The 144179-nt window shown below is 38.8% G+C and overlaps 4 protein-coding genes across 12 annotated transcripts in view; 3 read left to right on the top strand and 1 right to left on the bottom strand.

Moving 5' to 3' along the window:
• Positions 1 to 12960, top strand: part of LOC121310971 (cAMP-responsive element modulator-like) — a 26148-nt gene extending 13188 nt beyond the window's left edge. Inside the window, exons 4-9 of one of the 6 annotated variants that reach the window (XM_041243844.1) lie at positions 3395 to 3492; positions 4277 to 4419; positions 5700 to 5888; positions 10939 to 11095; positions 12629 to 12773; positions 12807 to 12848. In XM_041243844.1, coding sequence (XP_041099778.1) covers positions 3395 to 3492; positions 4277 to 4419; positions 5700 to 5888; positions 10939 to 11095; positions 12629 to 12773 — 732 coding nt within the window. In that variant the 3' untranslated portion in view covers positions 12807 to 12848. Of the gene's footprint in view, positions 1 to 3394; positions 3493 to 4276; positions 4420 to 5699; positions 5889 to 8668; positions 8779 to 9132; positions 9158 to 10938; positions 11096 to 12043 lie in introns of those variants that run through there. The other 5 variants (XM_041243843.1, XM_041243842.1, XM_041243847.1 and 2 more) reach the window with 5 other exon arrangements.
• Positions 12961 to 31489: 18529 nt separating this feature from the next.
• LOC121310929 (cyclin-Y-like) lies at positions 31490 to 101921 on the top strand. 4 transcript variants are annotated; one of them, XM_041243834.1, is made up of 12 exons: positions 31490 to 32250; positions 71250 to 71324; positions 71551 to 71598; positions 73312 to 73332; positions 76048 to 76082; positions 77165 to 77265; positions 77584 to 77619; positions 77791 to 77848; positions 77950 to 78069; positions 89228 to 89394; positions 92889 to 93051; positions 98499 to 101921. In XM_041243834.1, the coding sequence occupies exons 1-12, from the start codon at positions 32097 to 32099 to the stop codon at positions 98613 to 98615; spliced, it is 1095 nt and encodes a 364-aa protein (XP_041099768.1). In that variant the 5' UTR covers positions 31490 to 32096; the 3' UTR covers positions 98616 to 101921. The 4 variants fall into 4 exon arrangements, with proteins under 4 accessions (XP_041099768.1, XP_041099774.1, XP_041099771.1 ...); XM_041243840.1 differs by lacking the exon at positions 71551 to 71598 and having other exon boundaries at positions 31491 to 32250; XM_041243837.1 differs by lacking the exon at positions 73312 to 73332 and having other exon boundaries at positions 31491 to 32250.
• Positions 101922 to 106974: 5053 nt separating this feature from the next.
• Positions 106975 to 110628, top strand: LOC121308111 (gap junction delta-4 protein-like). The gene is made up of 2 exons (XM_041240401.1): positions 106975 to 107129; positions 109074 to 110628. The coding sequence occupies exons 1-2, from the start codon at positions 107066 to 107068 to the stop codon at positions 110252 to 110254; spliced, it is 1245 nt and encodes a 414-aa protein (XP_041096335.1). The 5' UTR covers positions 106975 to 107065; the 3' UTR covers positions 110255 to 110628.
• Positions 110629 to 118288: 7660 nt separating this feature from the next.
• Positions 118289 to 120714, bottom strand: LOC121310915 (frizzled-8-like). The gene has a single exon (XM_041243829.1). The coding sequence runs from the start codon at positions 120527 to 120529 to the stop codon at positions 118775 to 118777; it is 1755 nt and encodes a 584-aa protein (XP_041099763.1). The 5' UTR covers positions 120530 to 120714; the 3' UTR covers positions 118289 to 118774.
• Positions 120715 to 144179: the final 23465 nt, after the last annotated feature.

Genomic DNA, 144179 nt, shown 5'->3' with positions numbered 1-144179 from the left:
AGATGCTTGTAGAATCCTTTTCTTTTGGTATAAAGACTCCACCTGCTCAACACCATGCTCTTGGTACAACCTGTTTTTCCCATGCCACTTTTATCAATTTCCACAGGATTCGTAGAACTCCAGAAGCACTCTTGCACACTCTGTATGGAACTCCATTAGGCCCTGGAGATGATCATGCCCTAGCTTTTTTCACAGATTGCTCTACTTCTTTTCACTTAGGTGCACAGTCCTCCATTTGGTATTCAAACCGGTGGATTGATCGGTGGGATGTCTGAATGAATTGACATAGGCTCCTGCCTTTTTTAATCTTTGATGTGTCTCCTCCAAATATCTCTCCAGCTCAAACTTAGATGATTCTAGTATGCCATTTTTCTCACTGGTGAGATCTTCTTTACAAATTTGAATGGATCTTTCTAAAAGTTAGTTCTTGCACGCTCTTTCTTTCTGTAGCGCTTCCGTAGGCGCTCAGCTCTGCGCAGTGTTGCAAGCTTATCTTTTATGACCCTTTGTAACAGATTGAGTCCCTCCTTCTGACTTTGCTCTGCTTTTCTCCATTGCTTCCTCAACTGCCTCCTTTCTCTAACTAAGCGTTCAATTTCCTGCTGCTGTCTAGACTTTCCAGGAATAGTTTGTACTTCTTCTTTCCTTTTTTCAATTCCAAACCTCTCGCTTCCATATGCGTAGATGATGTCACCAAATATATCCAGCTTCTTTTCAACTGTTCCATTTAACCATTCCAAAGTAAAACAGAGTTCTGTGTTTACTCTGTCCCATGCAGTTTTCTCACAAGCTCTTGGCATTTTAACTCCAGGCTTGTGCCCGTTGAGAATCTTTTCTCTCTTATGCTGGTTTGTCTGACCGGGTTCGCAAAGATCATTAGGTTCATCACTAGTTGTATCCACGCAAGTCCTCCTCACATCTATGACAGGGGTGCTGATATCCTGCGAACTGTGGTTTGCTTCTTGTCGCCAGATTTCATTCGACTGACTTGACTGACTTCGTAAGAAGTACTGATCAATGCGAGGCCCTTCTCCCTCAAGCATTTTATTCTCCCTTGATGAATCTACAAACCCCTGACCATTGTCGCCTTGCTCCAGCCAGTAATACAAATGCATAGATTAGGAAAAGGGTACAAAATAATATCCAAGTGTTTGGATAGCCTAGTGAGCACAGTTGGATTAATAATCAGGAAGTGGAAGCTGCATCACACCACCCAGACACTGCCAAGAAAAGGCCGTCCCTCAAAACTCAGCGCTCAAACAAGGAGACTTGTGAGAGAAGCCACAGAGAGGCCAACAATCACTCTGAAGGAGCTACAGAGTTCAGTGGCTGGGAGTGGAGTAATGGTGCACCAGTCAACCATATCAAGAGCTCTGCATAACACTGGCTTGTATGGGAGGGTGGCAAGAAAGAAGCCTTTACTCAAAAAGTACCATCTGAAAGCACGTCTGGAGTTTGCCAGAAAGCATGAGAGTGACCCAGCTGCGATGTGGGAAAAGGCTTTGTGGTCAGATGAGACCAAGATAGAGCTTTTTGGCCAAAACTCAAAGTGCTATGTGTGGAGCAAACCTAACACTGCCCATGCCTCAAGACACACCATCCCTACAGTGAAATATGGTGGTGGCAGCATCATTCTGTGGGGATGCTTCTCATCAGCAGGGACTGGACAATTGAAGGAAGAATGGATGGAGCAAAATACAGGAAAATACTGCAAGAGAATCTGTTTCAGTCTGCTAAAAAACTGAAGCTTGGGAGGAAATTATCTTTTCCTCAGGACAATGATCCCAAGCACAAGGCCAAAGCAACACTGGAGTGGCTCAAGAACAAAAAGGTGAATGTGCTACAGTGGCCCAGTCAAAGTCCTGATCTCAATCCCATTGAGAATCTGTGGCACTATTTGAAAATTGTGGTCCACAAGCGTCGTCCAACCAACCTGAACAACCTGGAGCAAATCTGCCAAGAAGACTGGGCCAAAATCACTCCGCAACTGTGTGCAAAGCTGGTACATACTTACCACAAAAGTCTTAAAGCTGTTATTGCAGTGAAAGGTGGCTCTACCAAATATTAATGTGTGGGGGTTGAATACTTATGCAAGCAAGATATTTCAGTTTTTTATTTTTCTTAAAAATATTTCCCAACATAAAACCAATGTCACCTTACAATAATTGATTTTGATTTTAAGTGTTTTAAAATAAAATATCGAACAGAACGAAATTTCAATGTACCATTTGTAATTCAGTAATATGACAGAATTGGTCAGGGGTCTGAATACTTTTGCAAGGCACTGTGTGTGTGCAATTCTGTGCTGTGTGAAAAATTATTTAAAAATACACTTAAAAATCTATGAGATGGCTCAGTGCGGCATTTGTGTGTTAAAGAGGCTGATAAGTCTTTTTAATGTTAAACTGTGGCAAAGTGGTTGGTAAGGGGAACATATGTAACGGTGATACGGTGCAGGAGTGATGAACAGACAACGGTAATTCAGTGAACAAGTGTTTATTTGTGCTGTTTCCAGGTCTGGCGACCGTCAAATAATAAATCCCCAGCAGTACACAACAATGTGTTAAGCGCGGGGATGGTGAATAACACAGTACAGTCTCGAACAAACAAAGGCACGGTCACCAGTCCTGGGTGCTACTCAAACGTGCAGGTGCTCTGTGCAGTGGTGCTCCGGATAGTGCTTTACGTGGCGATAGCTCCGGAGGTGTGCTTTAACTGTCTAGTGGTGCGAAAAAGACAGACAATTATAAACAAACAAAGGCAACACACAAGACGTATTTCACTCTGATAGCTCCTGTCTCAGTCCTTCTCTCCTCACGTTACCCAAACAAAGGAAAAGATCAGCGTTACCCTGGCCCGTATATGTAATCCTGCATGATATCTAGGTAAACGGTTGCAGCTGTCTTTTTTATTACTTGCAGCTGCCCCTCGTTTACCTTTCAAATCAATACGGTCTTACAACAGAGTCTCGCTTCTTTCCAGGCTGACCCACTTCCTGGTCCCGGAAACGAACTGTCAGGCCAGCCCTTCCAGATACTTCTCCTCTCGTTCTTTAGCGCCTTCACAGGTCGGGAGGGAGATTTATCACCAGAATATTTCTGTCACATAAACATATACAGTACTGTAGATATTTATAATTGTTGACTTCCACTTTGTCAAGTTGTTGATCATGAAGCAGGAAATTGGGTAAACCAAGACCTGCAAAATATTAATTTTCTTCTATTGCACTCATTTTACATTTTATATCAAACTTCTGATGGAATACAAATTTACCTATAGATATTGTTGTTTTTCATTAAAAAAAAAAAAAAAAAAAAAAAAAAAACTTTCAAATATTCCGGATTGCATTTTTTTCTCCATATTCTTCTTCATCTTCTTCTTCTTCTTCTTATAGATAGCTGCAATAGCAGAGACAGATGAGTCACAATCAGCAGACGGTGTTACAGACTCAAAGAAAAGAAGAGAAATTCTCTCAAGGCGACCGTCTTACAGGTGAGGAGTATATTTGTGTGTGTGTGTGTGTGTGTTTGTGTATGTATGTATGTATGTATATTCTGATTTACCCACAATTCTATAGTTACTGCTTTCTCCCACCTTAACTCGAAAGCTACTTGTGTACTCTGTCTATATACACACACACACACACACATCCGGAGCCATTCTATAAAAAAAGGCATAATACCACAGTAGTGATGTAAAAAAGTGATAAATATATTTGAACTTTGACCCATTAGACTCCCCTTACAATTCAAACATGTCTCATTTTCAATCACTCCTCAACACCCACAGTACAGAAATGTTCATTAATGATCAACAAAATTAGAATGTTAAAAAAGAAAAAAAAGAAAGTAAAGCTGGTACATTCTTATCTCAGAGAAACTGGAGAAACGGTTAACGACATAGAACGTCTGTACAGCACTGAAACACTATGTTTTAAAAAAGCAAACTACTGCTGAACCTCCTCTTCTTTTAATATTAATTTAATAATATTAGCATCACAAGGGTATCCATGTATTATAAAAAATAATATATGGACCTCTTCATTCGTGTGTGTTATGTTCCTGTCCAGTTTTGGTTTCTAATTCTTCCTCATGTAGACACAAATGTCATCCTTATGTACATTTCTATATGCTGTTATCCAACAGTAATGAAACTAGACACCTCATTGTCTCACTTTATTGAAGGTTATCTTGGTAATTACTTGTCCAGTTTTACTGAAACAATGAATGGCCATTTCCTGGATAAAGTTTCTATTTTTATTTTTCCTTATTTGCAGAAAAATTCTTAACGAATTATCTTCAGATACACCGGGTGTTCCGAAGATTGAAGAGGAGAAGTCAGAAGAAGAGGTTACACCTTCAAACATAGCAACAATGGCAGTGCCAACGTCCATCTATCAGACCAGCACTGGGCAATACAGTAAGCTGAACAATTTTCTTAGTAAAGCAAAGAAGAGACAGGTCGTTGTGTGATTTGCTTAAAAGGATTCCCTACTGTCTTTAACCAATAAGTAGCGGGGTTCAAAAATATAGCATTCTATGCCCTCCTATATTGCTTCAATTGTTAAGTACCTGTAACTTTTCTTTTCATTGTTAACATCCTAACAATGTTTTACACTTTTAAACTTTTGAAGTCTGTTTCAGACTTTTTTCAGAATGTTCGCTCTAGTACACTGGGGTTTGAGATCTGTCCTCTAAATCTCTGCGATTTAAAATAAATAAAAATAAAAGCTCTAGCTTTGATGTTCTGTACCACATCATGGATTGTTATTGGTTTGTTACCTGTTTGACAATGTGGGCAATAATCCTTACACTATCAGCGCACTAGAGCGGCATTATCAGTGCACTAGAGCGGCCATTTTGAAAAAAGCAGTCAAGGATGTTAACAATGAAAAGAAATGACAGGTACGTTATTTAAACAGCTGTAGCAACACTTGGGGACGTGTAACGCTATATTTTTCAGAGCCCTGCTACTTACTCTTAAAAGCCATAGTCTTGACCCCATGTTTTACATATATGCATATTTAACAGAGATAAATGTTTATGTAATAAAGTGCTCCACCACTGCTTTCTTTTACAAAAATATGTAAGAATCTAAAACATGCTATGTTACAGCTGCCATCGATCAGTATGCCTTGTAGGATATTGTAAATATCTGGCTCACACACCATATAAATGAGCCGAGTGCACTTGCAAACTGCATTGTGAACACAAACTGGGTCTTGAAAAAAATGGAAAAGGACAAAAAAAAACCCAAAACTTTAGCTTGCATCCAAAACGAATCCTGACCATTGTTTCTTTCAAACTAAATGAACCAGGCCGAGTCCATCTGAAGCGGACCCAGTGTGAATGCAGCCTTAGTTTTCGGGAAAGTCCTAAATCATTTAAGTACTGTTTTATGCATACAAAGTGAATATGTGGGTAGGAACACTTTTACGATTTAGTTATTTTTGTAATTGTATCAGTCATTGATCCCTTCTAAAAAAAAAAAAGATGAATCAATGTCATCCTTTGTATTCCTTAAAGTGCTGGAATTGCAGGAACTATTATCTTAAATTGAATCATCAATATTACTTAAATTATCTGAAGTGCCTTGAGTAATGTTAGTATTGATACAGCATGATTATTTGTTTATTTTTTAAAGATAACATTGGATGTAGACAGTTTTATTTATCACTGGACAATTTGTGTGTATTTTAGTTGCAATTGCCCAAGGGGGGACAATCCAGATTGCCAATCCAGGATCTGATGGTGTTCAGGGACTACAGACATTTACCATGACAAATTCAGGAACCCCACAGTCTGGTGCTACAATTGTGCAGTATGCCACACAGTCAGGTGATGGAACCCAGCAGTTCTTTGTACCCGGCAGCCAGGTGGTTGTACAAGGTATGTACAGTTGACTGTTAACTGTTGGGAAGGGAGTGGGGTGGGGTCACAAAACTGTTAAGAGGAGAATGGATAACAAGATGTGCTATCAATTAACCTAGAACATCCCAGCTCAGTGACTAGGGGTGGTTAGTTTTTTGATTGTTACGGATATTAAATCAATCAGTAATAGCAGTGATTGAAAACAATATTTGTGAAAATTCCTTTCCTGCAAAATTGTTTGTCAACTTGCTTTTAATACAATGTTTATCAAGGCAAAAGCCAAACCTTTGTTTGTTAAATTCTTTGAATGGGATTTTGACCTTTTATTACCATGAATATTACAATTGCAACTTGTCCTGGATAAGGGCGTTTGTCTTGCATATTTACGCTGAATATCTACTGTTTATGTCAACTGTGTCCTTGCCAATTACCATTAAAGAAAATACCCATTATAGTTCATAATGTAATTATTAACCATAATAAACACAATACCTCAATAAGAATTAGCAATTCTGGCTTATCCCAAGATTCATGATGAAAAGAGATTAATAATTAATATTATGTATGTTTAAGTATTTCAAATGAATCATAAATGTGTAGTTGTTATAAGACAAAAAGAAACCTATCAATCCAAATTATTACTACATTTATTCAGAGTCTCAAAGGAAGAAGAATAAAGGATAAGCTTCATAGTTAAACACATATGTATGAAGAAGAAACTAATTAAAACATTCAGGGAAAAGTAATGCATTGTTAAATGTTCATAATTCCTGATGTGCTCTCTGGTCATAGTTTTGCATTAGTGAAACAGTCTTAATAGTTCATCACGCATTACATATACATGCTCTAGCTTCCACGTGGCAATGTGGTACGCATGTGACGATATCAATATCATGGCTTCAATTCAGTTACTTGTAAAACGCACAATATAAGTTTAATACTTATTCTGTTGGTGCGATGTTTAAAACAAGTCTTCTTAACACAGACGTCCTCTCTATATAAGTTAGCTGTGCAATATCTCTGCGAAGTCTGTACTGTAGGCAAAAGTTTTCGTTGGAGACCGCCCATCATCTCCGGGACAGCTTTGAAGATTAATTACATCATTGCTTCTTTGTTGAAGAACTTTGGAGTTTGAAGATTGAAGAAAGAGCGAATCTAGTGAGAATCCAGAGAGAGTCCAGCTTCCAGAGAGAAGAGCAGAGAGAGTTAAAATCCTTGTTTTGAGTTTAAATAACACGATGTATAGGCGTTTCCTTGTACTGTAAACAAATTCTTGTCTGTCCTTCCATTGGTTCACAGTATTTGATAGACAGTTACATGTCAGACAAAAAGGGTGTGTTAGCAATGGAATGTATACGTCTATTCTGTTATCAAAGAAATTTACATTTATCATTTAAACCTCCTATTCCATATAACGTTAGTTACATTAATTGGAGAAGCATCCAAATTTCAGTTTCATTCTCTACAAAATTATGATTACAAGCCTATAAAACTCATCATAATACAATGAATGGTAGTATTTAAAAAAAAAAAAAAAGTTTAGTTTATAATCGTTTAAAACACAATAAACAGTTCAGATTTATTGGGACACTTAACTATTAAATTTGTTGTCTACAAGTTATGTAATTAAAAATGATTTGTAAAGCATTTTAACTAACTTGACACAATAATGATAACTACATTGTAGCTATAGCTTGCCTTTGTTAAGTTTTATGACTTCTTACAATCAGATAACATTTTGGAAGGCAGGCTTCAAAGAGGTAACACAGTTTGTGTTCTGTGCCTTATCTAATCAGCTTTGAAGAAACAACCCATTCCCTACAGCAAGGCACAAAGATAAGAGTCTGAATTAAATATCTGTAAAATGCTTATATTAAATTGAATAAAACCATGAATTTCCTTGACATGTCTGGTAAGAAATAAATAATATTTCTTATTTTGCGTAGTGTATGCAGGAGAATGAATATTTTTGTGTTTGACTGTATAAACATACACACAGGCAGTTTTACTTGTGTATTGGAGGAAGACGTTTGAGTTGTATACTTGTTTTATGTTTAAGTGGTATCTATGCAGTACAATATATTTAATCAATCTATCTGTCAATCTTTTATATATCGCCTTTCATAGTGGACCAACATCACAAAGCACTTTACAAGATGCAGTAGCAACAAGAAAATCTGTAATACTTTAAATACAGAGAAATGCATAATACATGATATACAGTAAAAAAAAAAAAAAAAACATATATATAATACAATACAGTGAAAAATGCATAATACATGAAATACAGTAAAAAATATAATACATCATATACTGTGAAAAGTGCATAATACATGAACTAGTAGCAACAACACAGCAGCTAATAGCAGATATCACACTTAAAGAGCATGGATAGCAAGAGAGTTGAGAGTTGATTTAAAGCCAGCGACAGTGGGAGCTGGGAAGCATGTGGTAACTGCGTTCTATGTGATATACTTAATTTGACCTGTTTGAATTGTGAACCAAGTTTCACACAGCTTTTTATAGATTTGTTTTTGTAGTGTAGCAGGATTTGAACACAAACAAGTTGACTTTGAGCAACACCTAGAGCTGACGGCAACATCAAAAGTACAGCACTGACCTAATACAGTATAATATTTTCTTTGTATATTAAAAGTGCTAACACAAAAGCAGTACAGCTGTCATTGCCCTCTACAGTAGTGGATGATCTTTGTGTGAGGGGGGTGGCTCCAGTCACAAACCATGCTATTGACTTGGTAAGGCCAGTGATGTCATTGTGATGTCAATGCCCTTAATTGTAATCCTACACATACTTGCTGATTCGGAGCATTTCATGTAGAAAGCAGGAGAGGGTTCCTCTTGGAATAAAACAGATAAATGGCTGTAACAGGGGATGAAACAGAATTTGGTAGGTGGCTGACATTTTATTTTGAAGATTTTAATTTTGTTAACATGTTCTCTGCATTGTTTACTTATCAGTGTAGTGTATCTTGATGCTGTCATGTCTTTTGTGTAAAGCAATGAAAGTGTTAAGTACAGTTTTGTTATTAAGTTATGAATCTTGAGCCATGTGTAGATGTTTTTAGAAAGCATTTGAACTTTTGTTTTACTATTCCTTGGTTTTTTTTTTTATGAATTAGCATGCCTTTGTTCATTTAAGCTCTATACTTCCTTTTTTTTCCTGAACAGAATAAATATAAAACTGATCGTGTGTGTGTGTGTGTGTGATCACAGCACTGACATTTTATTTGGGGAAAAAAAAACAATTAGAAGAAAGGGAAAAGCAGGTAACACTTTGTATTCTAAATTACTTTTTGACTCTTGCCAATTTTAACATTTGTTCTGCAATATATGCTTTTTTGTAAAACAGTTTATGAATTAAGAATTGGAGTTTATTCCAAAAAAATATATAAATGTTAGAGCTGCTGCCCAGCTTGCTTGTTTACTCTTCCTCTGTCTGAAGTGGTTACATGCTCAGCACATTTCACATGACTGACGTCACTAGGCTTCCTGGAATCGGATCTCAGCAGGGAGATGTAAATGTTAAATAGCAAATAAGGTGTACATTGACGTCAGTCTAGTCATGTTGGGATTACAGGCAGTTCCTTTTGCAGGAGCCAGGCACTGCTGCCAGATTTAACCATTTGCTGTAATCATCTGCAGCTGTTTGCAGTCTTTGGAAGTTGCTGGTGCTTTCCTTAATAAATTGCAGCTTTCCAGTAAACTGTAGCACAAATGTTTGGTGTATTTACATGTGTTTTTATTATTATTATTATTTATTATTATTATTATTAGTAACCTTTGTAAAGCTTTTAAACCTGGAAGCTTGCTTTTAAGCTATTTATTTAAATAAGCCTGTTTAGTGTTCATGTACACTCAAACCAATTAGCAGTTTGGGATTTTTTATTTGTCTCAAATTATTTTGGTTGGTAGACACAAATTGATTGTTTTTATATGTTTCGGTGATACTTTATTCTTTAATGTTTTTGACTATCAAAAGTTATTTTGTCATGGTCAGCATTTTTTAACTAATGTAAGTTAGGCCTGATAGTTTTGTTTTAGTGGTGTACTCTGTTCTCTGTTAACTGCTAAGGAATAAGAGGCCAGAACATTAATGAAGCTTTTTCCTTGATTGTTGATTGCTAGTATGCATACAGGATACTGTAACTGTTAAACCTTAAAACCTATTCTTTGTGGAACAATTCAAGATGCTAGAACAGCTCCCTGAAGTTACTTACTAGTGACAGGTGTTTAAATATCTTGTAAATTACTGTGGAAATCAATAAACTATATTGCAGTTCTACTGCACAAGATTCAACATTCATTGCATAATTGTTTTTATTGCTGTGGTTTAATTGAAGTCCTACTGTATTAATTAATTGTACTGTGACGTTGTGGCTGTTGTCTAGTTACAATGCAATCTGAAAAAGATTCTAAATCTCTTATTGTCTTGCTGGAAAATGTGGAGGAATAAGCCAATAGTAGTTTGTTAACAGTACACAATAATACAAGAATACCGCAACACTGCCGTTCCACAAATACATATTCATAAAACTTATTAAAACACAGTGGAAATTGCTGTATGGAATTTTATTCCGTTTTATGCCACTTCTGAGTAATGACATTTTAATAATTTTACTCAACAGTAATTTGTATATCACAAATTATTTAGCAATGCCTTATCAGGCGTGCCATAGAACTGATAGAACAGTAACCTTTATTTATTCTGCTCTGATATGTTAATATGTTTTATTTTTATCAAGATGTATGCTTTTTGTCCCTACTCTATATCTATACTACAGTTTTAGTATTTTCTTTTAACTAGCAGAACCTACTACAACAGTAAAAGCCAGATCTCTTGTAACTTCAGGTTTTATCAAGAAAATTGCATTATTACACATGCAAAAAAACAACACCAAACACCATAATTATTTTGGTGTGTGTTTTAATGGAATAGGAATATTGCAATGAAATGCTAGAATTATAATCACAATGGTACTGGTTTGGTGCTGTGCAATATTAAAATGATCTGTACAAGAAAATGTAATTTTATTTAATATTCTTTCAGCTGCCACTGGGGATATGCCAACCTACCAGATCCGGACACCAACTTCAAGTTTGCCCCAGGGAGTGGTGATGGCAGCCTCGCCGGGATCATTACACAGCCCACAGCAGCTTGCAGATGAGGTAACGCGGAAAAGGGAACACAGACTCATGAAAAACAGGTATGGGCTCCCAAACATGAAAGTTATATGAATAAAATAGTGACATTGTTAACCTAATATTAAGTATATGTTCTCTTCCAGTAACATGTCTTGTTTATTTTTTAAATAATAAAAAAAATAAACTAAACTTAGCTCTGAAATGGGCCCCTGAACTTTCTTATAAAGCAACAGCTGTGAAGAGAATGACAGCAAACTAGGTTGTGGTATGGAAGACAACACAAAATAACAGCTGAAACAGAAAAAAAAAAAGAAAAAGAAATCCTCATTCTGCACCTGTGTCTTGTACGTTTTCAAGATTCCATTGTAATTTTTCCCATTTGCCGGCATTGAATCATGCCTTCTGTCTACTTTTTGCACCCAATCCATGCATTCCCTGCTCCAGAGTATCCCTGCTTTCCTCTCTTGTAGAATCTTTGTTTCCTTGATATGGCCAGGGTAGTTTTCTTTGTTTATTTTCATGTAAATTTCTCTAAAAAAAAATGTTGTTTTTTAATGTGGCTGTGACGGTTCTTTATGTGCTGGAACCTTGTGCTTGAATTTATTGCATGCAGCCCCCTGTCTGCATTTGGGGATTTAAAAATACTGCCTTTCTTGCAAAGATCTGGACCTAATGTTAACTGTTTATTGAGCAGAAACTAATATTCAGTTAAATATATCATAACATGGAGAAACCTCGATAAACGGGACACATTCATTGAGTGTTGAAAATAGTGAGAAAGAATACAGCTTAGATTTTTTCTGTCTTGTATTACATGTAGGGGTTTATTTAACACTTCATTTTTTGTTTTATGTTGTGATGTTCATGGTATTTGTGTTGCCTATTGCCAAGTTTGTTATTAAACACCGAAAGAAGTGGATGGTAAAAAGTAACTTCTGTGGATTAGGCTGGTTCAGTGGGCTTTTTTTTCTCCTGGATTCTTTTAGTCACATTTGTTGTGTTGGTTCCAGGGAGGCTGCTCGGGAGTGCCGCAAGAAGAAGAAAGAATACGTCAAATGTCTTGAAAATCGTGTGGCTGTGCTTGAAAATCAAAACAAGACCCTCATTGAGGAACTCAAAGCTCTAAAAGACCTTTACTGCCATAAAACGGAATAACCACCATTTTGGCCTTTGTACAAAAAGACTGATCTAGGCTTGAGAGGAAGTGGTTCAATAGACTGTAGACTTGGGGCAAAGACACTTTTCAGTATCTTGTACCCAATCTCTCAATGTTGGCTTACTATTTCAAAGTACGTTTTGAATTCTGTTCAGAATGGTGGAAGCAACTGATCATGTCCATGTTTATAACATTCATGTTTGACACTTTTCCTACATCTGCAGAGTTAAGGCTGGTTAATGCTTCAAATATGCGACTGTCACTCAGTGATTTCTAGTCTCTCGAGTCGTTTGTCTAGCGATCCAAGGGCGATTGCCAGAGTTTATAATTTCTCAACTCCAGCTGGTTGCGTGTCCCAATAGTCACATAACTCAAGCATGAACCAGCTTTTTTGCATGTAAACATTGTGTGCTGCCCCTGTCACTTCTGCTCTTTGCAGGGACGCTGCCAAAGAGTGCCGCCGTCGGAAGAAGGAATATGTAAAGTGTTTGGAGAGTCGTGTTGGAATGCTGGAAGTCCAAAACAAGAAGTTAATTGAGGAACTTGAAAGCCTGAAAGACATTTACGGTGGAAAAACAAATTAGATGCATTCACATGGAACACCTGCAATGAAACAGTCGCTTTATAGGGTGTGTTAAAGCAGCTTAAAAATAAATAAATAAATAAATAAAAAAAAGCTATCTTTGTTTTTCTCATCTCCGCTATATTACATTCCATAGTTCTTATTGGGTATTTTTGTTTCTTTTAACTTAACTTAAAAAGCATTTGTTATATGTATGTATGTATGTGTGTGTGTGTGTGTGTGTGTGTGTGTATATATATATATATATATATATATATATATATATATATATATATATATATATATATATATATATATAAAAATAATGTAGCAAACTAATATGTATATAATACATAACACATATACACACAACCTGGCTAGATATGTTACATTGTTAGGCATTTAATATTTTACATGTTTCTCACCAGGTGTCCTGAACAACATATGTTTTACATGCCTTGATTTTTTTTACATACCAATTATCAAATAGGTGTAACAATGCAGATTAACCCATTCAAATAGGGTTAAAATTGTAATACACAGCCAGTGTTTGTTTTTGTGTTTTTGTTACCCTAATAATACCTATTGCAGGTCAGCCACACTTATATTGGTCTCTGTAGGTTTTTAGATTTGCTTAAATGCAGATCCTACATATTTCAGGACAATCTTAAACTCCAAATATAGAAAAACTCACAAGGACTGACCTGCAGTAGGTTAAAAGAAATATCTTTTGTTAAACCAGCAAATTAAATGTACCTCCAAGAGGATTTTTGTATTAAAGTGTTATTGACTATATTTAAGAGACTTTATTAATCATTTTCATTAAATGTGTAAGGGAATTTAACCTAATTTCATGATATGTTTTTGTTCTGTGTAGGTTTGTGTTTCTTTTCATATTTCTGTCATTTAAAACATGTTTTAATAGAGCCACATTGTTTACAGCAGGTGTCTGGATGAATTCATTACGCATCTAATTGAAACATTAGTCCTCTTACCTGAAGAGCTTTATTTTACATTATTGCAATGTGGTTGTCCTTTCTTGTAAATGCCTCTACATTCAAGTAAAAAGAAATCCAGACTCCAGATGTTGGTGAACTTGAAGGCCTTGCATGAGTATTCATATTGGGTTGGAGTTTGTAGCCAGAGACATGTGGATACTTAGATTTTACCTGGATTGTAATGAATAGTATTCATAATACTTTAAACCCTTTTTATCTCAAACTGATTAAGTGGGTTTATGTTAACAAAAGTAGGGTTTAACATCTTTCCTAAATGGGGGAAAAAAAAAGTTATTTGCTGTTTACATTGCTCATTCCGATCACATTATTTTACAAGAAGGAAATAGGACACATCATTTTCCAAACTTGATTTGGGTTCTTTTTACTCTACCTTAAAAGAAGGCAAAAGGCCGTGCAGCCTTTATAAAGCCAATGCAAGTGTGGGCTTGGTACAGGTTTATTTTTTATTTCTTTAAGATTTTATTTGGGAAAGTATTCCACTATACCTTATGGAATAACATATTTCATAAGTTTGCATCTGATATTACTGTTGGCTGATCTCACTGGTACGGTTATGTATTGAAATTCGGAGGTCACTGTCCACTTCACTGATTTCACGTTTACTGTTGGCAACAAATGTCACTATGTTCTAATCAACTGGTTCTATCAATCAGTATTCAACTTGGAGACCCAGGAAGAGCTTGTTCATGTACAATGGGGAATAATCCATGTTCTTCAAATAATAAAAATGGCTTACACTTGAGAATGACAACATGTTAATTAAGCCGGTAATGTTATAGTTTTAACATAGCAGGCATTAAACTGAATTTCTTAAACTCTGACGATCTTTGCACATTGCCAATTAAAAATGTTCTGGATAAACATGCTTGTCCATAATACACAGGTTTTGTTCAAATTAAGAAGCTATCCAGGCACTATCTGGGTACAGGTTGTATGAAATCTGAAAATAGAAAGTCTTACACAACTTTCTGTAGTTGTTTACATTGGATTCCTATGAGATTTATTTCATTGCAAAGTTGATTAAAAAGTGTTGACTGCTTTTGTTTGTCCAATTTTCAAGCCAACGTCAGTATCTCTGTGTGTGGGTGCCTGTTTATGACCTGGCAACAGGAACTTCCTGCCAAATGATTACTGGTGTGGATTGAAAATATGGAGCTTGCCTTGCTTGTTTATTTGTTGCTCTCTATTTAGAACAGGAGACACAGGGAAGCAGTTTAATTATGAGGTGTATAGCCAAACCCTATGATAAGAATGTCATCTGATCAGCACCATGCTGCAGTATGGAAGTATTAATAAGAGTAAAAGCTGTGGGTGTTGTATACAGTGGTCTGTGCAAATTAGCCATGTGTTTTGAGAGCACCATACTCCACCACAGAAACACTGCCAGTTTATTGCAGGTGGATTACACTTTCACAAAAAAAAAAAAAAAAAAAGTGGCAGCATTGATCACAAACAAGTTCTTGTGAACATCCAGTCTAAAAAAGTTTTTTTTTTTTTTTTTTTTTATTCAGAAAGCCAAAAATTTTATAGAACATCCCAAGGCACAATGAAATAGAACAATTTTAATATGTTTCATTATGGTAATAAAACCTTGCAAAATACACAATCTGGTATATTTTGGCCTTAAAAAGGAAAAACCTTTTTCTTTAACTCTTCAATGAGTGGCATTGCTAATAGTTCTTTATTCAGGTGGAAGGGTGGTGGATAAGACACTGATGGCAGTGGTAGCATTTTCATATTTTAAAAAACAGTAAGACTGGTATAGGATCATTACATGGTATGTTATTTTTATTGTAGAAAATATACATTTTCTAGGTAATTTCCTGTTGTACTCATAACTGAACCGTGGGCAGCTCAACTATAGCTCTGATTGCTCGACAAAAAAGCAGCACAAAATTTGTGCCAGTAAGTTCATTATTGGTAATACTGATGTGGTTTGTATACCCACACAGAATTACATGAACTGTTTGCAATTGGAATCATAATGGTAGGATATTCTATGTTATTTATGAGAAATGTGGGTCTGATGAAACTTGACTCACTGATTTTCATGTCATACAGCAGGCTGTGCTCATTCAGTTCCTTACAGAAGCATTTATTTACCACTTAAAAAAAAAAAAAAAAAAAAAAAACTACCAAAAGCTTGTCAACAGCTGCGCCTATCATAATGACTGGCAGCTATGCTTTCAACAACAGCTTTACAATACATATTACAAACTGACAACAAGGGCAGCAGACCAAGAAAAACATTTGAAAAGGTGAAAGAAAAATGCATTCCAAAATAATTAGTAATTTCCAAGCAAATTAAAATGCGTTGCTTACGTAGCTTGTAATTTGGTGCTGTTTGCGAGGTATTATTAAAGTGCAGGGCATCATTGAGCCCCTGAACAGGGAAACCAGTTCCTTATTAGGTGTGGTACAGAACTCTCTGTAGTAATGTATGACTCATTCTGTGCCTCTGGTGTGCTCAGATGAACATTGAACATTGTCATTCTTTGTCCATGTAGTTTGGAGATGCAGCTAGTTTCGGAATATTGCCCGGACCAAAATGGGGACCTGTCCATATAATTCATGTGTAAATCTAGAGTTGCAGTAGTGACTCCAGCCAGGTTAGTATTAAAAGGTGGAGAAAAGCTTCTTTAACTCCATATACTCCACCTACAAATTTAGGGTACTGTCACAGCCAGTCCAAACATTATAATGTAATTATTCTGATATTTCTGAACAGATCTAGATACTATAACGTCACACGATGGGAAATTCTTAAGTAAATATATTAAATAGCGTATTTTCATGAGGTTAATGTGAACAAGGGAATGCAATTAATTTAACTAATATAGGCTATATATTTAACATTGGTTTTCTCTCATGTTTTTTTTTTTAATAATGTTTAATCACCCCCTACCCCGCTCCATCCAAAATGTCGTAATTTTTCCCTTCACCACCTAATAGAGATCTACGAACAGATAAGTGACACAGTGTTATATCTGATTGTTTGCTTGTGTTTGTCATTTACTGCCATTGTTTTTCTATGTTGTAGTAAAAATTACTTGGTCCCTCAGCAGCCCTGTGCGTTGCTGCTCCTTCCCTGGGATCAAACACCTTAAGCCAGTTACTGGTGCTGTCTTGTAAGCTGCTAGTTTAGGTTGAAGTGAAAATTTTTTTTTTTATTATAAAAAATATATTAAAATAATGGTAACTGTTTGATTACTGTTTTGTTTTCTCTCTTGCATTTTCTGTCTTTTTTCACAGAAATGCTATGCGGCTGCTGGGCTCAGCTGTCCTGCGTTGTCAATCTGCTTGCAGCTTTTCCCACATTGCCTCTGTACCACATTATGAACTGCTTGCAGAGTTGGTGTGAAGCCTGTTAGGGCGCTAGCAGTAGGCTTTCCTTGGGTTTGGATCTGTTGGTTAGCCAAAAAGCATTATAGATGGGCATCCCTATATCGCTCCTGTGGTAAATGTAGGTCCCAGACCTGCTCCTTTTCCCTCTGGTACTTTGTACAAATGATCAAGGTTGCCCTTCCGATTCACTAGCAGTTGCTGGGCTCATTTCTGCTTCAGGTCAGATTGCTTATAGTCCTTCCCGCAGTGTTTCGTTGCCGCTCTAGTCTCTGCTTGCGGTACCATTGCAAAGGCTGTCATGGCTTGACAGCAGGCTTTCTCCAGTCTTAGGGCTGTGTTGTGTTAAGCCAGAAGTTGTACAGGTGGGAATCCCCGCATACCATACCGTGTGCACAGTACTTATACCGTGCACTGTACTGTACATCGTACCACGAGTACTGTGTGCTATATAGTGACTGTACATACCAAATATTGTGCATTATACTATATCATTACCACTATGCCATACCGTTTGCACTGTCTTGTGTTTACTGTGTATTGCCTAACATATTGTACTACACTGTGCACTGTCTCTGTGCACTGTACCATACTGTTGCACTGTACTGTGTTACTGTACTTTGTGCACTATAGACACGTTCTGTGTGTACAGTACATTGTACTATAGTAAACAGTGCAGACGCTAAGCACTCAGTACAAGACCGTACCATCCTTGATCTAATCAGCTCTAGTTAGAGTCATTGACCACTGCTGTCGCACTGCCAGCTGCATAGTAACATCCTGTGTGCGTTGTTCAACAGTCTCCTTTGGGTACTAGTAATATATGTTACACTGTTATAGCAATTACAGTCAAAAGTCGTTTGCATTGCATACTACTGCAGTTACATTATGCTAGGCTTTCATTTTTGGGCCTCCCCACGGAGGTCAGGCATGGCAGGTGCGCTGCCTGTCTGGAGCACGCTAAAGAGGCACTCGCCGACTGCAACTATTGTGAGTATTGTGCGTCCTTCTCCAACCATACATTAGAGAAAAAAGAGTGTCACACAGCTCTGTAGAGCACTCTCTGTCTCTTCCACCTGGACAAGGCTCCCCTCCTTTTGCAGCTGAGAAAGAGAGAGATGTATTCTCTCATGAGAGCTCTACCTAGGGAAAGTAGGAGAACATCATGTAGGAGAGTCTTCACGGTCCCCCTCATCTACTTCGCCCTCCTTTTCCCCTCCTAAGAGGAGGAGAAAGATCCACCAGTCTCATAGATCGGAGAGCTCTAAGCAGCTTGATAAGCTCTGGGAGGCGGTTTCCCAACAGGGAAACGTTGGCGGAGCTGTTGTGCGACCGCACTGCTACACCTACTCCCTCTGCACCATTATAGTCACAGGGAAGAGTACATGCAGAGTGGCAGCAAGAGGATCTGCTGTCTATCGCTGCTTCTGAGGAGGCAGTTCATCAAGAGTTCCTCTCTGAGGAGCGTGACTCAGATGGCGCAACACCAGTATTGCATGTATCATTATTAGCAGAGCTTTTGCCACTGATTAAAGAGGGCCACGGATGCTTTGAGTGTTCCATGGCCTGTAGATGACAAGCGGAAACACTCAGTTTTTGAGGATGATCCCGCTCCCTCTCAGGTGTCTCCTCCGATACAACTGGATTTCCCCTTTGAGGTGCATTCATCCTGGGGTCACCCAGCTACAGCACCTGCTGCTTCACTTTCTTTGGGAACACTGTGCAGCCTGCATGAGGAAGAAAAACTGATTTTCCACCAGTAGATGCCGCTATCACATCATTGGTGCAAGCCCCAAAGCTACCACTTTTAAAACAAAGATGCTACCTGCCTGAATAAGCAATGCAGGGTTTCTGAGATTGCTTAAAAAGGCTTACTCAGCTGGTGGTTTTGCTGCGCGGCTGGGTAATTATAACAGCATCTTGGTGGCTAACAAAAGCTGCTTGTTGAAGTCTTTCAGAGTGTTACAGACCCACACCACAGCAGCTCGAGGAACTGCGGCTGGTGAATAAGAACCTGCTCCGTATATCAAAATTCAACAGACAGGCAGTGGGTAGGAACCTAGCTGCTTTAGGGGCACTGTCTGTAGGCTATATATTGGTGGACACAGCCTGCTCACCTACACTAAGGCGTAGCGCTGGGAAGCGTTACCAGGAGAGAGGTTGTCACCACAGATGCATCCAGCCTTGGCTGGGGCGCCGTGCGGAACGGCAGGGGAGCGCAAGGAGTATAAAGAACCCCATGGCAGGGTCTCCATATAAATATTCTGGAACTGCAGGCAGTGTTTCTAGCCTTGCAACTCTTCCTTTTTTACAGGAGGTGCAAGGCAAATATGTGCTTGTCCAGACAGTTAACACTACTGTGGTGGATAACACACACGACATAAACCACCACGGCAGCCTCAGGTACCCCAGTCTCCATCGGGTTGCCCGTAAGCTGTTGCTTTGGGCGCACCGTCACCTCCTTTCACTGTGGGCATCTTCCCGTGATGGCGAATTAGGCAGCAGACCTCCTTTTAAGGACAGTCCCCAGTGCCTCAGAATGGAGGCTTCACCCAGAAGTGGTGAGCCTCATTTGGAAACGGTTCAGGAGAGCACAAGTGGACCTGTTTGCCTCCCAAGAATCGACCCACTGCCCGCTTTGGCTCTCAATAACGGGAGCCGGGGACCCGCTGGCAATTGATGCCTTGGCACACCAGAGGCCGAGGCAGCTTCTGAATGCCTTTCCTCCACTCGCCATGCTCCCACTGTGCTTAGAAAAGATCAGGCAGGACCAGGCAAGGGTGTTATTAGTAGCCCCTTACTGGCCCAGGAGACTGGTTTTCAACCCTGATACAGGTCCTGAAAGGCCAGCCATGGAGCCTACCGAAATAGCGCGACCTGCTTAGTCAGTCGCGGGGGACTTTGTGAAATCCTGACCCATTGAGCCTGCAGCTGCAGCTCTGAACGGCTCCATTTGAGCCGCCTGGGGCTTTCTAATAGTTATTGACACTCTGCAGAATGCCAGAGCGCAATCCATTCATTCCCAGTATGCGTAGAAGTGGGGTGTTTTTCAAATGTGGTGCCTGCCTCAGGAGTTAGATCCTACAACCTGTTCCATAGAAGTTATACTGCAGTTTTTACAGGACCTATTCGATGAGGGGAAATCTCCCTCTACATTAAAGGTCTATTTGGGATTCATGTCTGCTTGTCATATTAAAATTGATTCAGTCTCCCGATGAGCTCATTTCCTGGGGGGGCAATTTTTAAATGGTACTCGGCAGTTTCAGCCGCCTATGAAGGATACTGGTGCTTGTTGGAGGCTTAATGTGGTCCTGGAAGTGTTTATGAAGCCTCCCTTTGAACCCTTCCCTTTCATTCAGCGGAGCTGAAATATTTATTAATGAAAGCTGTTTTCTTGCTTGCTATTACATCTGCTAAGTGGGTTAGTGAGATGCAAGCTTTTTCAGTTGCAAAAGCCTACTTAATTTTTGCAGAAGCCAGGGCGAAAGTCACACGTCGCACTAATCCTGCTTTCTTGACAAAAACCACCTCTGCATTTCACATGAAGCAGGATGGTGGAGCTTGAGGCTTTTCTTCCACCTCCTTTTTAGTCTGATAGAGAGAGGTAGCTCCATACGCTTTGCCCAGAGCAGACACATATTATGTGGACAAAACCAAAAGTTGGAGGCAGTCTGAGCAGTTTTTTTTATCTGTTATGGGGCTAAGTCCCATGGGAAATAGTTGTCTAAACAGACGCTGTCGAGATGGATCAGATACGGTTCAGACTACATATGAATGAGCCAACTTGCCCCCTCCTGAGACGCTCACCCCCCATTCTACCAGGGGAATGGTAACTTTGTGCGCTTTATTCCAGGGCGCAACTGTCAGAGACATTTGAGATGCTGCAGTGTTGGCTACGCGGTGCTATCAGCTGAATGTTGTGGATCCACAGAACCCTGGGTTTGGAACAAGAGTGTTAAGGGTGGCCTCGAGACTTGGAGAAGAGTTCCCCTCAGTGTTTTAGTCTTGTTACTTGTACTGGGTTCCTCATGGTAATGGCCAAGGTGGCCTTGGCCGAGTGTTATAACTTTTCACCTGGTCTGCAATCTTCCTTGTGACAGCTTTGGTATGTCTACCCATGAGGTAATGGTTACATTTCATACTTGAAAGGGAACGTTACGTTCTTATCACAATCCTGGTTCCCTGAAATAGAAATGTAACCATTAACCTTCAAGGTCGCTGTGTCTTATTGCAGTAGTCTTGAGGGAAAAATGATGACGTTTTGAGTGTCAGTCTCTTTTATGCCCTCAGGGGCAGGCATGATTGGATCACTGACACTATGTGCAGCTTTGGAATATCTATTCAGGTTAGATGATATCAAAGGATTAATACCCATAACGTAATGGTGATATTTCTATTTTAGGGCACCAGGGTTATGATAACGTTTTTACTGTTTGACTGTGTTTTAGGAGTCAAGCATGTGCAGGACTTTGACACTGCATAATGTAACATTGCTACCTGCTGGACAGTATTTCATTCACGTCTTTAAATTTGGATATGGGCACTGTCTACACATTTCCTATTGCCATTAACTTTTGTGGCTTGATTTTTCTGATCACACTTTGAAAAGCATTTTATGCTAAATATCTAAGAAATTGTTTAATATATACCTAATTTAAATAAGGTTTAAATAAAGATATTATAAAACATGAATAAACCAATGTTAACATTTCAACAATAAAAATTAAACAATTGTGTATTTCTATAAATGTAGGTATTGTACGGTTGATGTAAAAGTCCTTTTATACTTTGAACACATTCCAGTGACTTCAACAATAAATTAAACTAAAAATAGAAGGGAAGTCAACTGACCATTGTGTCTTTTTTTTCAAGTTGTTGAACATTTTCTAAATTGCTCATCTCCCAATAGTGATTTGCTGCCACCTTGTGGCAATACGGATTTACTGTAGACAGCTCAGTCATTCCTCTATGCAAGGATATTATAACCACTAAAATATTCCCAAGAGTGGTTGCTGTAAGCATAATGTTTTACTGTACTTACTCACTTTTACCCACTGTTAAATACTACAGCACTGTGTACAACTAACTACTGTGCAGAGACAGTGCACACGTTTGTGCTGCTGTCTTTCTAATATAATAGAGTTCGTGCCACTTTCTTGCCAGTACAATAGATACAATTATGCAAGCTCCACTTGTATGTTATTTAAGCTATAAAGCTGTTATGCATACAGTGGCACCAATGTCAGGGAAGCCAGACTCTCTCCGATAGGGGATAAGCTGTTGAAATAAAGTTTGACAGGTAAGTAACCTTAGTTCTTGCCTTTAAAGTACAACGTGTCCTCAAAGCAACAATGCAGTTATCTTGGGTTCTCGCTAATTGGTTATATACAGAAACATTGCTGAAAATCAGCAGAATGCATCACAGTAAACAATGTTCCATACTGGAACTAAAGCCAAACGTATTAATCACATTCACGCTCATCTTTGCTCACAGCAGTTTCCCAGTGTGTCAAAACCAAAATTCAACACAAAACTGGGTATACAAATCTGACATTGTAGCTGTGGATTATTATATATAGTATGATGCTGGCATCCACTCTCTGCTGCAGTATCATTGCAGCTGTGAATTATTATATATAGTATGATGGTGGCATCCACTCTCTGCTGCAGTATCATTGTAGCTGTGGATTATTATATATATTATGGTTATCCTGGGTAAATGAATGATCTCAGCAACACTTTGTGGACACACACACACACACACACACACATATATATTACAGGAACAGTCTGCGGGAATGTTCTATATATTCTAGTAAGTTGGAAATAATGACCACATAGTCAGCATTTACTTGGTTAGAATGCTTATAGGAATAACTGCCTTATATATACACACTGTGTGTGTGTGTGTATATATATATATATATATATATATATAAACCACAAGCATAAAAGGACTGTTGGGTTTTATAGCTTTAAACGTTTGATGAATGATTGTAATGGGTGTTACAAAATGTTCCCTACAAGATCGAGTAGTGCTGTGTAGACTATCTGCATATATTCAAACTTCTACAGCTGCTGTCTTGTGACCCTGATGATTAGACCCCAAAGTCAGTTGCTTTTTGGTTTATGACCGACTTGAAGAAATTGTGACTGGCTAATCTGACTAGCTGAAAAAAATACTTGTCTTAAGATTTGCAACCGACTTATTTATCTTTGATGTGACAGTGCAGCAAAAACAAACAGCACAACACATTGGAGTGTATTACTTACTAGCTAGGTGCAAATCACTGAGCTAAGGGTTTGGCTAGCCTGGTCTCACTCTGTGACATCTGTTGCATTGCACACAAATTATTGTACTGCAGACAAAAAAAAGGTATTATTCTATTTGTTTTCATAGGTATAGTTAAAGACTGTCTACTACATATTTAAAATGCACACGATGTAAGATTTCAAGGCTTGTGCCCGAAGGCGATTGAGAATAAACAGCACGTTACCAATGTTAACAGCCTTCATTGTCTACCGCTAATATTTATGTAAAAAAGAGAGGTTTTACAAATTAATAATTGTACCAGTGTGTTTTCAAGCACACCCACACACTTGATGCCCATGAACATTGATAAGACTACACCAAAAATAACCAGAACTGATGCAATTACAGTATATAATTAAAAAAAAATAACTTTGTGGAAACTTCAATGAGATGTACTGTCTGAAAGGGCTGTTAAAATCAATCTGGAATCAATGCTGGCACTTCGTTTCATACGCGTGGTGTTTGGTATGCTGATTCTACATTGTGTGGCACTCTGAAAACCACTGAATATATATATATATATATATATAATATATATATATATATATATATATATATATATATATATATATCGCATCTCTAAGGTATTCAACTTTGAATATGTGAGAAAAGAGAACCTGAGATGACATTGAATCAGTTTCAAGAAAAGGTATTTTTGGCATGGACAACAAGGATTATTGGGGAGATCCTGATAATTGTATATCAATATTTTTTTTCATATTAGAGATGCAAACAATTAATACACTAGGGGGAAATATTAAAATCTAATTTTGCAGTTTCCTATTATAATAATACACTTGGCAGTTACCATAATTTACAATAACACTCTGTGCTTTATCAGGCTTGCCTGTACTTCACCATCACCATCGCCAATGGTGTAAGTAAACCTTTACAAAAGGATACCACAAAGACATTTGAATGGTTTCCTCTGTGTAACTCAGGAAGCCACTTTGAGTGACTAGCCATTACAAGAACTTCTTGTGCTTGAAACATCTGACTTCCTGTTTCCTGCTCATTAACCAACTGGCTGCCCTCCAAATAATCTAATTAAATGAACAACGAGCAGGGTTTATAAATGCCTATCCTGCTTGTATCTGACTCTTTCTAGTGTTTCAGTTCAGTGGTGCTGTGTGCAGAAAAGAAACCAGGTGAGCGTGTTATAGCTTCACTGCATGTGTAGATTATTGTTTCGTCATGAAATATTAACTGCTGAATTAAAATAAATCCTCACGACCTCAATACAATACAGCAACAGAGGAAAAAATTGACCTATTCCACAAGTATGCCAAAGCACTGAACTTTTTACCATCAGGAAGATCCCTTTCATTAATTTCCATTAAAGCATTCTTATTCTACCTGTTACCTGTAGATATGTAAATGGATTTTCTTAATTACAGTTAACAAAATAGTTTCATATTTTTCTCCACCAAGCAAATCAATTCACTATGATGTTCAGTTTTGAAAGAAACAAAAGATATATATATATATATATATATATATATATATATATATATATATATATTAGCTCAAAGAGCCAGCTGCCCAACGTTTCGATATGTTGTACATATCTTTCTCAAGGGAGCCTGTGTTTGAATCAAAACATTGGAGGTATTTATAGGTGTTTGACAGCATGACAACTACTTGTTATTGTTTATATTCAAATCCATGATTTATTCCTACATGATGTAATGGTGTTCTATATGTGACATCACTTTATATATATATATATATATATATATATATATATATATATATATATATATATATATATATATATTCATTTTAACCCGTGTCCTGAGTTCCTGGCAGGAATAGGATCCCACCTTCAATTGCACACGGAAGTTTAGTGTGCCATTGGAATCACCTGGAACCTCATGGGACTCCTAAGACTCAGTCACAGGTTGTGTAGAAATATATGTTTAAAAAAAAACAAAATCCTAGTATATATATATATATATATATATATAGATATATATATATATATATATATATATATATATATATACTCAATAAAGGTGTTTATTCTTTGGCTCGATAAAAATAATTGAACCCTGAAAGGGTTCAAACTTGGTGTCTGGTACTACAAGAAACCTCTGTCTGCCATTCTTCTACTCTGTCACACTTCCTTTGTCATTTCACCTGGAGAATGGAATTGTCCCTCCCCTTTCAGGGCCTTCTTTCCTGTCATAACCAACCAGCTGCTTCCCCTCATGACTGACATGCTTTGCAGCCAGTGTAGATACCAGGTGCCATGTTTGTAACCTTTTCTAAAACTGCATCCCTGAGACTTATACAATCATAAGAATGCATGACAGGCAAGATTGTTGCCAGTATTTTATCAGCTACCTCCCCTTTAATATTAAAGAATACGTCCTGCAGCTTCAAATGTCATTTGAATTGCTTTTTACTTAACATTTGATGATTTTTGAAATCCTTCTTGGTTATGTTGCCCTAATGTTGAATTATTTTCACAAGACTGAATGGACTTCCTCTTTCAATTAAGATCACATGACAATATGATCCACCTCACATCAAACAAGCTCAAAGGCAATTCTCTTAAAAGAGGTAGACAATGCTATAGCGGTTTATTACACAGTGAAACAAAGTCATATTTTACCCAATTGAGGCAAAGTTATTAGCATGTGATGAAGTCAAATCATATGTAAAGGCATAGAAAGCATTAGATCTGTTTTATGTACTGTTAATCAGGGATGGAAATAAGACTCCTGTTATTGCATAGCAGTTTCACCCATTCCAGGTTTTACTATTAGCCTTATTAAACTCATAATAAAACCAGGAATTGATCAAACTGCTATGTAATGGGGATCTTATTTCCATCTCTGCCGTTAATGTATATTTAAAATGTTAAAATCTTGTAATGATATTTTTACATTATGTATGTACAACATGTTGTTTATAATGTCTGTATACCACTTAGGAATACAGAGTAAAAGTATTAATGTAAGCAATTAAACATGGCATGCTCAATACAGCACAGATTGCTGGGACATAATGATCTGTTAATTACCTCTTTAATGCATCATGCTTACTAACTATTCCAGCAAAAAACAGTTCAGTTACTGGGACCGCTTCTGAAAAGACTCCCACAGTTGAAGACAAGGCAGAAGAGTCCCACCCCACGTGGTCACTTAATCTGGGCATTGGCAGTTTCAAAGGAAGGTACATGACATCCTGTAAATTGATTAGGAAGGTTTTATTTGCCACAGCAGCATTACAGTGTGGCATATTGACAGTACAAACACCCTGGCCTATATTTCCCCTTATAGGCAAATCACAGACAAATGGCTTCCTCCATAGTAAATGTATAGCATGGGCAATTTGCCCATGTTATCTTTTGTTTCACCTTGCCAGCCAAACAATACCCAGAAATAAACACAATGGGCTGCGTGGGAAATCGTTATATACTTCAGGGAATCTGGTCTGTGAGCTCATGACAGATACTTTTGAGCAGCCAATATAAGCTGTACTGCTTAGTACTACCTTTCATCATGTTGATGCATTGATTTAATTTGAATTCTTACTTATACTGTTCAACGCCTGGATAAACTAGTAATACCAGTACACAATGTTCAATAGTTTTGGTTTTAAAAGCAGAAGCAAAATAACCGATCTGAAAACACCAGAAAACTGTCTGTACAGCTCTTCGTAAATATTTTAAAAGAATAGAAAAGTGTAATAAAAGCGATGAAAGCATGGTAAAGCATTGGTAAGCATTATAAATTCCAAAGAGGAATGGCAAAGAACATTTAAAAAAAAACAAAAGAAAACATGCAAACCCTGGCCATTTGCAGTACATCTATGGGAAAAGCACAGGGAAAGTGCAAAAATCTTCTGAAAATGTACCGTGGTTAGCCTTTATAACGGTCCCCATGCTATTCATATTCCTACCATTGTTTTTAAATTTGATACTTCTTCGTTGAACACCTTCTTTGCTGAGGAACCTACCAAAGCCAAACTCCTTTTGCTGGACATGAATGGATAGTGTACTCTCTTCCTCAGTGAATTGCAGTATGAATGGGTAATGTGCTCTCTTCCTCAGTGAATTGCAGTATGAGTAGATAGTACGTTCTCTTCCAAAATGAATTGGACAGTTAATGACCTGAAAACCTTTCATCTGCCAGCTGACTGGATGCATAAAAAGGAAGAGAATTTTATTTTACATAAACCCTGTGCGTCAAATGCACAATGACATTGAGAGATTGCCCATTGAATTCACCAGAACAATTAGCAATTAAGAGCCGAGCACCACATAAACCAGCACAGAGGAAAAACAGTGCACACACATACAAACTACATTCATCTTTAGGCTACATACCACACCACACCATACCAAATTCATTTATATGCCGTCCATGTGCAAGCAACTGTCTCAGCAATCCGGATAACATTAGGAAATTAGTTTCAAAGTGGAGATGATCTGTCTGTTCGACTGTGTGTGTGTGTCACGCCTAATGCTTATTCGATTGTGATGAAACTTGAAAAGATCATTCTTCAGCATGTTATAAATAGCATCAGAATCTGGGAGTAAATGAAGGCCCCCTGTTTGTCTGTCAGTATGTAAAACTTACATTTGAACATCAGCAGTGGATATAGGTCATAGAAATCAACCTTTTTTTTTTTTAACTTTACAGCTGGGGCAGGAGATGAATATCACTGATGCGACTTTACATTTTAATTGTATTGGTTTCATTTTTTTTCATTATACTGAACATTTAAAACAAAAGTTTAAACATTTAGTTTTTTTCCACTTGCTTTATTAATGAAAAAAAAATACAGTATACAGAAGCATCGACAAAACAGTTCCTTCCCACAAACACACCGATTTGATATAATAGGTCCAAATTAGTAACCAAACCAGTTTTGAAGAGCAGACTGGGTTGTGTGTTTCTATTTACCATCTGGCAGCAGTCCTGTCTTATGGAAGTATCTGTGGTACAGCTGTTGTCATGACATTCACCCATAGCAACACAGACAGAAACTGTTACACAATCTACTGATGACACTTTGGGACACACTAAATGCAGCCGCTGTGTCGCTCTGGCCACAGCCACTGTGTAGGATTCTCAAGAGCCCTCCTGCTTTCTTTGCAGATGTCTTTTAGCCTGTGCATGTACATTAATGGCAATCTTCTTTCTATTTGAAAAGAATGTTTGATCATTTAATTGAACTGGGCTCCATTAGTTGTTTCTCCCAGTATTTCTGTATTCAGGGAGCTTGGTATAATATGAAAAACACAAAGCCCTGTGAGCTATAGTCTGTTATAATAACAGGTGTAGGGCCACCCTGGGCAGCCAGAGTGACGCAGATTCAATCTGCAAGGCATTTTAATTGTTCGGGAGAGACTTGTGATGACCCATCCCTCAATGGTTACTGCCTTTAAAATCTGATCAGGTGGTTCTGATTCTGATATTTCATTGGGTTTTATTTGAGTAATGAAAACACCTGCCTACCAAGCAATATGCTATATTTTGCATGTGTCATCCATACCCTGCTTATGAGCCAAATCTACTGGCCAGAATGTAATAGGAGTCAATGGGGATTGAGGGCAATTCCAGACAAAATCACTTTGGTTAAAATAACACTGCTATCAATCATAGCTATCAGTGATACAAATATCTAATATCAGTGTGGGAAGTAAAAGCATTAGCTTAGAAAGATTACGTGCAAGTTAATGTAAGGTGTTCCAATATTCCTTATAAGCATCACACTCTAACATACAAAACTCTGTACAGTCTACATTTATATATATTTTTTGTGATATGTGAATTTTTACAATGTGTTGTACTATAGCACAGTGTAGTGATGCAACACTTTATTGATGAACACTACTGTAACCAATGCAATTCTTAGCATTCAATTTTGACAGGGTGATGGTGAACTCGCTTATTATCACCACTGGACAACATCTGATGCTGTGTAAAATACACAGTGCGATTTCTACGCTCCCCGAATGGCGTGTGTTGCACATTTGAATGCATGCTCTGCGAATCACACATGGTACTTACTGTATGTATACAAGTCGCGGGTAAAACTTAATTACACAAACAAGTGTAAGAGAGCGGTACGTACTTATTGGTACCATAACAACTCTTGTATCATTTATGAACACTGAAGGCTGTTTGCGTTGACGTCTGTCTGTTGCAGTGGTGCATGAGTGGCTTGTTGAACTGAGCAGTCCAGCATGGCCTTAAATTGTTTAAATAAACACAAAATGTCTTACTAGGGACACCGGGATTAAGTTACGGTGTAGCCTGATCTGAAATGAACCCCGAGGGTCTGAGAAGTGATAACACCGACTGCACTTTTAATAAGTATTAAAATAACCACTGTATGCCCCACAAACGACAAAGTCAAACTAATGTAGCTGCCCTTCTGCCAAGCGTTGTTAAGCTTCACTTTAAAGGGGAGTGTTTACTGTATCAAATCGCAGTTCCTCCTCGCTATCTGCTACAGCGCGTAACGATCACTCCGATACTGGCGAGGCGCACGGGTTCGGGTAGCGCAGTTCAGCCACCAGTGTAACAATCACTCCGCGTACTGGTGAGGGCGCACGGGTTCAGGTAGCGCAGGCGCTGCCACCACCTTTGAAGTCCAGTAGGTCTGGATATATTGAACAAACTGAAAGAATGCCAACGACAGGCAAGGATAAATGTCGGTGTTTATTTAATAGTCGAATTAAAATCCGCAATCGCATGCTATAAAAACTATATAAATCACAACAGTAGCAGCTGGGGGGGGAGGGGCTTAGGTTTAACAGGGAATTAATTAATACTAAACTGCTCGTTATATAAAACCAGACTATAACGCATCTAAACAAACAAAAAAAAAATACACACTAAACCAACCCAAAGCACAATAGAAGCCATAGTGCAATACCAAACAACTCCAAATAATAAATCTCCATAGTGAAGTGCAAAACACACCTGCAAACCCCTGAGGCGACGCCAACTCCAGTCGGCAGTCCACACGAGGTTATAAACGGACTACAATATCGCAGAACCCTTTTAAAAGACATCACGCATATTTAAGACATGGCATGATATAGTTAGTGTTTTTAGAGTCAACAAGCAGTACTATTCGAAGGAGACTGTCAAAACACCGCTATAGGGAGAGAGAGAGAGGGTTTTATCTTATTGAAATGATCACTCTTGTCAGATGCAAAACGTCACACGCAGGTACTAAAGAAACGCCTTCCCAGAGCTTGCTGCTCTCTGTTTGGCGTCTCGTTGCTACTAGTAACGCCTTGTATGAACACCAGCAACATCGCATATTTATACAGTTGCACAATTAATGACTTATTCTACTTGTTTGATGTATATAATGAAACGTAATTACATTTAATTATTGCATTTATCACAATGTATCACACATGGGGATTGCATTCATTTGCAGTCCCTATAAGTTTTTGTTTTTAATTTTTAAACGCTATAGTTAGTTGCGGGATTGTCATGCTATACAGAGTCAGTTAGATGTGATTGTACATTAATTTTATTGTAACAGTATACATTACTTGCCACGGATAAGTACATTATGTTTAATGTACTATTAATTACTGTTTTATATGGATTAATTCATTTATTTTTGTGGGTAACACTTGTAAATGTGTCTGTAATTCACGATGAATTACATATGAACTCATTTATCAGCATGGTAGGAATTCATGATGAATACACTTCTAATTCTAGTAATTTAATTCTGTGTTTGCGATTCATCATGAATTACATATCAACAGACAATTATTTTAGTGTTACCATTCATTTAACAGCGTCGACAAGGCTGTTCACTCTTGCTTGCGTAAAGATAACATGTCGTTCCTTTCCACTAACAAGAGGGCAGCAGTAGTTTTAGCAGCTGTTTGCATTACGATTGGAAGGCCACTCATGATCGCTGCATCGTCTCTTTGGTTCACAGCCGCAGCCAGCCTCCCGCAACTACCTTTCAAAGCTGCGCTGGGCTGCGCTGGGCTGCGCTGGGCTGCGCTGGGCTGCGCTGGATCTGCACACATTGTTGAGGGTGGAGCTTCGTGACGTCATGCAGCATCCCTCGCAGAACGGGCTTCTGTGCAGAACTGTGCAAATATGTGCAGAACTGCGGAAATCTGTGGCAGAAGAATGCACTCACAATATCATTAATCTCACTGTTTTGTTACCACCCACTTGAACCGGAACCTTTTTCAATCGAAATACTTGGGGCTGCGCTGCCTGTGTTTGCTATGTGCACTGACAGGAGCTGCGACGCTTGCAACGTTTCGTTAATTTACTCCGCTTGTCATAACCAGATTCATAGGCTTCAGAAATGACGAGGGTACAATAGCAGATCATAGTGTCTTAGTTATATATGGGTACAATCGCAAAAACTCCTGCGTGGGATGCGCACATTTCACAATTTGACTAAGGTTTTTGGGAGAGGGTTGAAAAAGGAGAGAGGGGAGAAACTTATCTTGATTTTTTCTCCAATTCGCAAATGGCTTTCCACGGCTGCTGCTGCGAACTAGGACCGAACGAGGGTGCATAACAGATCGGATACTTCATTGATGTGTTGCAGTTCCACACTCGCCGCCCTAGTCTTGCCGTTAACCAGAGATTTGTCTATCTTTCCCTTGCAATACCCAGCACTAATAATAATAAGGAATATACAAATAAAGTGAAAGATGGGGAACACGACATCTTGCTGCGTATCATCCAGCCCCAAGCTGCGGAGAAATACACACTCGAGGCTGGAGTCCTATCGTCCAGAACCCGAGCTAAGCAGGGAAGATACTGGCTGTAACCTGCAACACATCAGCGACAGGGAGAACCTAGACGGTAAGGCACTCACTAGCAATGCTATTGGCAAATATCTGACTATGCTATTTAAAAACAAGCTAACCCTAACCCGTCAAGAGCTTTGCGAATACAATACTGGACCCATTCATTATCAAACCAGAATAGCTGTTGTTCTTCATATCGTCATGTCGAGTCAACATGGAAAACGTAGAAACCTAGCATAGCATCATTAATATAAATGTCTGTGATATACAGTCGTATCAGTGGGTTTTATCAGTGAAAAACATGCAGTAGAATGCCAATGGATAAAATATCCACAATAAACATTGTTCGTTCTCCAACTCAAAACAACATCATCACCATCTTCATCTTCATCATAATTATAATTGGGATCGTGTCGTGCTTGTTATATCATCGCAACTCCTTCCTTAATAATGCAAATAAAACGGTTACGATTTAATAATGATGTGCTACAGCAACCTTAGTGTAAAGACTTTTATTTTATTGTTCGGTCAATTGTCAATTACTACGTGCTGAAAATCACTTGTCTGGTACTTTTACTATTAATATACGATAATCCATCTTGACTGTTAGCGGTGTAGAATACCTGCTTTTGTAAAATGAGAAGAATTTCTCTCACTGAATTAACCGCTCTAAAAAAATAAAGTCAAATCTCTGTTAAGGGACGTGCAAGTTAATGATGTGTGTAAGTGGGCGGATCTCCGGATAGGACGCAGGTATTCCCAGGTAGAAATGATGTTAGTGGCAGTTCCATCGGATGCAGTGTAATAAAGGATTTCAAAGTAAAGCATTCTGCAATTTAAATTTGTAACCCAGCTTAACAGTGGGGTGGACTAAAGATCAGATGCAGTCTGCTGTGCACCTTGTGTACGATTTACACAAGGTGCACGGTGTCGATTTACACTAATGTATAGGTGTACACTAGCTGTCGATTTACACTAATGTATAGGTAGTCCCATTGGATATGTTTGGTGGCAGCTGTGTCTGTGCTGCTTTTTGGTTGTAACACAATACTGTACAAGCCATTTAACTACTCCACTTAAAAAAAATACTAACAGCTGTGTCAGTGGTCATAAGCTATTGACTTTCAGCCAGAGCCATTTGTGTTTCTTGTCTAGCCTTTCATCACTTTTCTTAGCATGGGAAAGTGTAACATGTTTGAAAACATGCAATACTTCTGTGTAGAACGAATTGCATAAGCAAGTGCTCCTATCAGAATAAAAACTTCACAAACACATACCCAGTATTTAGACACTTCTTTGAGTACTTCAATATACCAAACTTTACATTGGTTTTGTAACTTTCATGACTCATTAGAAAAAGGGGTTTCTGACTGTGGCAAAGTGGTTTGCAGTGCACAGGTGTAGTGGTGATGTGATTATGAAACAGAAGATAGATAACAAAGTTCACAATCCAAAAATGTTTTATTTTTATAATCCTAGTCCCACAAAGAATAATCCCAGGCAACACACAGTAATGCATATTGCACTGTTCCAACAATGGGTTCCAGTCCCAAAATAGTAAGACACAGTTCATAAATAATAAACAAAGTAGAACACACGCAAAGACACACACGTTCACACGTCCAGAGTGAGTGCTATAGTGCTGGTGGTGTAATACTATTTATCTGTGTACAATGGTGCAGTGTTGTCTGGGTTTAGTGCTGGCCTTAAGCGACAGCTCCTGATCGTGTTAGCCATCTAATAATAACAAACAAGTAGATTTTAGACACAACAAAACAAACAAAACACTCATGGTAATTTTACTCTCGTCCTTCAGCGGTTCTCTCTTTACCATTACAAAGGAATAGATCACCTTGTCCCCTTTTGTACTGTCAGTCACGCCCCCTTGGTTAGCAAGTGCAGCCATTTCTCCTCCAATCCGCGGTTGCCAAGTTGCTTTCCCTCTGGAGCGATGTGCCCCCTTCTAGATGGCCGACTTCCACCTAACCCTGGGAATGAACTGTCATGCCATCCAGTTCAGTCCAGGGCACTCTGTTCCCGTTATATCGTGTCCTCACAGGTCGGGAGGGAGATTTATCATCAAGAATCATTCTGTCTCTGTCACACTGACCCTTCAGAATTATATAGCCCTGTAAAACAAGATAGGAGTTGCAAGGTAACACAGTGGCTGTATATAGAATGTGCAGATTTTTTAATGATTCAGCAATGATACAATAAAAAGGGACAAAAAAAGAAAAGTGTCAATAGATGTCAATTGAAATCCTGTGGAAAGTTTATACTTTTTTAGCACTCTGTGATTTGAAGATGGTCTCTGATGTGACACAAAGCATTCCCTTCCTTGACACATGACAGTTCCATTTGCTGCAACAATGATGGGTAATTTAGCAAAAATGTAGGCAGACAGCTTTGGCCTTTGGACAGTGACCGCATTATTGGTTAGCAACTAAAGATGCGGCTTTACAAAGATTCTAGAATTTATCTCTTTGTTCCTTGGACAGGACTGAGCTCCACTGGAGTTGTTAGACTGGTACATGGAGGAGGCATGATGAACCACAGAACAAATTTAAGACTTAAAATGCAAGAGAGGCCTGGGAACAAGAGGCACCAGTTAAAGAAAAGGAACCATTATTCAGATAGTAGGAGAAGGGTCAAAGCTTTGATTGTTGCAACATTTTAACTTGCAACAAAATAAGAGCACATTTGAAAAGGCAAGGACATTCATGGCAAGTGCAACATAACGACCCACATACATACAGTACAGACTTCTTAAATAAAAGGGTTGTTCTGTTATGCTGAGCTATAACCCATTACAACCTTGCGAACCAGCCAGATCGCTCTATTGCAGTAGATTATGCCATGATATACTACTGCTTTTGATTTACAGTTTGAAATGGAACTTGTCTAGCTGAATAAAACTGTCCCCACACACCAAATCACTACATCACCATCTGGTTGTGATTTCTTGGCACCAAAAAAGTTCCCAGAGTTCCTAGTTTTGAAGTCCCAAGTTCGCGCAGGACTTAATCTAGTGTCCTCAGAGTTGATCAAAAGCATGATTCACACGGGATTACAATCTAGTGTCTCAGAGTTGATCGAAAGCATGATTCACACGGGATTACAATCTAGTGTCTCAAAGTTGATCAAAAGCGGAGAATGTCCTGAACCTCACAGATGTGGATTTGTTTTCATCAAGAAAAGTCAGTAAATTCAAAATGAAATGTGGTGTTGTGGCCAGAGAAGTCGCTTTTGTGCATGATTTGTAAACAGTGAACTGGGTGTAAATAACTCATTTCGTTGTACCTTCTTTTCCAAAGGCTTGAATAACCATTACGCCCTTTGAGTGAGACGTATTTCCATACATATCTTCAAACACACCATTCAAGGCATCCACAAGTCTGTGATTATGTTTTGTATTTCCCCCTGATCCCCAGTTTGGTTCTGCACAACCGTTGCTTTTTACTGGACTGTAGATTATTTGGACAGATTGTACCACTTTTAAAATGTAAATTGTGGTGTTGCTTTGAGGCGAACACCCTGGAAAAGCTGCATGAATTCTAACAAAACACTGACACGGTTGATTCGCACATGAATACAAAGACCCAGGACGCCTGAGTTAAAAATTATACAGAAGGCCAAGGACAGAATGGCAGGTCTGGTCTGACATGGGCTCCTGATACCAAGGGTATGGCTCATGGATACTGTAGCTTGTGCCACTATTCTTTTCTTTTCATCATAATAATAATAATAATAATAATAATAATAATAATAATAATAATAATAATAATAATAATAATAATACAACATGGTTATAATGTATTAAAATCATGCTTGGGAGACCAGTATTTAGATACAAAACATGTTCTATATGTAGTGCTTATCATGAAGCTGATAGAGCTCCTATTACGGTGTGCTTTCATGACTGATCTAAAGTTTCGTGCAACCTCGTGTCTGTTAGGCGTCTCTCTGTGGCGGGTGTTGGAGTTGATCGTTTCTTTGCTCTTCAGAAACAGCTAACGTTTGAGCTGTAACAAATGTTATGTGTTTGTAGTGAACATCTGAAGCTATTTCCATTTGTGATAATTAGTGTAGGAATATATAGAATGACTTTCTGCGGGGAAAAGCCTTTCAGAGAGTTGTGGGGATACTGTATCAGTTGAACTGGACTCTGAATTATATCTCATGGAGATTGTGTATCTAGGAGTGTATTTATACTTCTGTTTACTTTCGTTTTCTTTGACCTTGAACAAAAGTCTGCTTTTCCTAATCCTGTGAACTGGTTTTCTGGGTGCTATATGAAACAGGGGCAAAAAGAGTTTTGAACAAAAAACAGATAACTTATAAATTACTGTATCATCCTCCAGTAAGGATAAATATATTTCCATTGATCTAGAAATCCCGTTGTCCAATTGTGAACAGACCTTTTAAGGACATTCTTTATTACAAGCTGTGATTGTTAACATTATTTGGTGTTTTACAGAGGCTTTCTGTGTACCCAACTTTCTTATCTGTTGTCATAGTTACTTTTTTGCATCTATCTAGAAAACTGGACATTTGAAATCACATGTTCTTAGGAGTGTTATAATCTGGGGGGGTACAGTATAATGAGACACTCTCTGTTTGAGAAGTGCTTATTGTATTATGGTGAATCTTGGGCAGGACCTTTAGGTTATAGAAAGTACCATAGTCTTTGGGTATATGGAGGCAGCTGTCCACTTGTTTGTATGTCATATTTCCATTTTTACATGTGCATGCAACTTTTTCATCTGATGGTGTTTAAACCCCTGCAGGTTACTGCAACATGATGAAATGTGACAATTCTTACTGTAAAATAAATAAAGAAATGGGTATTATTATTATTATTTATTATTATTATTATTATTATTATTATTATTATTATTATAGTTATCCAAGTATTATTATTATTTAAATCCAAGTGTATTTGTGGGGTTCAGCAGTAAATGTCAGAATCGTTATCACAAGAACCCTGATGCTGCTGTATTGCCACTGATGGTGTTGAGAATCAAAAGAAGTTTTCTTGGTCTTAGTGAAAGCCTCATTCTGTGGAAGTATTTCACTAAGCTTCAAACTGCGAAACGCAACCTCTGTGCTGGTTTTATTCTGGTTTTTATTGTTATAACTGACTCCTCATTTTCTAATTGGAGCTATAAGCTTTTCCATTGAAATTAATATAAAAAGAGGAACAGCTGACTGATCTTGTGCTTGGAGACTTGCTACTGTAGCTCCCTGAAACTCTATTAAAAGTAGATATCCTGCCTAGTACAGCCTGAGAAATAGAAATAATAAAGTTTATTAAAAATAGAGTTTTCTTGTTCTCTTGTGTGGGAACACACTGGCGTATCTGTGAGACGCTTACCTCCATTCTCTTTACCTTTCATAAGAAACTAATTCAAGCAGCCAGGTGTTTCTGCTAGGACCTCCATCGGTGTTGTGAGTTTCAGTTTTGTGTTGTGAACTCATAACACTGATGAAGACTAGGTGATCACCCTGTGCTCTGCGATTCAAGTTTGAATGGCACTCGTTATGACACATGCATGGAAAAGGGTCTCATACACCAAGGAGTGTGGGGTATGAGGAGGAAAATAAGCACAATTTAAAAAAAAATAAAAATAAAAATCATTAATCTCAAATGGTGCTCTAAGTGTATGTTTATATTAAAACCTATGCAGCATTTGCCAATTGGTTCAGAGCAGAATTGAGTTGCGTTGGCATTACAGTGTCATTATCAGATTTCTCCCCCTGCTCTGTTCTCCATATTGTTTTACTTAGTTTATTTATTTCCAAGATATATATTTTTTCCCTGTAGACGTTCTCAGTCTAATAACCCTAGACTGATCTGCAGGCAGCTTCAACAGAAACTCTGTAAATGTCCATGCTATCTGAGTTTCTGTAACTTTTTACAAGGTAGGTGCCCTCTGGTGTCTGGCAGGTTTCTGTTGTATTTCTGAGGATGACATTATTAACCCTTTCACTCCTGAGGTGCTTGTGACTTCATCTCTGTGGTGGTATTGCTGTCCCATTGGCTAGCTCTTACTATATAGATGGACTCATTCGGCTTACCTTAGCCCCTTAATAATTCCTTCTGAAAGGCATCTAATGTGTTAGAATTTCTTTAGACTTTGTATAGTCCTTCTGTGGTTTGAGTGGGTGAAAAAAACATGTCGCCCTGCTTAGCTTAGTAAGGTAAAGATAAAAGGAGTTGTAACATCATCCTATTTGGGGGAATTAGAAAGGAAAACAAACTTTGGTCTAAGAATTTGCTGTCACATTGAACGGGCTTGGAAACACTACTGTGGGCTAATAAGGCCCACTTAAAACCTGCCCAACATCATTTTTCTTGTAGCAGAAGTTAGTGCTTGACAAATATTCAAACCAACTTTGCTTAAAAGCTGTTCAGATACAAAAATAAATATCTTTGTGTTCGACAGAAGCATCGGGATACAAGCATGGCATTGATGGTAATGGAAATTTCAATCTGACCTGCTTTTAAAATCAGAAATCAGACTTTGCCAACTTGAAACTAGTAGGGAAAGTAAAACCTGAACGTGAAGTTGTAAGTGATTATACAGGAAGTGTTGCTGCTGAGTGAATTGTGTGGTTTTAACTGGATCTCAGTTTGGAATCTACTGTGTGTTCATTAGAATGCAATGACAGAATGAGCAGGACAGAGGCACTGCTCCAAATGAAGCAGATGCAGAGCCTGATCTAAGAAATTCTTCCATACATTTATTCATATTACATAAAGAGAATACTCCATGAACATTCATAGAGTGCTGTGGTTATTTCACTCCTGTAGTTAGCTGGAAACAACACACTCGACACCATTCGCTGGGCTCATTCATGGGAGAACTGCAACGGTTGCTTTAGAAGAGTCCTGCATGCAATAGACACCTGTCATTTTGAAAACTAGAATCCTGACAGATTTGTAATTGGTTTAATTTATAGTTTTGTATGTATATGTGCCAAGTGGAGGTGCTCTTTAGTGAGCTCAGCGTGTATAAATACTGTTACACAGATGGAAATAAAACTCTCATTGCAGAGCAGTTTGATCCATTCCTCATTTTAAAATGTATATAATCAGACCCACCTGTGACTAATCAAGCTTGTATTAAAACCTGGAATGGGTGAAACTGCTATGCAATTGGAGGGTTATTTCCATCCCTTTGCTATGAGCCTGCCAGCTGTTCCACCTTGGTACATGTAGTGTGTTCATGGTTTTCTTTTCTATAGGTACATGTAGTGTGTTCATGGTTTTCTGATCTATAGGTACTGTAGTGTGATCTTGGTTTTCTGATCTATAGGTACCGGTACATATAGTGTGTTCCTGGTTTTCCTCTTATACTTTCCTCTTTGACACCTCTCTTTGCTGTATCACAGAGATATTTATCACGAAACTCATTGCCTCCTGTGTTTTACACAGAACAGATTTAGCCTTTGCCATAGCATTAGCTCACTGGCTTCTTTTACCAGAAGGAAGAAGTAGGTCATTTGATAAAAGCTGGATTTTAGTAAATATTCATGAACCTTGGAAATCTGTCTGTCCTCTTTTCATTTGCCAAAAGAGTCTGTCCTCCAGAAATGACATTGTTTAACTTCTCTATTGGTAACTTAGCAACTGATTGTGTCATGGAAAGTATAATGAAGCAGTGTTGTAATTCACAGCCAAAACGTTAAACTGCAAGGGGGGCCTGTCAGCCAGAAAGAGCTGTGGCTTGCTCTGTGCTAAATTAAACGGATAATTTTGAGTGGATGTTTATGTGGTCCACCAACAATTGCCTGCAATTTTAACGGTCACAGTCTGCTGTCTGAAACATTCTGGTGAGCCATGATGTCTTCAGTCTCACTTTGTAATGGGAAATATATCATTCTATTTTCTTTTTATATAATTAAAATAAAATTTTGCAAACTCAGTAACCCAAGCCCTAACCCACTGCGTGTACTGTTGCCTACAAATCTAAAAATTACCCAAGAAAACACTCAGGGAAGTATCTTGTCACTAGTCAAGCTGTGAGTTTTAGAATGTGTATATGGGTAATGATTTTCAGAACTCCACTGCATCTGCCCACATGATCTTAAGGCACATCAGTGTTAATATTTATATAATTTGTAAAACAATACATTTTCAAAAGGAAATCAAAAAAGTTTTCTTTTATTTTTTTTTATTTGCATAATCTTCTTTACAGTGGAGTCATAAAATTGTACCTCTGCCATGTCACGAAGTTGCTTATAAATGGCAGTGAAAGGACACATTTCTGCTCTTCAAATGCTTTCCGTGTTTAGGCTCTTCTCCAGGCTTTGAGGACACGAGCTTCCCTGGCAATTACTTTTTACTCACATGAACTTGGAATTTAATTTATGTACAAAATGTATCATCTGCAAACAGACTGTTTGATCACACGTTTAACATGAATCTCATTAGCATATTTATGATTTTAATAGGCCCCACTCTCTGTTGCCAGTGCCACTCTTTACCTTGTAATAGAGTTTTGATTCCTTAAATTTTCTGACCCACATCTAGAGTTCCATAGCAATTTTAATTTCTTTTGTGTCCAGTATTGTCCTTTTTTGCTTTGATATCAGAAGTTCAGCTATCACTCGTGCTGTTCCAGAAGCACAAGTTAAAGACATTCCAGTGTATTATTGTCTCCTTTCAGTACTCACAAGTGTGAGTTATTCCAGGAAACGGGATGAAAGTATTGTCAATTGTATCTCCTCAGATCATCTCCCTCTCAACCAATCAGGTTCAGAGAAGAGCGGCAATTATCCCACGGTGGTGGCAGATATCCTCGAAAAGCTGACAAGACTTTGCTAGAACCCTTAAACTGTCATTCAGTTTCAAGCAGGCTAAGTTATCCAGTCCACAATATAACCCAAAACACATTAAAAAAATGTCCTCATACCTTATGCAAGTGGGCTCGGGACACATAACTACTGCAGAAAACTGGCAGTGAAAATAAAAAATTAAGGTCGGTTCAAGACCCTTATTTGCCAGCCAGGAAGCTTTTACAGAATGTTGCACTCTGTTACCTGGGTAACTAAAAGCATAGTGAGGTGAACATTCAGAACTCCCAGAACAGTGAGATTTGTAGGCTTGTATATAGATGAGAAGATTGTAAAGGTTATGGGGGCTCCTTAGCCTGGTGGGGGGGGGGGGGGGGGGGGGGGGGATGAAAGAGGTTGGTCAGTGCATGAAATAACCATTCAAAAGAGAGCTTGGTAGGGTTTCTTGCTTTTAACCCAGCGGTTGGCGAAACTGTGTCGCTGGGGACATTTAGTGTGTTTGAAATTGTCTGCATGATTCCTCACTTGAGAAAAGGCCTCCTGAGTTTTGTAGTAAACATGTTGTACCTCTAGGGAGGTTCTGCTGTCTTTTAGATGTTTGTCAGCAGACCTGGGCTCCATTGTAATTGTAATTAATTGCAACTGTAATGTAATTGTAATTGCAGTTGAACCTTGCCACACCTGTGGAATTGGAATTGCAATTATGCCATATCAATTACAGTTAAATTACAGCGGTACACATTTATTGGTCATACAATCATTATTCTTGCATTTCCAACCACTTTTCGTGACCCGTATTTGTTTAAAAAATTGTATTATTCTATATTTGTACCTCTGATTATTGCTTTGGTTATTTTGAATAAACTGCGTAAACATGTCAATGTGTGTAGTACTTTCTGTTACTTTTTAGTATAATTATATTTGTAATTATAATTGTAATTGAACACAATAGCATTGTAATTGTAATTGCAAACAGTTCTGCTATAATTGTAATTATAATTGACTCCATGTCATGTCTTAAGGCTGGAATTGCTTTAGAAACTATAAGTGAACTACATGGGAAGATATGATTTAGTACTTCCCAAGGATTAAACACATTCTCACTTGGCTCTATCTGTCCAATATTCCTCTAGTTGACTCAGGTGGAATATTTCTCGGTGTGATTGGGATTCCTGTCACTCTGTGTTTGTTAAATTTTGAGCCAGGACTGAACGATTCTGACTTACGGAGCTACTGCCTGCCAGGCAATGATCATGATTTCACTTGTGGTGTAAAGAAGACAAGAGAGCTAATAGAGCTATTAAAAAAAAAAAAAAAAGTTTACCCGATTTCCTTTAATCAGAATCTTCCTAACTGCCTCCTCTCACTTTGCTGCCTGCCAGGGTATAAAAGATCATCATCGCGTGTGGCTTACCGTGCTATCCTCGAATAACGAGTGAACTGAAAGATGAAAAGCAAAAAATGAGCGCTGATTCGATCAAAGGCTTTGTTGATCCATTTCCATAGCCATTGTTTCAGCAGAGGCACAGTTTAATTAGGAAACAGAATGGATCGCTTCCTGTGAGGCCCCAGAGGGCCCCAAAAGCCGTCTGGCTCGGTCTAAATTTGGAGTGTTCCCAATACTAACAGCATTTTCCAGAGGCAAACACATTCAGCCTTTCCTAAGAAATTCACTGAAGCCGGGAATTTCAAGTGCTCCTGAAGAGGTGCTTCCAAATAATTAGCTTAACTTGAACCTAGAAGGCCCTCAACCAGAGGTGCTTCACATGGGGTTCCAAATCATTTTCCAATTGTTTAAAATACTCCTAGTAGTGCACACAGCGTCTTCAGCTGCCATTAGCAATCTTGGTTTGCAGAAGTTGAAAAGTGTCTGTGACTGTGCGCATAGGAACTGTTATTTCTGCATCTGAACAGCTTTCATATTAAAAGACACAGCTGATTAATACACAGGAAAGTTTATTCACGAGTGGGTACCAGAGGGGTACCATTTGCAATACCAGGTAAACTGCAGCAAGTCTGTCCACCACCAAGTGAAAAAGTGTTTCTTTGCAACATTTTAGCCACATCTGCACTGGTGGAGGTGGTGGAAGACCATCAGTGTCGTGTTTGTTGAAGTGTGATGATACGGATTAGAAACTGCAAAACTTTCATCCACCAATCAGGAAGCTCCATTGCAGGGCAGTAGCACACAGCAAATGACGCAGAATGTTCATCATAATGTATAATAATAAACAAGCAACATAATGAAAAGGTAAATGCACATTTGAGATTTAAAATATCTATCTTCTTCAGTTCAAAATTTAATTCTGGAGTAAAACCATAAGAAACAAATTCAAGTTTCTGCCATCGTCAGAGCTGAACTAGCCGAAAGGTTTGTATACTTGACCTAGCTTCTGTTTTCACAGAATTTAAAAATCAATCTACCTGCTTTAACTTCAGCTGCGGTTCTTGACGGCACAGCTTTCTAGTTCCCTGCTGCAGTTTCACTGTTTGTGTTGCGGTTGTATCTAATAAATTACTACATGTCTTCTCTAGTCTGGGATTTATTGGTCCACCTTTTAAAAGAGAGAGAGAGATATGTGATCTCATACAGGGGCTGTGAAGTTCATTGGTCAGGAAAGCATTTTGGGATAGTAAGTAAAGATGCCTCATTGCAAAATGGATCCCCTTCCTTGGAAGCAGATGTAAAATATGCAGATGCTTCATCACCTCTGCTAATATAAGTCAGGACAGTCATGCATTTCATCTGAGTTTCTAACTAAAAGTTGGAAAGGTTTTAAGATTAAAAAAAAAAAAAAACATTTGGAAGTTGATTAGAGCACAAATGGTTAGAAGCCTGCGAAGCCTTGACATTCTCATTGTACTGGAGGTTTAGTTTCGAAGTGTTCTCATGCAATCCAGTATGGAAAAAATATTTGAACCTTTTGAAGGTACACAAGGAATTGAGCGGTTGTTCAAATGTTGTTTTGTTTCTTAAAATACGTTTCAGAGTGACTCAAGTATCACAAGGAAACTGACAGTTTGGATATCCAGATCTAGCCTGTCAGTATATTTATAACCCTGTTTTGTGCAACTCATTGCAAAAATAAGAAGGCTAGCATCATCTTTATTTGTGGGACACATATGTCCCTTGTACCATAAGAACATAAGAACATAAGAAAGTTACAAACGAGAGGAAGCCATTTGGCCCATCTTGCTCGTTTGGTTGTTAGTAGCTTATTGATCCCAAAATCTCATCAAGCAGCTTCTTGAAGGATTCCAGGGTGTCAGCTTCAACAACATTACTGGGGAGTTGATTCCAGACCCTCGCAATTCTCTGTGTAAAAAAGTGCCTCCTATTTTCTATTCTGAATGCCCCTTTGTCTAATCTCCATTTGTGACCCCTGGTCCTTGTTTCTTTTTTCAGGTCCAAAAAGTCCCTTGGGTCGACATTATCAATACCTTTTAGAATTTGGAATGCTTGAATTAGGTCACCGCGTAGTCTTCTTTGTTCAAGACTGAACAGATTCAATTCTTTTAGCCTGTCTGCATATGACATGCCTTTTAAGCCCGGAATAATTCTGGTTGCTCTTCTTTGCACTCTTTCTAGAGCAGCAATATCTTTTTTATATCGAGGTGACCAGAACTGAACACAATATTCAAGATGAGGTCTTACTAGTGCATTGTACAGTTTTAACATTACTTCCCTTGATTTAAATTCAACACTTTTCACAATGTATCTGAGCATCTTGTTAGCCTTTTTTATAGGGTATATATTTTTTAATGAGTTAGAAGTTTCTTCATGCACAAAAATGTGTCTTTCTGGTAATAGTAGCTATAATATGCTTTGTAACGTAATACACCTACCTTGAAGGTAATTGACTTTTTCTTAGCTCGTAAGTGACTTTGCAGCTGATGCATAGTTCACACACACTAGTCTCGTATCTTTGTAAAGAGCTTTGTGATGGTGGTCCACTATGAAAGGTGCTATATTAAAAAATAAGTAATGGCTCCGCCATATACCTGGAGACCACATCATTAACAGCTAGAGTGGAAATCAGTAGTTTGTTATTTCCTTGTAGCACTGTACTTTAAAGCATACAATCAAAAAAAAAATTATAGATTTTTAATCTTGAAGTCACTTATTTGAAACGCAAAAGCTGTAGTGCTACATTTCTCACTGACATAACCTCAGCTGCTTGGAATCTGCCTGGAGGTTCACTTAGCTGTTTTTCTTTGTAAGTGAACAAAGGATGTTTTGTATGTAATTCACTGGTAAATCTTGTATAACCTGTGATTCTCGTATGTAATGTGTGTGTGTGTGTGTGTGATATATGTGCTCCTGTTGGCTGTGCTTCCTATTTCATCTTAAATGGGTTGTCTTAGGCTTAAGGAATTTACTGGTAAAATGTTGCACTTAGTTCTGGGTTTTGCTCCTGGCAATGTCATTTCCTGGACTGTTGTGTGGTTCTGGTATTGGCCTTGATGGTACAGCAGCTCAAGTACAGAAAGTGGTACACTCAGAGGCAAGTCATGTTTGGACCATCCAGCCTTCAATAAGAAGGGGTGGGAGGAAGGAAATTAATCCAAATTGTGTGCGAGAGAAGCGGAGCAGAAGGAGAAGGAGATTTAGAACAGTTTAACAGTTTCACTAACAGTATTCCCTAACTTAAAATATGGTTTCTTTTAAGTGCCATAAGGATAATTTAAACAAGGTATGTCATTTATATAGATCCCCTGGCAAACTCCAAATTTGATGTGTGCAGAAAGTACAATGTACAGTAAGATGTGATACAATGTAAAGTCTCATTTTCCTAGATGGAAATCACGTCCATTTTTATAACAGCGAAATGAAGTAAATTGCAGAGTGACTTCCTTCTACACCGTGTTTATATCTCCGGTTTCGTGTATATAATTTGTTTCCAGCTCTTCGAGAGGATCAGGGATGTCACCACAGTGAAGAGCTGGAAAACACGGCAGTCATGGAATAAGCAAGGTGTTGGTCAATTCCAGAGGTGATTTACACAGCGACTAGGCTGGGGATTTTATTGATCAGGTTTCCTCTTACTTATTGTTTGTCTTGGTACCCCTGAATAGATAATTGTCTCCTTTTGTAAAACTATGCAAAGAATTTTAATGAACAAGACATCTCACAAGTAGAATTGGACCCCAAAACGTTCTCCTTTTTCTAGAATAAGGAGCTCGGCATAGAGACAAGGAATATTGTGTCATTACATATCAATAGAACTGATTGATGAATTATGATGACACACAATCACATATAAAATTGCTCTATAGCCAGTATAATAAATCATTGTTCATGCAAAGGGCAGAACGTAGCTATTGCTGCTGTGAGACTTTGTGCTCCAGTGGTTAAAGAAAAGAGCTTGTAACCAGGAGGCCCCCGATTCAAATCCCAACTCACACACTGACTCACTGTGTGAACCTGAGCAAGTCACTTAACCTCCTTGTGCTCTGTCTTTCAGGTGAGACATTGTTGTAAGTGACTCTGCAGCTGTGCATACTTCACACACCCTAGTCTCTGTAAGTCGCTTTGGATAAAGTCGCCTGCTAAATAAACTAATAATAATAATAATAATAATAATAATAATAATAATAATGATGATGATGAATGAAGGACCTTGTGTCATAACATGAAAGTACAGTGTGCCACAGTATAAGATTATTTCTTCATCCCTGTAATTGTCAAAGTAACTAAAACAAGCTGCAGTCTGTCCAAATACTTGCCCTGTTGTGGGTCCATCCTAACCATCAAGATGGTATTACTGCAAGGTCTGTAGCATGTCATGTATCAATACATGCTGAAATGTAACCCAGTTATTTAGAGCTGTATAACAACAGAGTCCTCTCTAAAATAGCTGTCTTAAGTGGCTGCTTTCAAACTCAGGAGATGTGATTATGGGTTAAGTTGTCATGAGTATTGAGTCCCTCTCTCCTATTATGAGCTGCAATGTGGTGCAATCAGAAGCTGCTGTAGAAAGGATAAGGTTAACTGCTGAGGGTGATCATTGCTCCCTCAAGGTCTGGATAGAATGATTAGGGGTTTGCTATGTACTCAGATATACTGCTTTTCTGAAATGAGACTAATATTGCAGATAGCAGACTGTTTGGTTCAAATTGCATGTACTGCTAACAACATAGAGACGATGCGTCTACAAACTCCCAACAATGACTGCAAGCTAATAGATAACAATGCTGTGGACTAGAAGGGAACAGGCTCTAGACTTCAGAGAGATCAAAAGAGATAATCCCACTGGCATCAAAGGGGGTCGCAAGGAGATAACAAAAGGCAGATTATGGGTTAAGTTGAAGAATGCATGAGTATTGAGTAGACCACTCTCTCACAATAAATTAAATGACCTTGCAATGTCAGAGAAAGGGGAGGTGGACCATCTATACAGAAGGGTATTTAATGTCAGCAAAGTAATGAGTAAGGTATAACTGCAACTGAGAAGAAAAGGACTCTGATCTTGAATTGCTCACCATCACTGAAGTTACTCTCTTTAGTAAAGACCCAAGCACGCTGCAATATCACTGTCCAATTCAGTTCATTCTTGCAACAGCGCTTTTACTCCCAGAGGACTGCTTCATAGTGTGTGTTCCAGTGGTTATTCTAGTGTCTTGCACATGAATGAACCAATCGTGACATTTATTTTGTGCTTTTATGGGAAGAAATTCACTCCTGCAAATTGTTAAATAATGTTAAAGATGTTTTTTGTGGATAATGTTATCCTTTGATTTATGTATTATTTTTATCAGTCCCTAGAAGACGCACTGATACTTGGGTATATGCGCATATCTGACTTGTGGGATAAGCTGAGACTTGGGTATACGCGCATGTCTGACTTGTGGGATAAGCTGAGACTTGGGTATATGCGCATATCTGACTTGTGGGATAAGCTGAGACTTGGGTATACGCGCATGTCTGACTTGTGGGATAAGCTGAGACTTGGGTATATGCGCATATCTGACTTGTGGGATAAGCTGAGACTTGGGTATACGCGCATGTCTGACTTGTGGGATAATACAGTAGTTCAGGAGCTTTCTCTTGAACAGAATTCTGAATGTAAAGTCATCAAGCAATGCGTTTGACACCCCTGATCTACGGAATGAATTTAACCACCATTCAGTGCACCATTGCAAATGACTACAGTATGCCATTCAGTTTGTTGATAATGACTACAACTGGCAACAAAACAGTATGAGCCTGATCTTCGATCTTCGTGCAATCCCCTCGCTAAATTTGTGCCTCGCAAAAAAATAGTGCTTTGGCACAAAATGAGAGATATTCCAAAACGGCACAAAGCAGTTGCGAGACATTGGAATATAGCAGTTTTTTGAGCAATTCGCAAATCTGTTTGTGCCTGACTAAACCGTCTGCGCATTCACTACCAATATAGCAACTGTACACAACAGCCAAGCGAGAATGCAGAATGATGGACAGTCACCATTAGTAATGGCATTACCCCGACAAGCTGCTATCATTGGTGTCACCACAGTATGTACCGATATGACAACAGACGAGACCACACAATATATCATGCACACATATATACGGCCCATTCAAATACACAACTGACTCCATAGCTAGGCGACGAGTTTTTAAATTAGTTAACTGATAACGCCTCTGTTTTATTGAATACGGACAATATTGTATCACAAGGAAATACTATATAGGTTTCTTTAAAGGCCAGCTGATCCAACATACCTGTATGGTTTAGAAGTACATTTTTTTTAAAAAAAGGCTTTTGGTACTGTCTTTTTTTGTTGTTGTTTTCTAATTTTATTTTATTTTTTTAATATAAGTCGTGTCGTGACAAAGTCTACTGTGGTAGCACACTCTCTGATTTGTAAATGTAACGAGTACATTCAACTGCAAAGTAAATATCAATCAAGCACTGTTATATACACAATACATAGAAATGCATTATGTTGTTCATTCTACTCACCCATTTGAACATCATGATTAAGCCCAGTTTGTAAGGTTTTGAGTGTCGCCGGAATGGATTTTTTTGTTATGACATTTTTTAAATTTTTTTTTCCTGTAAGAATAATATTCTAAATATGCACCTAAAATGTTAATTTTAGCCTACTATGATTTCTCAATAAATGAACAGTCTCTGTACAATTAGCAACATGGACATTCAGCAAACTGGACAGCTGCATAAATGGCCAGAAATTACAGTTAACTGTTTGTTCCGCCTCAGCTAACTTATGATTGGACTGCTGCAGAGAAAATACAGGTCTTTGATTGGTTGATTGTATCACCGGTCTGGCTTTAGGAAAACGTAAGCATGCCTTTCACAGCAAGAGTGCCCTGACGGTGATTGGCTCTTCGAAGTACAGCTGCTCGCCCCTATACCCATAATACGCAGCAATCTATGGAATAGATTAATAAAGCAATGGGCCACAAGATGGGTGTATGATGTATTTATACAATGCATTTACAGATGTGTGACAACACACAGCAAAGACAAGCAGGACCCCCCTCCCCTCTTCATCCTTCTCTCAATCTTCATTTCTATACTTTGATGATACACGTTGGATGTGGATATGCCTGTGGAGGAGTGAAGAACACATATAACTGTATATGTAAACATGCTACCGCTGTCCATCATATCAATACAGTGATAAAACACATAACTGATCCGCTCAGTGTGTGCAGGGGGTTGTGGGTGGGTGGGGGGTTGGGGTTCTGTACTATTGTACGTTTGTACTATTGTACCCAACTCCAGAGTGGACTGTTACTCTGACACTATTTGAGCCAGTGGTGCGCAGTTATTGGAACTAGCGGTGCGCAGTCATTGGAACTAGCGCACCGCAATTATCACGCAGATTTTGGTGTAATCAGACGAATTAGGGCTTTCGCCCAATTCAAATTTGATTGCATTATGTGCATATTGAATGTCCACCTAGAATACATTTGCATCTCATGTTTCTAATTACCAATGCATTACCATATGCTAATAGGACCGCATTAAAGGAATAGAAGGAAGGCAGTGTGCTGGCAGAGGTGAGTGTATGTTTCCACACTCGTCTGTTGTGCATGAGAATACGCTGTAAACGTCACTATGTTATGAACATGTTATATATGTTATGGAAACATAAAAGAGGCTTATTGCTTGTATGTTTTTGCTGCAAATTGACTATGATGAGGCAGTATATAGGTTTGCATTACCATCAACTGTATGTAAACTGGGCTCACTATATCATGCAGCATTGATACAAGATTTAATACTCATCATTGTATATTATGCGATTTGGTAGGCTGGACTTCTTTGGCTTTATGCAGATTGAAGCACTGGTATATTCTGGTATATAAGGCTATTCAATGTAAATTATATGAATATACTTATTTAAATGAATACCTTATAGCTTTCCATAGTAACCATAGCCTCAGATCTCATTCTTTTTTGCATTTTAAAATCCCAAATGTGCATACTGAGGCTGGTAAAGGATCATTTGCTTATTATGCCCCATGGTCCTGGAATGAGTTCCAGTCCAAACTAAAGCTGCAGGCCCAGATATCTTTATTGCAATTTAAACTGCAGAGTAAACTGCATGATTTCGTGAGAGTTGAAATTGTTTTAAGTAGTTGAGTTACGTACTTTTGTGTATTTTGATTAAATGTGATTTGCCTGTGTCTTAATTGTATTTTATTGTGTATTGTTCTTGTAGTCCGAATGACTTTCTGCTACCTGCTTGGCTAGGTCTCGCTCGTAAAAGAGGTTTTAATTTCAACGTGACTACAAGGATAATAAATACATTTAAATCTCTATCTATCTATCTATCATATATCTATACATATATATATATATATATATATATATATATATATATATATATATATATATATATTATATATATATATATATATATGTATAAGTAGGGCAGGGAGGTGGGTTAATAGCTTCCCTGCCTAAAAACAAAGTATATGACAAGTATAGGGTACAGTAATACTGAAAAGAGCAAGTGAACCAGATGTATTATGCTTCTTCCTGTAGTGTACTTGCAAATGCACAGCTTGCTTAAAATCTAAGCTACATATTACAGTAGTTGCCTTTGTTAATGCCACAATGAGCCAAGTGACCATGGCAGTAAGAGTTTCTGATCTTCCTTCTCTGCCTGTTCAGTCTCAAACTGGTATTGAAGTCACACCTCTTTGATTTGACAGCCAAGTTGCTCATGACTCCACTCTATAATCTCTTGTTCCCTGTCTGAACAGCAGTTTTGTGTAATTTGTCCATTATTGCCCGGTATTGGTCAGAAGTTTGATCGGGTCTATAACTCTTAACATCTTCGGCACTGCTCATTATTGTCTCTGGGAATTGGGAGGTGGATTGATGTATTATTTGACTCGCTTACACCTTTACAAAAGCATAAAACAAATGGAGTGCCAACACTGAGAGCAGGTAATGTATGAATTTAGAAGGGTAGCTCCTGAGAGTTTAGTGGCAGGTATTGTTTGTTTTATCAATGCACGGCAGCTCCCAATCTTCCAGGTCCCTTTAGTCCTTCACCTCCTGGACTTTTGATGTACAGTTATCTTACTGTGAACAATTATGTAAATAAATGAAATTCACACTATTGAAATTAGACAAATACGCTTTGCTGACAGACTCCAGCATACACAATTCATCACAGTAATCCATAACTACAAACCACTCTATAGTGTTGAATTTAGAAATACTTAAAGAAATACAAATTTAATTACAAACTTGTCGACTTCTCAGTGTCTTCAAAAACATTTCATTTTGAAGACATTGAAAACACTTCTAATCAAAACGTTTTGTCATTAAAGTTTAGTTTTTTTTAGTATTTCACGGTTCATTCCAGCCATTTACCACAACAAACTACTACAAACATTGATTATAATGTGTTTCCTGGATTCACGGATTCACCTAAATCTCCACATCCCTTCTATAATATTTTACATGTGGCTTTAGATAGACTATTTTGGCTCCCTCTCTCAATTATGAGCATGCTGTGTTACCATGACAGCCTGCTTCATATTCATGACACACTTGGCTTTATGTTGTTGGACACCATGCAAACATTATTTGATGTGTGTGTCTAAAGTAAAACAATCAAAGCAAAATGAAAACAAGCAGATGTTTACCCCTCCAGAGGGTGAAAGGCCCATTGCTTTATATTTGTCTAAATTTGAATGTAATTAGCCACATCTCTGCTGACAGAATACCATCCCCAACACCACCTGCTTACTGGAGGCTGCTTCAGATGTGTTAGAGATATTAGAGATGCTAACAATGCTCTGCTAGGTAGTTTGTATTATTATTTTTGCCAAAGATACAAATATAATGCTCACCTGTAAAATGCTGTCGGCAGCAAAAAAAAAAAAAAAAAAAGATTATGTGAGTATTTCTGTAGACTGTAGCAGAAACCCCTATTGGGCCCTTCAGGATTTTAAAATTGGTGTATATCGTGGCCCAAAATTCAAAGCAGGGCATTCACAGTTATCTGCAATTTCAAAACCTGCATATTGGTGACCACCTCCTATTGTGTAGTATCAGATACAGTAGTGCAGTGTAATATATATATATATATATATATATATATATATATATATATATATATATATATATATATATATATATATCGTATTGCTTTCTAAGTGATATGTCTTAATTGATATTGCTCCATTCAGTTTGGTTTATTGGTCCTGGCAAATTGCATGATGCCCCAGAAACACCTCTTCACATGCTGAGTCTAAGCAACTGACCCCTGGAGGCAAGGGCCCCGTCTGACAAGTAATGGTTACTGAAGTCCGAAGAGGCAGACTAGGCCCTAATCGAATGAGCAAAGGCTTGTGCAGCACTCCCTCTGGGTCCTGTGCAAAGATCGGCAGAGTTGATGTGAGGGGGATTTGAGCCGCGATCGCATGGCTCTCCAGACAGTTGATCTTTTTACCACATGACAGGGCTGTGAATTAGTTCTAGTGCCTAGTTATTAAGGAGAACCCTTCTAGTTTTAGATATCACATATGTGTTCTTTATAGAACCTTTGCAGTTTGTTTTACTAATTTAAATTGTATTTGCTATCCAAACGCCATCACTAATGGGGAAAGCCAACTTGCACGTTTATGTGAATAATCTCTATATGGTTTGCTTTGTACAGAAGAGGTTAACTGCTTAGCCTTGTCTTAAAACACCTTCTCTCCATTCCCCTTGTCTTGCTTGTGCGGAGCATGAGGCAAGTGAATTGGTTCACAGTCCTGGAAATCTCCCCTGAGGTATTATCATTGAGGTTTAATATCTGTTATTTGTATAATGTACTTTAAACATGTGTCGTTATTGCTGTTTGTTAGGCCTATTGGGACCCCTTTGAAAATGAGGTGACTTCATCTTAATCAGTTACCTTCTGTCAGTCTTCCATTTGGAACTGATCAGTTTAAAGATACGCACCAGACCCAAGACGCTTTGGTTTCCTACTAATGTGAAACCTAGACCACAGCTGCAAGCATTCTCAATAGAGGGAGAGAGGTAATCAGCTGAATTTAGAATTCAAAGTCACTTTAATAAACAGCTCTCCTGCCGTGATGCTGCAAACGTAGACCAGGCTAATCTGCCCCCCCCCCCCCCCCCCCCCACCAAAAATTCCTTATTTTTCAAGTTTCAGAAAACTCCAGGGCATATTTTGATTTGCAGTGTCAAGTTCGATTTTATTTAGACAGTCTGTTTTATATGAGAACACTGCAGGACAAGTAAATCCATTCCACATGCAGTACTGAGTAATGTGTTCAGGTTCTGTTTATTTCTTATCTATATCCCAGTGACTGGCATATAGTGGAGGTGGCACTCTGTCATATGTAAGTACCTATATACATATCTTAGATTTTAGTTTGACATCTATCTAAAGATTAAACTTGCTAGAGACTTGTTTTAGTAGAAGTTATTGATAGAAACAGGAACTGGAGGTACAGTACTGTGAAAAAGTATTTGCCCCTTGTCTGATTTTCTGCATTTTTGCACATTTCACATTGAATTTGGTCAGATCTTTTTGTGGGTTGTAGTAGTATATAGAGGGAGTCTGAGAGAAAAAATGACACCAAAGCTTGGTGCTTCTTTCATTTGTTTGGTGTGCAAGGTGTGAAAAAGGTATTGCCCCCCTAGTTAACTCAACCCAATTAAAGGGATAATTTGGGTCAACTGTTTGAATACTTTGGTTAACAATCAGGTCTGATTTTGGTCAGCACTGCCCAATATAAATCTGACTAACTTTGGCCCTTACCATCAGAGTGAAGTTGTCAGCACACAGTTTCTAGAGGCACATCATGCCATGATCAAAAGGAATTTCTGAAGACTGTTGTTGATGCCTACCAGATTGGAAAGGGTTACAAAGCCATTTCTAAGCTCTGGAGCTCCACCAAACCACAGTCGGAGCAATATTGTCCAAAGTTTGGGAAAGTAGTGAATCTTCCAAGGAGTGGCTGATCTGCCAAAATCTCACCAAGAGAAAGTCGTAAACTTGTCCAGGAAGTCACAAAGAACCTTAGAACAACATCCAGGAATCTGCAGGCCTCTCTTGCCTCAGCTATGGTCAGTGATCATGACTCCACCATCAGAAAGACACTGGGAAAAACTGGGATTCATGGCAGAGTAGCTTGGCGGAAAGGCCATCCGTCCGTGAGCTGAAGCTGAAGCGCAGCTGCGTCATGCAGCAGGACAATGATCCAAAACACACAATCAAGTCTACATCAGAATGGGTGAAGAACAAGGAATTTTAAGTTTTGGAGTGGCCTAGTCAAAGTCCAGACATAAACCCCATTGAGATTTTGCGGCAGGACCTGAAACGAGCAGTTTATGCTCAAACCCACAAATGTCACTGAGTTGAAGAAGTTCTGCATGAAGGAGTGGGCCAAAATTCCTCCTCGGCACTGTTATTGGCTGTACATAAAGAAACTGAACTTTTGACTATTGCTTTCCTATAATAAATAAGTCTCGTCTAGATAATTCACAGTCTCTTGCCACAGTGTGATTGCTGTCCAAACAATAATTGGAGCGTGTGCTGTGTTTGCTCTAGCATTGGGCTTTGTTTCCATTGTCCGAGTGCTGCTGTTCGCCAGCTCCCATTGTTTCCACAGGACTGCACATTTGAGTTTGGAGGGCGAGTATTGGACTGGGATGGCAAGGTCAATTTCTTGGTTTACATCAGCTGTTTCTTGATAGAAGGAATACTTTTCTATTTTATTTTCCATCCTACAGTAAATCTGAAGTCAAATATTTGACAGTAGTTTTGTCTGGTGTTGTGCAAATACACATTTATTATAATAATCGTAATAAAAGAACACCTATTTCTTCACAGTTTTAAGGAATAACATATTTCCGACACTCCTGTGCTTGTATCTGTAGGACGTTTGGGGACATTTATAAGTTGGAGAATCTGTTTTGGTGACCTCATGTCTGTTTTCTACTTCCTGTTCAATGGTTCCTATCTGCAGGTTATATGAAGACACGTTGCTTGAACATTTGTATACGTGGTGTTACATAGTGTTTACAATGGTGTGTGAACAAGGGATGGGCCTTTATGGGCTGAATGGTCCCAAGTTTTTCTTATGTTCTTATTCTTATCAATGTTACTTTTGTGTCCAAACAAACCAATGTCAAGTATTAAGTTTATCCACTATTGGGAGGAATGGGTTAATACACAACGCTGTGCTGTGAGAGATTCACAAAAACACAAAATGCAAGAAATGTTTCACCATTCTCTGACCTCAAGGTTTTGCTGGATTGCCATAGAAACCAAGTAACACATGCTAAGGGAGGAAGTGAGAGGTCATGGAAAACAGTCTGCTGTATTTAAATGAGAAACAGGCCAAGTAAGTCAAATTTAAGGAGAAAAAACACAAGTAGCACTGCCCTATAGCAGGCTGATATTTCAGTGTACAGGCCTCAGCATGTCTCTCCTGGGTCAACAGTGTGCCATGATATTACATAGCTGGACCCCCATAGCGTCAACTGCTGCCCTCTTAACCAGAAAGACCACCCCAGGTCATTGCAAGTCAGTGAAGCTCAGGCTACTCGCTGCATTCTCATTATTAGTTGTGGTCTCTTGGCAGCAAATGGATTCACAGCAGTGGATCGCTGTATAGGTCAATGCATTGATGAATAAATAGTGTTTGTGTATTGTGTTGAGAAACTGAGCTGGATGACATAATAAAATGGGTAGAGTTGACATAGTGGAAACTGTGGCTGTTACCCACCCCCCCTCACATAAACTGCCTGTTCAAATGTGAAAAGCATGCATTTTTATTTTTCACATCCAGTAAACAAATACCTTGTTCTGTTCCCTGTCATCATATTAAAACAAACAAACAAAAAAAAAAAAACAGATGCGGCAGAATGCCATTTGTTTAGCAAAGTGTGGTACAGACAACTGGCTAATTGAGAGCAGCTTCGCCAGCCTTATGCCTGGCCCGTTTTGTCTTGATATGGAAACCTGCCTATAGAACCCCTTCCTGCTTCACAAAGTGCTGTGCGTAGGAGACAGTCCTGTGTAAACTCGATAACCCTTTGAACAGGCTGGTTTGATTTACTCTTTCCTATGATTAACAATCCCCATTGTGTAGCTCTGCAGTACGTCTTTCCCAGTCGTAAGAGGCCCAGCCACCCTGTATTAGTCCAAGAAAACCTTTCAGAATACCAGCCGTTTCCTCAGAGATGTCACAGCCAGCACAGGGCTCTGGTACATGCTTAAAGATGCAGAGTCCCATTTGGTGTGTTGATTTGTTTAAATTTTTTTTTTTTTTTTTTTGTGAAACTCCTAGGTTTTTTCCCTCCTGTGAGTTGTAATCAGTGTAACACAATAAGGCTCCTGTTTGAAATCTGGAGCTATAACTATAAGCTGTAACCTTGACTCGCAGAAGTTAGAAATACCCCTGTGTGTTAGGACAGTAGATACATCTGCTTTTAATACATCAACCAATCAGGAGCGAGAACAGCTTTCTGTGAAGCGCATATGATGCAAGTCATGTGGCACCTGAATGCAGCTCTGTTCACAACAGAATATCTATTGTGCCTCTAAAATAAAGTCTGATAGTGCACCAAAACCGCCTTGCAGTGTTTATTTAATTGTCTTTTTACCGCCTTCTCTCCTGAGTTGAAAAAGCCAACATGAAGCCTCTTGTAAATTTGTAATGTTTTTGGATTCTGTTAATAAACTGTGGTTTGATACTGAGCCATTGGGTTATGCTTGAATAACACATTACATGAGATTTTGAATCTCCAACGGTTCTCCTGAGGAGGGTGTTATAAGGCTTGTTTATATGGGTTGTTTACATTAATGTTAACGAATGCTCTTATTTGCTGTCAATCTTATCTTTTCGAACCGCAATAGACTGTAGTCATGTGCTTGTAAAAGTCATTCCTCCAGGATTAACCTAACCTAAGGATTAAATGGCTTCTTACATTGTATCGCAGCAGGGCAGCTGTGCAATTGATACTGCATGATAAAGAGCTTGTGTGCTCATTTAGCAGGCGATTTGAAAAGCAAGTGTTTTTGAGAGAACTCTTAACTGGCTGGATGGACAGTCTTTACTTGGTAAACGTGGTTCACATGGTATTCTGGAATATTACTGCAGGCAGTATTGATTGTTCATGTGTTTTCATTATTGCCGTTTACAAAGGGGGTTGGTTTTATCTGTGTAGTTTTGTGTTTGATGGTTATTCATACAGTTCTGTACCATTAGCCAGGGCAGATTATAATGGATTTGCTAATAGGCTTCACATGGCTGCTCCGACAATGGGCATCTTTTTTCTAGACATCCATACGTTCAGTTCAATAGGCTGTATTTGCAGGGACGGTGTACTGGAAATTGGAGGCCATGAAAATGTTTTGCATTAGAGGAGTTCTTATCAGACTACTTTTTTTAACAAACTTCTGTGCATTAAGATTTGCCCGTAACCACAATCATCTTCGGCTTGCCATAAGTCTGATATCAGATCAGTCTGATATTAGCAGTGTAACATGGAATGATCATGTGCTGTTTATATGACACCATGGCAGACATCTGAAATTCTCTTGAAAGAAAATATTCAGGGGCCTGTGCCCCTCCTCTACAGCCAAGTAAGCTCGCCACTTAGAGTCTACCAAACCACTTAGCCTACTATACTGTGGCTTTAACACACAATTTGTATATATGTTTTCCATTCATCCACATTCTGCAATTTAAGCAAAGTCCCTCCATTCTCTCCACTCCCTCGCCTTCCTCACCTACTGCTGGTGACACAGTCATTCCTGGAAATAAGGAAAGCTGTCTCTGCTCTGTGCCTCTGGACAACTCCTCCCTCAGGACTGCCTTGAGCCGCGGGGAGAGGCAGCCCCTCAACTCACCCATCAGTCTTTCTGCAAGCCTCTCTGAGTGCCAGCCTAGCTGTGCAGTTAGCTGGGAGGCAGTTAGCCAGCAGGAGAGCTCAAGGTTTAACAGGTGAACCACCCTGGTTACACTTGCTTTTAAAAAACTGGCACAGAGCGTCATTGACTGGAGGAACTTAACTGGAAAGAGTGGATTAAAAAATAGGGGCTCCTCAAACAGGTCCTGCCCTGTCAAGGACTCCACATCCCTTTCTACCCTCACTAGCTGCCAGGCTTTTAAAATACTTTGATAAAAAGGAGGAAGTCCTGCTTTACTAAAACTGGTGTTCTCAATTAAAAACAGGTGTTTTCCTAACCCCAGCCCCCCAACTTTATCGAGAAGGAAACAGGCCAGCCTCTTCCAATGAGCCTCCTCCTCAGTGTACAGGAGTCTCTGAACCGCCTGCAGTCTGAAGGCTGCCACCCTGCTGAAAATGCTGACTAGCCCCTGCCCCCCCTCATCACTAGGGAGGTAGAGGACTGCCGGCCTCAAACTGTGTCTCCCGCTCCAAAAGAACTCCAGCAACACTCTCTGGATCTCCTTCACCAGGCCCTGGGGTGGGTCCAGGCATACCAGCTTGTGCCACAAGCTAGAGGCCACCAGATTATTAATAACAAGCACCCGGCCCTTGAAGGACAGTTGAGCCAGCAGTCCCTTCCACCTCTGCAGCCGCCCCCTCACCCTGTCCAACAAACCCTCCCAGTTCTTTTTCATGTAGTTTTCTGTTCCGAGGTGCACCCCCAACACTTTAATACCTGTTCTGTTCCATTTCAGCCCCTCAGGCAGGAAAGGAGGGGTGCCCTCATCCCAGCTGCCTGACAGGAAGGTGTCACATTTTGCCCAGTTTACTCTGGCAGAAGATGCTCTCTGGAACTCATTTAGAGTCTGCTGCAGCGCTTGGACATCTGCATCCCCACTCACAAACACAGTCACATCGTCTGCGTAGGCAGACACCTTCACTGTGGCAGAGGAGGGTGTGGAGGGCGAGGAGGGCACTGTCCATCCAGCTAACCTGACCCTCAGCAGGTGCAGCAGGGGCTCTATAACCAGTGAATACAGCATACCAGACAGGGCACAGCCCTGCCTTATACCCCTGCACACTGGGAAGGGCTGACTCAGCCCATTGTTGATCTTTAAAATACTAAAAATGTTGGAATATAAAAGCCGAATATAAGAAATAAAACCAGGACCGAACCCGAAGGCTTCCAGTGTATGAAAGAGGTAGGTGTGGTCGACTCTGTCGAAAGCCTTCTCTTGATCCAGGGAGACCATTCCTACATTAAAATCACAAATATCACTTACAGTTAAAAAATCTCTAATAAAAAATAAGTTATCAAATATAGAGCGACCCGGTATACAATATGTTTGATCCATATGTATTACAGTTCCAATAACACTTTTTAATCTATTAGCGATTGTTTTGGATAAAATCTTTAAATCAGAACATAAAATTGACACAGGTCTCCAATTCTTAAGCTGGCAAAGGTCTCCCTTCTTGGGCAGCAGTGTAACCACCGCCCTACGGCAGCTAAGAGGCAGTTCCTTGTGGCTGAGGCTCTCTCTCAGAACCTGGAGCAAATCCTCCCCCATTATATCCCAGAAATTATTATAAAATTCTGCTGGCAGTCCATCGATCCCGGGAACCTTTCCGCTGGAGAGCTGCTTGACAGCGGCGGTCATCTCCTGGTGGGTCAGCGGTGCGTCCAGCTGAATCTGCTCCTTCTCACTGAGGCTGGGTAACCCCTGGAGCAGCCGCTCAGTGTCCTCTATGTTGCACAGTTCTTTATTATAAAGTTCCTTGTAAAAACGCACCGCCTCTCTGCTGATTTCCTCCCGGGTGTGCAGTTCTTTCCCACCAGGAGTCCTGATACAGCACAGCTGTCTACTGTCCGCTCTCTTCCTCTCCAGGTTGAAGAAGAAACTAGTGGGGGCATCCATATCTCTCAACTCCATGAATCTGGAACGCACAATCGCCCCCTTCACTCTTTCCTTCAGCAAGCTCCCCAGCGCGATTTTCTGCTCTTTTAGGTTCTCCAGGGTCTGTTCTTTAAATTCTGAATTTAAACTTTCCTCTAGGAGGAAGATTTTGGACTCCAGTTCTCTCACGGCTGTGTTCAGTGACCTGGTTGCATTTATAGTATATTGTTGACAAAAAACATTTAATTTGTATTTTGCCAATGTCCCACCACTGTCTTAAATCTTTATATTGTGCTTTTTCTTTTTTCCAAATTATCCAAAAAAGTTTGAATTGTTGCTTAAATTTTACATCTTGTAATAATTTTACATTGAAATGCCAGTAAGATGCTCTGTGGGGTTCTGATTGAATTATTACTGTAATTAATAGACAGTGGTGGTCAGAGAGACTACTGGAGATGATTCTTGCTTTGATAAATTTATTTAAATCGTTTTTAGAAGTATAAAACCGGTCTAGTCTTGCTCTATATACACTGTCTATGTGATACTGAGACCAGGTGTATTGTCTTGAACTGGGGTGCAGGCATCTCCATATATCAACCAGGTCACTGGACTCTAGCAATGCAGCCAACTCTCTGGAGGACTGAGGATGTGGTTCATCATTATTTCTATCAATATTAAAATTAACAGTACAATTAAAATCTCCTCCTAGTACCACCACATCATTATTATGAATATTTAAAAGAGCTTGCTTTAATTTCTTAAAAAATAAAATTCATTCCTCCCGTCTATTGGGGGCATAAATATTAATAAACACATACACTGTACTGCCCAGCCTAGCTCTTACTTTTAAAATCCTCCCTTTCTCGATTTCATCCATATCTAGTAAAACTGCCCCCAGGCTGGGTTTAAAAAGCATGGCTACTCCTGCACTAGTACTGGCGCCGTGACTCATCACGCACAGCCCCTTCCACTCTGCTCGCCACGCCTCCTCATTCTCCTGATCCAAGTGCGTTTCCTGCAGAAACACCACCCCCGCCTGCTTCTGCTCTAAAAACTCTACTAGCTGCGCCCTTTTAAGAACATAAGAACATAAGAAAGTTTACAAACGAGAGGAGGCCATTCGGCCCATCTTGCTCGTTTGGTTGTTAGTAGCTTATTGATCCCAGAATCTCATCCAGCAGCTTCTTGAAGGATCCCAGGGTGTCAGCTTCAACAACATTACTGGGGAGTTGATTCCAGACCCTCACAATTCTCTGTGTAAAAAAGTGCCTCCTATTTTCTATTCTGAATGCCCCTTTGTCTAATCTCCATTTGTGACCCCTGGTCCTTGTTTCTTTTTTCAGGCTGAAAAAGTCCCTTGGGTCGACACTGTCAATACCTTTTAGAATTTTGAATGCTTGAATTAGGTCGCCACGTAGTCTTCTTTGTTCAAGACTGAACAGATTCAATTCTTTTAGCCTGTCTGCATATGACATGCCTTTTAAGCCCGGAATAATTCTGGTCGCTCTTCTTTGCACTCTTTCTAGAGCAGCAATATCTTTTTTATAGCGAGGTGACCAGAACTGCACACAATATTCAAGATGAGGTCTTACTAGTGCATTGTACAGTTTTAACATTACTTCCCTTGATTTAAATTCAAGACTTTTCACAATGTATCCGAGCATCTTGTTAGCCTTTTTTATAGCTTCCCCACATTGTCTAGATGAAGACATTTCTGAGTCAACAAAAACTCCTAGGTCTTTTTCATAGATTCCTTCTCCAATTTCAGTATCTCCCATATGATATTTATAATGTACATTTTTATTTCCTGCGTGCAGTACCTTACACTTTTCTCTATTAAATGTCATTTGCCATGTGTCTGCCCAGTTCTGAATCTTGTCTAGATCATTTTGAATGACCTTTGCTGCTGCAACAGTGTTTGCCACTCCTCCTACTTTTGTGTCATTTTAAAAGACTGTCTGCAGCCGTTTAGATTAAAAGAAACAAAAACGCACCTTTCCATCATAGCTAAAAAAACTAACAGACTAAAACAAGTAATAAAATAATTTTAATAAAACACAGCCATTTTTAAACAAGAGATTTTGAACCACTATTAAGATCCTTTTTAATTTTCTGAACAATTTTTTAAAATCTGTAACGTTTTTGCTGATCAAATTCTTCTATTGTGGCTTTCCTTGTTATAAATTGATAATAATAAATAACCTTAGATCAGGGAAAAAACTCTCTATTTCTACTCCCCTTTTCCCTTTTGTTTCTATCATAAAATCATTTACCTGCTCAAGCGTGTATAACTTTTTCTTACTGACGGGTTGGCTATCAGGGATGTCTGAGATAAGCGAGGAGTCAGAGAGCTCCCCCTCCATCTCATCCGCGCTGTCCTCTCACTCGCCCCCGAGAATCCGCTCCTCCGCAGCTCCCTCCGACTCCTCGACACCGGTCTCTGCCACAGCCGTCACTGTTTCAGGCGGCTGAGATTCAGCTAGCGGAGAGTCTTGCACAGCGCCCGGCTCACCCTGTGCTGTGCTCACTTCCTCCGCGTTGGGAGGGACTGACGCCCCGCCTGGAGCCCGCAGTCTCCCTGTCTGCACGGGTTCGGAGTTCTGCACTGGCCTTCCATTGAAATCGTGTCTTTTTCGCTACTACCTTGAATGGTTCTTCACCATTCTCAGTAGTAGTTGTATTATCCTCCGAACCCGTCAGTGACAGACTGCGGCTGGGTCTTTTTGTGCGAGGCCGTGGTGTTGGTGGTTCTGCTCCGGTTTCCTTCTGGATCGCCCCCTCCTCGGTCAGCACGGGCTCGCTCTGCGGCTGCGATGCAGGAGCCGACTCTTCCTCCCTTTCACCCCCAACACCCCCGACTTCCGCCCTGATCCTGCCCTGTCTCCGCTCCAGCCTCCTTTAGCCTCGGGCAGGCTTTCCTCTGGTGTCCCTGTTCTCCACAGTAAAAACACCTCATCATCTTCGAACTGACAAAAACCACACAATTAATCCCTTCCACGTTAAAATTCCAGGCAACATTAATAACTTGACTAGGATCAGTTAATAATACAAACGCCTGCCTTCTAAACGACATGACGTACCTAACACTGTCATTTTTGCACCCCAGCGGGATTCCCTCAATCGGGGACACCAGTTTACCAGAACGAGCTAAATTCTTTTCTAATTGCTCATTTTTTAAAAACGGAGGCACATTAGAAATAATAACTTTCGTAACCGGGGTTACTAGAGGGGAAACCTGAACAAATTCACCTTTCACTGTAAATCCTTCCTCTACCAGCTTGTGTTCCAGAGACACCTCCACTAAAAATATTACCAGCGCTTTATTCATTCTTGACGCCGACATAATATTCTCAAACCCCACCACTTCTCCTACTGCCAGCAGGCACTCCTCCATCGAAACCCTGGAGTCAGGCAGGCAACGGACCCAGTGTCTGTGGACGAGAGCCCCCAGCCCTCCTGAACGAGACCCCATAACGGGATCTCCAAACACACACCACCACCCTACAGACAGACAAACAAACACACACACACCACTAACCTACGAACAAACAAACACCCAAAAAGAACAATTAAGTAACTATCAAAACAAAATAAATAAATAAATAGATAGATATATAGATAAATAAATAAATAAAGTTTTAAATTTCCCGGTTCTACCTCACCGGCGTTCCACCTCTCTGCAAGCCCTTCCCACAATCCTCCACGAGAGAGAGAGAGAGAGAGAGAGAGAGAGAGAGAGAGAGAGAGAGAGAGAGAGAGAGAGTGAGTGAGTTTCAAGCCTGTAACCATGACACTTGTATGCATGAAGCAGTAACATCCAGAGTCAGTAAACATAAATTATAACCAAGGGACAGACTATTTCTGTTGAAAGCTTATTAAATATTTAGCTATAAGTGGGCTTCAGAGACCAATTCTGGCATTGAGCAAAAGAGCTGGGAGTTCTACAGTGGCGTCCCCGGTAGCTTGTTTTAAAGGCTTGTCTTGTCATAGCATTCGTTATGGACAGTTCTGTTCCTGAAGTCAGTGTTAGAGACAGAAACCAGCTGCAGAGCTGATATGTTGTGATCCAAAAGCCTTCACCGTGGTGCACAGTTGTCTGGCATTTGGGAGCAGATCAGAACTGCAAGGCTGGCTGCCAGTGCGCTTCTGGATAGTGATGCCAGTCTGATTAGATAGAGAGAGCAGACAAGCCTGAGAACAAGATGGCATGATAAATAAATAAATAGGGCAAGGGATACCAACATAAGCAAAACATATGGTGAATGTCTGTGTAACAGAAAGCTGACATACTCTTCATACTTTACATCCCCAATGATAGCATCAGTAACATGACAGATATAGACATGTAAGGATTGATTTGACATGCCTACGAACCCACAGACAGACAGGCAGGTATTCCGGATTCACTTTTAATACTGTGTTCCGAAGAAAGTCCTAAACAATGCATCACCATTCTACAATCAGTCTGGGAATCATTTAAAGGAGCTGCTTCCACTATGAGTGTGTTGCTCTGGAGTTCAGACAGATATTTATTTTAGTTTGATTTAAGTGTCTTAAATCTTTTTACTAGTTAAGTGACATAAAATATCTCTAACTTCAAACAAATCATAAGTTGTGATATTTAAATCCGATATTTAAAGTTTTAAAAAAGTAACAAGATACTTGAATCATATGCAGTCATTTTTAAAAAAAGGTTTTTAAGGTAAATCCAGGTTTAAATTAAATAATTGCAAAATACTTTGCACTTGATAGCTCGAGTGGCACTGACAAATTATTTTAAGAGAATGCAGCTGCATTCAAACAAGATAATTACACCTTTCAGAAGAAATGTAGTTAAATTTAGCATCCCTGAGCTGAAAATTTGATTTGGATTACATGAGGTACTGAGAAGAATGATATGTCTTGCAAAACCTTAATTGTGATTTTTTTTAAACGAGTGGGGGGGGGGGTGGTCTTGAGGAGGCGATGGAAGGCGATGAGACAGAGCAGTACTCAAGTTCTCCGATAGCTGGTTCCGCCACAGCGGCACTAGGGAAGAGAAAGAGCAGGCACAGGAGGATGGAGAGTGGAGGGAAGGCATGACCAGTCGGCCAGTAGAGGATGAGCGAAGGGGGTGTAGGAAGACCCGAGGGATTGGAGGTAGGAGGAGGCAGTGTGGTGAAGAGAGCGGTAGGCAAGAACAAAGGTCTTGAATTGAATGCGAGCAGATAGGTAGCCAGTGGAGGGTGGTAGCAGAGGGGTAGAATGAGAGTGCTAGGTTGGGAGAATATGAGACAAACAGCAGAATTTTTGAATGAGCTGAAGGGAGTAGATAGCCAAAGCAAGGACACCAGCAAGGAAAGAGTTACAGTAGGCAATTTGGAGAGCACAAGACCTTGGAGCAGGAGTTGAGTTGAATAAGTAGTGAGAAAAGGACAGATTCGATAGCTGTTGCTAAGAAAGAAGCGGCAAGAGGTCTACAACCTCCAGGCAAAAAGATCCAAAAACATTTACTATAGAATATATTTCATATTTGGGCTCTTTCCAAACCCAAAATTATATTAAGTATTCTGTACAGTAATCTACATGTGATCTATATTCATATGCATCAATGTATAGCATGTCATATACTCTAAACAAGCTATTCATGTGTTGATTACCAGATACCCATTACAGAAGCATGGCTTCATGACATACGTTTTTGGAATGTGGCATACTGATCAGTGGCAAGATTAAGGTAACAGAATGTACAAACGAGAGGAGGCCCATCAGTGCCGTTCCAGTTCCTAATAGCTGATGTTAAAGGCTTGCTTTTGATTTTAGACTGAGTTTAGGACACTAGAAAACGAAACGTTAAAAACACAGCTGTTGCTGAAATGGAAGCGAGCGTGCATGGCCAGCTCTCCCAGGGAGTTCCCTGGATGTCATTTTCCTTGATTCTCTTCCTGCCAAGTTTCCTGCAGAAGAGAAAGCCCCGAGACACACAATCGTTTTGGCAGTTCATCTCGCCCACTCCTCTCATGCCGACAGCATTGTCGTGGGCAGGGAAGCAGGGAAAGCTGCTAGATTTCAGAGGCTGCCAATTCAGGGAATAACAAAAATCAATGTTTATTTTGAACACTCCATTAATAATTTACACTCCCCTCTTTCATACGGAGCTGTGCAGTGCTGCAGTTCATAAATTAATGTCTAGCTTGTGGGGGGAAAGATCATGGAATATCATAGTGATCCAAAAATAAATCAATGTTCGTGTTTGTAAAATAGAGTAATGTTAAAGCATATCTAGAAATCGGCGTGATCATTATTTGATGATGCTGTACTTGTATTCTTGTGTAGCATTTTTTCATAAACTGGGTCCAATATCAGACGATACCATGGAGTATGGATACAATATCAATACTCCACTTTTTTTTTTTTACTTTCTTTAATCTAATTCCGTCATTGGCCAGACATTAAGTTGCACCCTTTGTAGTCCCCCACAAATATCACACAAAAAACATTTTCACTGAATATGTATTTACTTGAAAGACCTGCAAGAATAATCTGCTGTTTTATTTAGCGTACATTTACAGATGACTGCATATTTTGTTTTGTAATTATTTAGGATTGCTCTATTTATTTTATAACAGCTGGCATGAATAGTCACTGTAACCTTGTCATATGCTAATTCTTCACACTTTTGTGATGAGATTTGACACGCACGCACACACAGACACACTCACATGCAAGCATACACACACACTGCAAGCTGAAAAGCGCTATTATTGCTGTTGGCTTGGTGTCCTGCTATGCTTGTTAGAAAAGCTTGTAAATTAATTGCTGTTTTTTTTTCCTTGGCATAAAAAAAGCATCTGCTCCCCTTGAAATGAGTCTTTTTGGTGATTCACGTGTTTTAGGAATTAAAACTCAGAGGAGCCAAAATCGATTTACAGGCTGCATTTTAGGTTTTTTTACCTTTTTTGGCAGCTCGGGTGCAATTGTCCAATCACATGAAAGCACAGGCTCTCCTCATCAGCATCTTCAAGTGCATCTTCTCAGAAGACTGAACCATTTACGCGATGCAAGTTATAGTTTGCTCTGTTCTTATGTGGGTTTTATTGTTGGTGTTGCCAGGTAACTAAATAACAATTCTGTTGGGTCCACAAAAGCATCTTAAAAGACAGCTTCAATTGGTTCTTTGTTGTTATGTAACTGATACTGTTATTGCAAAAAAGGGCCCTTTTCGATTGCAACAGCTTTGACAAGACACGTGGTATCATTTCAATAATAACAGTAATCCTAGCAGTGTAAACATAATGCTTTCAAATCCAGTTTTTTACCTCTTACTGTATTTGCACTGATCCCTTTTCATTTGTGTTAAAGATATTGCTTGCTGTGTTCTGCTTTATACAGTATAAGAGCCTCTTTTATAATCTGTAGAACGTACGTTTCCAGGTGAGTGATGCTCTAGAGTGACAGCCATTGATTGTGGGGGTGATGGGCCCCAAGAAAAAGCTCAGCGTAGGCGGTACAGCTAATTGATTCATTAGTGCAGTGGCAGCTTTGAACCCTGTTCCTGCCAGACATCAGAATCTAGGCAAGGCTGCGCCAACCAGTAGCTGGATCAGAGACCTCTAATAAAGACAACAGGACTTAACACAATAGGGATGGAAATAAGAAAAGCACACTGCAAGCTTGATTAGCCACTGTGTACAGGTAACAAGGTCAGGTGTGTCTTATTAAACTCAAAGTAAAACCAGGAATGGATCAATGCAATGTTATGCAATGGAAGATTTATTTCCATCCCTGCCTTTTTTAAAAATATTTTGAACATCAGACCAATATGTGGCGATGTACAGTAACTACAGTATCGTTGAAGGGAACAAGTGCCTCCACCTGGTGACAGAAATGTAGTAATTGTGATTTTTATTTTGTATTCTCAAGGATGTTACAGGGGCAAGGGAACAAATCTCTGGAGGGCAAATGAAAAACGATGGCTCTCTGAAAGTGAGTTTTGACTTCCAGCTTGCTAGGGTTGCCTCTCTGGGGTGAGGGTGGGTGGGTGTATGTGTGCATGCAGAAAGGTTTGTGCTACAAAGGTCTTAAGAGAGAATAAATGTGAAAGCACAATTGCTTCGACCCTGCCTCTCCCATTTATCACTGATGCACACTGGTATGGAGGGCTTCTGTATTGGACATGTGGCAATATGGTGAAATCCATGTGAAAAGAAGTGTGATGGAATCTGCTTAGCTTACTTTATCAGCATGAGATCTCTGTCATAGTTGACAGATCTGAATGTATTATTCTAGACCTTTTTAGATAAATAAATAAATTCATGTGATGAAGGGTCCTGTTAACCTGATCTCACTTTAAATGCTATTTTGTTCATCAAGCAAACACTGAGCACAGGTGTTGGCTTCCCATTATAGATAAGGGTGTTGATAGTGTGTATCAGTTTTTTGATGTTGGTTGCTAAGATACATCTTTTGTTGAAAGCTTGTCCTATGTATTTCAGATATTTTTTTCAGGCAGAGGGAGTCGTTTTGTATTCTTTATTCTTATTATCACTTACTCTTTAAATATATTATATATAAAGGGTGTTACAGTCAGTGAAAGCACAGGACCAGTGAAAATGTGCAGTGATGTCTTTCAGCAGTATCTGAACCCCCCCCCCCCCCCCCTACAAAAAAAAAACAAAACAAATAATACCTAACAAACCCAAGTTGGTCTAGGCATCATGTTTGTGCTTTAATAACACATTCTAGTGCAGGGGTCTACCCCATAACAATAAAGAAATATGGACTTAAAAGAGTTAAGTCCTATTTTTGAGGTTAAGCCATGCTGTTATTTGTTTGACTTGCTGGCAGCCTGTCAGTTGAAGAAATAACTGTGGTGTTAACCTTTAGCATCTCTGTAAATATACCATTGAATCAGGAGGGTAATAACACTGCAGCAGCAGCAGTGAACTCTGGGATGGTAACCTGTGAGTATAAAGAATGAAACAGCTGGGTCTGTAACTGTATCTTAAAACATTTTAAAGTCAACAAATCAAATGTAAGGTTCAAGGCAAATGCAAATTAACTTACAAAAATAAATGTGTTAAAAAAAAAAGCAACTACAAATTCTGCAAGTTGGGAACTGTGAACATAAGTGCTGTAATTATTATAACAATCCAGGCTAGTGCAAATTCACTTTTAGATGTTCTATGACAATAGCTGAGTGCAGTACTCTTAAGTCAGGATTGACTACATGTAAGTGAGGTATTTCATTGTTCAGTTTCCTTGCTCGTACAGGTATTGCTCCAGCTGTGGATTTCAGGAATGCATTATTTTTTTCTTTTGAGTTCATTCCAGCTTGTATGAATCACAATCCTAGATATATGCTGGTTGGACAACACATTGTAAAAAGTGTATGCATCTGTATCCAGGACAGGACTCATTCAGAGTTACAAATCTTTAAGATGTTTAAGCTGATACAGTATGTTTCTCCCTCTAATTTAATAAGCAACTTTTGAGTGGTAGTATGTTTCTAAGATGTCTCACTTTTGAGACACAAGTTCTGCATGAAACACAAGTAATTGTGTGCAGTCTTAGAGTTAGCATCCTGTCAACCAAGCACCTATTATCTGCCCTTAACCATAAAGTAGTCTGCAAGATAGGTACTGTGTTGACCCACTTGGCTGAAACTGACTTGCAACAGGGAGATGCAGCTTTTATATATTACAGAGTACACGTGGCAGGTGTTTTTCATTTCTGAGTTGAAACTGACAGGGAAGGGGTAAAGTGGTAGAATAACAGTAATAGGACACAGTCATTTTGTGTAAATGACTGTAGTTTGAATAGCGGTTTCACTTGACTCCTGGACATTCCAAACCTGTATTATCTGTACGCTAAGCCCTGTTTGTGTCCCTGACGGTGCTGTGAGTGGAAAATGGTAACGCTTGATTAATTGCTGAAAAGGGAGAATACCACATCTTGGCTAGACATCAGTTCAAGGGAAACACCTGCGCAAAGCTGTATGCAAGAGTCAAATGACGTTGATAAGTTATCCTTCCCTTGCTCTCTCAACTCATTCCTGTGAAACGGGCTGGACAGCTGTATAGCCACACACAGTAGAAGGTGTTATTGCTTGGTCTGGACATTCTGCTTAAAACAATTGGCTTGTGAGCAGAGGTTATACAGAAAATGAGCCATTAGGTGTTTAGTAGTATGTGTTTTTTGGTACAATTTTCTATTGTTTATGCTTTAAACATAATTTGCCTTGCCTACGAACTATTCCAGTAAAAATGAGTTCTGAACAGACTGGTTGGTAAGTACACAGTTTGTTCTGATTTTCCATCCAATGAACTATCCTGCCTATGGCACACTGATAGTCTATCTGTGGGCAGTGATCAAGTATTTGTTTTAGAATTTCAATAATCAAGTTTGTATGTTACATAATGGGCTGAGCCTTGTAGTATTCTCTACACTGGTAATGCCTTCAGTGTTGTCTGTGAGTGCTTGCTATGCCACAGTGGCAGAGCTGACTGTATGGTGGATGTCAGAAAAATATAAAAACAGTATTGTTTTAACAAGGCAGGGTGGCCTCCATTAACTTGGTGCTTTAACTTAATGAGCTGCCATTAAACCATGTAACCCAGGAGCTAACAGTAGAGATTCAGAGAAGAAAATGTTTCCATCACCCTGTGGATTTCTCAGTAATCTGTTAGGTTAGACAGTTCACACAACCTAATATTGCATGATATTCGAGCAGGAGTATGATGGAGGAAAATGGTAATAAATCATAACGCATTTTATATTAGCAGTTCAGCTGCGTTCTGATTTTATGGAGATACATTTTAATGTATTTCTGTTTTTTTTATGCGCAATACTGTATGTACATTTTAACAAACTAACTGGCCAGTAAGAAATATACCTTTTATAGGGTTCCACTGCCATCTTGCTATATCGTTGTGTCCACTAAAAATAATGTTTTAATATTTGAAGCGCACGCTTTTCTTTCTTCACAGATGTGAATATGGAACATAACCCCTCAGACCATCCGCGAGCCAGCACGATATTCCTCAGCAAGTCACAGACTGATGGTAAGTATTAACGGTGCAGTGTTACCAGTCACTGTGCTGGATCTGGCTGAAACATGGTGTGAGGAGTTCGTTCATAGAGAATAAAAAAGGGACACCAAATTGCAAGGCTCTGTCAGCCATCATTTCCAAGGCAGAAGACCACTTAGTTTGACCAGTGATTTTGAAGCTCATTCCAAAACGTTCTTGTGTAATGCTTGACATTGTAAAATTCATTTTGTTTCTGTAGGGAGAAGGTATTGTGGAAGTGATACCTCTACTCATGTTTTACATCCTTGTAAGTTTTTTTTTATTTGTTTATTTTTTTTGAGTCCTTGTTGTTTGATAACTAAGACTATAGTGTAGGTGCATGTATATATTTTTTTGTGTACACAAAAGGGCGTTTCAGACAAAAGCCCTTCTTCAGCTGTCTAGAAAGAACATGTACGTGCAAAAAAAACACCTTTTCATTCTTGTACATCTGCAGTTATACCTCCTTTCAAATGATATATGCCTCACTGACATGTAATATTGATGTTACCTCCTTTTTTAAGACAACTTTTAAAATGTTCACAGATATCTAAATGTTTAAAAAGCAGTGGGGGGCAGGGGTATACATGCTGTAGTGACCTCTCCCTGATAGGTGTCTGAATTGAATAGTATAAAGTCAAGGGGCTCTCTTGACTGGGAGCCTGAGTTTTGATACTCAGTAACTACCCCTGTGTGATTCTGACATCCCAGAATTCCTTACAACATGTCTGTGGCACATCTTGAGGGGAGAGCACAGTTAAATAGGGTTATGGGAAAATGGCCTGCAATATTTAACTTTGATTCATTACAACATAAGTAACCAAAGAAGTACACCAACTTAAACCACAGAAATTCAGAGACAGCAATGTGCTAAACAAGCTATTTGTGACGCTGCTTTATAACAAAACAACACAAGGAGATTTTATCTGACATTTTCTCAGATTTTATGTATTCCTTATAGGGGCGATTATGAATAATCCCTTACTTGGTTATTATCATAGACAAGTATTTCTGAAGTGTTTTTTTCTGATATTAAAAAGCAGATGTACTGGATCATTGTTCTTGATTAATATGCTGAAAGGAAGGGGACGTCACTGATAGTTAGTTTATTGCGGGTGTGTCTGTATGTTCGAGTACAGTACTGTAGGTCCTTACTGGGCATGTATTTGTAATGGAAAATTACTTCTCACAAAAACAAACATAATTTTTTACTTGTTTTTTTACATTATTGTTGCCTAGACCATCTTTGCATTTCTTCAGCTCAATAACTATTTCTAAAAGCTGTCAAAACCAAGATAATATATTGACACCCCATTCCACAGAATATTAGTGTGAACACTAATGCTAAAAAACAAGACAAGCTGTAGATCTTGCAGTTACGGGCCCCTCTGGGATTGTTACATTGAGGTCCCGGATTGTGTCACCACTAGGTGGTGTTGCACAGTTTATCATAGTGGCAAAGATTTGTGATATAGACCCACATATGTAAATGATCCCAGTAGTGAATACAATTCTACAATATGCACTAATTGTTCATTGCAATGCATTAGGAATGAATACTTAAGTTTCTATGTGCTTATTGGAATTCATGACACTTAACATACTAAGTGCCATTATCCTCAACTGAGGAGAGGCTACTTTGTAATTTTTGGAGCATTTTTAACTGGCATTTACATGTTACTTACATTTTCTCTAACTATATTGCTATGATAACTTACTCTACTTTTGTTAACTGTAAAAGTTAAGTCTAAATGTAATGTATCCAGTGTAGTAAATACAGCTTGTGTTCTGATTTGTTTTCAAATACATTTTTTGTTGGTACTTAATGAGTTTAAAAAGTGTTACCGACTTCCTGTACTTGGCAAGCTACTTGTAGACATTCTGTAGATGATGAAAACGTTTCGGGTCTCGGGGTCTTTTCTTGAAATGCCCTCATTGTTTCAGAAACGCAATAGAAACGGCTTCACCTTTTATCTTTCAGTTGCTGTGCCCTACAAAAAAGGTAAGAGTTTGTCCTGAAACAAATGAATGTTTTCTTTTTGTTTTTTTGGAGGCTGAGAGAGTCCGGGTCATCTAAATGCTTATTCACTTTGGAAAGAAAATCGATCTGCTTCTGTGAACTTTTTTCGGTTTGTTTTAGCGATTGTTTAAAATAACGTTTGAGAAACAAAAGGAGTCTTGTTCGCTTGTGACCTGTGCTGTGTTTAGTAGCTGCAAAATGTCACTGTGTGCTTGGTGTAAGTTTCCTATGTGCTATATGTGCCATTTGTCAGTTAAGTTTTATTATGCCATCTAAATTGGGAATATTGAAGACACTAATGAAGGTAAACATATTCTGCAACTTTACACACATTATACAATATATATTGTTTAAGACCTACAAATTCAGTCACGCAGGCACACGCACACACAACATAAGACACTGGCTGGCACCTAATTGTTTTTAGCTCAAAGAAGCCTGGTAAACAGTGTTCCAGTACTTCATATTTATGGTTCTTTAAACAAATTTGTGACCCCATTTAGCAATACTTGTTTACTGCACATCAATAATGGTCAATAATGGGCAGTGTAATGTACCATGTATAGTAATTAAGCTTGCTCGTAAGGGGAGCGTCTATGGATTTGCAAACCCACACCGGCGCCATCGCCACCACTTTAAATCTCATGAACATATAAGCTGACTTTTTTTGTTGTTGTTCTTGCAGTTATATAGACGGCAGTCTGGAGCGTGAATGGGGGGAAAGGCATGCTGGATGATTAGTTTTTAAGGACATAGATGGATAGTTGGTGTTTTCAGGGAAAGGTGGAAATACAGGACTGTTTATTGGCCACTGTTCACCTTGGGGTTAACTTGCACCTCGAAACACCTTCTCACTCACCTACTGCTGACCTATGCACAGGTTCATGCTCTCTCTTGATCTGTGTGTGGTCTTTCTGCACCCTAGTGCTAAGAGCAGAGATGCGCCAATCTAGTTTGTCTTTAAACATTTTTTATTTTTTTAGTTACTGTAGGTTGTAATTTATCTTCAGCATGACTGAAAGCGAAGCTGTTTTCTCTTTTTTTTTAGGTTCAACTGTGCCTTTTTGTTTACGTAGATCTGTAGTAGGTATTACATTGGATTATTGAATTTATGAGCATTGTAATTAGTTATTGACGATTTTGCCATGTCTAGGCCCCTAGACTAAAAAAACCCCAAAAAACAAACAAAAAAGGTGTGTTGTCTTCACCACAGGGGACATTATTGGTTTGGTTTCCAAAAAGGTTTCTTGTTGCTGACCAGCTTCGCTTGAGGAGAACCATGAAACTTTGTTTTTCCTTGTTGCTAATTTGTAATTTTGAGCAGCTGTATTGACTAGATCAAGCTAATTCAAGGTCCTGTCAAATCTCTGACAGATGGCGTTAAATTATTATTATTGTTATTTTTTATTTATTTATTTATTTATTTATTTATTAGGTGCCCTTATCCAGGGTGACTTACAGTTGTTACAAAATATCACATTATAAAATATTACATTACAGAATATCCCATTACAAATAAGAACAGGTATAAGGTACAGTAAAATCAGTAGAAAATAAAATCATATTCAAATAAAAGCAAAATAAAAAATATAGTAAATAATTACCTTTAAGAGCGAGTTCTACTAAAAGCTGTTAACTTGTATAAAAAATATTTGCTCATACGAGTAAAGTCCGTTAAGTGGATGAGAACGATTTCAAATAAGAGCAATCACAAAAAATGTGAGTACAGATGCCTATAAGAGTAAAATCAAATACAAGGAAGTAGTTATAATTGAGATCAGTAGTAGAATCTGGCAAGGTATGGAGCAGTTCAATGCAAGTAATGGAACAATTGGGTGCCGTACAGTCGAGTTGTGAGGTTTACAGATCCTGCCTGTTGTGTCTTGAAGAGGCGCTGAAAGGTGGTCGGGGACTGAGCGGTCCTGATGTCCATGGGTAGGCCGGGCAAGGGGGGAGAAGGAGTAGGCTCTGGAAGCAGGGGACCGGAGGGGGGGTACAGCTAAACTACTGGTGGAGGAAGAGCGGAGGGGGTGAGAGAGGTTGTAGGAAGAAACGTCTGGAGATAGGAGGGAGCAGAAAGGTCGAGACAGTGATAGACGAGTACAAGAGTTTTGAATTGGATGCGAGCTGTGATAAGGAGCCAGTGGAGGGAGTGGAGTAACGGTGAAGCATGGGAGAAACGAGGAAGGGAAAAGACTAGGCGAGCAGTAGAGTTTTGGATGAGCTGGAGCAGACGGACGGCAGAGGCAGGGAGGCCAACTAGGAGGGGCAGTAGTCGAGGCGGGACAGCACCAGGGCCTGAACTATGAGCTGCGTGGAGTATTTGGTGAGGATGGAGAGAATTGTGCGTATGTTGTTGAGGAAGAAGTGACAGGAGTATGCCAGAGTAGAGATATGCTGAGAGTAGGAGAGGGAGGGCTCAAGGGTGACACCAGGGTTCTTGGTGGATTCAAGAGGAATAGAGATGGAGAGGTCAGCATGTAAATCTGACAGACGTTGTATTATTGCAGTTGTCTCAGAACAAATACACCCTCTCAGCTGTCAGCCAAGATTTACCACTGGTCAAGGTATTTTTAAAACAAATGTCTTTCCTTTTGCCAGCGATTGGCTGTTTTCTTTGCCAATGTGGTGCATTACGTACAGGGGAATAGTTGACTATTACTAGGATCTCCCTAATTTTTTTCTATCTTTCTACAGTGAGAGAAAAACGGAAGAGCCTTTACATAAATCATGTAAGTAAACAACTTTAACTTTTCCACAATTTAACTTCCATGGAAGTGAAAGCTTCCTTTACGTTGCAGAATAGCCAGAATAGGAGTGTTGAAACCAACATTTTCAAATAGGCTCGCACTTCTGTTCTATCAAAGTAAGTCAATGAGAAATTAAGTTTGCTTTAGAAATTCCTGCCTTCATCAAATAGAAATCCTGATTTTGCTTTCAAAATGCATTCTTTTGGGAGCTTGTGTGATTGCTGTATAAATAATATAAAATAAAACATTTTCATTAATTTCCTGTAACCAAAATTTTAAAATTATTTTGCACTGTTAAATGTGCGTTTCTAAAATGTTAAAAAATACATATTTAACACTCATGTAGCATTACTGTCTGCCAGTTTTGAGTTGCTAAATCTCTGAAATCATATTGTATTTAAGCCTCTGTGTGAAAAGACCACAAGGCTGTAAAGACAGCTTTAGTATCATTTCAGTGGTTGTAATACACTGCAGTAACAGTGTCTCGCTAGCAGGGTGCATTTAAGGAGTAGTTCTCGAATGTTTTCCTGCTGTCCGTTAGTATGTTGTGTTCTGCTCTTCAGCTCAAAGGAACCTGCTGTTCTGAGCTGTCATTCTGCCTCTACCTTCTCATGTGGTTTCATAGTTTCCTGTCACCGGTGAGGAATGTAGAAATGTAGTGGGGACATATTGCAGAACTTAAAAAGCAAAGAGCGTCAACCTGCATTTTCTTCAGTTTATTTACAGTCCCTTTAACTTTAAGATATTTGCAAAACATTGGTATGGTTCTTATTGTAATACACACATCATTTCTTTTTTATTACTCTGTAAAAGTTGTCTACCATAGACATATATAATGTAGGCTGTCTTTGTTTGTCACTTCTATGAATGTGTGTGTGTGTGTGTGTGTATATATATATGTATGTGTGTGTGTGTAAACAAGAGGTGAAATTACTTGATTATGTTAGCATTCTTTTTAAAGTATGAAAGAAGTATAAGATACTGATCTGCTCTCCAATACCTCTTAACTCCAAGTGTGGTGTATTGCAACTGAAATAAAAACTATTGGTGTTATGTTTTTGCAGCATCCACCAGGGCAAATAAGAAGAAAATACAGTTCCTGTTCCACTATTTTCTTAGATGATAGCACCGTCAGTCAACCAAACCTCAAATATACTATTAAATGGTGACTATAGATATCGTATTACCTTTATAATGCATGCATTCTATTCTATTAGAATACGTTTGTGTATTACTTTTTAAATGTGATCTTTAATTACAGTGCTTCTTCATTTTATAATGCCATTTCACTCGCAAACAGCCTTTTAATTTAAAATGGAACATGCAGAGAGTGATCTCTTGGCAATAACAAATGTGCACTGTATTCTACACATGTTAATTTGAATATTGCCCTGCTATTGAATATTTAAATTATTCAACAAAAACACTGCTGTCCGATTTTGCCATACATTTCTTGGACATTAACAACTGTTTCTATTTACAGTGTAGCTCTTGCAATATATTACCACATCAAAAACAGGTATGTATCTCATCCTCAGGGTTATTAAACACAGATCTGATAACGCATGCCCTGGTATTTTGCAAGTTGAACATAATCTGAATTATTTCTACACAATTTTGTGTTAACCTTGCTTGTTTCAGTTTGTGTGGTACACGGTTATTTATTTATTTCATTATTTTTTGCTTCTAGAGATGCCAATGGAAGAATGCTGTTGGACATTTTCAATGAGAAACTTCATCCGCTTTCGGTAAATTGAGAATTTTGACATTTATAAGTGTGTATGCATGTCCTGAGGTTTTTTTGTGTCATTATCAAAGACAATAGCCTCCTTCTTTGTCTTCCCTCCAGAAATCTGAACTGCCATCAGACTATGAGAAGCACGACCCGGAACAGAAGCAGATCTACCGGTTTGTGCGAACTCTGTTCAGTGCTGCCCAGCTGACTGCAGAATGTGCCATTGTTACATTGGTGAGTACAGGCAGCGTTGCCTTGCATTTGTCATCACAAGGACCTACGCAGTGTGCAGCCTCAGTATTGCTTTAGCTTCTGGTACACACCAGGACAAGTGCCCGAAATAGTTTTTCATAATTATCTACAAGGTTTTAGCTTACACCTTCTTGAGATAACGTGGGTAGATGGCTTGGTTTTTCTACCATGCTATCTTCAGAAGTTCAGAAGCTGAAATGGTGTAGATAACTATTAAAATAATGAGTTTTCAGTTCATCTACTTAAGTATTTCTAGTGATTTGTTGAGTATCCTGTTGGATCCTCATTCTCCTTGGATAGAGAGCTGTTTGCAGTTTTTGAATTCAAATATCAAATGGAGCTTTTTCTAAACTGATGTGAAGTCTACAGGTTTCCTGTACTGGAATTGTAGTGCCCCAGCCCATTGCCATGCTGAGGCGCTAAGGAGGCCACACTTTGACTGATCCCTGGAGCCAGCATTACCCTTTAGCTGTCAACACGGGCCAATAGGAAATCCAATTTACCTGGCAGAGGAAACGCGCTGCAGGCTTAGCTCTTGCCCCAGTTTGTGCAGATGCTGCAGTGAAGCTACTTCTTGTTTGTTCCCCATCACTAATATCTTATTTTATCTTAGTTAAAGCTGAATCCAATATTAGCATGAATTAATTAACAGCTATTCTCATATAATAATAAAAAACAGAAAATAGACATTGGTCCATAGTCTGCAGATGTGAAACTTTTAGTGCAAAAATTCAGGTGGCATCTGTCTGAGCTTGTGAAACAGATAAGTAAATCTTAATTGTGTTTGTTTTAAACAAATGCTATGCGATGCCTGTCATTGCCCTGACAGTGGCCTGGTCGGTTGATGAGTAATGCTTGAGTGCCTGGAACAAGCCACTTTATACTGAACCTTTGTGGAGTGTACCCCTAAGGGGACTGACAGATGCTGTGGGTAACAGAATAGGAGTGAGGAATGACTGATACGTGCCTATTCACTTCTGCTAATAATAGAGAAGCCTGATTTTATATTTATGTTTTCTCCAACCCCTCTCTGAGCCCTTTGTGTGGCTCCTGTCAGAAGCTTTGCAACTGTTAGGAACTGCACGCAGGCAATAAAAATGTACATTATAAATTCAACATGGGAGCTACTGAAATTGAAGAAGGAATCTATGAAAAGACCTAGGAGTTTATGTTGCCTCAGAAATGTCTTCATCTAGACCAGTGGTCCTCAAAGTCGTGCCCGCGAAGTCAGGCCATCGTGCCCGCGGCACCTGTTAATAAGTTATGGGTAGTGAACACATTTTTGGCAGGTCGTAGCGTGGGAAAATAAAGAAAGCTTTAAACACATTTTCCGACGAAAGCTCCACAGCAGTCTGTTGTTAGTTCTGCTCGCTTATGCCGTGCTTGTACGTATGCGGCATTTTTTTTTTTTAATGGCTTTTGCGATACGATCAACCAGTTGAATATCTGCATTGTCTCTGCGGTGGCCCCATCATAAGTTAACTGGGTGGGACATAAACTGTGTCCGTTTCAGGTGCAGTTGCCAACTGTAAGTTTAACCAATAGGAGAGTCAAATGTCTGCCAAGTTTTTCGCAGCTGTCCAATCATAAGCAAGCAGAGGCCGTTCACGGTATTCTGCATGAAAATTGAAGGCGAGTGAGTAGCCAAAGGGAAAATGAAAGATCTGACAGCTGTCCAATCATTCGTGAGCAGAGGCGGGGTATTAATATGTTATAAGCACTGAATTTCACAGACTGTTATTGAGAAAAATAATACATTTCAGTATTTAGAATTTTGTTTTCTATCTCCTGTATTTTTTTTATTTCACCAGACAAGGGAAACACCGTAGTATATTTAGTTACGAATCCACTTTCTCTGAATAATTGTACTGGAGATGAGCATCTTTAAAACAGAGTAGTTTTGACAAATTTGTCAAATTGAAACAAAGCGAGACGCTATTTTATTTTATTTACGATTAAAAAAGCCAACAAGATGCTCGGGTATATAATTAAAATCTAGGGAAGTAATGTTAAAACTTTACAAATGCAGTAAGACCTCATCTAGAATATTGTGTTCAGTTCTGGTCACCTCGCTACAAAAAGGATATTGCTGCTCTTGAAAGAGTGCAAATAAGAGCAAGCAGAATTATTCAGGGTTTAAAAGGCATGTCATGCAGACAGGGTTAAAGTCTTGAAGAAAGAAGACTACGTGGCGATCTGATCCAAGCATTCAAAATTCAAAAAGGCATTGACAATGTCGACCCAAGGGACTTTTTCGACCTGAAAAAAGAAACAAGGACCAGGGGTCACAAGTGGAGATTAAATAAAGGGGCATTCAGAACAGAACATAGGAGGTACTTTTTTTACACAGAGAATTGTGAGGGTCTGGAACCAACTCCCCTGTAATGTTGTTGAAGCTGACACCCTGGGATCCTTCAAGAAGCTGCTTGATGAGATTCTGGGATCAATAAGCTACTAACCAAACGAGCAAGATGGGCCGAATGGCCTCCTTTCGTTTTTGTAAACTTTCAATTTCAATTCAAACTTGCATGCCTAATACAGGTGTTTTGAATGATTAAATTGTCCTTGAATTAAACAATGGAGGAAAAAACTAAATAAATGGAGGACGTGCTTACTTAGTAATAAAAGCTATTTGGTACCATACTGAAAACGCAGTGAAAACTCATCACACAGCAAACAACAGAAGATACTGCCGTATTTAAATTCTGTTCAAGCAGTGCTGGTATTTCCACACAGCATCACTTTATTGAGACTTGTATTAACTCCACTACAGTGAATACAAATACATTGCAAAGAAGACTATGACAGCTCTACTACTTGCAAAATACTACCTGCTCCATTCTGTTTCGGTAAACCTCAATTATTTGTCATTATGTTTAAAGATCAACTAAGTGACACTTTGTAGCCTTGCAAGTGGTACTGGATTCACAAGAGAGCAGCAGCATCCAGGAACAACCTCTTGCACAGCTTGCATGCTTCACCTATTGCCCTTTAAATTCCCATCCATTCCTGCCACTTGGTTTTCCATAACAGTTCCTTTTAGTTTTTCTGATAATTTTACTGCAGCTTTGGGTGAAAGTGAACTCATTCTTTAAAGTTTGAGTGATAGGCTCATTAGTACTTGACTGAGTGCAGCAGTATAAAGGAGGCTGGCACACTCACACTGTACATTCAGTACATGGAGGCTCGGTATGCTGTTTGGTGTTTTGTTTGTTACTCAATTACACTGGAACAAATCATAATATATTAATCAGATTATTACAAATAATAATCATTTTTTTAAGGGATTTGGGTAGTTTCAGGATAAACAGTGCATCAATCACATTTGAGAAAAGGAAAAAAATGTTCTTGTTGCCCAGAATTTGAGTGTGTGTACGTAGTGGTGTTTTTGTAAACACAGTAGGATTTTTGGTGCTGCAAAAAAATACAGTTTCTGAACCAATGCCTTTCTGACTGTGGGTCATTTAATAGCTTTGTCTATTAATCCAAACAACCCCAAATCCTCCCAAATACTCTTCTTTGGCCTTGCCTTGTTTTGTTGCTTTTAGAGCCCTGCAAGTATAGTATGGTCTTTCCCAGGATTTAACTCTTGGAATGTGGTTTGTTTGTTCTTCAAGATGTTCGGTAACACATAGTTTATCGTTAACTAGTTTAATAAATAAAAAGAGTTAACCATACCATGTCTATTATTTAATTTAGTAACCCTCTCAAAACTACTGCAAAGCCTTGTTGGTGCTAACCAGCTCTTGTCACTTTTGTGCTTTGTTTGCCATGGCTAAGAAAACCTCTTATTTTTATTCCAGCAGGTGTCCTCCTCCTGAACCATCTCAATATAGTGGTTGTGTTTTACCAGTGTACTCGCTCTGTAGTGTTTCACACTTGGCCCTGTTTGTCTGTCGGCTTCTTGCAGCTCTCCGCATTCACCAATTTTGTGGGAGCCCCACTAGATTTTCCCCTCCGAGTTTCTATCCCCTTTAATTTGGAAATCGATGCAGTCCGTTGTGAACAGGTGCAGATCTGGGCAGGATGGATTTTAATGTCATGAGAGAAGGGATGAAAATTATAACGAACCTGCATGTTTTAGACAGACGTACAGTATATTCTCTGGGCAACAATATATTTTACTCATATTGAGCTTTCTTTGTACACAAGGTTTACGTGACATGGTACAGCATGCATAACTACCATTGTGATGACACTGACCTGTACTTTAAAAAGGTTCGTTCGTCTGTCTATCATTGTGATGACACTGACCTGTACTTTCAAAGGGTCTGTCTATCATTGTGATAACACTGACCTGTACTTTAAAAAGGTTTGTCTGTTTATCGTTGTGATGACACTGACCTGTACTTTCAAAGGGTCTGTCTATCTTTGTGATAACACTGACCTGTACTTTCAAAGGGTCTGTCTATCATTTTGATGACACTGACAGACCATTGCTTTCAAAACAGCTGCACTGTGATTTGACTTTCATCTGCGCTTGCTCAAAGAAATAACTTTGTCTTTTTAAATACAGTCAAACCTGTTTAATATCACTCTGGTTAATATCATATATGCTTATTAGCATCACATTGAAATGACCCAACCGCAATATAATGGGAGTCAATGGAAACAAGCTCCTGATAATGTCACTTTGTTTAATGTCACACTCTGCTTAATATGAAGGAAATCTAACAGTCCCGCAATTGATTTCAGTTCCACTCAATATCACTTCAAAATGCTGCACCAGTTTAGTAGAGATTCTACTGTTGATGAGCAGGATAAGTGTGTTTCCTTGTTTGTATATTGAAGTAAAAGTGCACATAAACCAGTTAAAGATGGACAAAATACACAGTTATGACTGTTTGGCACCTATCTTCTTAGTTTTGTTTTATGGTATAAAGAATTACATTGGCTATACAGAACGCTGTGTCAGACCTTTGTGTGTAAAGCTCATTCAATCCAATATGATTACCCCACGATGTGGAGTTCATACAACAGGAACTATAAACACTGCTCCCTCTTCTCAGCAGTATTTGTGCTTCTGCAGCTCACATTGTGGCTGCAGTCTGTTGGCATGTTTATTTCTAGGTGTTTACTCTACGCGAGGTCCAGCTGTTTCTGATTAACCATACTGTAGCTTCAGGTCACATGCTTGTCATTGGGCAGATAGTCTTGTATCTTGTAAAGCGCTTTGCGATGGTGGTCCACTATGAAAGGCGCTATATAAAAATAGAGTATGGGCCCAATATTCGAAAGGTTTGCACACCGCGCAGAGGGGATTGCGTGTCGCAAATGGCTGTTGTGCCGAAATTGTGCCAAGTTGCCATATTTGAAATGTCCTTTTGCGCGTCACAATCCATTCTGTGCTGTGCAGAAATAAAATGTATGCATCGCGCAATATGGGGGGAGTGGCCGACAATATGCGTGATCCTGGTATATTCGAAGGTATGCGCCAAGCACAAAACCAGGTTTGTGATGCGCAGAATAAGGATTGTAAAAGGACTGTGTTAACTCAGTGCACACTACCATTCCAGCACCGACTACAAACAGGCAACAATGGGAAACGTGGGTAGCATGCAGCGTGTCTGTCGACATGTGGATGTGAATGATGCAAGGCACACCCAGCAACAGCAACCCCGACAAAGGCGAAGATATGCTGAAAGGGTGCACCGGCCTCGGCACACATATGAGGAGCTCAGCAATGAGCAAATCATGTCCAGGTATCTCCTCGACTCATCTATGACACATGCTGCTGGCTAGAACAAACCTGGGCAGTAAGGCCTTGTCTGAGCAATTGGTCGTGTCTGTCTGTATGTGTATCCTGGCTACCGGGACTTCCAGAAGGTAGCAGATGATACAGTCAGCTGTGTCCGCCACCTCGACCGGTTCATAACCGTTTTGCTGCGACATGCTGAGGAACGTATTAAATTCCCCAGTACCAGATCAAACAGTGCGGCGATAATGCAATGTTTTCGTTCAGGTCGCGCGTGGTAGGTGCAATTGACTGCACCCATATTGCTGTCCGGGTACCTGTTCCAGTTGTCCTGTTCTATCAGGATTCCAGTTGTATTCGGAATAGTGGGAAATTTGAATAGCTATTCCATGCCATGTAAACAGGGTATTCCGAATAAATCCATCCGTATTCTGGATACCAGTATTCCGAAAACGTGATACCGAATATCCACTTAGTATTAGGATACTATCGGAATACTAGCCCTTCTAGACACCTTATTCAGAAAACCATTTTTTTTCTATACACACGAGTCGTCATTTTATAATCTATAATATAAAAGACGACATGTTTTTAGGCAGGGAAGCTATTAACCCCCTCCCTGCTGTATTATAAGATATATATATATATATATATATATATATATATATATATATATATATATATATACACACACACACACACACACACACACACACACACACACACACACACATATACATATATATATATATATATATATATATATATATATATTATATTTGTAGTCAAATTGAGATTAAAACCTCTTTTACGAGTGAGACCTAGCCAAGCATGTAGCAGCAAGTCAATCGGACAACAAGAACAATACACAATAAAATACAATTAAGACACAGGCAAATCACATTTAAAACATTAATCAAAATACACAAAAGTAGTCAACTATTTAAAACGATTCCAACTCTCAGTCATGAAATCATGCAGTTTACTTTTAAATTGCAATAAAGATATCTGGGTCTGCAGCTTTAGTTTGGACTGGAACTCATTCCAGGACCATGGGGCATAATAAGCAAAGGATCCTTTACCAGCCTCAGTACGCACATTTGGGATTTTAAAATGCAAAAAAGAATGAGATCTGAGGCTATGGTTACTATGGGAAGCTATAAGGTATTCACTTAAATAAGTATATTCATATAATTTACATTGAACAGCCTTATATACCAGAATATACCAGTGCTTCAACCTGCGTAAAGCCAAATAAGTCCAGCCTACCAAATCGTATAATATACAAGTATTAAATCTTGTATTTGTATTGTACCTCAATGCTGCATGATATAGCGAGTCCAGTTTACCTAAAGTTGATGGTGATGCAAACCTATATACTGCATGACCATAGTCAATTTGCGACAAAAACATACAAGCAATAAGCCTCTTTTTTGTTTCCATAACATATATAACATGTGCATAACATAGTGACGTTTATAGCGTATTCCCATGCCCAACAGACGAGTGTGAAAACATGCACTCACCTCTGTCCAGCACACTGCCTTCCTTCTGTTCCTTTAATGCGGTCCTATTAGCATATGGTAATGCATCGGTAATTAGAAACATGAGATGCAAACGTATTCAAGGTGGACATTCAATATGCACATAGTGCAATCAAATTTGAATTGGGCGAAAGCCCTAATTCGTCTGAATATACCAATATCTGCGTAATAATTGCAATACACTAGTTCCAATAAATGTGCACCGCTAATTCCAATAACTGCACACTGCTGGCTCAAATAGTGTCGGAGTAACAGTCTGCTCTGGAGTTGTGTACAATAGTACAAACGTACAATAGTACAGAACCTCAGCCCCCTGGATGGGCGAATCAGTTATGTGTTTTATCACTGTATTGAAATGATGGACAGCGGTAGTGTGTTTACATATACAGTTATATGTGTTCTTCACTCCTCCACAGGCATATCGGTATCCAACGTGTACCATCAAAGTATAGAAATGTAGATTGAGAGAAGGATGAAGAGGGGAGGGGGGTCCTGCCTGATCTTTGCTGTGTTTTGCCACACATCTGTAAATTAATTGTATAAATACATCATACACCCATCTTGTGGCCCATTGCTTTATTTGGCTATTCCATAGGTTGCTGTGCATTATGGGTGAGGGGTGGGCAGATGTAGTTAATGTTTTCCTAAAATCAAACCGGTGATACGATCAACCAATCAAAGACCTGTATTTTCCCTCTGCAGCAGTCCAATCATAAGTTAGCTGAGGCGGGATAAACAGTTTTGTTGACCTGTAATTTCTGGCTGTTTTTATGCAGCTGTCCAGTCTGCTGAATGTCGGTGTTGCTAATTGTACAGAGACTGTTCATTTATTGAGAAATCGTAGTAGGCTATTTAAAATTAATTATGATTCGTACAAAAAAATGTCCTAACAAAAGAAATCCATTTTTTTCTGTGTTATCATCTGGACAACAGCAGTCTTGAAACACTCTTAGGGATATAATTTGAGAATACCGTTTCAGCCCCACGCTCCCATTGTAACCCTTATACTGACCCTCACAACACACTGGTTGTATGCATAGTCATTGACTGGACCAGTTTTCATCTGACACTTTTTTAATTTGACATTTTGGGTCAAAATGGCCAAAAGAAAAATGTTGTTCTAATAATTATCCACACTTAGGGTTTAATGAAAATGTACTTTATTTTGCTGTGCAAAGGCTATTTAGGTCACAGTCACATAAATGATGTAGACAGTATAGAAAAATGCATTTCTCAAAATATTATCCATATACTATTTCCCAAGTAAATGTGGTGGTATTCAAAATGTCAGTTCAAGAATAATATTGCTTGCCTGTGACCCACTCCAACTGCCTTCAGCTGTTTTACTGAGGGAGTTTAAATAGGGAGTTTGGTTACAGTAAACAAACAGGATTCAGTTCCACCTGGAACAGTCTAGAACAGTCAGCAAACAGTCAGCCTGGTAATGGAGTCTAACAAGCACTTACCTAGACAGGTTTCAAACAGCAGTAAATCAGCAACCAGTTACCTTGATAACACAGGAGAATCTAACACCATAAATTGTCTTTGTTTGTTTATACTGCGCTTTTAGCAAGGAATTTAAATGGGATTACAAAATCAAGTGGTGACCTTTGGAAACCATTGTTTTGAGCTCTAACGAGTTACCCAGTGATTCATTGTTAATATTTTAATAATTCCCACATCTAATGGATTTTTTCCCCCTTTGTGTAGCTAACTAGCTCGAGAGCCTAAAAGAGACCTATGTTATATTGTATTATGGTGTAGTTTGGTTCTTGTTTTGTAAAATAGCTAAAGACTGGAATTAACAAGCTTGTTTTGGTACTTGAAGATTTATGGTCTGCGATGGGCTGCTGTCCCGTCCAGGGTGTAGTCCTGCCTTGCGCCCTGTGTCTGCTGGGTTAGGCTCCAGCTCACCGCGATCCTGTAAATGATTAAGCGGTTAATGATAATGGATGGATGGATGGATGGATGATTTATGGTTTAGTTCTTCCAAAAAAGAAGGTTGCTGTCTCTTTTCAAACGTGCATCCTTCTGATCTCACATTCACTTCCTGTTCTGCTAAAAACCAAGTGCTTCGATGCTGCTTGCTGCCAGTCATCCGCAGGAATCTGTAAAGGATCTTACTTTCGTTCTAACAAGAATGGAGGCTTAGCTGTGCAGTTCTTCTTGGCATGCCTCATTTTCAATGCAGTCTGTGTCATTAGGATACAGGCACAGGGGGTCTTATTTTTCAGATGGTGAAACTGGCTGCGTCTATCCAGACCCTCCCCCAATGGATGTCTGCTGGCTGTGCTTCTGATACAGCCTGGTAAAGCCTCACACAATGATAATACTTTATGGAACCTTGCAGGCATTCAGCAAGGCCCTGTGAGGTCTGCCCAGTTAAACACATAAGCTTTTGCTAAGCAGCCATGTCTAACAGCCTGTGCAAACGACACACACACAAAGCCAGCTTTGCAATACTTGTCATGATGATGAATAACGGTAGCATTTGGTTCTCTGTGACATGGTTACATTTTGTGATGAAGCATTCTGTTTCGGGCATTGTTTTGACCATAGTAACAGTTTAAAAAAATATATTTTTGGTTAAAGCGCACTGCGGCGCTATTTTTATTCACCAAAAATAAAATTAAAAAGGTTTACAAAAACAACGCTTGCAGAGCAAAATAAATATTCAAACAAAAACAGTCACGAGCTTCCAGCACTCGTAGCCGTTGTTTTGGTTTTTAGTTTGTCTTTCGTTTTGGTTTCTCCTCTCTTGCTCCTGTTCCTCCTCTCGAACGCCCACCCAGGACACGGAGAACTACAGGGTTTATATACTGGTGCAGTTAACAAATAATTACAAACACTTAAACGATAACTCAGTAAGCAGCACCAGTCACATTCTCATGAGAGGTCTGGCAGAAACAAGGTGCTGCCATCACATCTGCCAGACGGTATCCAAACCAAACAATAACAAAGAAAACATCATATTTTCAAATAACACAACATCCATTCAAATCATACAATACATTAAATTACCCATTTAAAATAACCATACATTTTCCCGTCACCAATAAACACCAAACAGTGTATGTATTTACACGCAGGGCTTGGCCCCGCCCCCTTCTGTTTATGTTCAGGGCTTTTCCTCCGCCCTGCCACACGGCTCTACCGACTTCACTCTGTTACTGTATAATGAGACTGCCCCCAGTACTTTATAACAAGAAGCCCAGGCCAGTGTTTCGCACTGGCTTAGCTCTTCAGTCAGCGTCTCTCAAATCGCCTTCCATGTTATCTTTTGCTTGATTTCCACAGAGGAAAGTTTTCATTCTAAAACCAATAGCAGCAGCTTTACAGTGAGGGTATTAGAAGAGTTATTTTTCAAGCAAACTCAGCCTTGGCTTTGTGGTTGGATTAACTTTATCATTCCCAGTGCTCCAAATCATTAGCATTCTGCTTGTTCTGATATTATTATTATTATTATTATTATTATTATTATTATTATTATTATTATTATTATTATTATCTTTACAAATGTTACTGTAAAACAAAGACTGCAGCACCAGGTCTTAGATGAAACATCCTAAACACAACTGTACTTTACATAAGTAAACTAAGAAGTAGAAATCTGTTAGAGGGTATATTTATAGACAAGGTCAGATACTAAGGGAATACTTGATGATGGAGTTTTTTGCAACGGGAAGCAGTGATGTCATTGCTGTTTTAAACAGGATTTGTTTATTCCTTTATTGGGAAACACACTAACTTGGAGCCAGTTGACACTGGAATATGACGCTGCATTGGTCACTGAAGGCCTCATACTGTCTTGTAACTGCTGCATTGTAAATGCGGTGCACTGTATTGTCATTACTTTAGCTTAAGCAAATGTACTTTTCTTCTTGTAACTGCTTGTTTCCAGGTATATCTTGAAAGGCTCTTAACATACGCAGAGATTGATATCTGCCCTGCAAACTGGAAGCGAATTGTCTTAGGTGCCATCTTGCTGGCTTCAAAGGTGTGGGACGACCAAGCGGTTTGGAATGTGGATTACTGCCAGATCCTGAAAGATATCACAGTGGAAGACATGTGAGTTACTGTCCGCATGCGCTCTGCCTGTAGTGACACAGGGGAGCATTAGTTGCTATTCATTTACTATCAAAAGCAGGTTATAGATAGTAAAAGTTCATATGACTTGTTATGCCTTCTCTTCACTCTCCTTCCTCCCGTGCTTGCTCCTTCTCTTCACTGTCCTTCCTCCCATGCTTGCTCCTTCTCTTTACTCTCCTTCCTCCCATGCTTGCTTCTTCTCTTCACTCTCCTTCCTCCCATGCTTGCATCTTCTTTTCACTCTCCTTCTTCCCATGCTGCTCCTTCTCTTTACTCTCCTTCCTCCTCTGCTGCTCCTTCTCTTCACTCTCCTTCCTCCCGTGCTGCTCCTTCTCTTCCTCTCCTTCCTCCCGTGCTCGCTCCTTCTCTTCACTCTTTCCTCCCGTGCTGCTCCTTCTCTTCACTCTCCTTCCTCCCATGCTGCTCCTTCTCTTCACTCTCCTTCCTCCCGTGCTCGCTCCTTCTCTTCACTCTTTCCTCCCGTGCTGCTCCTTCTCTTCACTCTTTCCTCCCGTGCTGCTCCTTCTCTTCACTCTCCTTCCTCCCGTGCTGCTCCTTCTCTTCACTCTCCTTCCTCCCGTGCTGCTCCTTCTCTTCACTCTCCTTCCTCCCGTGCTGCTCCTTCTCTTCACTCTCCTTCCTCCCATGCTGCTCCTTCTCTTCACTCTCCTTCCTCCCGTGCTGCTCCTTCTCTTCACTCTCCTTCCTCCCGTGCTGCTCCTTCTCTTCACTCTCCTTCCTCCCATGCTGCTCCTTCTCTTCACTCTCCTTCCTCCCATGCTGCTCCTTCTCTTCACTCTCCTTCCTCCCGTGCTGCTCCTTCTCTTCACTCTCCTTCCTCCCATGCTGCTCCTTCTCTTCACTCTCCTTCCTCCCATGCTGCTCCTTCTCTTCACTCTCCTTCCTCCCATGCTGCTCCTTCTCTTCACTCTCCTTCCTCCCTTGCTGCTCCTTCTCTTCACTCTCCTTCCTCCCATGCTGCTCCTTCCTTCACTCTTCACTCTCCTTCTCTTCACTCTCCTTCCTCCCATGCTGCTCCTTCTCTTCACTCTCCTTCCTCCCGTGCTGCTCCTTCTCTTCACTCTCCTTCCTCCCATGCTGCTCCTTCTCTTCACTCTCCTTCCTCCCGTGCTGCTCCTTCTCTTCACTCTTTCCTCCCGTGCTGCTCCTTCTCTTCACTCTCCTTCCTCCCGTGCTGCTCCTTCTCTTCACTCTCCTTCCTCCCGTGCTGCTCCTTCTCTTCACTCTCCTTCCTCCCATGCTGCTCCTTCTCTTCACTCTCCTTCCTCCCATGCTGCTCCTTCTCTTCACTCTCCTTCCTCCCGTGCTGCTCCTTCTCTTCACTCTCCTTCCTCCCATGCTGCTCTCTTCTCTTTCACTCTCCTTCCTCCCTTCCTCCCATGCTGCTCCTTCTCTTCACTCTCCTTCCTCCCATGCTGCTCCTTCTCTTCACTCTCCTTCCTCCCATGCTGCTCCTTCTCTTCACTCTCCTCCCACTGCTCCTTCTCTTCACTCTCCTTCCTCCCATGCTGCTCCTTCTCTTCACTCTCCTTCCTCCCATGCTGCTCCTTCTCTTCACTCTCCTTCCTCCCGTGCTGCTCCTTCTCTTCACTCTTTCCTCCCGTGCTCGCTCCTTCTCTCCACTCTCCTTCCTCCCGTGCTCGCTCCTTCTCTTCACTCTCCTTCCTCCCGTGCTCGCTCCTTCTCTTCACTCTCCTTCCTCCAGTGCTGCTCCTTCTCTTCACTCTTTCCTCCCGTGCTCACTCCTTCTCTTCCCTCGTCCTCCTGTGGTGGAACCAGCTTCTGGTTATCCTCAGGACTGTTCAGTCTTGTACTGCTTTCCACCGTCTTCTCAAAACCCACTTATTCAATCTTTATTTGTAAATTCCTCTTTATATATCCTTTTTGTATTTATAATTCTGTGTTTTTATTGGCTGTAATTTTGTATACTTTTATATTTTGTTTAATTTTCTGTAAGGTGCTTTTGATAAATGCGTCTGCTTAAATAATAATAATAATAATAATAATAATAATAATAATATTAATAATGATATAAACTGCAGTTGGATAGCCAAGTTATGGCCAGCAAACATACATCTGAAGGGGAACCTTTTTAGGGGCTAAATGTTTGACAAAGTTGCTTTTGTTGAAAATGAATCCCGTTTTTTTATCAATATGAATAAAAGGGCATAGAGAAAGTCAAAATAAGTTCAACAATTTTGATCTTGTACAAAGGCTTTCCATAAACAGGGTTGCTTTCCTTTATTTCTGTTGCAACAAGGGCTATAGCATAGGGATGCTAAAAGCTGTCTTTGTCTGCATTGTATAGTGAAGGATCATTATTTTAATGCAGATGTCAGATTGACTTTGAATAAGTGTCATTAATGCATGATACATCAACCAGAATACATTGCACTTGTCACTTCTAAGGCTGTCCATGGTATTGCTCCTGATTATCTGAGTGAGGCTGTTACCCCCTATGTTGTGGCATGTACTTTAAGATCAACCATCTCTTGGCAATCCCATATACCTGAATATAAATGGTTCCAAAATGTTTAGTTCCCCTACTTTGGAATTCAATACTTTAAAAAGCTGTTGCTTGACTAGCATTGCTCAAGCTTAGTCTGCTTTCTTGTTTGTCAAATGTCTGGTATGCTTGAGTATGAAGGATGCTTTATAAATGAACGTGGCGGCATGCGCCAGCCTCCTCTCTGTCATGCGCCAGCCTCCTCTCTGTCATGCGCCAGCCTCCTCTCTGTCATGCGCCAGCCTCCTCTCTGTCATGTTAGTTTTAAGAAGGATAGTTTTACCATTCTCTTTGAGGATCAAATGACAAACCAGAGAAGTAAGTGAATGTATGAGATTATCGCCAAGTTAGACGCTTGCATTACGACTTCCACTCATGTCAGCTAAATTTAGCTCTCGTGTTGCTACACAAATTTGAATGTTTGCATAGGTGGATGTCTTGGGCTGCTGCATGCACAGGTGCCTAATAAGTACAGTAAGTTTATTTTCCATTTGTTCTGAAAATAATTATCGTCTAAAAGTCTTAGGGTTACAGTCACAGCTTGATTTGAAGTGATATGTCTAATGCAGAGACACTGATGGATACCTTTGTCTCTTTTTACAAGTTAACTATTGGGCTGCTATTTGTGCCACTGTTTACAAGTTACAGTTCCTTCAGAATTCTTCATCCTAACCAGTGCATCACACCTGCTTTACTCAGACATCACTGTGTGGTTGTTGCTTTTATTATTCAATCTACAACTAATAGGGTTTTCCTTTGGTTATCAGGTCTAGGCTAATAACATACTTGTAGGGGTGTCACATGTTTTCTTTATTTAGTTTACTTCTACTAAAGGTTTGACTCAATTGAAGTGGTATATGCCACTCCTACACACTCTTCACATGTATAATAATGTATCGGAAGGCATCCTGATCAGTGTGTTTCTTCTCATTTGTTTTGTCTGCAGGAATGAGCTTGAGCGCCAGTTTCTTGAGTTGTTGCAGTTCAACATTAACGTCCCTTCAAGTGTTTATGCAAAGTATTATTTTGACTTGCGGTCCATGGCAGAGGCCAATAACTTAAGCTATCCCTTGGAGCCTCTAAGCAGGGACAAAGCACAAAAACTTGAGGTGAGACTTTTTTTTTCTTGTGGTTGTTTTTTAGTGCTGGGTGACTTGTGAGGGTTTGGAATTGAAACATCTTTTTACAAGGTTCCTAACAAATATCTTCCTAGTATATACATACAGCCCCATGTACGAGATTCAGGAAAACAGCGACTGGGATTTTTAAAAGGAATTGTAAAATCATTCCACACATCTTTCCTGTTTGTCACTTCTGTTAAAATACACATGGGTCTCTGTGGCAAAGTGGCTGGTAAGGGGAACAGGTGTAGTGGTGATGTGATGCAGGAGTGATGAACAGACAGCAGTGATTCAGTGAACAAGTGTTCATTTGTGCTGTTTCCAGGTCTGGCGACCGTCAAATAATAAATCCCCGGCCGTACACAACAATGTGTAAAGTGCGGGGATGGCGAACACAGTACAGTCTCACACACAAACAAAGGCACGGTCACCAGTCCTGGGTGATATTCAAACGTGCAGGTGCTCTGTGCAGTGGTGCTGCGGATACTGCTTTACGTGGCGACAGCTCTGGAGGTGTCCGCTAACTGTCTAGTGGTGCGAAAAAGACAGACAATTATCAACAAACAAAGACAACACACAACACGCAATACACTCTGAGAGCTCCTCTCTCAGTCCTTCTCTCCTCACGTTCCCAAATGAAGGAAAAGATCAGCGTTACCCTGGCCCCTATATGTAATCCCGCATGATATCTAGGTAAACAGTTGCAGCTGCCTTATTACTTGCAGCTGCCTCTCGTTTACCTTTCAAATCAATACGGTCTTACAACAGAGTCGCGCTTCTTTCCAGGCTGACCCACTTCCCTGACCCGGAAACGAACTGTCAGGCCAGCCCTTCCAGATACTTCTCCTCTCGTTCTTTAGCGCCCTCACAGGTCAGGAGGAAGCTTCATCACCAGAACTCATGTTTCCGTCACAGTCTCACATGTGCTCTTCTAGTAAACATTTATTTCATTTTAAATATGACATCTGGTGCTACTTTAGGTTAAAGAAAGATAGCAGTTTCTATGCTTTGTTTCAGTGCCTCCAGGTGAAACAAACAAGCAAGTGCAACAGTATCTGAAAGGTTTCTTTCTTGAACCAGTATTACCATTTCTCCAAACGCTTTATGCATTAAGCCCATGAAATGTTGTATAATGTTATGGGCTTTTGCAGTCTCGTGAAGTAGCATGTCCAGCAGTTAACCAGCCCACTGCCAGCTCGGACCAGGATAAACCAGTGCTGGACATTGCTGTATTTCAGAACAGAGTAATACTGCTGTTATTTGAACCTATTAATGTATCAACCGCAACTCCACAGTGGTCTCCAGACAGTAAGCACCCCTCTTTCAGCACTTCAGTGCTTTGTCGAACAATTTGATCACTTTTAAGACGGGTCAAATCCTGGCCTCCATAATGCATAAGAAAAAAAAAAATCAATACCTTCTTTTTTCACCCATTCCTCTTTTATACATGCTGTGTGTGTGTGTGTGTGTGTGTGTGTGTGTGTGTGTGTGTGTGTGTGTGTGTGTGTGTGTGTGTGTGTGTGATTGCATGTGCATGTGCGATTGCATGTATGTGTGTGCTCACATACCAGACCTTGTGGCTTGTCTTTCGTGCTTTGCTTGGCCCTCTTGGTGTACATTCAGGCATTGTGGTATTGGGAGTGTAGTACATCCTATGGTACCCTACACTGTGTGCATTACCTGCTAAGTAACTGAACACAGGCTGGGGGATATCATATCAGTTGGAATGTTTTAGAACTGTGAATATGCTTGTGCAAGGCTATGGGAAAGTCCGTCTTTTCTGTCCTTTGATTCAAAAGTAGATACTGTTGTGGTAAGATAACATTCGCATTGGAACTGAACTGTGATCTGTCTCTCTCACTTAAAGTGGGACTGAGCTCAAGTCTCCAGAAATAAATGGTTTTGCTCTTTCACAGTGTCATGAAATTGTCAGAAAATGTGAAAGCGAGGAATAAGCCAGGCACTTGCTGATAAGCACATTTAAAGTGCAGCAGAAATAATAATGTAAGGAACAATGTACCTCCAAGCAGGTTATCAGTGTCACCAGGACCCTGACACTAAATGATATTCAACTTTTTATAATACGTAGAAAAGGAAAATGCAGGCGTGAATACCATAGTTAGACTTTGTTTTAAACCAACATCAGATAACTAAACCGACACTACTTCTTTTTTCATTGTCCCTAATTAGGTATTTTCTCTCCAATTTGAAATGCTCTTTTGAATGTCACCTGCTGTAACTCATGCACCAGCGCAGGATGATGGAAGGATGATCACCTCCTCTTCTCCCCTCTTTCAGTGCCTGTTCTCCTGAGGACTGATCACAGATCAGTTTACATAGGATATGTGTCAGGTCTGATCCAGGATTAGATTCTATACAGGGACTGAAACTCTATATGTCTGCATCGTTCTCTCACAGCCTAGCGGTGAGGGGACTTGCCTGGTTACAGGCTGTCATCCCGCTGTCTCCTACGCATTTTAAACTCCTTTGAAAATATATATATATATATATATATTAGACATGTATGTACATACTTCATACCACCACATGTGCCATTTGCAAATCCTTTATAACACCTCACAATGTGCCATTAAAAACCTCTGGGTGTGAGAACACACAGACATCCTCCTTTATATACCTACCTGCATGAAAACTTCTGGGTGTAAGAATTTCAGTTTCCGGTCAGTATATCAGTAATATAGAAACAATAAACACTGGTGTGTGAAAATACTAGACCACTCTGTGCATAATTAGGCAGCTTAAGCAACTTCTAAAAAGTCTCATGTTTTTTACCATTTGTGATTGTGTTCCTTTTCTCTTACTATTTTAAATTAATTGCATGTGTGGCCTATTAAAGGTATCAGTTAAATTAGACAGTCACTAATTTGCCTATTGATAATTTTCCAAGATTTTCAATAACAGTGGTTTGATTTCATATGCTCAACAAATGAAAACAAAAGAAGCAATGTGGTGTTCTAATATATATAATCTTTATATAGTTCCTTTCATAGTGGATCATCATCACAAAGCAAGATAGGAGACTAGGGTGTGTGAACTATGCATCAGCTGCAGAGTCACTTACAATAATATCTCACCCCAAAGAGATAAGTGACTTGCTTAGGGTCACACAATGAGTCAGTAGCTCACTGGGATTTGAACTGTGTACTTACTGGCCACAAGCCTGTTTCTTTAACCACTGGACCACACAACCTCCTGGAGTTGAGGATTGTAGTTTTGAATAGTGTTCTTAGCCCATGTTTACATCATGCCCTCAAGGAGCATGATGTATAAGGCAATACACTGCTGTTAACAGTTTGATCTAAACTCAAGTTTCTTATTTTGTAAAATTAAACATGTCTTTTAACCAAACTTTTTTTTTTCAGTAAACACAGACATAAACCCTTTAAAAACACGCCCTGTTGAATTTGTATTTGGCTTTATCCCTATTTTGTATTTTCAGAAAGGTGGCAGCTTGACTGCTTGTGGCTTTCCTTTTCCATAATGGGTATTGTTCTTGGAGTCTGTACTTTTTCTCCACCGTTATCCCGCTTTTTGAACACATCTTAGCAGTTGTGCCTTCACCCGTTAAACCAATCTTTAAAATGGAGCACAAGCAGCTTTGAAAGATTAATGACGAGAGAGATTTCCATTTTCTACAGGGAACCCATCACTCATCTCTCATTATCCTCAATCTGTTGGCCTGCTGTAGTAAGGTAACAGGCAAAGGTACTGTAAAAACATGTAGGAATAATTCCTGTCTCAGCTTTCACCTCATTCTCCAATCAGAGATCAGATGAAGCATCTCAGTTACTCCAGCATCTTGATAGATAGCTAGATCGGTCACATAACAGAAGAAGCAGCTTCTAGAACAGGGGTGGCCAACCCTGGTCCTGGAGAGCTGCAAGGTCCACTATTTTCCTTCCACCGGAGTTGTCAATTGATTAACTGAACCAATTATTTTCTTAATTGGTCAACACTAACTTTTATTCCAGGTGTTTAGCCATTGATGATTTAAAGAGACCGAGAAAACCTGTAGGATTGTGGCTCTTGAGGACCAGCGTGAGCCACCCCTGCTCTAGAATGATCTTCTAACTGCTGGAACATTCCACTGCGCACAGATATGTCTCTCCGGTCTTCTAGATACATCTTAGCCGTTTATAATGAGAATCTGTAAGAACGATTTCTTACTGCGACAGTATTGAAAGTGAATCTTTTGTGTGATCAGTTGGTTATGCAAATCGCATCCCGACATGTTTTCTGTAATGTTTAAAAGCTGCTTCTTCCCTGAGATAGAGGGTAGATAAAAACCTACCTCTACTATAACCTGCTGAACTACAGTCCAATTTTTAAGGTCCAAACTCTATGAAGGTTATAGTTGCACTTGTTTTTCTTTGCCTTTGCTCTGAACTGCTCTGGTTATTGCATCGTATTTCTTGAAATCTTGACTGTTGAAAGTCAAAAGCCCCAGCAAACCCCCTTAAATATCCTGAAACCTATCGTTTTATTTTGGAAAACCTTTGATTATTTACCTATTAGAGTTCTGTTGCTTTAGTTGCTCTTGAGTATGCTAACTTGAATACTGTGTGTTCAAGGGGAATGTCATTACCTTTTACGGAATGAAGATTAAACAACTGTTTTAAGAAAATAAACAAAGCAAACATGAAAGGAGTGGCGGGGCTTTGTGCCTCACCAGAGCTTGTTTTAATTGCAGAGTTGCAAGGACGTGTGCCCCCTGTCAAAGGCACCATACTCAGCATTCCATTTTGTCAAGTGTACTTCCTTCTTGCGTCTGACAAGATAAGAATAGATGATGGCGCACTCCTGCTCTGTAACGATGTTTGTTCAGTTTTGTCTCCACCTGCTACTCAAAGCTGGCATGGGTTAACAGACACTGGTATTGCCTGCTAGTCAGAAAGTTGCAATATCGTTTTAAGACTATCCTCTATCCCCTCGGCTTCATTTGTGGCTTAGTTTGTTTGTTTATTCAGAAACTGTGACATGTTTATGTACTAATGGATAAAGTACCAAAATTGTTGTATGTTGTTAGTTATTGGACTACCAAAACAAATTAATTACATGTAAAAGATACAAGCTTTTGAGTCATGTGTTATTGCCCTGTGTGTTCTTGCCAGTTTGTTTATTGGTCTTGGTGTTTTAATTAACCCTCTAATTTTCATATAAGCTTATTCAACCTGGTGTTTTCTGTGTGGTCACAATAAAAAAAAAAAAAAAAGATGTGTACATAATACATAATTCTTTTGTGTTTTAAGAATTTCCAGAAGAGTCCTTGGAAATGGTTGCTGTGCTTATCACTCAAAATTAGCCAGCAAAAACAGGCTTGCTCAAGAACTCATTCAGCACTGAGTAAACGACCAAATACTGAGAAACATTTAGTCATGCTGATTGATCTCCTATTCTTCTTTTAAATCCTCCAGGCTATCTCCTGGCTGTGTGATGACAAGTACAAGGACCTGAGGAAATCTGCAAAGAAGCGCTCCGCCAGTGTGGACAATCTGAGTGTGGTTAGGTGGTCCCCTGCCATCATATCCTAGCGGTTCTTTATTGTCCATCCAGTTTTTACCTGGGAGGAAACGAGAGACCTTATCAACTCGGCTAGATGCCTTTACAGTGCCTCCATCTTGTGCAGCACAGAGGGAACAGATTTTAGATTTTTTTTTTTTTTAAAGAATAAAATGACCTGAACTGCTTGAAAATCATCCTTCGACTATGAAGAGCAAATGCAGCTGAGATTGTTGGGAATAAAAGAAAAAAAAAAACATTGAAGGTAAAATACTGAGGAGAATGGAAAACAACTGTGCCATTATACATAAACATACCTTCCTACATGCTGCAATGAGACTCACTGGGGCCAGCAGAGAGGGGACCGTGTGTTACACTTCATTTATTCCAATGTGTACGTTTGTGTTCGGATTGCATTCCTGCTGTATTTTGCAGAAAGTCCTTTCTCATGCACAAGCAGGTAACAGGTAACATCATTTTGTAGAGGTTGCATTCATTTTGTGTCTCGTTAGGCATTTCTATCTTTCCCGGTTACACAGTCTTATATATTGTACATACATAGAGCTGTTTTTGACCAGCGTTGTTTAAATCTAATTTATCCGAATGTATTCCCAACTGTGGACCACAAACGAAAAAAAAAACCAATCCCTTTTCTTACATGTCATTTTATTAAATTAGTTTATGTTTCTCTGATATAGTCCAGTATGTGTTTGAAAATGTTCCCAAGAACTCCTCGATGAACAGGCCAAAAAGTTTGTATGTTTACCATAAAATATTGGTGTTTAACAAAGTATTTGTTTACTAAGACATCTATCTGCAAGTAATATAAATGTGATTTTAAAAAAAAATTAATTGGGTCCTTCATGTAATCGTTCATGGGCTTGTACTTGTTGGTAAGGCCTCTGTAGAATAACCAAGAAGTGGCAAAATAGTTCCTAGACCCTTTATAAATCTTGTTTCCACGCTAACCCTTTGACTCGTGCTGTTAAAACCAATGCCTTTTGTAACCTCTTAACTTTATGTCCATGAAAATATTTTTAGATACTGAACTCTGCCGTGTTTGTGTTTGCAAGAAAAAAAAAAGTTACCCATGATGGCTCAATGAATAATATTATAAAAAGCATAGACATGAATTCATTTGATGGCTTAAATGGAGATGTTTCTATTAAGAGGGATTAAGGCTGTATTTATATTTTTATATCCACAGCATTAAAGAAAGTTTCGACAGTGTTTGGTTAAGCTTTGTCAAAATTAGACAACTGATTGATAAAAGAAGTCCGAGGGACTTCATAAAAATACCATTGAATTGCTAAACTGTGGCACCTATGGAAGTGATTGTAAGTCGGGGCACACTAAAAACCTCTGCTTTTAAGTGGGGGTACATTCTGATTTGCATGCGAAAAAACAATGCAATGAAACTTCCGAACAAAAGCAGTGACCATCTATTTTCACGTTCCACATTTTCAAGGGCTTCCACAAAGTGCGTTTGTTTCAATGAAGGGATATTTAAAAAGCCAGTCCATTCAGGACACGGGAGAGATGGAGAAGTAGTAGATGTCGGGTCCTCAGGTTTTTGGTTTTGTCGGATGGATCCTTACTATATTATAATGAATTAAAGGGTGCGTTTATGTACTGTAAATGCACATATATGCTTAATAGTTACAGGCGATACTTAAAGCCGATGTGTAAATGTAACTTTACGCACTGCAACAGGTAGCAGTCAGCAGGCTTGGGGTGCACTTCTTGTTTAACAGTAGCTCAGTTGAAAAATGATTACTTGCTGTAGTTTTCTGTGGGCCTGAGTAACAGTATGTGTCACGGAACCCAAGTTTATAAAAATGCATATGAGCAGGTCCCCCAACTGACTTGGGTTGTGTGGTGCTAACACATGCACTTGTATAACCCTCCTCAGAACCCACTACTGCAGAAGGGCTCCCTGTTTCAATCAGATGTTTGTATGTGAGCAATAAGAGGTTGTGCTAGTAGTTTTGGGTCTGAAGTGCCCTTACAAAACTCAGAATGCAGCTTTTTTGAAAATCACGCAGATTTTTTGTTGTAGTTACATTAATGTGCAATAGAAATGTAATTATAAACACATTCTCTAAACCTGTAGTTTGGGGGGCTCCTGAGTGGCGCATCTGGTAAAGGCTCTCCAAGTGGAGCACAGGGTGTGCCCCATGGCCTGGAGGTTGCCAGTTCAAATCCAGGCCAACCATAGACACAAGCTCCCAGGGGGCAGTGCACAATTGGCCAAGTGCCATCAGGGGGGAGGCTCAGCTCATTGCACACAAGTGACACCTGTAGTCTAGCCAGGCACCTGCAGGCTTGCCTGTAAGCTGCCCAGAGCTGTGTTGTCCTCCGACACTGTAGCTCCAACTGGATGCACAGTGAGTCTGCATTGTGAAAAAAAGTGGTCAGTTGATGGCTCACACTTTAGAGTCAAGTCAGCATAGCAGTGAGCTGAGCCTAAAAAATATTTGGATATGGCAAATTGGGAGAAAATAATAAAGTAAAACTAATGGGATGCAATTTTATTCATAATACAAGCCAGCCTTAAAACAACAGAGGGTGAAACCCAACTGCCCCAGTCTGGCCCATTAGCTCTATGTTTTGTCCTTGCTGCTCACAAGCTGTGAATCACACAAGTGACACCCATGCTATGAGTGAAGAAGTGGCTTCTGAATGATTGTTACGCAGATGTTTGAACTCAGTCATTAAGTACAAGTGTACTTTGAAGTGTAATAAATTCTTTAAAGATTGTATATCCTATTTATTGTAAGTATGTGCATACAGCCTGATGTTTATTTCAGATCTAAAGTGAATCCAGTCCAATCAGGGTTAGCTTGATTATGTGTGTTTTAGACCTGTGCATGGGACTCTACCTCCTGAATAAAGATTTTGTTTTAACATTTTTATTTTAGAATCTATGAATTAGTTGGAACTGAAACATTTGATGTCAAATTATTATTGGTTGTTTATTGTGCTAACAAAACTAAAAACTGCTGTAAATGTGAATTCTATAGTTCTGTTTGTTTTTTTTGTTTTTTTTTAGGTTAAATCATTTTGTGTCATGCTGGTGTTCATGTCCCTCCTTTATGAAAATGCATTGCTTAGCCTTCGTTCTAAGTTTGCCAAATACACAGCAGTATCTATTGGGTATTACCTATGATTGTATTTTTGTTTGGAAGTGGTCCGCCTGACATATCATTAGGACTGGAGACTGATTTAGGTGCATGATGTCTCCATTTAATTTTTATTTCAACTGGTAGATCCATTCCATGAACAATGTTCAGAAAACAATTAACATTTTAAACTTGCAATAAAAAAATCTTTTTCTTCTAAAGGTTGCAACTTTTTTTGGAAAGCATTCTAAAAAGCTTAGCATTTTTTTTTTTTAAATATATACATTTTAGTGTGCCCAATTATTTGACCCCTGATTTTTCTCCCCACTTTAGAATGTCCAATTATTTTTTCCCCTCAACGCAGCAATTCCCCACACAGCTCTGGAGACCTGAAGGCACAGTGAGCGTTCTCTGATCCCACGACCAAGCCAGCTTCCTCTTCTGCACCCAAGAACTCAAGAGTGGATGTCAGCGAGCTACCAGCCTCTGGAGAACAAAGGCCAGCCCTGCAGGTGTCCGTCTGAGACTGCTAGGCACCTGGCCAGTAGGGTCCACTGTAGCACATTGAGGAGAAACAGCCCTTTCTGGTTTTGCCTCCTCCATGGGAGCTACAGGGCCAATGCATCTGTTATTAAACTATATTCCTGAATGTGAGTCTGACCCAATACGAGAATTCAACATGCATTAAAGACCCATCACATTGGTTAACTACACTATGATTGGAAATAAATAAATATGACAATGTAAATGGTCAGTGAGGCTGATTTAAGCCCAGAAAGCAGGACAGGCTAGAAAATTGCCCAGGCCAACTAAAGGGGCTGTAGCCAATTTATTAGGAACTACTGGGATAGACATTGAGTCAATGTTATACAGATTAACTGAAGCGTGTTACTTGTCACTTCAATTATTGTGAAGTAAACAAGGCTTAGATCAGCAACTGTCCCAATAATGAATGGGGAAATAGAGTATTATTTGATCTGTGTGTGGTCAGAATCAACCAGGGACCACATCTGCAGAAGGCTGTGACGCTTGAAATGTTTCAGGCAATAATGCACACTAATCCAGATGATGAAGCAAGTTAAGTGAACAGGCTTTATGAACCACAACAGTGTGCAAGAAGTACTGAGGAGGTGGCTGCTTTCCAATAAAACACCCACCCTTGTAACAGACAACCTTCTCAACCAAGTCTGATTTAAACACTTAACTGATTTACAAGCGTTAAATAAATAAAAACTGAATGGAAACAATCCAGTTGAACCTGTCAGGTGTTACGAGTGCATCTGTGGGTGACCCTAGCACAGGCTCCTCTGCTGGGCTGCAGATCTGCCCAGGCACAAGTCCGTCGACACAGTAGGCTTTCTGTGATGTGATGACTGTCATTAGGACATTTTTTCACATGAGGAATTGAGATGATCAGATTCTGAGGATATATGGAGGTGCCTGCCTGTCTTCATATACATTTAAATGTACTGCATGTCACAGTTACATGTATATCTTTCTCTTATCCAGTTGCGAGGGAGCTTGATTATGATATTCTTAAGTTATGAGTTTCAGAATCCGGGGATATAAGGAGGTGCCTGTACATATGAATGAAATTATATTGAAATACAATCCAGCACATTTCTGATTTCCAAGCTGTTGCTCATCACTTCTGAATGTACCCATACATAAGCATGGGATGGAAGGGATACAGCACAGATTAGCTATCATGCTGATGCAGACCTACATTTTCCAGCTTGTAAAATAATGTGCGTAACTTTGGTCTCCAATGAAATGATATTTTAAAACCTGAGCAGAAGACCTTGCAGGACAAAACAGGAAACGTTGTTGAGGTTCTTCTCCCATTAAAGAATCTCTGCAATCCTTTTAGCAGAGACTTCAAAACCCTGTTTACTCACGGCATGGTAAAGACTTAACACAACTCTTAGGAAGAAGAGCAGGGTATTAAATGCGATGTGTTGGCGTAGTACCTGTATAGCTCAATAAAACCAATTTATCTTTTCCTCCAGTTTCTTCAGGTAACCAGTTTGAGAATAAAAGCTGGTTAAACACGTTTCGGTAATACTTTACATTGTGGCTCTAATTACTGTGTATTTACGTGTTAGTTACTTCATACGTACATGTGCACTTGCACATAATTACAATGTCCTTAATGGGTAAATTATTTTGCTTGATATAACCCTATTCCTAGCCCATACTCTAAACCCTTTTCTGATACATTTTTGCATTTGCATATATTGTGCAAAAAAGTGTACATTACGTATATTGTAACTGCATAATAGCATTGCAATTGTGTAAGGACATATGTGTTTACCAAGTAATTACAGTACTATGTACAGCCACAGTAATTAGAGACACTTCATGTAAAGTGTTACCTAAGTTTTAATCATACCCAGGTAAGCAAGAGTTTAGTTATACACTATGGAAGCAATTGTGACAGACTGTACACCCCCATTAACTAAACCTGGGCAGCCAAAGGGAATAGCAAGCTTAAAGGGCTACACTTATAATAAGGATGGTGATGATTATATATAGTTGTTCACTGCACTCTTGATGTGACAGAAATTATACTTTTTGATCTTGGGCCATGTTAGTGCAAAGATTGCACAAGGAACCACTTTCAACGCAAGTGGAGGGAGGCAGTGATCACATATTACATGTGAACTTCTATTACTCTTCAAAAACTAATAAACGCACTTCAATACATCAATGGAATAACAGACACTGTTCCATCACACAGACACTTAATCAGTAGCTGCTTAATGATACAGTCCGATTTCTTAGAAATCCATTTCTCTGGTGGCTTTTTGAACTTGTCTAAAGTGCCAGTAGTGGCTTTAAAGCTGACTAATGAGTTCCACAGTATTTTATTAATTCTGCCCCTGGGAAAACTGAGGGAATATTGACTAATTCCTCCTATTTAGTAGTATCATTTTCTACTAGGAATACTGTTAAGTCAGTAAGCTATTACTTTGTACTCCTTGGCTACTGATGATTAAGTGTCAGATGTCTAATTGGATTACGCGGATTAAATGCATATAAAAGCATGTTAATCAGTGCTACCAGTGAAGCCAGTTGAAACATTTCATTTAAGATCTTCAGACATGCCAAACAAACCACAACACCAATAAGACAGAAATATATTAACATCGTTTAGAATATCATGAAAGATGACTATACTGTTAGGAAACCAGGGTGAACACCCTTTTACATCTAATTTCTAAAGACTTCCTGTGCTCGTGCTCATTCAAACAAGTAATAGTGTTACGTTTTAGTATACTTATGGACTGGAAGTGTTTTCAAATGAAAAGCTAGACAACATTTTGAAGTAATACATACATACATATAGTATACATTACATTATATATATATAATATATATATATATATATATATATATATTATATATATATATATATATATATATATATATATATATATATATATATATATCTATATATATATATATTATATATATATTATATATATATATATATATATATATATATATATATATATATATATATATATATATATATATATATATATATATATATATATATATATATATTATATATATATAAAAAAAATATGACTTAGGAAAAACATAAAAACAGACAGAGTAATTGGTGAGCAGATGGTGAGGTATTTCCATATATCACCACCATACTCCAAAAATGGCATCGCCACATGCTGTACAAGTGTCTGGCCTTCACAGAGACAATTACAGCAGCCTACGCAAGCTCCTTAATAGCTGCTTATTGTCTGGAATGTGTCTATATTAATAATTCCGAGTGTGGGTCAAGTCCTTCAGCTATTTTAATATCAATAGTGAGCTTTGTATTTCTAGTCAGCAGTGTGTTGTGCCATTATACTTAGAGTTCTACTTGGAGTTCTCCCTGACGAGATCTATTAATGAAATTAAACAGGGAAGCAAAATAATTTTTTCATTCAGAAGAAATTGTTGTCAATCACATTAAGCTACTTAAAAAGCAGTAGCTTTGATTATTAGCATACAGGGCATAACCAGGGTAACAACCTCTACTCAGTTATTAGCTGGGCTAAATCCAAATTCCTCATAAAACGAGTTTACCTGTTCAACTAGACATGCCTCACCTGTGTTCACATTTCTACAAGTTGTTTTCTGATGCCTTGGTTTTTAGTAATAGGGAAGGCTCTGATTTAGAATTATACTGTCAACAAAATGCTGTTATACACAAGTGGCATTATCCTTCTTTAAACAGGTCATACAACAAAAGCATACATAAGTAGCATGCCTTTATACCATTAGTCTAGAAGAGTTTGCCAGTCGTTTATGACAATGTTGTACATGAAACGCATGTAAAGCAGTGTTGCTGTCTTCTGTTGGTCCTTTTCTGTCTGTTAATGATCTTTGAGTTGTTTAAAGCCCTCAACCTGATGATTTCTGCAGTTTATTTATCTGCAAGTTAAGGACAAGGACACTAGCATGTTAAAAGCAATGCAATATTAATAGATACTGTAACCAATAGCTTTTATATAGATAGAGACACCTTTCTGATTGTCACAGCACTCTTTTAGACTATGTTAGCAGTTTAATTCTAACTAAGGCTTATGATCCTTTAAGCCTTACACAGAAGGGTAGAGATTTCAGTTATGACATAGAATGAAATGGCTTTCTTGCTCTTTAGCACCTCAAGGCAGATTTAGGCCCACTCCAACACATGGATACTTGAGCTGCAATTAACTTACATCTTCAACGTGCTACTAATTGTTTTAAGAGGGGGGGGGATGTCAAAATCCAATGGGCACCTAGTCAAAAACAATGCAAGCACGGACAGGTCATAATGCAGTATTAGAAACACAACTCAATAATCTCAATTCCAGTAAGGCACAGTTACAGAGGTGCTCGGCTCCAAATACTCTCCATTGTGCTGCAGAACCCAATACACAGCTTTACTGCGCAATCCAGTGGCTTCTATTTTCCTGTAAAGACAACCAGCACCAAAATATCTCAGCAATGTCAGGATACCGGCATGCCTTTAGTGAGTAAGAATAGCCCACAATGGGGGACAGGTCTCCTGGTTTCCATGATCTTGCTGCAGTTGTCACGGCTTCAGGGCTAGACTTAGAGGTAAGAAGAGCATCTCAACACTCTGGGCTCTGCAAACGAGTGGGGATAGTTTGGGTTCCATATAGCCCTCATACAGCATTGATGTTACCTTGACAGAAGGACAGGTTTTTTTTGTTTGTTTGTTTGTTTTTGTTCTGGCTCTGTCCCTGTAATTTCAATGTCATTTTTCTCTTGGACTGATTGTCTTTTGACCTGACAATTCCAGCTCTGGTCTTGGGTCTCTCTGCTGCTCTCTGCTGGTTACTAACATGGGTCGCTGGAACACTGTGGATTTACTCTTCATCTCTCTCAACTGCAATGTCACAGTAGTAGGTATGTATACTGTATTTGTAGATGAACCTGGAGTTGTAGCACTGTTTTAACCCTTTACTGCCCAGGTTATGTTCCCATACCTATTATTTTCAATGTCAAATATTAGACACAGGGCAGCAACGAGTTAAGAGAAGAAAAATAAGAAACACAGTATAGGTTTACTGTTAGTTAGATCTATGATTAATAATTATCAATAGTTTTGTTAGGATGGATATAGAAGCAAATTTCTGACTAACAGCAACACCTATAAAACAAACAAACAAAAAAATCGATGTTTTCTATCCTTCAGTCGTATGGTTACCTTGGTCTTTAAAAAGAGTCGATTCTGAGATAACCCGTAACTAAGGATGTTATCACGGAGGCCATAGTGGTCACGGAAATCGTGAATTTGAACAAAAGCCCGTGGATTCTTGCGAAATGAATGTAAAAACACTTTTGGTTAGGCACTGCCTTTATTCCCTTTAAAATGCAGTATATCATACGCTGAAAATACAAACAAGCCTGTAAGTTGTTTGGTTTACGTGTAGCTGTGAGGGTCTGCGAGTGAGATTTGTATTTTGTAGCTGAGCGAGCATGTAAAAGAACACAGATCGCATGCTGCTGTAAACTTGCTAATTTATTTATTTTAAACAAAAAAGTGGACTTGCATCTTCAAAATGTAGGGTACCCAAATAGTCTGTTGAAAATACTCATTTTCTGTAAAACTAAACATTGCTAATCAAAATACTTCAGACAGCCGCTGAACTTTTTTTTTTTAAATTTCCTGGAAACTGTAACTAAAATGCGAGGTTTATCTGTTTTGCAGTCTTTTTTTCTGATCTTTGTGATGCTGTGCTTCTTGGACACGGTGCCTGCCTGTGTGATTTGACTTTAAGTCTTTTTTTTTGTTTTAAAAGGGGCAGTGCTCTGAATGCTACTCAGAAACAGATTTAAACGTTTCGTTCTTATTATTGAAGAATATTTATATACAGTACTATTTAACATTGGGGTGGTGAGAGCGCTACGGGGGTGCAATCAATAGCGCCCAATACATTTGGAAAGCCAGACACTTCGTTAAAGGCCACTTTTATATCATGGAGAGCATCTGTCTGTCTGGGATAAGATATAATTCCCGGCGCGTTTCAACCGGGCATTCAGTACCTGCTGTAAACACCAGGGAAAGGTGGGTTGGAATATCCATCCAATTTCTGACAGTTGTGTGAAACGACCGAGATGCTAAATAATGCAGTGTGCACAACAATTTCACTAGACCTGGCACTGCATGACTCCTATCTGTAAGTGGCTGCAGATCAGATTTAATCTCCTCATATGCTAGTATGAGCTCTGTGCTCAATCTGTATCTAGTTATTACCTCCTCCTCCTCACACAGCCCTAGTAACGTCTGCCTGGTCCATTATCCTCTCTCCCTGACTCTCGCTCTCCTGTGCAGCTCTTCTGCTCTCATTTGCGCTCTTCTCCTGGTTCTGTGATACCGCCTGGTTTCAATAAGCGGTACATTCAACACACACTGAGGCACCTAGTAAAGGTAGCACCCTTAAGTGAATATGGTTTGCATACGAAATACCTCCCTTGTGGTATTTTGTGACGTGAGTTGCATACATTTGCACACATTAACATTATTCATTATATTTAAATGACTCGAACACTGCTTTTTCCACACGCTTTTTTCCACGGCTAGGTTGCCTGCCACTGGTTACTGAACACAGCAGGTATACAATGCACGCAGTGAAGGGGGCTTACTGCCTGCAAAACACCTTACCGCTGTTTAGTGAATGAAGCCCAAAATGCGCTAATCCTCTCTGGAAACTGTATCCCTAATTAAATACAGCATACATCTGCAGTACTGGAATGTAAAATCAAATGAAGCAGCAAACGGATGAGTTAGTTTCTATAAAACATTGTTAGGTTAAAGCTTGAGTCTTATTATTATTTATTTCATTCCAGGAAAAATCTGGCTAACCCTGATGATCATGCTCAGGATCCTCATTCTGCTTTTTGCTGGTTATCCCCTCTACCATGACGAACAAGAGCGATTTATCTGCAATACCATACAGCCCGGGTGTGCCAATGTGTGCTACGACGTGTTTGCTCCTGTGTCCCACTTCAGGTTTTGGCTTGTTCAGATAGTCATCCTCTGCCTGCCACATGTTATATTTATTGTCTACGTGATTCACAAAGTATCCACAGGCCTCTCCTTGGAGAACAATTTATCCAGCAAACTTAAAACCCTATCCCTTCATAAAATACACCAAGAAACAGTCAGGAAGGCTTCACTGACTAAAACAGCATTGGAGGTAGAGAGAGGAAAAATACCCAGTTTCCCAGGAGCTTACGTTTTTCAGCTGCTGCTGCGGATCCTTTTTGAAGCTGGGTTTGGGGCTGGGCAATATTATCTCTTTGGGTTTTTCATCCCAAAGAGATACTTGTGCTACGAGTCTCCTTGCACCAGCATGGTGGATTGCTACATCTCCAGACCCACAGAGAAAACCATGCTGATCAATTTCATGTTCGGGGTCAGCGCCATCTCCTTCCTGCTGAATATCGCAGATCTGATCTGCGTGATCAAGAGGTCTATGAGGCAGAGCCGGAAGAATAAACTGCTGATGGAAAGGATGTATGAGGAAGAGCAGTACTACCTGACTCCTCCGAACAGGAATGTAGACTCGCAGCTGGAAATGACAGAGGGCTACACAGCTCCCAATGCTCTGAACAAAAGGAGGGGGAGCGACTTGAGTGCAGACTGTGCCGCCTCCATTCAGCTGGATGAAGGGGTGAAGAACTTGGCTGAACATTCTGAGGTTCTGTCATCCCATGTGGCCAACGCAAACCACAACAATGCCTGCACACAAGCACAGGAGGAACCTTTAGAACCGGAAGGAAGCAAGACTGCAATTTGCTTGACTGAATCCAAGCTGGCACCTGGAATGCCAGGGAGGTACAGCAGACATGGCCGTCTCAGACCACAACCCTCCAGGTTAAGGGAGAATGTCCAGGCAGGGGAGGCAGATTCCACATCCACTGTCCATACCAGGAGGACAGGCCGGTACACGCTGGTGGAAATGAGCTCCTCGGGTGGACAGTCAAGCTGCAGTGAAGTGCGGGAGAAGAGATCAGAATGGGTGTGAAATGAACAGGGATCTGCTTGCATTATTAACATACACAGTAATCTGGTTTTCTTTGTAGTGGTGGATTTACATTGTTTACTTTGTTTAAAAGAAAAATATGCAATCACAAGTTGATTTTAGGAAATTTGAAATAAAACTCAAGTATAGAGGCTGGAACCAAACCCCAGAAACTGACCGCTCGCCCAGTTGGGGAGGATAAAACATTTGAAACAGCTGCTATGGGCCTGTAGGCCTGTAGTCTGTCATCTGTCCTTCACTCTGTAAATTAGTATGTGTTTGTGAAGGGCTTACCGATACTAAACAAAAAGTCTCACTCACTTTATTACATTTTTCCATATTGACCTGCTTTACCAAACTTTGCAATTCAGTACATGAATTAAGCTATTAAGTTTCCTGCAGATACTAATAAAAAAAAGTTTCACTTGTTTTTTTATTTCACTGATCTTCCTCTAATCGCTGAATTTTAATTTATTTCGATGTTGGCAGGCTGATACCTATTGATCCCGAGGAGGGACACGTGCATGTACAACAAAAGGTAAAGTTTCAGAATTCTGAGTCCCACCAGGGTCAGGGGCAGGCATGTGACATATCTATAAAAAGACTGAAACGCAGATGGTGTGTGGAGTAAATAAATGAAGTGGAGAGCAAAGCTTGTTGAAAGCAGTTCTGTATCCCCTTACCAAATGATAGGCAGTGGCGCTGCAATGGCAATTGTCCCTCACTATAGACCAAGGGTAGCTGCAATGTTACGAGCTTACAGTACAACAGTGTTACAATGATGCTACAGTACAACAGTGTTACAACGATGCTACATGTATTCTATTACTGCGTTCAATATATTTAATACTTTCAGGACCGCATGCTCAAGCAGGTTAAATGCAAACATTGGGAAAGGAATATTTATCATATTTCTCCTGTTGGGTACAATACAATGGACTGAGATCATCCCACTTCTGTAAATGCAAACAATACATTGTTGTCAGGAGTTCAAAAAGCAGTCTTCCGCTCCTAAAATGAAGACAACTGTAGATGATGCCATTCCGCAGTCATTTTCTGACCAGAGAATAAATTGCTCAAATTTGTATTTATTTTTGTTTTTATAATTTACTGTGCCCAATTATTTTACCCCTGCTTTCCTTCCCAATTTGGAATGCCCAGTAGTTTTTTTCCCCCCCATCACCACAGCAATTCCCCACAGAGCTCAGGATACATGAAGGTTCAATGGGTGTCCTCCAATCCCACGACCAAGCTAGCTTCCCTCTTTTACACCCAGGAACTCGAGAGCGGATGTCGGCGAGATACCACCCTCTGGAGGACAAAGGCCAGCCCTGCAGGCATCTGCCTGAGCTCATTGGACGCCTGGCCAGTCAGGTTCGCTGTAGAGAGGAGGAGAAATGCTCCCTCCACATTCCCCAGTGAAGACCGCTGACTTAACACAGCCAGGATGTGAACCCACGCCTCCCTGACCATGAAAATTGCTCAGAATTTAAGGTCAAACCTACTTATTGCTAATTGAAGTTTGACATTCTGTGGAGGCATTTTACCCTAATTATAAATATACACTACATACATACATATACACTACATATACACTGTGCTCTCAGCTCCCAGCCATATCTGTATCTAACCTATTTCTGTTTGATCTGTAGCACATCCCATGATATTAGAACAACGAGATCAAACAGCACAGATCTCTCTTTGGGAGTCAATGTAAAAGAGGAACACCAGCAGTGTTACCTCAAATTTGTATTTATTTTCTTAAGAAGACTAGCTGTGTGGCATTTATGGCCCGTTTTACCTCTTTGAGCCTTAGATCCCAGACTCCTGTTCAACCACAGTACACTGGTTCAGTTCTATATGAGTTTACTTCCTTGATAACCAATGTAAAATACAAGGAACAGAACATCAGCCAATATCAAGTCTACACAAGACTAACTATGGCGTATTATTTTATATTCCACTTATTTATGCCCCAGTGTAATTTTGTATTATCAATGTATATTTACCGCCCTCTGCTGATTCTGGGTTGAATTACACTACATGCAATTTCTTAGGCAGGTAGGGAAAAATATATCCTTTAGTAAATTGCATACTTTTTTTTTTTTTTTTTTTTTTTTTTTTAACTACTAGTATCTTTGAAATACGTACATTAAAAATGTTATTTTTACTTCACACAGACGCACATATTCATACTTGATCATTTTATACAATTGCTAATTGTATCTCGTACTCACTATCATTTTTAATGTTTATACTAAAATATGACGCATAACTCACCAGTATCCTCTCCTTTTTAAACCCGTTTCGCACTTCTACACTCCTAGTGCAGCTGCAGAGTAATATTGTACACAATGGGTTGCAGCTCAGGAAAAAACATAAGAATATCTGATAATACAGACACAATGTCCAGATTGTGTTTGTTCACTGGCAAATACCACTGGAACAGATACTCTACTGAGAATATCATGGTAATTGACTATCTAATATGTATGTTTAACAAGGGAAAACTGTCTGCAAGAATGTGTCTCTGGATATGATGCCTTAACGACTGACTTCAAGGTAAAATAAACTTAAGAAAACAATACATTAATATTATTACACAGTATTGTACTAATGGCAGTACAGCTGAACACCGTGGCGCCCTCTAGTGGACTCAGCAAGGTGTGTCCGGCACACATAACCTGTTTACATTTGTTTTCAATCAGTTTGAGTCAGACTGCACGAGGGCTGGCCACCCCTGCTGTACCCGTTTCAGAGACCGTAAGGATGGGTCCGTTTAACCATTTAAATACCAAATTAATTGGTCTTTGAAAAAAATCAGAACACAAGCTGTATGTGTAATTTGATACATTACATTTAGACTTAACTTTCAGTTAACACAATGTTATCTTTAATTATAGGAATATAGTTAGATACAATTTAAATAACAGGGCACTTCATGGGTTACGACGAGACTTGCTCTAAAATTGATGCAATAGTTGACATGATTCTTTTTAGGGAACCAAGTTTTAATTGCTTTATTGTTACTACCTAAGTTTATCCTCCAAAAACAAACAACCAAAAAACAAAATAAACAAAAAAACAGGATGGTTTCAATAAAATAATGAATCAGTGTGGGAAAACGAGTCCCGATTAAATTAATTGAGGTTGGCAATATCCCCATCTTCACCGGACTCCTGAACTGTACAGTTAGCAGCAATATCCCCATCTTCACCGGACTCCTGAACTGTACAGTTAGCAGCAATATCCCCATCTTCACCGGACTCCTGAACTGTACAGTTAGCAGTAATATCCCTATCTTCACCGGACTCCTGAACTGTGCAGTTAGCAGACTGGAGTCACGTCTTAGACATGAAATAATTAACTTCATACCATAAACATATTACACATTATTAACTGAAGGAGCGTTAACGTCATGTACATCGGCCCTTCAAAGGAGTTACAAATCCACCCATTCAAAAACACACATCATAGATCTAACACTATTAAACAAAACATTATAATTACGTCTGTACCCTGTGTAATACACATCAAATGGAGAAGTGAAATGTGTGCAAAGAAAACCATCTGTTTGTAGATGTTATTCCTTAAAGTATATTTGTATATAACCTAAATCCAATCGTGTTTGTTCAATGACGTTTAATAAGGTGAAAACATGAAAGCTTAAAGTAAGCTACGCTTATTTCTGTGCTCGCCTACAGTATTCCGTTCCACAGTGCAGTGTATACACGGGGGTGTGGCAAGCAAGACGATCAGTTATAACACTGTGTAACAATTTTTTGTTACTTACTGGTTAGTAAGTGCTATTTCCTAATTGCTTATGCCTCAAAAGTATAGAAAATGGCTATTATTCCCCACAAACTTTGCTTTTGTGACCAGGACAGTGATATTTCAACATATCACTATTTCCAATGGGAAAACAGGCACATGCGTGTCTTTTCGTTCACATAAAGTCAGAAAAAAACAACATATGAATCCAAATTAACATGTATTTATACTAAAGTAATACAAAAATGACTACAAAAGATTTAGAAGCAAGTAGTTTTTCGAGATTTACGATTATACGGTATTTAATCACTGCACTAGTGTAATCAGCCTCCTGTGTGTTAATTAATAGCCATGAATGATTCAGTCTGTACCTAGACTAGATTCATCTACACTAGAGCTTGAATACTTTTACATCAGTTAATTGGAACAATATATATATAGTATATATATATATATATATATATATATATATATATATATATATATATATATATATATATATATATATATATATATATATATATATATATAAAAAACAAACAAACAAACAGACCGTTTCATAACTTTCTCTAGTTGCACAGTGGCGCATATACGGGATGAACCAGTACACTGTTCCTTAAATATCCTGCTTCGGAAAAAGTCTGTCGATGTGGAGGAGTCGAGAAAACAGACACACAGAACAGGAAATGGCTTCTGATGGATTGAGTTATATCGGCTTGTACAGAACAGACGGCGTCTTTCTGCATTTCAAGATTAGAATCTACAACATCACTGACAGACAGAGTTTGAGCCTATTTTGATTATAATACACATTTTGAAAAACCCGAACAATTAGGGAACATGTGTCAAACTTGTATCCATGTATAAATGCGGATTGCAAGACGAACGGAAGACTGTGTAGGTTACAATGTGTAGGATACAATGTATACTGTATATGTTACAATGTATAGGTTACAATGTATACTGTATAGGTTACACTGTGTAGGTTACAATGTGTAGGTTAAAATATATACTGAAAGTAATCTGGCATGTGGCATGCATGTTTAAACAGGTGAAGAAAGAGCGGTGTTATAAAAACGTCATAATAACGATCGAGTTGAAATATTGTAATGGCAATCCTCATTCGTACAGTACCTAGCACACACGACATATTGCAATTGTTTTTATTATCGTTAATAAAACATGACCCCTGTGCATGTTGTATTTGTCATGAAAAGTTCAACTACGATTTAGTGAATACATAGCTGTTGCAAGTTTCTTCACAGACGGGCCTTTTGTTTAACTACAACACTCGAGTTAATACAATTACTACATGACATGTAAAGCACAATGTTATGTGTTGCCTTGAACTCGCAACTGAACTGACAAACACCTCACATTTCACGCAATACCCTACTGTTACACCTACTGTGTACTAAGCGCGTTAATTCATAACTTCACCACAAGCTGGCAGCAATGCATTGCGCTTGTAATACAGAGTGGTTAAGTTAATATTATTTGCTTATTTAGCAGACTCCTTTTATCCAAAACGACTTAGAGACTAAAATGTGTTAACTATGCATCAGCTACAGAGTCTCTTACAACAACCTCTCACCCGAAAGACGAGCACAAAGAGGTTCAGTGACTCGCTCAGGGTCACACAGCTATTCAGTGCATGAGCCGGGATTTGAACCCGGGACCTCCTGTACAGGCCCTTTCTTTAACATGTTATTGTCTACAGCCTTCCTACCCTCAGCCTTCATCCGTACCTTTTATTATGGCCTTGGACTGAAATACACCCAATGAAATGTAGCAAAAATGCAAAACAAAAGCAAATTAAACTAGAACAAAGCGAATGATGCAATGCCTGAAAGAGGGCACACCACTGCATCCATGTTAAGAGTGTTAAGAGTGCGTCTGGTCTGGGTGTGGACGGGGGGTTTGAATGTAAGGTAATGATTTAATCAAGTGAGTGAGTTAATTGCTTTGGAAAAGCCTATATAGTTTGTCTGTAATAACAGGGAATGCTAATTTAATATGATTGAGTAGATTATATGCACTAGACCACATATATTGTTGTGCGTCAGTTACAGGAAATTTAAATTAAATGAATTACCCACAGTACTTCGGATGAGGCGAAAAATTGATAAACGCGTCTGCTAAATAATAATAATAATAATAATAATAATAATAATAATAATAATGCACACGTTGCTCTACCCACAAAAAGCAACTTGTAATCTTGAAATTTAGACAGAAAGCGTTTTAAGCAAGTCACAAAGAAAAGGTCCGGTCTCACCGAAGTGTTTGTTTGAGTAAAGCCATCTACATACACGGATTTGTTGGATTGCATACGTTCAGTAGGCCTGGTACGGGGATTCGTAAGGGTGACAGGAAGAACTGGGGTCCTCGTTGTTTTCTGGTGCTAATGCACAATATGTAACTTCGTTATTTTTGTGTAGCGAAAACAGATCCAATACTCACTGATGTCTTGCATGAGCTCCAATACAGTTTCACAAATGATTCTACTAAATAACAGCGCACCAAACGCGTTAATATCGTCAATATCATTTAGAATGTGATATTTTTACATTTTGGGCAAAACTAGACAAAGAAACAGGAATTATTATTGACAATAATATGGATAAAACAGTTATTCGTTGGGCAACAGAATTAGTAGTAATAAAACGTGTAGACAGCCCCGCGAAGAGCGATACAGTGAAGGTATACAAAAAAGCTTTGGACGATGATAGCATAGCTCAAGGTAAGCACGCCAGCTGGCACGGCTTCTGGCTTCCAACACTAATAGTCGAATTCAATACAAACTCACCGTTCCACTGTTGATACACACAGTCCCAATCTGTAGAACAAAATAGATAAAGACACTACGAATGCATGCGTTTCATTTTAAAAGCAATAACAGCCGATGCTGGATTACTTGGGTCAAATATAAAATAAAAAAAATATATATAACAAAACATTTTTTCCCAAAGCAAACTTTGTAGCATTTTATTTATTTATTTTTGGCCATTGTCTTATGCTACATGTATCGCTAAATCATCAGTGCTCTTGCATTTAATTGTGTTTCCTTTATCTATCTGTACGTGTCAATGTACTACATTACTGCCATACCACAAGCAAATAACAAGTGAGGCAATTACAAAAGCATGTGTGAAACTTTTTTTTTTTTTTTTTTTAACTTTTAATAGTCATTGCACAGGTTGGGCTATGAACGAGCAATATGTTTTAAATCGTTCGCTGGACTATGCAGTTAATTGCCTCTTGACATGCCACACATGGTAGTGGCCCAGGGCATATTTTACCGCCATTTCTTTAGATAGAGTTTAAATAAGAGAATACTACTACGACTACTAATAAATGTGGATAATAATGCGCTTGATCCGATACTAATTGACTATTGCGGGTTTACTTTGAAAACAAGAGAAAAAAAAAACAAAAAAAGTGTACTATAGTTATTCATGAGTTTAATTAGGAGCAGAAAAAGAAGACAGCTTTGTGAATGCAGTTGTCTTATTATATAAAAGCCCTTTAAACGGGGGTTATGTGCGCAGACCACCTGTAGGGCATTCACTGCCAGTTCAACAATGCTCCAGCCCATGCCTCAGTGCCTGCAGGCTGACCAACAATACCTAGAAAGCTGTTCAAAAGGCTGGTCTCTCGTTTCCCTCGTGTTCACTATACTGTTACAAGTATGTCTTCTACACAACCTGGCGTCCCCCGCCATGCCCCTTCAATTCAACGGCTCCCCAAAGCTCCGTGGTGGCCAATCGGGCAAAGAAGAGAAACTGGGCGCTTGGAAATAAATAAAAAAAAAACGTGATGTGAATTCTTTTTTTTTCAAAACGCAAGATCAAAGATGTTCAGATGAAAAGACCCCGCTCCCTTCAGATTGTATTGATTTAGCCCTCGTTTAAAAAGAGCGTACTGAGCGATTGGGCAAGCAGGTAAAAGGTTCAGCAATTATTAAGGTCATTCTCCCATTTCAAACACCCCCCCCCCCCCTCTGATACACTAGACCAGCTCGACAGCCAAACAATACTTTCTGTATACACGTTAAAAAAGACATCTGTTTCAACAGCTAGTTTAAACCATAGCGCACCACAGAACAGCCCCACTGAGACCATCCTCAATGCTGCATTTAGATAATAATGATTTTACTGACGTGATGTGTTACAGGTAAAAAGCAGAACCAGAAAAGTATTAATTTATCAAAAGTTGTTTTTTTAATGTCAAAATAGAAAGTCAAATTTTGCTATCACACGGTGACAGCTACATTTTATACAGAATTTACACTACTTTTTATAACTTTGGATATATACACAATTTACAAGTTTGTACATAATACAAATCATTATATAAATACTTTTGCGAGAAAACCCGTATAATATCTGGGTACTAAGACTTCAAGGCTTATTTTAAAACCAGCTTTGACACATGATTGCAGTCAATTACGCCTTTTTGGCACTATGTTTATCTTAAACAATACACGCTCAATTGTATCCTGCTAGGACATTTATATTTAAGACAGTCTTGTCTTCAGGGCACAGACAGTGCTCTGCTCTTTCCTCTCAAGCGGTTGCCCACTGGAGGTCCTGTGCATATAAATAGAGAATCTGCAGTAATTATGCCAGGTGCATTGTTCCAACCGGCGCTTCTACTTCTGGCTAATAAAAGCTATCAGGAGTTCATTCTTGTGCTAATTAGAATAAACTAGGAGAGAATCTCTAGGCCGTTGAGTGTCCGTAGATCTTCTCAAACCTGGGATAATGGCATTTGTTTGGGGTAAGACATTGAACTCGCAGTACCCGATCTCCACGTTAGTCCCGTGCTAGCATCACTGTACAGGGAACCGCTCGTGCCTTTGCTTCCCCAGCAGCACCGCGTCGTGAAAGCTCGCCAGGACTCCAGAGTTTTCCCCGACCATATCCACACTCCTGACGTGATGCCTACCAAAAGGCACATAAAGTATTTTAACATAAACACAGCGTATTCTGGCTTTTTTATGTCCTGCTCTACCAAGCAGGAACAGTTGTGGGTTGTTTCCCAACTCTGTCTGTTGTGCTGTTCGTAAAAATAGCATGCGACTACAATTGTTGCAGGCACCGTGTAAAGAACTGTAAAAATCCCAATCCGGATCATCAGCTTTTCCAGCTTGTCCGTTTTTGTGCCCCCTTGCTTGATCACGCTTCTGATCCTGAATAAAGACACGAACCCCGCCAAGAGGAACATTGTCCCAATAAATAAGTATATAACCAGAGGCGCCAACACGAAGCCTCGGAGATTGTCTAAGTTTTGGTTGCCAACGTAGCAGATCCCAGCCACCGGGTCACCGTCCACGGAACTGAGTGCCAGTACAGCGATAGATTTGATGCTCGGGATCAGCCAAGCTGCCAGGTGGAAATACTGAGAATAACTTGCTATGGCCTCGTTGCCCCATTTCATTCCCGCAGCCAAGAACCAAGTCAGGGACAGTATAACCCACCAGATGGAGCTGGCCATGCCAAAGAAGTAAACCAAGAGAAACACGACAGTGCACAGAGCTGGGCCCGTGGTCTCGTAGTGAATGTGCTCCACCTCGTACTCCCTGTTGCAGGCTACTTTTTCGTGCCCGGCGATCAGCCTCACGATGTAGCCCACAGAAACAAACATGTAGCAAGCTGACAGGAAGATGATCGGCCTCTCCGGGTATTTGAACCTTTCCATGTCGATCAAGAAAGTGGCGACAGTGGCAAAAGTGGAAACAAAACAAAGCACTGACCAAAGTCCAATCCAGAAAGCGGTGAAAGTCCTCTCTTCGTGGGTGAAGTAAGGGTTGTGGCATGGCATTGCGCAGTTCGGCATCTGACCCGTGCTGACCCTGTTGTATAGGGGGTGCCGCTCGCTGGTGATCTTTACCATAGGCGCACGGCATTGGCACCCTGGCTCACAGGGGGTAACCGGGGGTCGGTGTTTGCTGCCCGGTACTGGAGGTCGGATCCCATTTTTGTTTTTGTGCGGGCTCGATGGCTTGCCAGGGTGAACAGTCGGCTTGGGAAAGATCGGCGAAGCAGTAGTTAAATCAGTCCTATTGTAGTCCATGCACAGTGTATCTGGGTTGCCTTGCACCGGCAGCCGGTCACATCTCATTCGATCTGGCCACGCAAAGCCATACTGCCTCATTAAAGGTGCGCACCCAGCTCTGGCTCTCTCGCAGACGCTCCTGCAAGGTGGCAGTGGTTTCTTATAGTCCTCCAGGCAGATCGGCGTGTACATGCTGCAGAGGAAGAACTTCAGGTCCGGAGAGCACTGGATCTCGACCAGAGGCCAGAACTGGTGTACCTCCAAGCCAGCTTCATCCTGCGTGTCGTGGTTAAACTGGTTCGGCATGTAGGTGTAGTTGTAGCCGATTCCTTTGCACAAAGGCACGGATACCTCCTGGCAGGTCAGTTCCTTTGCTGTAGCGCAGCTCGATCGCTGCAGAAGAGCAAGCGCTAGAAGCAGGTAAATCTCCAACAGGTAGCACTCCATCCTTCACAGTTCGGTGTTTTTTTCAGTGTATTCTTCAGTTGCTGAAACAACGAAGCAGCAGTCCAGCCAACTTCTTGCTGCCCTCAGAACAAACCCAGTCCAATCAGATCTTAAAGAGGCGACTCATCTCGCTTCATTGCTTTGACACAGAGTTGCAACCAATTTGCAAACCGTGTATACTTGAGGAGGAGCAGCAAAAAAAAAAAAAAAAAAAAAAAAAAAAAAAATAATAATAATAATAATAGCCCCCAGGCGTGCAGTCAAAATGGCTGAGGAAATTAAGAGACTCGAAACACTGGTTACTTTTCCTTTTTCAAATTGTCAGTTCAATACAACTGGGGTTCCGTTACACTGGCTCCTGTCACTCCGTATGTTTGGTCTGAAAATGAAGGCGAAGTTTCAAGTTGTTAGTCGATTCGTTTATAACACAGCTCCGGGATTCACAGTTCAACTCAATGCTAGTGCTGCTGACTGCTCTGGCTCGGAGTGATGCTTTCCATATTTATACACCAGGCAGTGCAGTCACTCCCCCAGTGCCGATGGTCTAATCACCGAACTGCAGGGGCGGAGTGCAGGGAGAAGCCAATCAAGGTCTCTTAAGGTGTTTTGCTACATTGCATTAGTTGAGTTTGTTTTGTAGTAATTTTCTAATCTTGAATTGATTGATTCCTAGAATGATTTGTTCTCTGTGATGGATGCGTCGCCACTGTCAACAAAACATAATGTGGTTAACTATGACGTACTCTGCAGATTAAATCACTGAATTTGAAAAAAAAAAGCGTGCAATATATTACTATAGGAATACTATTACTGAAAAGTCAGTACAAAGATACCACTTTTTATTAGAATTGTAAAATGTGATTTTTTATAGTTATTAAAATGGAGATGTTATGATTATTAAAAACGAAACAGTAGCCAACTGAAAAATGTATATAGTTTAATGCACATTAAGGAATGGATTGAATAATGTGTATAAAAACAGTCAATGCCTCTCCATGTTAAGACAAAATACCCTTAAACAATAGTCATAGGCTATATTATATATGCGACGCGAATTTCATAAAGTAGTGTTTTTTTACACACATACAAAACCATATGTCACAACGATATTTATTGAATTTTTGAAACCACCTTTAACTGCTGCCTGTTGGAGGGGTGGACTCTTTAGCAGGTTAACAGCGCTCGTTCGGGCGTCCCGGGGGGTTGTCTTATCCATTGAATGAAGTGTTTATTTGTTCATTGAAGTGCTGATGTTTCGATTAGCGCTTCTATGGGACTCAAGCAGGGAATGCAATTACTGTAATACCAGGAACAAGCATTTCAGTTTGTAAGAGTCATGGCACTGCAAGAAAAGTTCTCACTCTCAAAAAAATTGCTAGTTTGCAAACACCACAATTAGCATTGAATTAAGCCAAATTGAGTTCTCCCTTCAAAACGGTACGCAAACATACTTTTGTTTGTGCATACATTCCAGTAATAGTTTCTTATAAGTTTGTAAATCAAAACATTATTTTAGCGTCTATTTTAAAGTTAAACGTCTATATATATATATATATATATATATATATATATATATATATATATATATATATATATATATATATATATATATATATATATATATATATATATATATATATATATATATATATATATATATATATATATATATTTTTAAGTTTATAACATGTCACATTATCGTACGTTATAGTCCCCAGTTGCATTCGTTTAGGTAGTTGGCTATACTTTACGCAACTACACTGTAGTGTAGGCTAATTTAACAACATTATGATGTCAAATCTTGTTTACTTGTGGTTTTAAAGGCAAACCCTTTTCTGTTCTAGGAGCAGCAATAGATGAAATATGGTTAGTGTAATTAAGATGTTACAATAATACATTCTTATGGTAATTATTTAGAATTTGGTTCTGGTTCTAGTTCTTTGAGTGAAACTCATTAACAATCTTTACACTATGCATTTACAGAGGTTACATTTATTTATTTAACATGCTTAAAAGTTTTAAATTTGCATATTTTGTATTTTGCTGTAAGCAACTTTATCACATTTAATGTAAATACATCCATTCATGTAGATTTTTACCCAGGCCCAAACAAACACTGGACAAAAACCTAAGAACAGACGTCCAGTCACAGGTCCATGGACACACAAAACCAGCAGATGAAGGTCAGTTACACAGCCTGCTTCTGTGAGACCTGTGGCCCTATCAACAACTGCTCTCCCCCTGGAACTGTTAGCTGGATAGAGGATACTTGCAATTTTGCACAAGTCTAGACTTCTATGTGGAGAACTGTTGCATCTGTTGAATACTGCATTTATTTTCTGTACTAAATGAACAACGTTAACACCCAATTCTTAACAGCGAAAGCCTATTTTTGTACTTAACAAAATAGCTGGAAATCAAAGGCATTTTATTGTTACTTTACAAGTATGTTTGCTCTTACAAAAATGTAAATTGAGCAACAGCTCGGGACCATAGGTGAAAATTAAACCAACCTATTTCCTAGATTGTGTTTTCTTATTTGCTTGTGTTCTTATTCGGTGTGCGTGTTTGCTTTAGCTGAAGTATATCAATTAAGATTGAGAATAGTTACACTAAATTAATACAGCAATCATATGATGAATTTAATTAAGCATGCAGTAAAAACGTTTGTCATTACAAAATCAACACTCATTTTTATAGACAATATTCTTCATGAATATAAAATATTAGCGGAAAGTACAGACATCCTAGTCAATTAAGCAAATGATACATAATTGCCTCTTAACAAGCCTCAAATGTAGAATGAACATGATAGCAAACATTTTTTTTGCATGGTACGCTTTTAGCTGCATGTTGCAACTGCATTGTGTTTGTCATTTCCATTCTAGTTATCTCTTAATTGCCCTCTCCATGGCCTTAGGGTTAATCAAAACTAGGATTGCTGTGTATTCGACACAATCAGATTGTTCTACATTCCCTGTGCAGACTGGCAACATCATTTTAAATGCTACTATACTCATAGTACACGACTAATAAGACCAAATCCAACATGTCAATATTTAGCTAAACCTTGACATACAGAAAATAATAATAATAATAATAATAATAATAAAGTCACAATAGGATTATTTGTTTGACAAACTGCTTCAGTCCAGCATGGTATTCTACATTTCCCAGTAAGAGTCCAGCTGATCGTTCATGGAATTAAATACAAACAGCTATTGCAGGAGCACTGTCATGAACCCCCTTCGATTGTATCTTAATATATGCCAGATTGCTAATTACTGTTTTTTTTTTTAAATGAGTAGAAGAATAATAGAAGCATTGGCTACCAGATAACAACCAGCTGAAATGATGTTCAGATTAAAATAACAATAGGCACTACAGTTGCAATCATTGCTGGCAAATTGCTCACATGTCATTTGCAGTATTCTTAACCAAATGAAGCTGCAGAGAACCTACGTCTGAAATGCTAGTTTATTTTTCTGGAAACAGGGTTTTGTTAAATTAAACCGTTTTTCAGAGCTTGTTACCATTTTCTCAATGGGACGAAATATATAGTGCTGGTATATGGAAACAGAAACAGCAATTCAGTTGGCCAAGGCTTTAGTACATATTTAGTAAAATAACACTTTATATAGTATATCCCCTCAAGTCACTGTGTGCACAGGTTTACCATGTTAAGTTTCCTATCTATGTATCTGTTTTATAATGCATATTTTTTTTTTTATGGCAGGGCAACTTCGAGCTCTATACAGTTCACACTGACGGTTTTAAAATTCCTAAACACTAAATACAATTTTGTGACCAGAAGGGATATATGGCCCAGTGCAACTGATGGCTTATATTCATTAGAATCATTACAAGAAGACTGGTCACACCCTGCTTCCACCAGCCACACGACTCATTGTAACCTGTTTAATAACTAACGTATTTGCTCAAGTACACTGCATTATATAATACCTGCTTATTCGTGTTTTCATCCTGGAATTTATGACAAGGGCTGTTTTTGAGTAATTCTTTTTTCTTTTAAAGATAATTCTTTCCTTTGCCACTGGCAACTCCAGTAGTTTTTTCTGTTACATTCAGAGTTATTCTTTTTGGTTTCAGAACACATGCCCCTGGCATAGTATAGCAGCACCCCACAATTAAACACAGCACCAGCACAGGTAGCTGTGGTACAGCTCTTTCTTATTGCTCGCGCTGGTAACTATCTGCATGTGCATGTTTATTCCCCAGAGTGGAAGGGAAATTGGTTTGTTGAAAGGGGCTGAAAGTTTTCAATTTACGACTGAGCTGCTGATAGAAGTGACACAGGACTCCAACTTATGTAAGACTTGCTTGCTGAAGGACTGCGCTTAATAACACCTCAATGGTGGACAAAAATAGATCAGTTTACAGTTTAAAGCCAATGCGATTTTGTGAAAAGACATGCCCTTGTTATGATTACTATGCCTGGGCACACTGGTTAGTATTAGGCAGGTGCATTGTAAACATGAACTCCACATTTGTATTGTAGGTAATATAGGCAGCATCCATCAGTAGCAAAGCTTAGTGAGCTCAGGCACAATATACACCAGCAATAACACTTTGTGAGGTGTGAGGTAGTGGAGTAATGCACCATGCCTTGGGACTGTGAGGAGGCTAAGCATTGGGAATGAGATCTTGAGATCCAGCTAGAGCAGTCATTTTGTTTTTGATTTACGTGGGTATTAGCTAATGAGAATGCTCGATTTGTAAATATATTATTACTTTTACACTCCACTTCTGTGGCAAATTATGCAATAGTTTTAAATACACTAAAGCAAATGGTGAATGTTTGTTTTTTGTTCTATTTTAGTGATATTGTTGCATTGTTGTGTATTTAATAAACCCTTTTACAGTAGGTACTACTGTAACTACCTGTATGGCAGCTGTCCAGTATTTGTGAAGTATGGTAATATACCGGCTTTAATATGCAGCGATACTGACTGCATTAAAGTCTTGGGCGAACTTCTTTCTTTTTATTAAGATAATGTAATTTCAAAAACACAGATCCCTAAGACATAGCTCTTGAGTTATTCCTTGCCAAAGCCAACAGTCAGCTGTTAATATGTCCATTAGTATCTAAACTGACAGCAGTATGCACAGTGACATGGCGTCAGGCTACTTGTTGGCCACTCTGTATTTACATTAGCACTCGGGAGCTTCCACACTGCATTTCAGAAAATGTTGTATTTTACTTAAAAAAATTAAACTTGGTCCTATATACAATTTATATCTTTACAAGAGTTAACACTGAAATAGGTTTCATGGTAATTTACAAAAAATACTTTTGAAGGGGGTGTTTTGTTCAACTAGCAAAAATCTTTTTTTTTTTTTAAAATCACAGATTGTTCATATTAAGGTTAATAATTCCTACTTTAAACAATAAAGTTTTCATCTTTTCATTTGCATGGCAACCAAAACACAACTTCTGGGAAGTCCTTATTATTCTGAGATGAGTTGATGCTGTTGTCCGTGCTCACTTTTTCTTGCTCGTCTTCAAGCTCTGGATAGATGTTTACCTGGCCCCTGCCTCTTCCATTAACCTCCCCTGGATTTTGTTTGCTCAGAGTTTTATATACTAATCAGTCTCAGCTAGTTTTAAAGCTCCTCCCCCCACCACTTGCAGTATCCTGAGGTGACAAAGTGAGTATCTTGTGAATTTTCACCCTCAGCTCTTTACCTTAACAAACAAGCCCTGCTCCCAAAATCCAACGGCTACAGAGATAGGATTTGGGCACTCTATCTTATCCATTGTTGTCAGCCTGGCCAGAACTAGCTTTGTATTGATTCTTGGGTCCAATTCAACTGCCAGCTTAAAGTCCAGCAGCCACAGTGGTGCATTGCCAATGATAAACTGGAAGCATTCAACTTTTACATTTATAACCTACAGCTTAAATCCAAACTGTGTTCTGATGTTTCTGAGAATAAACAGCAAATTGTTTTAGTATAACATGTCATGTTCGCGTTTTCTTATGAATGAATTTTGTTTTTTGGTTTCTGAAAGCATTCAGGAGGTGTAAAACTGAAAAAGGCATCACAAGAATTTAACCACCTACATGGAGCTGGGAAATCTGTAAAGGCTCGTAATATCGCTTAAGGATTTTTGGAAATTTTATCTTCCATCTTACTATCCACAGATCACTTGGTAAATATTTGTTATGCACACTTTTGCTCAGATTGAATGTGATCTAAACCCAACTTAGTTATATTGAGCCAATACAAAATGCAGCATAAATCATGTTTACATTTGAATGCACTAAAGCCACCCACAGTGCAAAGATTATAATGAAGGATTAAGCATTTATAAGGATTATTAGTTATAAGAAAGGATTAAGCAGTTTGTTTTCAATAGTAAGGAAGAGGAGATGAGACAGAACCTATATTTAATAGAAGAAAAGCTTATTAAGTACATTTGGAAGAATCTGACTTGCAAGCCAAATAAAAGAAGTTTCACTGGCCTGGGCTTTCCACTTCATCTGTTAAATTGCAGCGGAAGTGTCCCTTCATTTAAGCTAGATAACTTATTGTAAGCGACATGCAATATTACAATACATGTTTTGTCAAATAAATTAGAAACAGGTCTTATGACAAGTGTGATTATAGAGTAATTTATGGCCTTACAAAATTAAATAAGTCTGGCCTTATTACAGCACAGTGGGAAAATGTCAACATGCTGTTTTGCAATAGAAAAGTCTGAAAAATTGCCTACTGTCTATACATATTCATTTTTTACTATAACACTTTAGGCACACCTGTTGTTTCCTACTTGTGAGATAGTATTGTCCCAACACATGATCAGATGGTCAGTCCCTTCCCTGTACAAATAGGGCCAAGCTGTTGTGTGGATGGATTTGCAACAGAGAAAGGCTTCAGTTATGATGGGCTTTCACCCTAGACAGGGAGCTACTCTGTTTAGCTACAGCATTGCAATCATATGGCTCTGTGTCAAAAACATTTCCCGCCTTTATGGCAGCCACCTGGGCACAACAAACAAGCAAGCACAGGAGAGCCTGCGCTGCTGAAACATTTACCTGAATATGTAGCTGCAGGTGTGTCTCTTGTAATACTGACGGAGGGCATCAGGAGGTGTTATTACTAGTGGTGTAGTCGAGCCGTAGACTGCCAGAACTATACGCCATTTAGGTACTATTTTCTATAGGCAGCAGTGATGCAGCCAAGCCAGAACTCTCATAACAGGCAAGCTATGTCACATGACTCATCTCCCACACAACTGTGTGATTCCACTTGAGGTAATGAAAAGAGCATTAGGAACTTCTATTACGAATTACTCCTTTAAGACGATAGGAAAGGTGCATCTACTATGACTGTGGACAAAAACAAAGCCACTGACATTCAGCAAAGCATTCTGACCAGATGGAGAAAGACACTCTGGAAATATTTATAGAAATTTGTGTTCCTAGAGGTTCAAATAAAATGAAAATTCATACAATAATTCCAGTTTAAGAAAATCAATATTTTATTATTTAAGACCATTTAAAAAAAAAAAAAATTCTCTAATGGTCAAACCCTTTCTTGGTCACTAATGGAACCTCTGGCACAGGGTAAAAAGGAGCAGTGCTAGGGCAAATAGTCACAAAGATAACAGAGGTGGGCAAAGGGCAAGTTTAGCTCCCACAGGGCTGTTTGTGTGAACTGCTACTGTGGAGCGTCAAGTAACATTAAAGATACATTAACCAAAATGTAACATACGAACAAACACACATTTCCTACTGAATCATACAATTTTTTTTTAATTTATGTGTAGTAAACATCAATTGGTGATGCATTCAAAATGTATTGATATAAATATTAAAGTTGTGGTTTACTATGAATAAGGTGGGTTGTGTCATGAAGTAAACATGATATAAACATATATGCACTAGTTTAAAGTGATTAAGATGGAACACTTAAATATCTTGGTACGAGCCACTTTCCTATCTCCTGCCAAGGACTTTTTGGTGATGTGGAACTTTCAGCTTGTAACATTTATTTATATATATTCCTATAATGAAGCAAGCCCAAAGAGATCTTTGTCAGAAACACTGCTCTGACTTTGTACTCCAGCTGCAATTGAATGTGTGCCGTGATTGATGGGGGAAAGGCTTTTGACATCTGACAGGTAGAACTGACATCTGGTAGCAACATATGGGAAATTCAAACTGCCAAGATGCCTGACCTATAATTCCATGCTCTGACTCAAATACACTTGTCCTACAGCAAACGAGCACTGTGTCATTAATATTCTGCTTGGGTAACCAGCAAAACAGTTCGGATACACATAAAACACGCCACTCCTGCATGTGAGCGATTATTTGGCTTACCTATTTTATCAGTCTGTGGAGTTCATTTATTGTTTTTACTAGCACTAGAATTATCAAAATAAACTGAAAGGTACAGTGTTCTTAGAAAATCTGTGTTGTATCCCTTCAGATCAAATGCACATGTTCTGTTATATATATGAGAGAGAGAGAGAGAGAGAGAGAGAAAATGCATTTCACTCACTCAGGTTCATTGCCCCTTTAAAAACTACTGACCACTTATGCACACTTTTAATAATACAAAATAAAACACCCAACTCCTTCAGAGCACCACCTTCACACACCGGACAGCTAAGCGGTTTAGAGGTAGATAAACAAAAATGTTAATACACAGTACTCACGTGTGACTGCTTCAGAAACAGGGCACACACCTTCTGACTTCCTTCTCCTAAGCAGCCTCAAGCAGACTGGCTGCACCCTTTTTAAACCCTACACCTGGCTCTAATTTACAATAACCAGGTGCAGGTGATAATGAACTAATAAAACAATTAACAAAACAATTAAATTAACCAAAACGTGCATATGCACATGTTTTCTTTTTTAGCAGGGAGGAATTAATCGTTTCCCTGCTCCCAATATATATATATATATATATATATATATATATATATATATATATATATATATATATATATATATATATATATAAATTCCAGCTAAAATCTGTTTGTGCAATTTTCTGTCAACCCACATCATATATTCCCGGTCCACTTAAAGCAACATTATAGTGTAACTTTAAACCAGTTACATATTAGAAAAAAAACAAAAAACTTGTGAGAAACGAAGAACAGATGGAGCAGGGCAAGGAGAGACAGAATGTTGAAGCAGGCTGGCATGAAACAAAATCTTTGGTTTAGTATGGATTACCTGTGAGAGGGCTCAGACTGTTGCCAGAGAGTATTACCAGTTTCTATTTCCTAATCTTTAATCTAGTATGTTGAGAAATCTTTCATTAAAAACTAGTATGATAGAAGAAGATATCCCCTCAAAGTCCTTGTATTTACTACTGTTTTACTAATAAGGAGGCTGTACTGTGTACGATTGGACACAGCTCCTCTTTACCATGGTTGTTTTGCGGTTTCCTTTGCTTTTCCAATGCTTATACTATGATTAACCCTTTTCTTAAACACTTTGTGTGATTTACTATGCTCAGATGTGTATTATTTATACTTTCACTGTAAGCTTTCACAGTACAGTATTTGACTACTGAACATATAACATTTCATAAGGTTGCATACAAGCAGTCATGAACCAGCCTAGTCTTTAACAAAGAAATGTAGTCATTAAATTTAAACATATGACGTGACTCAGCCTACAATATACCCCTTGTGGGGGGTTCCAGAGGAGAGGAGCATACACACTGAAAGCAGACCCCCCCACCTACAAATCAAGACAGCAAGTAGGAGATTCAAATGTTTCTACACGTCACTTAGAGCCAATGAAAGCTTGTGTAATGAGTTAACTATAGTCATTTCTGTGTGGGTCAGCACCCAGGAGGCACATATAAACAGCTTGTTGTCAAGAGATGTTGTCTTTGGTAATGCCAGAGGCGATAAAGACATGCGTCACAATATCATGGACAAGGGAACGTTTATTTGTCAATGCAAGATACAAAAATGACTTTAAGCAGTATAGCTGGTCATGAGATACTATGAGATATTTCATGACAATTAGGTATTCAATTTAAGTAGGAAAGCAAAGTTTTCAGTCTGATTGTCATGACTCGGACCCTTTTCAATCATCTTTGATTCAGGCGACCTCATTGTCATTGCTTGCTTAAGTACATTATACAGCATTTGACAGAAAAAAAGGTTGCTGGCCTTAAAATAAATCGTTGAACTAAACGACTGAAATTTACTGCTACATTATACTGTATAGGTGTATTTTCTACAGGAAAAGTTGACAAATTAAAACAAAAAAACTAAGCTTAAGTGAATAGCATTTTTATTCCTTAAAAGGTACATTTGACATAGCAGTCTGCAAATTCTTCATGCATTAGTTCTAAGGTTCCCAGAGTTACTATAATGCAAGACAATATTAGTGCTGTCAGAGTTACTGTAATGCAAGGCAATATTAGTGCTGTTGGAGTTATTATAATGCAAGTCAATATTAGTGCTGTCATGTCTCTGTTTATTTAAAGGTGAATATTCCGGAGCCTATAAAAAATAGAGAGCGACTGAATTGGCCTGGACACTTAAAGAGACAGGAAACTGGCCTATTTACATAACTGAACTGCTACAGTTATGCATTTAACTTTACATGTATCTACACACACAGAGTCGCAAACAAAAGTATTTGAGCAGTTAAAAATTGAGAAAAAACACAAAGTGATTTCTGTCATTTCTAATTGTTCTATTGAAAGATATACATTAAAGTAGAAATTCAGCTTTATAATAAAACAAATCATTATATAACATGCATAAAATGAAAAATAACATAAACAAACTAATTTCATACTTTGACGAAAGTATTTGTGCAATCACCATATTTTGTATAAAACCTATTCGTTGCCAATTATTGACAATTATCATGACTGAAAACCAACCCGTGATAATTATAGAATAAATAAATACATAATGAGCAAATGCTGAAACAACAATTTCAAAATGGCAGTGATACAACTAAACGAAAGGAGAAACTACCAGAAAAATAGCAGAAAGGCTTGATTTACTGAAAAACACTGTGAGCTATTACTGACAAACACAGGAGAACAGGAATTACTGCAACTAGCTCCAGGTGTGGAAGACTGTCACAAAGACGGCCGGAGTGGGTGACGTCCGGCCAGAAACAGGAAAATAAACAAAGAGAGAGGTGGCGTTTAGTGGAGCTGAGCGAATGATTTCGCTCAGCATTTAATAAATAAACAGAACAGAAAATAAAAAGGTTGTAACAAACAAAAACAGGACACGGCACATTCGCCAAAATAAATAGACAAACAAAAACGGACTAACACTACGCAAAACAGGGTGAGCAGATATTTTAACTATTATTCTTACAATTTATCACCATTACCTCAGTCTCCAATTCCATTCTCCACACACCGAACACACAATCCTGAGTGGGTGAAAACATGCAGCTTTTATGCAGCTGTACCAAGACTCGATTGCTAATCAATCATTCAATTGGAGTCTCAGTACAACTGCACGTGAATTAATAAAGTGCAATTCCCCGTGCTCACATATTACTACATTTTACCTGCACGTGAAGTGCTGTGCAATCCTCGTGCCTAAATACAAATATACATTTTAAACACTCGTTACACAGACCCGTTTATATCCCGTGTACCAATGATTATACACCAACATTAACACACAACAGATAACACAAAATACACACAGTGGCGTGCACTTTGCCACAAAGACCTAGAATTATTTCTTCAAAATCTAGAAGAAGAATCTTTGAAGCAGTGCGGCAAATTTCTCAGATGACTGCAAAAGATCTGACACAAGAATTGAGAGAAGATGGTCAAGCAATTCATCAGCAAACAATTCAACGATACCTTAACAAGATGAAAGTCCATGGGTAAAACCAAGATGCAAACCTTTGTTAAAAAGAAAGTGATTTTAGCTTTCCATTAAATACTTGAAGAAGCCTAATGATTTCTTCAACCAAAATTTACAGTCAGGTGATTCCAAAATTTAACTTTCACTAAAAAAGCAACACTATGTTTGGAGGAAGAGAGGAGAAGAATTTAAAGAAAAGTTTATCATGCCCAGTGTTAAGCATGGTGGAGGGTGTGTGATGGTATGGGCTTGTTTTCCTTCCTCAGGCACTGTCGACCTTTGTAATGTAGAAGGATTATTGAATGCTGCAAAAAATATCAAGAAATTTTGCACTCTCATTTGTTACCCAGTGCTAGAAGGCTTATCGGACAGAAGTTTGTAGTCCAGCAGGATACTGACCCTAAGCATTCTGTGAAGACTAGAAAGGAATTTCTGAAGAAAAGGAAAGATTATAGTTAAGGACTGGCCATCTCAGGCCCCAGACTTGAACTGACTTGAAGGCTGCTGTTGCAAAAAGGAAACCAAAGTCTATTGCAGAACTCAAAGCTGTATGTGTTGAAGAATGGGCAAAAATATCTCTGGAAAGATGCCAGGAACTGCTTTCAAAATACAAAAAAAGACTGCAAGCTGTAAAGGAAGCAAATGGTGGGCACACAATATACTAATGTAAGGGTGCCCAGGTGCTTTTGTCAAAGTATGAAATTAGTTTTTGAATGTTATTTTTCATTTTATGTATGTTATGTAATAATTAGTTGTTTTATTATAAAACTGAATCTCTAATTTATATCTTTCAATAGAACAATTAGAAATGATAGAAATCACTTTGTGGTTTTTCTCTCTTTTTTTAACTGCCCAAATAATTTTGTCTGCGACTATATGTGTATATATATTTCTTATAGTAATAATGTTAGGCAGTAGTGGTTGTATATTGTGACACACCAAGTTGTGGTGAAAGGCACTCCTACTCATGCCAGTGAGGATCTGGAAATGCTGGTTGGCAGCTCCAGGTCTAGAAATGAGGGAGATGGGAGTGGGATCATAAGAGCCCATTCTGGGGGCTCAAGGGGGGTTGTGGAGTTTCTGCCTTATCAGAATGAGATGAATCACATCAATTGATGTAATAACGGATGCTGCTTCATGTTGCAGTGATTTGGTTTTATGTACCGTATGGTCTTGTTTACAGTAATAACAATTAACATATGGATTTACCTGGGATTACTGACTGGTTTACAAAAAAGTAACAGGCCTGAGGCAAATCGGAACCCTGTCCATAATCCCAGAAGTGAATCGGTGAGTGCAGTGAAATCTAGTTCTTATTATACATGGATGAAAACATGATATATATATATTCACACACACAGCAAGACTAGGGGTGGGTATTGTATTTCCCTTTTTTCTTCAAATCAAATATCTTGGTATCCCTAAATTGAAAATTGTCTTTTCTTTACAAATATGCAAGAAATTTTAATGAACAGTCTCTCCCACAGGTGCTGTGATCCATTTACTACCAGTTTGGAATGACTGGGTATGACATTTCCTCTACATTTTACTATCAAAAATGGGTTTCTGGCCAAGGACCGCCAAGAACACTACACTGAATATTGTACCAGTCCTAGCAGAGTCACCACTCAGCAAATTCACATTTTTGGTAAAATAAAGAGAAAAGCTCCACCCAGTCATTTAGCATTGTTAGGAAATGAATCATATTCAGGGTACCATTGAACATATGAGAGGGGTTGCTCATTCAGTGATATGAAACATCAATATCTTGAGAGCGAGGAGTCTGAGTGAAGTTATCCAGCAGCAAACTCCCCATCCCCAGCTGCACTGTTTAAAGAGTGTGAGTGAGGAGAAAAGGGCAATACAATCCTCGCCCTTAGCCTTGCTGTAAATCACTTGTTGTTGCCATCGTTTGTGCCGGTACTATACTGTATATACACGTGGCTTATCAACAACCTAAAACATCTAAATAATGGGGAATCGGACATTTACAGTACAGTATGTTCTTACTTTACTACCTGTTTATTAAGTTTGCTCTGTCCTCAATTTATACTTGCACACCACAATATGAATATTTAGACACAATAAAATTAACAGATATGACTAACATTATTGTTAAGTTTGTATTGTAAATGAACACAGAATGTTCCTACATTTGGTAATTCGTCATTTCGCTAGCACACTACTCCAGTGTTTCCTCGGGACGTCTAAGTTACAATGCATTGTAATTATTTTGACCGATTCCTATGGCTCTAGAGGCTGACATGAGTTATTCTAGTAAGTTCTTGCAGTGGGGTTAGTTCTTCTGAAGCAAGTGGTTTAATGATCCAGGGCATCAACAGTGACTATAACAGAAACTTGTAACAATACTGCATATAGTACAAATGCAACAGTAGTTAGTGAGAACGACATCAGTCAGGAGGTGTTCCAACACTTTAATGTTTTGTGGAAGTGACCACTATAGAGCAGACATTTCCCTGATGTAAAAGCTGACACATTTTAAATGTGGCTAACAAGATATTCCAGGATTTAATCAAACTAAATCAATACAGAATGAACTTTGCTTAATTCTGTGTTGTTATTGCTTTTTTAAAATTCCAATTATCAAAAAGTAGTGTGATCTTTCCTCTAGCAAATCTATTGCAAGCTTATTAACAGCTTAATATAATACTTGTTTTTTCAATTACAATTGTACTCCTTTTTTAGCTGTAGTTGAATTAGGTTTTGCAATCACTTTGGCTAATCCAAACAAAACAGGAGCTCATTTGTTTTCAGACCATTAAGGTTAGCAGGCTCTTGGAGAGGACACAGTCTACTAGGACTTGGCTAGAACATTACAGGATCAGGTAGCTGTGTTTTATGGTTTCAACAGCATTCTTTGTCTTTCAGAACCATGTTACTATGCCAACAAAAGTAACATAAATCAACAGTTTCAGCCAATGAGATTGTAACCGGAAAAGTTGGTAGCCTATTCTTCAAATATTCTGTTTTCTGTAGTAAAGAGACCTATTTTAAAACACAGTTATCACATTTTTTCTGAAAATGAATAATCATTTATTTACTGCTATTGTTTCAGATAGAGCCAGAACCAACTAACATGATTGAAGAAGCTCTTAACTCCTGTATTGTTATTGAATATGGCCCATAGTATATGAATTATTTATAAGTCATATTGGTATAAAATTTGGAGCAGTTGCAATTTTTGAAGAAAAACTGTGAATTGCATGATCGCTGAAGCAAAGGGTTTTACTTAAAAAAAAAAACAAAATAAAAAAACAACCTTTAACTTGAATTTACTAGGTGAGTAGTTTCAAAGGTTTAATATTATAAAGTATATATATATATATATAATATATATATATATATATATATATATATATATATATATATATATATATATATATATATATTTTATGAATTATTGTTTAATTTGTGTATTGTTTGTGTAACTGGAAAAGGATTCATAGTTATTTTTGTAATTGCTTTGGCAATACTGCTGATGTTAGTTATGCAAATAAAGCATCTTTGAATTTGAATTTATAACAGTTTCCTTAGTAGGAAAGACAAAAGGTTTTAGATGAACACGCTCCGCTTAAATTTTTAACAGCACAATTTTTAACAGAACCATTTTTGGTTGTTTTACTGGTTACTGTTTACCGTTTGCAGTTCTCCCTTAAAAACCTATTTGAGCCATACAGTCGACCTAGACTCTGAATTTAAGGGCAGTCACCCATTCACTGGCTTCCTACAAGTGCTTGAAGCAAAACAACACATTCCCATGTGAACTCCCAAGATTCTTTTCAGTTATTGTCAACATCCTCTTGATACATTTAGTGCTATTCAATTCAATAAATGACTGTCTGCCCTTTTAAATGTTTTTCTTTACATTTGATTATTTGTTCTTCATTTTTCTAGACCATTATTATACTTTTTATTACCTTAACTTGTCTGTTTTTTTGTGTGTAATTAAAGTCCTAGCCTTTTTTCTTTTTATTTGTATCAACAGGCCTTTTGCTATTGAACGCTGGTTTCCAGATCCTTTCCTCTTCTTCCACTCTCTGGGGCCTAATTATGAGACAGCTTCAAATAAATACATTTATTTTACAAAAACTGCATAGCCTTCTTTTTTTCCTTTTCTTTTTCCCCCCACAATGGGCTGCATTTTCTCTCTATTCTCAGAAAGCTCTTATTCAGTTGGGGCACTTTGGAATTGGGCATGCCTGAGATTTGCAGGGCGCAGTAATTGTGTCTCATTAATTCTTACAGTAATGTAAGGGAGCTATACAGGGTATGCAATTAGCGGGCTGTCTGCTGAATAGAGCAGCTAATCAGAGGACAAAGGCTGGGGCTCAGAACCCATTAGGCCAAAAGGAAGTGTTGCCATTGTCACAGGCACAAGGAATGCATGCAGGGATGCCTTAATTTAGGAGAAATTGGAAAGGAGTAGCAGCACAGGTTTTCTTTGCATTAACCACATTTCCTGCCTTTCCCGCGTCTCAAATAATACATTTGTGAAAGGCAGGCATTGCTTTCAAGCATGCTTTTGCAGAGCCAGAATATTGGTTTTAAGTTTTGTTCCAGATTTCAACAAGAGATTAAATAAGTGGGCTGGGCCTGTTTTCCACTTCCTATCTGGTTTTTCCTTGGTACAAATTAGTAGTTTTCTGCTTTACAGGGTTTCTCTAGTGTTAAGTAAACAATTGGGTACATGGTATTTTTTTAGTGTTGTGTCAGTGCTGGTATTTAAAATGTATTTAAAATGGACCATAACAGAATGTTTGTAGTGAGTCATTATATACTTGCAACTTCAGAGGTACAAAAGAAATGTAAGAATCATCTTATTAGTTATTGAATTCCAGAATGTTCTTATACCCACTGTTGTGTATTGTTTACCTGTCCTCTATTGTCAATATATAACTCTGCTTTTTTGTCTGACAATGACAATGCCATCTGTTGAAGATGTGTTGCTAAAAAGAATGCATGGACATGCAGTTAGAAATAACGCAGAACTCATTCACTTTACAACCCATGGCAAAGAGGATTAAAAAAATAAATGAATAAAAAGCAAGTTTTAAAGAACAAATCTGCATTTTAAACCTTGTGCGGAAAAATGCAGATTAGTTCGTTCATTGAGCTTCAGCACTAACTTGAATCTGTCAAACATCTTGTAGTCCTATCTGTCTTGACAAAAAAACTAAAAATAATCGAAAGGCAGATTCTACATTATCTTCCCCTCCCTCTCTCTTTCTCTGTAGCTTTATCTTTCATCCCTGCTAATAACATTGACAGCCTGCTTAAAGAAATGAACTCTCCTGGCCATTAAAATGAAGCATTGAAATATTGACACGTAATTACCCTGCTTTTTTATGTGTTTAAAACAATGAAAACTTTCCCTGAAGTGAGGAGAAATAATACTACTGCTGTAGTCATCAGAACTGAAAAAAAAAACCTTAAACCCTTACTTGGAAAGCCTCTGTATCAAATAATAAGAGCACTAAGCCTAGTGCTATCACATTTATCTGGATTTCATTCCCATAAGAAATAATGTTTTACTTTGTTATCTCATAATAATGAAACTATGCTCCTTGGGATTATGCAGATTTGTTGAAATATATGCACGTACCAATCCTTTGACTGGTAAGAGCTAGTGCACAGCTAATAGGGATGGTTATGCATCAAGCTGCTATATATTTTATCTCAGAAAATAAACCCAGAAAGCAGAGCCGTACATAAATTGCATGATATATTTTGTAGCCGGTAAATAAAACATATGCTTTCCAACAGCAACAGAAACATCGGTTTAAATCTTTTGACTTGAAATCCATTCAATATTTGACAGGCTTTTTACACTCAAGAAATCAATTCACTGTCTCAGATTTATTTATATATTATTCGTATATATTTTCAACTGTGATCCCATGAATGGATAGCATTATATGTCATGAAAACACTTAACTCCCAATCCCATTATCAACTACATAAGAAAGGATAATAACAGTTATCTCCATTCAGAAGCACGTCTTCTTTAATATTGTATACAATGGCACTTACATATAACGTTATTCATTTATTGTAATGCAAACCATGATAAGTTAACATTAGTTTTTAGGGTTTGAGATGGAATCACAGCACTTGATCAAGGGGAACATTTTTAAACTCAATGATTTGCAATGCATTGGTACTCATCTTTTTATTTTACATATACCACTTCTATTCCACATAAAAAGTAAACTAGACATGTTGCACTGATTTTAGGTTTTCAGTTACATTTTCTACTCTTAACCCAAACAACCCTGTGTCATAATTATCAAGAAGTGATACCAAAAAAAATGAAGACCAAAGATTACGTTGTTTCTGAAAGTAGTCTGGTAAAATGGCAAGCCATTTTGTCCCATATTGTCCCATTGACACATAAACACATCTTACTATCTCATTTCGAAAATGTATGATGAACCTGTCATTTTATATAATTACTGGTATATAAACAAACAGGAACTAACTAATTCCAGTTATTTACACCTACTCTCTGCTTCCATGGAAGACTAATCATGCCCACCACCTGTTTCTTTCAGTTTTCTGCCAGGTGACTGATGATATAAGGCACTGTTATTTGTTTTTGCTGTAAGAAGAACACCGTTGTAAACTAGATGATCAAGCCCAATTTCTCCTGGTGAAAGATTTTTAATAAAATAAAATATGGTGTGAATTGCACTTTAGTAGACAATAGAAAATAGTGAACATCACAATTTACTTTATAATGTATATGGCGACGCCAACTTTTAGATTTAGCCTGTTGTTACATTTAAAACTTGGACAACAGTTTACAAAGCAATCTCAATGATCCATTTATGGCACATAGCTACGTATTAACACTTTCGTAATGAGCAATAGCATTTTATAACTTGCTTATACTCATCGTTACTGCCCCAGCAAAATGGAACATGTTGTGCAAAGTAAAAAAGTGTTTTCAGCAGAGGTTCAGAAGAGAGCAAAAATAAAATCCCCACTCTATATTACTTGCAAATAAACCCAACAACACCCTTCTTGTTCAAATTGCAGGTGATAATGATTGTTTTGCACCTAATTAACACGACTAACTATCATTTGTCTGTTGACAAATAGCCTGATTGGTACTACACAAACAGCGTCTATTGTCTTGCTAATAGACCATAGTGTTCGCAGATTGCCTGACTTGTTTTTTCATTTATCTAAAGGCTTTCCCAACCCTGTTGAGCTGAAAGTAAATAGATAGGCCTTGACAAAGCTGTCCCTATCAACGCCTGCTTGCAGGAAGAAGTCCAAAACTTGTGAAACTGTGTAATCTTTAACATATGCTGCTGCAATCACAAATTGATTGTGATGTAAAAAAAATGTCTTAACAAATGCACCTTATTAGCAAGTAATTAGGGTTTAAGGGTATATGATAAGAAAGCACTGTGGAAACTCTTCTAAGTCAAACAGATCTGGCTTTAAGCCACATTCAATTTAAAGAAAGTAAATGCCTTTACTGGTTATTGTACAACAGGCCTTCCTTTCAGGAAGAAGCTATGGTTTTAGGCTGGCTGCTTTGAGTGTTTCTTTGTGATGACTTTGAAACACCGTCTGGCTGTATCTCAGACTCTGAATAGTGGAATTTTGGAACGTGTAACCTGAAAAGAGTTGAGCAATGGTATGAAGGTCTATTGCCCCCTCAACATTGCCCCACCAAACATGCCATTCAGCCTTAGGACTCTCCCAAGCACAGATTGCCTGCTGAATAGTAAATAATGGTAGAGCCAGGTTCAAACTCTAAACTCTATGTGCTCTATTTGGGGGCCATATGAATAAGTTTCAGTGTTAGAAGAGATATCAACTACAACAGCTCCTCTGCAAGGTTGTTTGGAATATCTATACATCCCACATTAAAGGGGAACTGGAATGCAGATGAATATATAACCATTTCAATAAAAAAAAAAGAAAAACATGTTAACTAAAGCTTTTGACACATTTTCATCCTCTCTTTGAGCAATATATTAGATAAAAACCATTAAAACAAATTAACATTGAATGTATTGGAGCTCTCTTCTGTCGCGCTTTGTGTGCCATCCTATCATAGACTCGCTCTATAGTCACACATAAGATTCTACTGAGCAGATGTCCCGTTCCTATATTATGTAGCCATTGTTTTGTTATGGGACTCACTTTGTTGGTTTAAAGGCTTAGGCACACAGACATACTTCCCAGTTCCCCTTAAAAGTCCTGGTTAGAACTTCTTCATTTTGTAATGGTTCTAGTGTAGTAACCATTTCTCAATTATTACTGCTTCTTATTTATTTAGGGAAGCGGAGTGTGCAAATCTGAAGCAAGGTATGTTCTGTACAGAATTCTCACTTTAATCTTTGTGAAATCTGTCATTTGTCTCAAAAGAGCATCTGCTGTCAGCCTGATATCAAATATTGGTAGATCTAGTATACTGTCCATTGTGGCTAAAACTGACTTGCATGTTTTTAAGTTAAAGAATACAGTACACACAAGGGGTGCCATTTCCATAATGAATTATGCACAGCCCATATACACCATAAGTGTTTCTTATTCTTATCCAACCCTTTATATAAATACATGATTCGGTCAAAGCAATACTAGTGCTGACTTTTATTAAAAATGTTTGGTTTGCATTAATAAAGGGGGTGGGAAACTTATGTTTTCGTCACGCATTTGCATTTTAAAAAGCTCAAGCAGTTAATCTGTTTGAAAATGCTATTTCTTTACCTGTCTCCTTGTTCTAGGAATGCCTTCTCCTATTATTATTATTAGTAAACTTTGAAATGCCTGCAGTTAATCAATCAATCTTTACTTAATATAACTCTTTTCATAGTGGACCGCCATCAAAAAGCACTTTAAAAGATGCAGTAACAACAAGAAAATCCATAATACTTTAAATACAGAGAAATGCATAATATAAGATATATAGTAAAAAAAAAAAGCATAATACATTAAATATAGTGGAAAGTGCAGAATACATTATAGTAGCATAATACATTAAATAGTACATTAAATACAGTGATGTATTTCAGAGGAAACTAAAATGATGAATATTGTATTGGATGTGAAACTATCTGCAGCAGCTTGTTATAGTGATAAGCATTGGAGTGCATTGATAAACACACTGCATTTCAACAGCGCAATAAAAAAAAAAGGTTGGAAGGAAGCAGGAGCAAAAATTATTATCACTGTCACCCTTTAAAGGTGATAAAATACTTTTCACTTTCTGTTTTTATATGCATTGTGGTACCTGTTCTGTTCTCACATGGTCTGTTTGGGGCTTGACCAAATCTGAGTTTGAACCACCTGCAATCAGCAGCAGCTTCTCATCTATAGTGTTATTATCTGAAATATAATTTTCTCCCCAATTTAAAATGCCCAATTATTTCATCTCTCATCACAGTAACAGTTCAGGAGAACTGGAGGTTCAGAGGGTGTCCTCCGATCCCACAACCAAGTCAGCTTCCTCTTTTACATCCAGGAACTAGAGAACAGATGTCAGTGAGCTACCAGCCTGGCCAGCAGGGTCCCCTGTAGTAGGATTAGGAGAAACAGACCCTGATGGTTTTGCCTCCCTAACCCATGGGAGCGTCAGAGCCAATGCAATGCTCTCGTCAGAATCCCCAGCAAAGACCGGTGATGTCTCACAGCCAGGATGTGAACCTGCACTCCCTGACTGTAGGACTCAACCTACACACCACACGGCCCTGCTTTTACCAGACGAGACACTCAGGGTCCTAAGAATCAACCGTTTTTTTGCGAAAAATTAGAAAATTAATTTTCAAATCTTAGTTAACACTTTTTAAATGTCATAGAAAAGGGACATTATGCCTATGCTGTATTTTTTTATTTTTTTTTATTGAATCCTGGTCTCAATCATAAATAAGGCTACGATTTTGGCACAGTGATTTTTCACAGGTGCAGTGAAAAAAAGCAAGAATTCACGAAAAAAGTCATAAAATAATGTAGTACACCAAAATCAATAATATAATGACTATTGCTTTTGACTGATGACAAATTTAAATGTTACTTTAGAATCCAAAATGTAGTTTTCCACAGCAAATTGTAAAGGAAGACTTTAAGTCGATAATCTTCTGTCCTCTGATGTATTTGTTCTTCTGTCTTTATGAAAACAGCTCACTCATGCTTTTACATCCACTTCCAAGATTTCACTGATTTTATTCAAATTCACAATATCTATGACCCCCGTGACAAAATCATAGCCTTAATTATAAATATTATTATTATTTGTTTGTTTAGCAGGATCTTTTTTCAGCATTTAGCTCTGTGTGCTCTAACATACTTCTCACAAAAAATCCAACAAGTTAGTTTATCAGTATGGAGTTAAAAACATAAGCCAAAGACATATACTCAATTTACTACCTGGGGATGCAAAACAATAATTAAAACCCATTTGTGTTGTTCTATTCCACCCATAATAGGGGGTTATTGTAAAAGTGTTTAGTCCAGTCTTTTATCAGTTCTACCTTAATGTACACAACTGACAATTCAAGAATTGTGAAGGGGCAAGTTGCTCAGGCACAAATAACAGTGTTACATTCACTCATATTTACTCCTGTTCTGGATTATTTGGGGCATTATTTTGGTTTAATATTTAAATCTTGAAAAATGTTTACACCTTTACATTTTACGACTTTCGCATGAATCTGTCTTCTGTACTTTATTTTTCTGAGGGCGTGCCTTCCAGTCACTTCTTTGCAAGCATGATAAAGACAACATTCTCTTGTGATGCGTCCAAAGAGCAGCTTTCCTATATATTGTAATGAATCTCCTACTAGCAGCTGATGAATTCGTTATAACACTGACAGCAGTATAAGACCTGTACTGGCCTCTCGACTGCAAAGCTTGCTCTTCACTTCAATGGTAAGACGTTTGTCTCTGAACCGGGAGGTTAGCAGTTCCCATTCAGCCCTTGCCTTCCATTCAAAACAGTGGGCTGGGATACCAATTACCACCATATGGGAAAGAATCCTGACCCCTCTGGCTGAAACAAGACTGTTATATTTGATTACTAACAGTCTCAATTGAGAGTTTTTTTTAACATTAACTTTAGCTATATTTGGAGGATTTTTGGAGGGTGATATGTATGTTACCTCGCCCCTCCAGCAACACAAAGTCATACACCTTTCGAGTTTCTGTTTCTAATGCTTTTTAAAGATAGTCTAAATGTTAAACAATGATCTCTTGTAGAAACTACCCCGAGGGAACTATAATTACATTTGTATTGTTATTAATTGGAAATTTATGGTTGGTACAACTGAAACCAGAATTCTTAGGTCAGGGCTGCCTGATGTTATTATCTATAGTTAACAGTGATGCAAAATACTACTAATACTAATAACAATACTACTACTACAACTACTACTACTACTACTACTACTACTACTACTACTACTACTAATAATAATAATAATAATAATAATAATAATAATAATAATAAAACTAACAGTTTTTCATGTGGCTTAGTTGCATAAAACATGAGGGCATTTTGAACCTTGGCTAACTTTTATATTTTCTGGTTTTTCATGTTGCATTATAATTTATTTCACAGAGAAAAATGCAGCTGAATTTATGCCCAGCTAGTTAATTATTAACATGAGTTGTCAATGTGTGAGTATGATGTTACTTGTTAGCAGAGTTTCTGTTTAATATTCAGTCTCAGTAAAACAAACCTTTGCTTATCAACCACTGGTTTCATGGTTTAGTTTTCATTTAAGCTGGAGCACACTGAAATTACAATTCAAATGCAAAGTAGTAACC

The sequence above is a fragment of the Polyodon spathula genome, chromosome 3 (genome assembly GCF_017654505.1).
Source record: "Polyodon spathula isolate WHYD16114869_AA chromosome 3, ASM1765450v1, whole genome shotgun sequence".
NCBI classification, from domain to species: Eukaryota; Metazoa; Chordata; class Actinopteri; order Acipenseriformes; family Polyodontidae; genus Polyodon; species Polyodon spathula.
This window is presented reverse-complemented; position numbering and strand designations above follow the sequence as displayed.

Excerpts from the sequence above, each read along its gene's own strand:
- LOC121308111 (XM_041240401.1), top strand. The coding sequence starts at position 107,066 with ATGGGTCGCTGGAACACTGTGGATTTACTCTTCATCTCTCTCAACTGC. Across the intron at positions 107,130-109,073 it reads CTGCAATGTCACAGTAGTAG|GAAAAATCTGGCTAACCCTG; the intron begins GTATGTATACTG and ends ATTTCATTCCAG.
- LOC121310915 (XM_041243829.1), bottom strand. The coding sequence starts at position 120,529 with ATGGAGTGCTACCTGTTGGAGATTTACCTGCTTCTAGCGCTTGCTCTT.
- LOC121310929 (XM_041243834.1), top strand. The coding sequence starts at position 32,097 with ATGGGGAACACGACATCTTGCTGCGTATCATCCAGCCCCAAGCTGCGG. Across the intron at positions 73,333-76,047 it reads TGCTGTGCCCTACAAAAAAG|TGAGAGAAAAACGGAAGAGC; the intron begins GTAAGAGTTTGT and ends ATCTTTCTACAG. Across the intron at positions 93,052-98,498 it reads ACAAAGCACAAAAACTTGAG|GCTATCTCCTGGCTGTGTGA; the intron begins GTGAGACTTTTT and ends TAAATCCTCCAG.